The 136,264-nt window shown below is 45.1% G+C and overlaps 1 protein-coding gene across 5 annotated transcripts; it reads left to right on the forward strand.

Annotated features, from left to right (window-relative positions):
• The first annotated feature begins 18,450 nt into the window (after window positions 1-18,450).
• Window positions 18,451-115,383, forward strand: CYHR1 (cysteine and histidine rich 1). 5 transcript variants are annotated; one of them, XR_003854964.1, is made up of 5 exons: window positions 52,308-52,625; window positions 101,992-102,230; window positions 102,867-103,078; window positions 106,080-107,543; window positions 108,104-115,383. XR_003854964.1 is itself a non-coding variant. In XM_029592226.1 (4 exons), the coding sequence occupies exons 2-4, from the start codon at window positions 102,010-102,012 to the stop codon at window positions 106,469-106,471; spliced, it is 825 nt and encodes a 274-aa protein (XP_029448086.1). In that variant the 5' UTR covers window positions 18,451-18,577; window positions 101,992-102,009; the 3' UTR covers window positions 106,472-115,383. The 5 variants fall into 5 exon arrangements, 4 of the variants coding, with proteins under 4 accessions (XP_029448086.1, XP_029448087.1, XP_029448085.1 ...); XM_029592226.1 differs by lacking the exon at window positions 52,308-52,625 and adding an exon at window positions 18,451-18,577 and having other exon boundaries at window positions 106,080-115,383; XM_029592227.1 differs by lacking the exon at window positions 52,308-52,625 and adding an exon at window positions 44,514-44,604 and having other exon boundaries at window positions 106,080-115,383.
• Window positions 115,384-136,264: the final 20,881 nt, after the last annotated feature.

Genomic DNA, 136,264 nt, shown 5'->3' on the forward strand with positions numbered 1-136,264 from the left:
GCCGAGCCAGATTCGCCTGGGACAGGATTTTCTCCACAGCTCTCTGCCACATAAACCCGAATTCTGCTCCCTTTAGTCTGGTAAAGAGGTTCAAGAACAGGGTGGCAAAGAAAGAAAGGCAGCTCCGAAAGGCTAGGACTCTTTTCTTTCTTCTGAGAGGCCGATGCAATAATCTGAGCCTGAGGAAACCGCCCGCCGGTTCTCAGCTCCGATTAAACATTCTTTTAACTCTCTGCGCAGTAAGCCACTGCACCAGGAGTTAGAAAAACACGCAATGACTGTAAAATGCGCGTTTGGCACAGGCTAAGTGTACACGTTTTGCCTCGGGGAAGGAGAGGGGAGGCCTCCCTGACAGCAAACATCACGGTCAAATAGCAGGCATTATCCGGGTAAGTGGCAGCGGCTACTACCAGTTACCCAGATAAGTACTGATTTATCCGGCTCTCTGGTGCAGTTTACCTATCCGGCTAACTTACAGGCAGATACAGTACAATGCGCTCCAACGGAGCGCACTTTTAACCTGCCATTGGACACACGTTTTTGACGCGCTAGCGTTACCCCTTATTCAGTAAGGGGCAGAAAATGCGCATCCAACCCGCCGAACCTAATAGCACCCTCAACATGCAAATGCATGTTGATGGCCCTATTAAGTATTCCCGCACGATTCACAAAGCAAAATGTGCAGCCAAGCCGCACATTTAACTTTCAGAAACTAGCGCCTACCTTTGGGTAGGCGCTAGTTTCTTCAGGCACCGGGAAAGTGCACAGAAAAGCAGTAAAAAAAGTCGGAGGTCCCGAAGGGTAAAAAAAGAGGTAAAAAAAAGGGTAAAAAAAGAGACAAAAAAAATTTTGAAGTCGGCCCGCGGCTGTCGGCTGCTTACCCAGATAAATCAGTATTTATCCAGCTAAGTGTTCCGGACCCCTTTTTTTTTTTTTTAAGAGTTTTAAGTGCCAGTGCAGTAGCGCTGAGAGCTTAACTTCCAGCCTGTCCAGGGGTTAAGTTTCCAGAGCTAAAAAAAAGGCATTGAGTGCATGAAATTGCATGTGGAACAGAATGTGTGAGAAAGAACATGCGTGTGTGTATTTTTGAGTAGGCATACATGTGTGAGCGAGCATGTGAGCGAGGTGTGCCTGTGTGTGTGAGCGAGCATGTGAGAGGCCATTTGTGCATGTATAAGTGAACATGTGAGACAGCATGTGTGTGTAAGAGAGAATGTGAGAGCATGTTTGTGTATGTCAAAGTATCTCTGATAGAGAGCATTTGTGTGTGTGTGTGCAAGCATGTGAAAGAGAACATGCATATGTGTGAGAGCATGTGAGAGTGTTTGAGAGAGAGAGCATGTGAGAAAGCATGTGGGAGATAGTGAGTGTGTGTAAGGGCAATGTGAGAGATAGCATGAGAAAGAGCATGTGTGTGTATGTATGAGTGTGTGTATGTGTTGGAGAAAATAAGAATAAAAGACTTGGCATTGTGGGTCAGGCCAAAGGTCCATCAAGCCCAGAATCCCTTTTCCAACAATGGCCTAACCAGATCACAAGTATCTGGCAGGAACCCAAGGGGTAGGTAGATTCCAGGCTGCTTATCTCAAGAAAAAGCAGTGAATTTCTGCAACTCTACCTTAATAATGGTTAATGGACTTTTCCTCCAGGAACTTGTCCAAACCTTTTTTAAATGCAGCTACACTAACAACTCTCACCACATCCTCTGGCAACAAATTCCAGAGCTTAACTATGCATTGAGTAAAAACATATTTTATTAGTTTTAAATGTATCACCTAATAACTTCATTGTGTCCCCTCTGGTCTTTGTAATTTTTGAAAGAGTAAACAATTGATTGTTTACTCGTTCCATTCCACTCATTATTTTATAGACTTCCATCATATCTCCCCTCAGCCATCTCTTCTCCAAGCTGAAGAGACCCAATCTCTTTAGCCTTTCTTCATAGGGGAATTGTTCCATCCCCTTTATCATTTGCCCTTCTCTGTACCTTTTCTAATTCTGCTGTATCTTTTTTGAGATGTGGTGACCAGAACTGAACACAATACTCAAGACAAGGTCATGCCATGGAGCACTACAGAAGCATTATGATATTATAAATATTCATTCCTTAGCCAAAAAAATCCCCATTCTCAATGATCTTCTAATTGATCAACGCCCAGATCTAGTGTGCCTCACAGAATCTTGGTTCAAAAAATCAGATATCACACTTATTAATCAATTACCTACTAATCTTTATAATATTTTCTCCATTCCTAGACCGAAAAAAAAAAGGTGGTGGACTCTTGTTTTTATCAGCTAAAAAATTAAAATTTAGATCAGTCCCAATTAACTCCTTATTACCCATTGAAATAAGCCTATTAAAATCTAAATCTCTGCAAATTTTGCTAGTATATGCTCCTCCAGGTTGTCTTAATAAAACTCCAGATGCACTGATTGAAACCATTTCTTCTTCAATTAATTCCAATTTTCCTACAATTTTATTAGGAGATTTTAATCTTCACATGGATAAGTCTCCTCTATCACCTTCTGCAGAACTTTTCCTCAACTCTCTAATAGCTATGGGATTTAAACAATTAATCGAATCCCCAACACATAAATCAGGGCATATTTTAGATCTTATATTTATCAATAGCAAAATATCTAACATATCACCTCCTTCTACCAGCTCTATTCCCTGGTGAGATCATAAATTAATTAAAACTAAATTACAAGTGGACTGCACTTATTTACATTTGCAAAATAATGTGAAAGTCATTAAGTTCATTAAACCCTGTTCTAGTGAAATTCTAGAAAAAATTCTCCTAGATGCACTAAAACAGTTGAATACTTCAAATATCTTATCTGCAGTAAACTGGCTTAAAATTAACACGGATGCAGCAAAAATTACTTGCCCTACCATTTAAAAAAAATAAAAACTTCCACAAAACGTAAATCGCCATGGTTTAATTTCGATCTAAAAAATAAAAAACGTCTTTTAAGACATGCCGAGAAAGCCTGGAGAAAAAAATCCCTCAAGTCAACTTCTAGTTAGATACAAAACACTACTCTACATCTATTTGACTGACATTAATACGGCCAAGAGAGATTTTTACTCTAAAAGAATTCACGAATATCAATACAATCCAAAAATACTTTTTGAATATGTATCTAATTTAACTCTCCCCATTAATCATGACTCTCAAATTGATAAACCTTTGATATCTTGCCATGAATTTGCAAACTATCTTAATGACAAAATATCAAAGCTTGACACAATAAATTTCAGTTGTATTTCTGATTTGTCTTCACACACATCTTCCATTACTTCTGATTGGTCACATTGGGAGACCATTGCCTCCTCTGAAGTAGAGTCCATCCTCCATAAAATGAACCCGGCTGCACACCCACTTGATCCTATCCCTATTAAATCCCTAAAGCTAATTCCAAACTGTTTAGCTTAACCTGTCTCTTGCTCAAGGTTTTCTCCCAAATTCACTCAAATGTGCAGTTGTTAAACCAATTTTAAAAAAGTCACATTTAGACCCATCTATCTTAGCAAATTACAGACCCATTTCCATTTTATCTTTCCTTAGTAAAATGATAGAAAAAATAGTTAATTTACAACTTACTGAATTCTTAGAAAATAATAATATGCTACTTCCGGCCCAACATGGCTTCAAAAAAGGACATAGCACTGAAACACCTTTAGCTACTCTGGTGGATAATATTCATCATGGTTTCGATAAGGGAATCTCTTTTATCTTGATTCTTTTAGACATCTCTGCTGCATTTGACTCAGTCGACCATAAATTACTTCTCCATAGATTAGTTGAGATTGGTATAAATGGTAATGTTCTGAAATGGTTTCAGTTTTTTCTTTCTAATCATTCCTTCAAGGTATCGTACAACAACAATACTTCGGATCTCTCTCCTCTCCCACTAGGTGTCCCTCAAGGTTCATCCCTTTCTCCCACCCTTTTCAACATTTACATGCATCCATTATGTCACTATCTAAATAAATTAGGACTCTCATATTTCTTTTATGCGGATGATGTCCAAATTTTGTTATCCATCAAAGATAACATCCACAGTACATTGTCACAATGGGAACTATATCTTTATGATATCAATAATATCTTATCTCAAATGGCACTTTCACTCAATCATAACAAAACAGAGTTTCTTCTTCTCTCCAAAATGTTAATGCCGCCTCCTATAGATCCATCAGTACTCTCTAATTATAGAATATCCACGTCAGTTAAGGACCTTGGAATTACCTTAGATAAAGAACTTAATTTCAAAGCTAACATCAAAAATCTAATTAAAGAAGATTTTTATAAACTTCAAGTTCTAAGAAAATTGAAACCATTACTACATCCTCCTGACTTTAGAACAGTACTACAAGCCTTAATTTTTGCAAAATTGGACTATTGCAACTCCATTTTTATAGGATTGCCTGCTTCCACAATTAAACTGCTTCAACTGCTTCAAAATGCTGCAGCTAGATCCCTATCAAATTGCAGAAAATTTGAGCACATCTCTCCAATTCTGCGCCATTTACATTGGCTTTCCATCGCTTTTAGATCACAATATAAGATATTTATGCTTATTCATAAAGCATTGTACAATGATGACTCATCTTGGTTACAAAAACCACTATATCATTGTATTTCTACTAGAAATCTTCGTTTACAGACACTGGTTTACTCTGTATTCCCTACAGCAAAAAAATTCTCAAAACAGCTACTATAAATCGGGCCCCCTCTATAATTGGTCCTATTCTATGGAACGCACTACCATCGCCACTAAGGACTGAACCTTCCACAGCTACCTTTAGAAAAAAACCTTAAAACATGGCTTTTTATCAAAGCTTTCCCCCAATAAACTCAATAGATTTCATCCCCTTATATACGGTTTGTTCCTTTTATTCTCGATGAGATACTGAATTTTGGTTTGATAATGATAGGTTATTATTTTATATAGTTCTATATTAATCTATTGATAATTATTAGTTGTTTTTTTTTTTTGTTTGTTTGTTTCTTATTCCACACACTGTTTTTGAACTGTTATACTGTATTAGGTCTTCAATAATATTTGTTGACAATTTGTTTCAATGTAAACCGATGTGATATTTTGAATTGAATGTCGGTATAAAAACGCAAATAAATAAATAAATATTCTCTGTGTTATTCTCCATTCCTTTCCTGGTAATCCCCAGCATTCTGTTTGTGTATGATATATGAACACAAGATGAGGTCTCACCATGGAGTGATACAGAGACATTATGATATTCTCTGTTTTATTCTCCATTCCTTTCCTAATAATCCCCAGCATTCTGTTTGTGTATGATATATGAACACAAGATGAGGTCTCACCATAGAGTGATACAGAGACATTATGATATTCTCTGTGTTATTCTCCATTCCTTTCCTGGTAATCCCCAGCATTCTGTTTGTGTATGATATATGAACACAAGATGAGGTCTCACCATGGAGTGATACAGAGACATTATGATATTCTCTGTTTTATTCTCCATTCCTTTCCTAATAATCCCCAGCATTCTGTTTGTGTATGATATATGAACACAAGATGAGGATGCACCATGGAGTGATACAGAGACATTATGATATTCTCTGTTTTATTCTCCATTCCTTTCCTAATAATCCCCAGCATTCTGTTTGTGTATGATATATGAACACAAGATGAGGTCTCACCATAGAGTGATACAGAGACATTATGATATTCTCTGTGTTATTCTCCATTCCTTTCCTGGTAATCCCCAGCATTCTGTGTGTGTATGATATATGAACACAAGATGAGGATGCACCATGGAGTGATACAGAGACATTATGATATTCTCTGTGTTATTCTCCATTCCTTTCCTAATAATCCCCAGCATTCTGTTTGTGTATGATATATGAACACAAGATGAGGATGCACTATGGAGTGATACAGAGACATTATGATATTCTCTGTTTTATTCTCCATTCCTTTCCTAATAATTCCCAGCATTCTGTTTGTGTATGATATATGAACACAAGATGAGGATGCACCATGGAGTGATACAGAGGCATTATGATATTCTCTGTTTTATTCTCCATTCCTTTCCTAATAATCCCCAGCATTCTGTTTGTGTATGATATATGAACACAAGGTGAGGATGCACCATGGAGTGATACAGAGACATTATGATATTCTCTGTGTTATTCTCCATTCCTTTCCTAATAATCCCCAGCATTCTATTTGCTTTCTTGGCTGCTGCTGCACACTGAGCAGAAGATTTCAACGTATTATCAATGATGACATCTAGATCCTTTTCCTGAGTGGTGGCCCCTAATATGGATTCTTGCATGATGTAGCTATAATTTGGGTTCCTCTTCCCTAAGTGCATCACTTTGCACTTGTCCACATTAAATTTCATTTGCCATTTGCATGTCCAGTCTCCCAGTTTTACAATGTCCTCTTGCAGTTTCTCACAATCCTCTTAACAACTTTGAATAATTTTGTGTCATCAGCTAATCTGATCATCTCACGTTTTGTTCCCATTTCCAGGTTGTTTATAAATAAATTAAAAAGCAGAGGTCCCAGAACAGATCCCTGGGGCACTCCACCATTCACCGTTTTGCTTTGGAAAAATATACCATTTAGTCCTACGCTGTTTTCTATCTTTAATACACACACACGTCTCTCATGCTCACTCACACACACTCATGCTCTCATATGCTCTCTCTCACAGAGTCGGCAGTCCACAATAAGACACTGCCCCCATCCCATGACTTTTTAATTTCCTAAAAAGTCTCTCATGAGGGACTTTGTCAAATGCTTTCTGGAAATCCAAATACACTATATCAACTGGCTCACCTTTATCCACGTTTATTTATGCCCTCAAAAAAATAAACAAATTTGTGAGGCAAGACTTCCCTTGGCTAAATCCATGTTAGTTTTGTCCCATTAAACTAAGCTTATTTATACATTCAGCAATTTTGTTCTTTATGATAGTTTCTACCATTTTGCCTGGCACAGATGTCAGACTCACTGGTCTGTAATTTCCTGGATCACCCCTTGATCCCTTTTTAAAAACTGGTGTTACATTGGCAACCCTGCATTCTTCAGCTACCATAGACGATGTTACTGATAGTTTACAAATTTCCAGTAGCAGGTCCGCAATTTCATTTCTCAGTTCTTTCAGCACTCTGGGATGTATACCATCTGGTCCAGGTGCTTTGCTACTCTTTAGATTGTCAGTTTGCCCTAGTACATCTTCTAGGTTCACTGAGATTTGTTTCAGTTCCTCTGAATCATCACCTTTGAATATCATTTCTGTCATGGGTATCTCTCTTACATCTTCCTCAGTGAATACTGAAGCAAGGAATTTATTTATTTATTTATTTAACATTTTTATAGACCGACATTTGTTGGGAACATCACATCGGTTTCCAGACAACAAATAATGCAGCTTTATAATAAAATTAATTCAAACTGGGGGGGGGGGGGGGGGGAGTGCATTAAAAACTATAACAGGCAAACAGCAAGTCAGGGATCAATACGATACGATAGCAAACACAACAAACCAGAGACCAATATGATAGCAAACACACAGGGAATGGCCGTGGGAAGAGGGAAGCACATTTGAAGTAAAGAGTTATACAAAAGAGGGGGAGGATGTCCCAAAAGAGTGAGGGCGGGAAAAGGGAAATGTAGGATTGTTATAGGAAAAGGTGGGATACAATTGTATAAGAGCTAAAGATATTACGGTGTTGCAATAAATCAAGGAGAAGTTTATAGTTTATTGGTTTTTCTATATCGCCGCATTGGCGTTAGCCTTCACAGAGGGTTACAATCTTAACAATAAAGAAAGTTACAATAAATTCGTCTAAAAAAAGATAACAGCTAAAATTTTAAAAAGCACATTAATAAAGTCTTTAGCTGTTAAAAATAGAAGTTACAATTATTAAAAGAAGTAGTGGGAGGAAGGGGTCAGGAAAGAAGTTAAGGGTTTTACACTACTGGGTGTAAAAATCTTAACATTAAAGAGTAAAAATCACAGGGCGGCGGAGGGGGGGGGGAAGAGGGGTAATTAATCTAATTACAGTAATTGAGAATACATTTAAGTAGGAGTTAATGCTATTTACAGGATTGTAATAGATGAACATTAGTACAGATGTCATGTGTTGCAAAGTAAAAGGCACATCACGGGGATAGTGGGGGGGAAAAGCCGAGGGAGGCAGGGGAATAAGCACTGGGATAAGGAAAGGAGGTAGAACAGCCGAGGGTGGGCGTAGACTGGGCAGAGAGGCAAATGGCAGCCTAGGGTGGCAGGGGAGTATTTAGTCTCTCTGCTATGGCTTTGTCATCCCTAAGTGCTCCTTTTACCCCTTGATCATCTAATGGTCCAACTGACTCCCTCGCAGGCTTTTTAACCTCAAATGCACCTGAAAAAGTTTTTATTATGAGTTTTTGCTTCACTGCAAGTTTCTTTTCAAATTCTCCCTTTGCCTTCCTTATCAGTGCTTTGCATCTGGCTTGCCGGTGCTTATGCTGTTTCCTGTTGTCTTCGTTTGGATCCCTTTTCCATTTCTTGAAAAGATGTTCTTTAAGCTGTTATAGCCTCTCTCACCTCACCTTTTAAACCATGCCGGTAATCGTTTAGCCTTCCTTCCACATTTTCTGATGCGTTTGTGCAGGTGAGAGATAACAGAGAAAGTTTGCACACCTCATCCCCACTATTCCCCCAAGGCTCAGGGTGATTGGAAATCAAAGGTTGCTAGGTTTATGGAGCTGGGGATTTAAAAAAAAATGTAATTATTGGGTGTTAATTTTAAGTGTCTGCTGTTTTCAAATATTTCATTTGTGTTTGGAAAATTTCTAGAAATTTGTATACGAGTTTTAAACGATTGGCTGTTATTCTACTCATCGTGTGTTTCGAAACATTCTTTTTCTCTATAATACTGTAAGATTCACCGTGTCGCGTCCGCTCGCACGCAACGCAATGATATCACACGGAGCAGAGAGAGAGGGGGGCTGCAGGCGGTGAGAGGGAGAAGCGTGGGGCCAGCGAGTGCAGCGTGAAGCAGGCAGCAGAGCAGCTGATGGGGGTTTCCTGGTCCTACCAGCAAAATGAAATAATTAAAAAAAAAACCCCAAAACAGATTCACTGGCAAAAGAGCTGAAGAGAAAGGCTGCAGCCAGCAGGTGTTTCCCAGGTCCCGGCAACTGCTGATGATGTCACAGCCCAGGTGGGAGGGGACTAGGAAAGGGGCGGGCCAGAGTACGGAGAGCAAAGAGGAGGAGTTGGAGAGGGAGAGGAAGGGACGGGAGCAGTGAGAGAGTGAAAGGGGAAGGGAAGGTGCAGGGAAAGGATGGGAACATTAGGAGAGGGAAGGGGCTGGGGACAGTGAAATGAGAGGATCGGTGCACTGAGCACGGAGACTGGGGGGAGGAGTAAGCCCTGCACAACAAAAAATTTCCTTCTAAGTCTCTGCATAAACTTTTTTTTTTTTTTTTAAACTTACTGGAGCTCAGCATTACCTGGCTGAGTACAGAGACGATCTCCGGCTGCGGGGGGGGGGGGAGAATATGTCATCACCGCTGTGCTCGGCTTCCTGCACCCACTGCTTTTCAGCTGATCAAGCAGCTAAGTCCATGCTGGCTGAAAAAAACAGCTAACAGACCAAGGCACTCCTCTGAGGGACCATGGAAATCACCTCAGGAATTTTCAACTGTGGGAGGGACCATTTGCTATCGCTGCAAGACAGTGGGGCAAATTTCCTTAATTCTCCTTTTTAAAATGAGGAAATCCCCAGTGGGAAGGTGCACATCCACCATCTGCTGGAGACGGAGAATACTGGCAGGCTGATGTCACTGCAGGGGTATATATACTGTGACATCAGCTTGCTCTGTCTCCATCTGCTGGTAGAGAAGCATAACCCACTTGTTCTGGATTCATCTGTCTGGATGCTAAGAAACTGTTATTAATCAAGTTTTTGCTATTCTGTCCACAGTAGGCTTTTGCAGAGAATACTGGCAGGCTGTTACTGCAGGGGTTTATATACTGTGACATCAGCTTGCTCTGTCTCCATCTGCTGGTAGAGATGCATAACCACTTGTGCTGGATTCATCTGACTGGACACTAAGAAATAGGAAGTTTTATCAGTACTTACTTATTTTAAAGATGTCCATGTTAAGAGGGCTTTTTCACAGGCAAGGCATTTGAAGGAAAGTTTATGCTCGGCTTATTTACTATCTTTTTCTGTGCAAACCACCGTCGGTGAGAGATCAAAAGGGCATCATAACTATGGTCATTGTTCAGTACATTCAATTATGATGCAATTGAAAGAATTGCATTCATCCGGTGACACAGATGAAATATATTTTTAAATTTTTCACAAACTGTGTATCCATTTACTGTTATGTAGTGTATGCACCAATGTGCTCTTGCAACGTGATCGATGTAGGTGAAACTTATGATTAGATCTTGGGGAGAGAAACTGCACATAGATTAGTAGATAGGAAGTTACGATAAGCTACTGAAGAATGTTCTGGCCATCATATAAGCCTCTTGGAGTGAATGCAATAATGCATGCATTTAAAACACAAAGCAGATTGGGGCAGATTTTATAAATCTGCGCACACGCGTACTTTTGTTCGCGCACCAGGCGCGAACAAGAGTACGCGGGATTTCAATAGATACGCGCGTAGCCACGCGTATACATTAAAATCCGGGGTCGGCGCGCGCAAGGCTGCCCAAAATCGGCAGCCTGTGCGCGCCGAGCCGCGCGGCCTGCCTCCGGAACGGCCTCAGAGGGAGCTTTCCTTCGCCCTCCCCCCACCTTCCCCTCCCTAACCCACCCCCCCGGCCCTATCTAAACCTCCCCCCTACCTCTATCACGAAAGTTACGCTTGCTGGAAGCAGGCGTAACTTTGCGCGTGCCGGGTTGGCTGCCGCGCTCCATGTTCCGGTCCGGGGGCTGGTCCAGGGGTCGCTGTCATGCTCCTGGGCTGGAACCATGCCCCCGGACACGCACCCGAAACGCCGCGTCACTCCCGGCACGCCCCCCCATGCAAGCCCCGGGACTTACGCATGTCCTGGGGCTTGCGCGCGAGCAGGGGGGGGGGGTATGCGCGGATCTTATAAGATACGGCTAAGCGCGTATCTTATAAAATCCAGCGTACGTTTGTTCGCACCTGGTGCACGAACAAAAGTACGCGCTCGCGCAAAATTATAAAATCTACCCCAATGTGAAATATAGACTACTCATTTATGAACCATATAATATTTTTTAACAAACAGATGGTTTATATTAAAAATGTAATCAAACAGTACTTATCTACTCTATTAATTTTAAATATATTGCACTGTACATTTGCACTTTATCCACATACAAAATTTAATTAACACATATCAGTACTTCACCTTTATAAAACATCCCTCCCCATAATCATACATACTCATTCATACTAACACATTCATAAAAAATCTCTCACAACTATTTCATTAAACACACCAATCTCTAGAACTAATTGTACATTACATGACATATTTGTTTCACCCATATAATTTACCCCTATAGAATATGTCAAAGAAGGCTCGATAGTAATCATCGCTGAGATCCAAAGACAACTAAGCGACACCACCACGTAGCGCAAGTTACAAAGTAACCCTACCAAATCCTTACAAAAAAAGATTTGCAAAAGAAGCAGGTATCCTCACCAATAAAGAACATCGATTTCTAAATCCAAAGTTCCCAAGAACACCTACCATCTATGCCTTACCCAAAGAGCATAAAGGATTGTGTAACCCACCAGGAAGACCAATAATCTCTTCCAACAATTCCTTGTTAGAACCACTCTCTCAATATGTGGACTGCCATTTGAGAGAACACGTACAACAAGGCAGATATTACATCTGGGACACATCACATTTTCTTTGCATGTTGTCCTCTCCCCCACTCCCTGTTATATGTATTTTCCATCTTTTGTTTGATGTAAACCGATATGATGTGCCTACTAATGTCGGTCTAGAAAAGCTGTTAAATAAATAAATAAATAAATGTTAGAATCCTTGGATCTCAACATCAGCAATTTTTGGTTAGTTCCCGTGGCCATCAAATCTTTATATACCTCCATACCACAGAGTCAAGCCTTAACAGTTCTCTCTCAATTTTTTTACATAATAGACCACGTCCTCATAAGGGCCCTGCTCAAGTCATCTCAACATTGGCTGAATTGGCATTGAAAAACTACTTTTTTCTTTTTCAGAATATATATTACCAACAAATTTCCGGAACTGCGATGGGGGCAACAATGGCGCCTAGCGTCGCAAATCTGTACATGATGGATTTTGAAACACAATGGCTTGGCAATTCACCATTTTCAGATTGTCTAAGAACATAAGAAATTGTCATGCTGGGTCAGACCAAGAGTCCATCAAGCCCAGCATCCTGTTTCCAACAGTGGCCAATCCAGGCCACAAGAACCTGGCAATTACCCAAACACTAAGAAGATCCCATGCTACTGATGCAATTAATAGCAGTGGCTATTCCCTAAGTAAACTGTTGCTTTACAGATGATATATAGATGATATTTTCATAATCTGGGATGCTCCCATTGAAAATTTACAATTGTTTCATAGATGGATAAACAGCTGTGATGAAAACATCCAATTCACATTAAATTATGATTATGAAAGTATTTCTTTTTTGGATTTAGTCATCAGCAAAACAGAAGAAAGGAGGGATTTCCACTTGTGTTTTTAAAAAGGCCACTGATAGGTGTTCCTATCTACATTTTTCAAGCTCTCATCCATTACCTTTAAAAACTGGCCTTCCGGTATCTCAGTTTTTCAGGTATTGAAGAAACTGTTCAGATAACAATATTTTTAAAGAAAAATCATTAGAATTAATGCAGCAATTCAAAGCCAGGGGTTATCCTATGAAAAGCATTAAGACAGGATATAAAAGAGCACTATATAGTGATAGAGAAGACCTTACACATACTAGGAACAAGAATACTGAACACGAAAATATTTCAGCTACATGTGTTACAAGATATTCTCCATTAAGCAGACAGATCATCAAAAGTATTCGCTCACATTGGTCTCTTATTCAGAATACTGAAGGTTTTCAAGATCTCGATTTCAGAATAGCTTTCTCACGTAACCAAAATCTCAAAGAAACCTTGTGCCCAGCATTCTTACCAGAAGAAGAGAAACACCAAGTTTCATTGGAAAAACAGAAATGCTGTGGCCATTACAAATGCAGACGTTGCTCCATTTGTCCTCCAACCGTACAATTAAAAGAATTTACCAACATGATCACAAAAATGAAAATACAAAATTAAGAATTTCAGTACCTGTGAGACTACTTTTGTTGTTTATATCATTGTTTGCCCCCGTTCCCGATTTTATGTGGGCCAAACAACAAGAACACTCAGGCAGCGAATCTGCGAGCACAGAAGCTGTGTCAAAAATCAAAGAGAAAATGCACCTCTTGTTTCACATTGTGTCCACTATAATCACACTTTTGAACAACTTAATTGGTTTCTTATAGATATGGTTAAACCACACATCAGAGGAGGGGATCAAGTCAAACAACTGCAGTAACAAAGAGTAACAATGGATCTTTAAATTGCAGAGTGCAGAACCAGCAGGATGGAACAGCAAGATAGATTGGTCGAGTCTTTAATTCAGTACGATTCATATTGGTAATCAATACATCTGTGCAATACCATGAAGTCATTACGTCTCCTGTGAGCAACCTATAAAAAACAATTGGTGAATATGCACGTAGCCGCCCATTATTTGCAGCCTGATGACTTTAGTTTGACTGGGACAGAACTTGTAAGTAACAAACATTGTCTGAACATCAATGAATTATACATTTGATGACACTGAACAGTTTGTCTTTTGTTTCGAAGGACAATTTGTTTAATGCGCGACAGTGCCCTGAAGCAGCAATCCTGCGAAACGTACATCAGCGTTTCTCAGCGTCTATAGCACATAAGATAAGTAACAGTTAAAGGTTTTGCGCTATTTAATTCTTGTTCTGAATTGTCCCGATGGTAACTTTTTGAATACCCAAGAGATTAAAAAATGCGGTTATTTCTCTAGCAGCTTCCTTAAGCACTATGGAGGTTGCAATTTGAACATGAAATATTGATGACCGGGCCTTGTATTTGAAACCGCAATGACAAGTAATGGCTAAAATTGAATCAACAAATTTCTTACAGGAGAATTAAAATCCAAAGAATATTTGTTCTCTAGGAGTAAGCCTTGATATCTAAAAATATATTCAAGATATTTTACATAAAACTAAAAAACAAGAGAAAAAATGTTTTGATTTTCAATAAAAAGAAAAATGTTGATTAGAGGTTTTTGACCCATGATTGCAACAACTGGTAGAAACTCTGATAAGTCATTCAGAAAATCACCAGTGCTGAGGTCTTTTCCTCTCTCTATCTCTCTCTATATATAAAAATTATAAAAAATCAAAATACATATTGCGGTTTACAATATACATTATATTACACCAGCCAGTTTTTCTTATTGGTTACATCTTCCCAACCAGGAATTTCTACCTCAGGTTTCTCCTGTCCTTTTTTTTTCCATTTTTCCTCTTAAACAAGGACACCCTGCTCGCTGCGCTAAATGTAACAAGATGCCTGAATGAGAGATAGACAGACCAAACACACACACACTGTAATATTCAAGATATGTAGCTTTATTTACAGCACACATACTTCATTTCCCGTGACTATAATACATACCAAATCAGCATCCTGCCACTCATCAGGTCGGGGAACCCCGGTGCCACCGAAAAACAGGAGCACACAGCTTCAACGGGAAAATCCTGCGCCACTCGTCAGTGCACAGGTGAGGCTCTAGTCTCCCACCGGAAAACCCCGAACTTTTATAGGGCTTTGTAAACAAGTGCACATGCAGACAAGCAAGCCTGAGAACTTCCCGTTTCAGGAGAGAACTGCTGGGCAGGCATCCTTCTTCCTGCTAGGTCAAGGTCTCAGACACAAACCAGCCACTTTCTCGCACAACAGCTTGCTCCAGCCCTGCTGACACAGCTCTTTGCTTGAGAAACAGGTCCCCCAAGTTCAAAATATAACAGGACAGCATAATGCTTGTTCTGAGAGCATTCTTTAGCCCATCGTATTACAGAACTCCTACCCTGCATCAGAGGTAGATCTTTAGAGATGAGTCTGAGGGAAGACATTCAGTATGTAATGAGTAGTAGGTTCTGCAAATCAGAATCAGATGTAAGATCTTCACATTGGGCTGGAGGTAGGATTTCCAGGCTGTGACATGTTCCCAGTATGGCGCCAAGTGGGAGTTCTAGGCCAGTGGTTCTCAACCCAATCTTGAGGACACAACCAGCCAATTGGGTTTTCAGGATATCCACAATAAATATTTATTTATTTGTTTTTATATTCCAACATTCGATCGAGATATCACATCGGTTTACATGAAACTGAATGGTCAAATAAGACATGGGCTGCTTATTTTTACAGAATAACTTAGAAACTTAACATGGAACTAATTTTTACAGAGTGCCATAGTTACTTGGTGGCTTGAGGACTTAAACATAACTTAGTTGAACTTAAACAAACATTATAACTTAATTTAGCTTAAAGACATTAACAGAAAGGTGTGAATATGAATTAATAGAGAAACTGAGGAAATTACTGAGACGTGTAATTTACTTATATATGCATGAGATGGATTAGCTTGCAGTGGAGGCAGTGCATGGCCGGATGTGAAGTTTCCATGCCAGGCCCTTGGATAACTGCTGCTGTAGGACCCGGGCCTTGGAGAGGCTGCAAACTCTGCCAGATGCCCAGAAGTGAGCCACAAAAGCTTTAAACGCTGTCAGGCTGATACAGTACAGCGGGGAGCCCTGCGCCTAGGTCTGCGTGAGCCTCTGTGCAGCCCGGGGCAGAAAACCAGAGTCCTCCTGGCAGCCGCACAAATTACCGAAGCACGCGCGCCAGGCATCACTTCAGCTTCCTGCCTAGCTGTGCGCACGCGTACTGCCTCGCCAGGCGCCGCTTTCCACCCTGACGGTCCTTATTTATCGTTTCCAAGGAGCCCTTCCGGAAAGGGGGCGGAGCGGCCTCATCGCGCGCCTCCTCACCGCTGCGCTTGCGCATTTCCAGAGGCAGCGTGAGGTCCCGCCGCCGCCGCGCGCTTGCGCAAGCTTCTCGCGCCGGACGCGTCGCCCTGGTAACCGGGAGGAGAGGCGTTGACAGCTCCCCGGCCCTGGGACCTCCCTCCTGCGGGTGGGCGGCCTGACTCCTTCCCCCGCCGCCGAGACTTCGGCGCGGTCCTCTCTCCGTGGCGGGAGCTGCCGTTCCTTCCGTGGGGGCTCGAGCCGAGAGCGCGAGGTGGCGGGGGCGCCTTGCTCTCTTCCTGCCCGAGGCTTCCGGGGCGAGGGTGGGCGGCGGCGGCGGCTCCGTCCCTTCTCTCCATGGCCGCTCGGTGCTGCGAGCCGAGCGTCGTGGCCTGCCGTGTCCTGCTCTGCGCCGTCTCCCTGCGAGCCAGCACGTGCGCTTACCCGGTAAGGGGGCCGGGCCGGGCATGTCCTCGGTAGCTTGCGGAAGCGCTTCCACGTGTCACTGTCATGCGGAAAGAAATCAAATCGAGCGGTGCCGTGCGCGGACGGCCTACGGGGCTCTTCCAGCCCTGACTGCCGCGCTGCGGGCTTTGCTGTGTGCAGAAAGCTGCTGGCAGTGCCGGCGGTAACTTGCTGGGCTGAGCCGGAGCTGCCGCAGGCCCTGGATGACCCTGACTTGCTGGACTGTGCCGCAGACTGTCACTGGCTTGCTGAGCTCAAGGTGCTTGCTGCAAGGCTGCTGAGAGAGTCAGTAACTTGCTGAGCTGATCTCCAGTTATTATTGAAGAGCTGAATCATCTTTAAATAGGAAAGCATTAAAAAAAAACCCCGGCCAATTAGTCCAGTTATGCAATGCGGATTTGCCAGTAAATCTAGTTTGCACTATCCTGCTGGTGCAGAATGTAGCAGTTAGGCTGCTTCCTGGCAGAACGATTAGGGACCCTGCTACACCAAAACTGTGTGGCTACCGATAAAATGGAGGGTATAATGAAAGATTGTGGCTCTTGTCCATAACTTTTTGTATATGGACAATGTGCATAATCTGGCACATTTGTTTATTGTTCGGGATACAGGCAGAATACTAAGATAAACAGGACATAAGTTGTTACAAATTCCTGATATATGTTAGTAGAGTTTGGGAAAGATGTGTTGCCAGGATTGTTCTTTTGTGGCTCCCTTGCTTTATGGACTGCTCTCCCTGTTGATCTTAGGGAAAATTTCCTAAAAAGTTTTAGGGAAAATCTGAAAGTGTGTTATTTTGTTTGGGCATTTTAGTAGGAGATGAGAGCAATTCAGCGATTTAGTGGTTCATTGAAAATGTTAAATATTAGATTGTAGGACGTAGTGTTATATATATTTTATTTGTGTGGTTTTGTATCTAAGTAATTAATATAAATGTTTGATTGTAATCTGCACTGAACAACTAGTTTGAAGTTGCCAAATATAAGTAACTGTAAATAAATAAAGAATATATCTCAGCTGCTGGCTGAGATTTTTCCTTATTCAAGACCATCTTTTTTTTGTCTTTGTCTTTGGTTCTTCACTGTCCAGAGTAAATGAGCACACAAGATCCCGACTTAGTTCCCTTCAACACCCTGCCTTTGCTCCCGTATCTAATCACAAAACTAATAATCTAAAAAGCCACTAATACTAGCATAGCTGTTGCCTAAATATCTGACTTCCTAAGTCCCTTCAGAGCCTGCCAGACAGACGTTATTTATTTTAGTTCCCTAATTTCTGCCGAGATGTTCTATTTTTCTTCTCCTGTTCTGCGTTATAAATTATAACTTGTTCATTGTATGATGTTACTTTGTAAACCGGGGTGAAGGCACTCAGCTATACTTCGGTATAAAAAAAGAATATAAATAAATAAATGATTTCTGAAGAGTTGAATTTAAAATCGGTTAACAATTTTCTCACATTGTCTCCACACCCTCCTCATCTCTCTTTATTTACAGATGAATCGAGGGGCTGCTGCCGGCTTTCTTCTGCAGGCTCTGGACTCAGCCCTGGGATCAGCTTACTGCCTCCTCATCCCGGTAAGAATGAACCTGGAAAGCCTCCTCCCAGCTGCCAGCTGGACGTCCACTGTCCTCGGTCTTCCGCTGCTTGCTTTCGGATTCCACTGGCTGAGCGGTGACCAGGCCTCTGCCAACACCATCCTTGGAGGTAGTGTGCTGCTAGCTGCAGGCTCTGAATACTTCACCCAGGAGGGCAGAGCTGTTGTGGCCTATTCAGTGATGGCGATCACCTCAGTCAGCACCCTCATCATATCCGTCTTCACTGGGAATGCCTGTGGGATTTTGGGCAGCATGGCACTGGGGGTGGCCGGCCCACTGTCAGCCATGAGCATGGAGGTGCTGCTGGCACTCAGGAAAGAGGCAGTTCTGGATTGTGTCCTAGCTGCAGGAACTGTGGCATTCCAGTGGGCTCTGAAGACTCAGTATCTGGATTTAATGTAAGGTGTACAAGGTTCTAAGGTATGTGACAGTTCATTGCAGTACACAACGTGATCTGTATCAACTGGAGAGTAAGCTCATGGATTGCTATATGGAAGTGAGGTCCAAGCCGTCTGGGAATGGTTGTCTGAGGGTTGCAGCCCAGCTTGTCACAGGTGCCTGAAGGGGATTGCTGACCCACTGCTCCTACTTAGCTTGCTTAGATTAAAAGAAGACGGATGTTTGTTGTTGGCCGCCTTCCGATTATCTACTAGCACTCTAAATGATAATGCAGGGGAATGGCTAAAACATTGTGCATCTGCAGCCAACCGTATAGCAGTGGAAAAAATGTCTTTGTGACCACAAACCTGGGGATCAACTCTAATTTGCTGGAGTAGCAATTTCCTATAGCGTGATTTACATTATCTTAGATACAGAATATGATGGCAGGAGCAGGACTGTAGCTGGGTTTGTCTTGCTGGGTATGTGTTCCTGGTGTTGACTGGGTTAGTGCAGCAGATCTTTGGTGGGATGCTGACTGGAAAGACCACTGGTTCCTAAGACACCAGATTTGAATTTCATTTTCTTAAACTTTATAGTCTGACTACATCATTGTTTCAAAGTGGCTAACATGATAAAAAATAAACTTAATTGTAATCATAAACACACATAATACAAAAACCAAACAATATCCTTAACAAAGACAGACCAAGAAACAGCATCACTGTCCATTAGGTAAGAGAACTCAATTATTATTTAGAACTGCAAAGGCCTCTTTAAATAGATGGGTTTTCAGAGACTTCTTAAAAGCCTTTTCAAAAGTTATCATCCAAATAGAAAAGGCAGTGAGTTCCAAAAGATTAGGCCTGCTGAAGAAAATAATCTATCCCTGGTAATGTTCAGATGAGCAAATTTAAGGGACAGTACCTCAAATAGGTTTTTTCTCTCTGATCTCAGAGAACGAGTGGGTCTATAGATTTTAAGCACTGAGTTTACCCAGCAATCATCATGATGGATTAGTTTAGTTCTGGGGGAATTCTGTGTTATCTGCAGAGCGCAGAATTTGCGCAGTATTGTCAAATTCTGCACAGAAAATGGCAAAGATGGAGGCATGCCATGGCCTTCATCCTCACTGGGAGCGGGATGCACTCACGGCAAAGATGAAGGCCCCAGTCTGCTGCGAGCGGCATGCATCCTGCTCCCGGCGAAGATGAAGGCCCTGGTGAGAGGGTGTGTGTGTGTGTGTGGAGAAGTGTGGGTGTGTGAGAGCGGGTGAGAGAGAGTGGGATGAGGGTGTATGGGCGAGAAAGAAAGGGAGCCTGTGTGCGTGTGTGAGAGAGAGGACAGAGGGAGCCTGTGTGAGGGGCAGTATTGAGAGGGATCAAACTTTGGGAGTGGAGATAGAGTGGAAGGGGTTGAGCCTAGAGGTGGAGGGGAGAGATATTGGCAGCTGGAGGAGTTGGGGCCTGAGAGGGCAAAGTGGCCAGGAGAGTGAGCGGAAGGGACACTCTTACAGTGAATTTCTAGGGAAATTCTGCTCAAAATACTTAAAATTCTGCATCTCTAAGTAATAACTTTTTTCTGTATTAATTAAAAATGTAATTACTTAAAGATCGTTTGAGCTCACAGGCTGATTACTGCCTGCGGCCCATTGAGGGCGAGAGACAGCAGATCGAAATTTGATTGTGAGCACTTGCCTATGATATTGTCTCCAGTCTAGTTTGATATATGGTTGTGGTGAATAGTTAAAATACTATTTCCCTCTCTAATAGTGTTTACACTTTGTTTGTGTGAGATTACTTAAAGACTGTCAGGTAAATTGTGTTATTTGGACCAATGTAAAGTCTGCAGAATTTTAAGTTTTTTTTGCACAGAATTCCCCCAGGAGTATTAGTTTGAAGATGGTAACGGCAAGCTTATAGAGAATCCACCATTTAATGGGGAGCCAGTGAAGCTCATGAAGGACTGGCATCATGTGCTAATGCATAATCCAGTTAGGATATGGGCAGCGGAGTTCTGCACAGCTTGAAGTGGCTGCACTACAGAGGCAGGAAGCCCATTTCCAGAGTCCGGCCCACTGAGTGTTAAACCCTGGAGTACCATGCGGAATTCCTTGGTTTCAAGGAGTGGATGCAACTTTCTTACCATGCACAATTTAAAAGCTGATGTTTTAACCACTGCCTTTATCTGCGGGTCAAGAGAGACTTATGATCGGTGATTACCCCAAGACAACAACTGGAATGCAGATATTGTTGAACTTAAAATCATGGAACATTGGGTAGAGGGAATCTGCTAAAAATAATGATGTCTTTTTCTATGTGTAGTAAAACTTGTTATGAAAAAGCCATGTGTTTGCACATTGTAAGCAAAGGGACACAAAACTGAAAGCATTGGACCAGGAAGATGAGTAAGGGACAAAAACTTGTATGTCGGCGTCAATTCTATAATTGACGTCAAGACAGGAAAATATCTTGTAAAGAGAGTGAAGGTAAATATTAAATATGGTTGTTGACAAGGCAGACCATTGAGGTACTCCCATCTCTACAGTGTTCCATTTCAAGCATTGAGATGTTCAGGCATCAGCAATGCTACTGTTACAGAACTTTATGGTTAGGGAGGGCTGCTGGAGGTCAACTAAATAGAAGACCTTGCATATTAATCTACCCAAGAAAAAGTGCAGCTAAAGATCCTCTGTGCTTTTAGGCTTTACCTCTCACTCCCCCCGCCCCCCCTCACCCCAGCTAAGGATCCTCTGTACTTATCCCAGGCTTTACCTCTCACTCCCCCACAGCTAAGGATCCACTGTGCTTATCCCAGGCTTTACCTCTCACTCCCCCACAGCTAAGGATCCTCTGTGCTTATCCCAGGCTTTACCCCTCACTCCCTCACAGCTAAGGATCCTCTGTGCTTATCCCAGGCTTTACCCCTCACTCCCTCACAGCTAAGGATCCACTGTGCTTATCCCAGGCTTTACCCCTCACTCCCTCACAGCTAAGGATCCACTGTGCTTATCCCAGGCTTTACCTCTCACTCCCCCACAGCTAAGGATCCTCTGTGCTTATCCCAGGCTTTACCCCTCACTCCCCCACAGCTAAGGATCCTCTGTGCTTATCCCAGGCTTCACCCCTCACTCCCCCACAGCTAAGGATCCTCTGTGCTTATCCCAGGCTTTACCTCTCACTCCCTCACAGCTAAGGATCCTCTGTGCTTATCCCAGGCTTTACCCCTCACTCCCCCACAGCTAAGGATCCTCTGTGCTTATCCCAGGCTTTACCCCTCACTCCCCCACAGCTAAGGATCCTCTGTGCTTATCCCAGGCTTTACCCCTCACTCCCCCACAGCTAAGGATTCTCTGTGCTTATCCTAGGCTTTACCCCTTACTCATAACAACATGCCATACTGGACCAAGGGTCCATCAAGCCCAGTATCCTGATTCCAACAGTGGCCAATCCAGGCTATAAGTACCTGGCAAGTACCCAAAAAACAAGTCTATTCCATGTTACCGTTGCTATTAATAGCAGTGGCTATTTTCTAAGTCAGCTTAATTAATAGCAGGTAATAGACTTCTCCAATCCTTTTTTAAACCCAGCTACACTAACTGCACTAACCACATCCTCTGGCAACAAATTCCAGAGTTTAATTGTGCATTGATTGAAAAAGAACTTTCTCCGATTAGTTTTAAATGTGCCACATGCTAACTTCCTGGAGTGCCCCCTTAGTCTTTCTATTATCCGAAATAGTAAATAACCAATTTACATTTACCCGTTCTAGACCTCTCATGATTTTAAACACCTCTATCATATCCCCCCTCAGTCGTCTCTTCTCCAAGCTGAAAAGTCCTAACTTCTTCAGCCTTTCCTCATAGTGGAGCTGTTCCATCCCCTTTATCATTTTGGTTGCCCTTCTCTATTCCTTCTCCATCGCAACTATATCTTTTTTGAGATGCGGCGACCTGAACAGTACACAGTACTCAAGGTGTGGTCTCACCATGGAGCAAAACAGAGGCATTATGATATTTTCCATTTTATTATCCATTCCCTTCCTGTTTTCTTTTTTGACTGCTGCAGCATCCTGAGCCGACAATTGCAATGTATTCTCCACTATGACGCCTAGATCTCTTTCTTGGGTAGTAGCTCCTAATATGGAACCCAACATTGTGTAATTATAGCAAGGGTTATTTTTCCCTATATGCATCACCTTGCACTTACCCACATTAAATTTCTTCTGCCGGAGGAGTTAAGATGGCCGTGGCTTGAGGATGCTGAGTCAAGCTGCTCCGCCATCTGCTATTTTTCTTCGGAATTTGAAAGTTTGAATTGAGGATATTTTTCCTGAAAATGCCTCACAAGCGGAAGGGCAAGGTGAGGGTATACCCCCCGGACTCACCCGGCCCGGTGGGACAGCGGTATATCACTGACATCGCGACCATCTCTCCTTCGGTGGGGACAGCGAGCACCGCTGCGGGAGCGCTGAGAGAAACGGCTCTCTCGCCAGGCGAAATCACCTTGAGCCCACTAGAACCCCGAGGTCCGCTGTGTAGCTCTCCCCTCCCCGTTATCGATAGAGCTGGACTCCCCGACGCAATGCTAGCCGGAAGAGTCCAGCGTGGTGAGTCCGTCGATCAGGCGAGAGCTGAGACTACCCTATCACCCCTGTTTGAGGGTCAGGAAATCCCTGCGAGGAGTTCGGATGGAGCAGGAAATGAATCTCTGGAGATAGCGAGAGAAAGACCACAGGAGGAGATAGGAGAAAATACGCTTGATCCCCTGGAGTTTGAGAAACCAGCAGAAATTACATTAGAAGCCATATGAGATCTAATGGCTGTTATGGCCTGTACCCTGAAGATTCAGTCCCAACAGCTGGGTAAATTTGAGAATAAATTGGATACCGTGGAAAAAGAATATTCTCAGAAAATTCAAGACCAATCTAATAGTATACAGGACTTGACTGTGAAATTAAATCAGGCCCAGTCTCTCAACTCATCCATTATGAAGGATTGTATCATATCACAGAGAAGACTAGAGTCTGTAGAAAATTAGCTCCGGTATTTAAATGTAAGATTGGTCAACTTTCCAAATGTTTTGGTAGAACCAGCTCTAGTGACTTTCAAACATTTTGCAATTGAATCCCTAAAGATTGCATCAGAAAGTGCACCTTCTGTAAAGAAATGATTCTTTCTCACATCTCGAAGGAATAGTTTACAGATTACCTCTGGAGAAAATAGGGATGACTTCACTAATCTAACACAGTATTTGGAAAACCCTAATATGGAAGTCACAGAAAGGGCAACTCTTTTTGTCCAATTTTTCACGGAAGCAGAAAAAGGACAGCTGATGAAAGCATATTTCAAACATATAAATAAAGCATTTATGGGTGGAGTAATGAGGGTCTACCCATATCTCTCACGGCCACCTCAACAATGTAGGAAAATGTTTATAGCTATGCGTCCCGAGGTTTTGGCCAAGGGAGCGAGTTTCCTTGTAAATGTTTTGTAAAATCAGCTGGTAATACATATATCTTCTTTTTGCCCGAACAGTTGAGACAGTTTTTGGATGGGGGGGCAAATATGATAGAGAGCTACAAGCCTGTACCTAGAAATTTGTTATTTCCTTTGGAGTCTTCTCTGATTTTCCTTATCTCCTCCCTCCCTAATTTCCAATGACAAACAGCAGAGATTGATAAGTATTTGGTATTATATACCAAATGTTTGTAAATTTCCTTGATACTATTTTCTGTATTTCCTTGCAAGGCTGTTCCTTGTAATATATTTTGAAAAAATTCATAAATAAAGAATTTTAAGTTTCATCTGCCATTTGGATGCCCAATTTTCCAATCTCACAAGATCTTCCTGCAATTTATCACAATCTGCTTGTGATTTAACTAATCTGAACAATTTTGTGTCATCGTCAGTATTAAATGCTCCTAGTTTGGCTCTAGTTGATTTAAATTGCCCAGTTGACTTATTGATTACCTCACTCGTCGTATTTCTTTCCAGATCATTTATAAATATATTGAAAAGTAAGGGTCCCAATACAGATCCCTGAGGCACTCCACTGTCCACTCCCTTCCACTGAGAAAATTGCCCATTTAATCCTACTCTCTGTTTCCTGTCTTTTAGCCAGTTTGTAATCCGTGAAAGGACATCGCCACCTATCCCATGACTTTTTACTTTTCCTAGAAGCCTCTCATGAGGAACTTTGTCAAACGCCTTCTGAAAATCCAAGTATACTATATCTACCGGCTCACCTTTATCCACATGTTTATTAACTCCTTCAAAAAAGTGAAACAGATTTGTGAGGCAAGAGTTGCCTTGGGTAAAGCCATGCTGACTTTGTTCCATTAAACCATGTCTTTCTATATGTTCTGTGATTTTGATATTTAGAACACTTTCCACTGTTTTTCCTGGCACTGAAGTCAGGCTAACTGGCCTGTAGTTTTCCGGATCGCCCCTGGAGATATCCTCCAGTCTTCAGGTACAATGGATGATTTTAATGATAAGTTACAAATTTTTACTAATAGGTCTGAAATTTCATTTTTGAGTTCCTTCAGAACCCTGGGGTGTATACCATCCGGTCCGGGTGATTTACTACTCTTTAGTTTGACAATCAGCCCTACCACATCTTCTAGGTTCACCGTTATTTGGTTCAGTCCATTTGAATCATTACCCATGAAAATCTTCTCCAGTACGGGTAGCTCCCCAATATCCTCTTTAGTAAACACCGAAACAAAAAATAATTTAATCTTTCTGCGATGGCCTTATCTTCTCTAATAGCTCCTTTAACCCCTTGTTCATGTAACCCGGTCCAACTGACTCCCTCACAGGCTTTCTGCTTCTGATATATCTAAAAAAGTTTTTACTGTGCGTTTTGCCTCTACAGCCAAATTCTTTTCAAATTCTCTCTTAGCCTGTCTTATCAATGTCTTACATTTAACTTGCCAATGTTTATGCTTTATCCTATTTTCTTCTGTTGGATCCTTCTTCCAATTTTTCAATGAAGATCTTTTGGCTAAAATAGCTTCTTTCACCTCCCCTTTTAACCATGCTGGTAATCATTTTGCCTTCTTTCCACCTTTCTTAATGTGTGGAATACATCTGGACTGTGCTTCTAGAATGGTATTTTTTAACAATTTCCACGCCTCTTGCACACTTTTTACCTTTGTAGCTGCTCCTTTCATTTTTTTTCTAACTATTTTTCTCATTTTATCAAAGTTTCCCTTTTGAAAGTTTAGCACGAGAGCCTTGGATTTGCTTACTGTCCCCCTTCCAGTCATTAATTCAAATTTGATCATATTATGATCACTATTGCCAAGCGGCCCCACCACCGTTACCTCTCTCATCAAATCCTGTGCTCCACTGACAATTAGATCTAAAATTGCTCCCTCTCTCGTCGGTTCCTGAACAAATTGCTCCATAAAGCTATCATTTATTCCATCCAGGAACGTTATCTCTCTAGCGTGTCCCGATGATACATTTACCCAGTCAATATTGGGGTAATTGAAGTCTCCCATTATTACCGCACTACCAATTTGGTTAGCTTCCCTAATTTCTCTTAGCATTTCACTGTCCATCTCACCATCTTGACCAGGTGGACGGTAGTATACCCCTATCACTGTAGTCTTCCCCAACACACAAGGGATTTCTACCCATAAAGATTCGATTGTGCATTTAGTCTCATGCAGGATGTTTAACCTGTTGGGCTCTATGCCATCCCGGACATAATGCGCCACACCGCCTCCCGGGTGCTCCTCTCTGTCATTGCAATATAATTTGTACCCCGGTATAGCACTGTCCCATTGGTTATCCTCCTTCCACCATATCTCTGAGATGCCAATTAAGTCTATGTCATCATTGACTGCTATACATTCTAATTCTCCCATCTTACTTTTTAGACTTCTGGCATTAGCATACAAACATTTCAAAGTTTGTTTTTTGTTTGTATTTTCATTCTGCTTTTTAATTGATAGGGATAAGTTAGAACTTTTTAGCTCAGGTGAGTTTTTAGTTACAGGCACTTGGACTACTTTTCTAATTATTTGAACCTCACTGTCGGGATGCCCTAATTCTAATGCATCATTAGTATCCTTTGAAGATACCTCTCTCCAAACCATGCACTGCTGAGCGACTGTTGGCTTTCCCCTTTGTTTTAGTTTAAAAGCTGCTCTATCTCCTTTTTAAAGGTTAGCGCCAGCAGTCTGGTTCCACCCTGGTTAAGGTGGAGCCCATCCCTTCGGAAGAGACTCCCCCTTCCCCAAAAGGTTCCCCAGTTCCTAACAAAACTGAATCCCTCTTCCTTGCACCATCGTCTCATCCACGCATTGAGACTCCGGAGCTCTGCCTGCCTCTGGTGACCTGCGCGTGGAACAGGGAGCATTTCAGAGAATGCTACCCTGGAGGTTCTGGATTTAAGCTTTCTACCTAAGAGCCTAAATTTGGCTTCCAGAACCTCCCTCCCACATTTTCCTATGTCGTTGGTGCCCACATGTACCACGACAGCCGGCTCCTCACCAGCACTGACTAAAATCTTATCTAGGTGATGCATGAGGTCCGCCACCTTCGCACCAGGTAGGCATGTTACCAGGCGATCCTCATGCCCACCAGCCACCCAGCTATCTACATTCCTAATAATCAAATCACCAACTATGATGGCGACCTAACCCTTCCCTCCTGGGCAGTAGGCCTTGGAGACACATTCTCGGTGCGAAAGGACAATGCATCACCTGGAGAGCAGGTCCTTGCTACAGGATCCTTTCCTGCTGCGCCTGGTTGGTGCTCTCCAATCATGAGACCTTCTTCCTCCAAGGCAGCACCAGGGCTGCCAGACTGAAGTTGGGACTTGGCTACTATGTCCCTGAAGGTCTCATCTATATACCTCTCTGTCTGCCTCAGCTCCTCCAGGTCTGCCACTCTAGCCTCCAGAGATCGGACTCGTTCTCTGAGAGACAGGAGCTCTTTGCATGGCATGCACATGTACAACTTCTCACCGGCGGGTAAAAAATCATACATGTGACACTCGATGCAAAAGACTGGGAAGCCCCCCTCTTGCTGCTGGACTGCTGCCTTCATCTCAATTTTGATTAGTTCCTAGTTAAGTTTTAGGTTGCTATGGGAGTAGGAATGTGTCTAATGTCCTTTAAACGTATTAGTGAATTCACTATATGTCTAGTAGTGGCCTACAAGGGACTGATCAAACTCTCAAGGTTTTTTTGTTTGTTTTTTGTAAGTGGCACCTGCCTATAAATTAAAGGATGAGCTAGGGGTGGGAAGGTTGGGAAATACAAACAGTCTAACTTCTGTTAGTAAGAGTGACTCACTGCTCTCTTGATTAACAAATGTTTGTACCTAATCAAACCAAATCCCACTACCTCAACACCTTTCCAAGGTGAGTAACTGAACTTTTCAACCTTTTTACTTACACACTGCTCCTAGCTTATTTCTAGCTTCTGGCTACTTTTTTTTTTGTTTGTTTTTAAGATAAACACTCTAATTTCTGCTTACTAGCTGCCTTACTGACTGACTATTAAAAATACAAACAGTCTAACTTCTGTTTATTTGCTGCCTTACTGACTATTAAAAGCACAAACACACTAAATAATATTCCCAAATAGTTAACTTCGCCCCAATACTTTTGAAAAAGAAGATTTCCCAAGGAAAAGCTTACTGATTCAGCCACCAGCAAGGTGATCCTCTCCTCTCAGTGCCCCTTCACAGCTAAGGATCCTCTGTGCTTATCCCAGGCTTTACTCCTCACTCCCCCACAGCTAAGGATCCTCTGTGCTTATCCCAGGCTTTACCCCTCACTCCCCCACAGCTAAGGATCCTCTGTGCTTATCCCAGGCTTTACCCCTCACTCCCCCACAGCTAAGGATCCTCTGTGCTTATCCCAGGCTTTACCCCTCACTCCCCCACAGCTAAGGATCCTCTGTGCTTATCCCAGGCTTTACCCCTCACTCCCCCACAGCTAAGGATCCTCTGTGCTTATCCCAGGCTTTACCCCTCACTCCCCCACAGCTAAGGATCCTCTGTGCTTATCCCAGGCTTTACTCCTCACTCCCCCACAGCTAAGGATCCTCTGTGCTTATCCCAGGCTTTATCCCTCACTCCCCCACAGCTAAGGATCCTCTGTGCTTATCCCAGGCTTTACCCCTCACTCCCTCACAGCTGTGTACCCTCTGTACCAGTGTTGCCAACCTCTTTTATTTACTGTGAGTTTGGACTTCTTCAGCAATTTTGCTTTTTTTTTTTTTTTTTGGTCGCCAGTCGCTTATTATTGGGCATTTTTTTCGAACTCGTGTTTTTTGTTTTTTTTTGGCTTGATGGGCTGGAGTTGTGCCCTGCTGTTCCTGTCACCTCTGATTGGCTGCTGCTGCCTCTCTTCCACCGCAGCCTCAACCCCAGTTGTCAATAAGGGATTGTGACTGCAGCCTTTAGTCAGCTGCCTGCACACAAATCTGCTTGATTATATCAAACAGGAGGAAAAAAATCAGCAGCTGCAAAAGTATCCTTGCTTTATTTTCCCCTTGTGACTGCCATATTAAAGGTTCAGCACCCTATTAAAAACAAAAGGATGAAACTAAATTTTATTTACAGTCCTAATATAATGATCAGTCTCTTGGAGGCCTTTAATCTGTCAGTGAACAGTGGTAAATGGAGCCTAGAGAAGAGTGATAACTGGAGGTCTTTAAGGATCCTTTCTGGCACTGGTTCTGTTGAATATCTTCGTGAGTGGCATTGCGCAGGCCAGTGCAACCCTTTTGTCGATATTGCAAGTGCATTATGGCATGAGACGCCGGGTATTTGCAGTACTAACTTCGTGCCACCCAATAATATGTGGAGGCGTTTCACTGACAATGTCTCGTGAGAATGCGGACAGTACAGAGGATGAAGATATACCGGCTGCTGTCATCGACTGTCAGACCTTTTTTTATAGTTAATTGTGAGAGCTACGACAATTGTTTTTCCTCAATTACTCTCACGAAAGTATTTTTTAAAGTGTTTTTGTCTGTATGAATAACTTCTAATAAAAGTAGTTTAAAAGTTTGCAAGTTTTGGGCTTCTTTTGTCTGTAAAGCGCGCTTCTTCTTTCATAACTACCTGGCAACACTGCAAGTCTGTTCTTGCCACAGGCTGACATCCTGCCTGTTAGAAACTCTAGTTTTAGTTTTGTTTCCTTGTTCACCCATTAGATGTCAGCATAACCCAACAGTTCTGTATGGCGAGCACCCTATTCTTAGGATCCCGAACTGTTGAATATTGAAAGAAGCATACCTTGTTTTAATAAACTTTGGTAGAATTGCTGGCTCTCCCTCTTTAGCAGAGAGAATTCTCATTTAATAAACATTTTTTGTAACCATTTTCCACATTTTTATTTTTAAAGGTATTTCATTCCCCCAGTACATGTTGCTGGCTGGGGTGAGGGGCTGGAGCTTTGCATTCGAGCCTCTGGGTGACTCTGATAAGCCAAATCTGAGGAAACCTAAAAGGATTTGTACAGGGTCTGACATAAGATCTGCAGCCCTGCCTCTGAGGAACCGGAATACAAAAGAAATTGCTGGGAATAACCCAGTGTTTCCGGCGATTGGAAGGCTGTCTAGCTGTATGCTGGAGGACCAGGGGAGAGAGATGTAAACTCTCTTGGAAATCCTGGAGCTTCTGCAATAGAGAACACACAATGAATGTCGAGAAAAGCAGAGTGGGCTGATGAGGAGAAGCCCGGATGACCATGTCACCCAGCACAGGCTGCCTGTGGATGGGGGTCGGCCTCTCGCTCTCACTTGGGAGACAGAAGGAGCTCTTCATAGAAGTGTGCAGGAACCGTGGCGCCAGCGCCTTGCTGCTGCATGGCTCCTCTACAGACAGCCAAGGTAGTACGACCGCAGAAGACTTCGCTGGAGAAGGAAGGGAGACAGAGAGTCAAACAACCACTATGCAGTAGCACACTTCAAACTCCTTTCCAGGCCACGTTTGGTTCATGGCCACTACATTACAACAGAAACTCTTCAAAAGCACTTTTTTTTTTAAAATAAGAATTTGTGCTTTATTTCACCACAGTTTTGCGTCTGCTCTTTGTTCTTCCAACAAACATTTTGACATTATGTACTTGATTTTATACAATTTTTTTACCTCCCTCCCTGTCCTTATCTTCAGCCTGATTGAATAGCATGTGCATCCTCATGTATTACACAGCAGAAGTAAACATGCTCCTTTTGGCTTTAAGCAAATTTAAAAAAAAAAAGTTAGTCCAAAGGGTGGCTGCTAACTTTGCTCTTTGTTCTAAAACATATGGCAATAGACTTAAAGATATAAACATTTCTACCCTAGAGGAAAGGCGGGATGGGGATAGATGATAGAGACATGTAAGTACCTCTTAAGACCACATACTCTCCCTGCTACTCACCCACGTGACCCAATACCAGCCAGTTCTTTGAAACAAGTACAACATGTTATCACTCTGACAATCACAACCTTAATTAATCAATCACTATCAGAAAGAATTATACCACACGGACTAAAACAAGCGGTGATAAAACCGATCCTAAAAAATAAGACTGGTAGAACTGACGATTGGGACAACTATCGTTCAATATCCAACTTGCTGTTTCTAGCAAATGTTCTTGAGAAAGCAGTGATATCCCAACTTGTAAATCACCTGGAAGATCAAAATATTTTCTACCCAAATCTATTTGGATTTAGGAAACATCACTCAACCGAGACATTACTCCTTTCATTAACGAACTCGGTTTTGCGAGGGCTTGATGCTGATGAGTCTTATTGCCTTGTGCTAATTGACCTATCAACCGCCTTTGACACTGTGGACTATAGCACATTAAGCCATCAGATGAGAAACGTTGGGATCGACGGCAGGGTTCTCAGATGGCTCACTTCATTTCTATCTAACAGAACATTCCATGTCAAACTGAGCAACCGTATGTCTGACACTTTCCAATATGATACAGGGGTCCCTCAAGGCTCAGCCCTGTCAGCAACACTATTCAATATTTACATGCTCCCACTGTGTAAATTACTGACAAATCTAAGAATAACTTTCTTGTATGCTGAAGACGTACAGTCTTACATCCCACTCTCCAGATCATTCAAAAACATAGCTTCATTACTCTTTACCTATATGAAAGCAATACAACACGAACTATCACAACTTAAACTGACATTAAACTCTAAAAAGACTGAAGTCATTTGGCTGAATAGAAACTCAACAGTTAAACTACCTGCCCTTGACCTGGGTAATTTTGAAATTAATCCCTCGGATCAAGTACGAGTTCTAGGTGTTCAGCTTGATGAGAACATCGCAATGAAAATGCACAACAGTAAATTAATAAGACAGGCTACACCAAGCTACGTATACTATATCGGCTGAAATCATTAGTAACTTTTGTAGACTTCTGTACAGTATTGCAAACTTTAATCTTCTTAAATCTTGACTACTGTAATGCCTTACTAATAGGTCTTCCAGCAAGTCACTTTAAACCACTACGACTATTACAAAATGCTGCACAAGACTTTTACTAGGATCTACAAAATATGATCACATTACTTCCTCGCTGATATCACTACATTGGTTACAAGTACAATCCAGAATCTACTATAAATTATTAAAGATAATATTCAACATCATTCACTCCAATAACACCAGCTTATTAGGAGTGACCCTACAATCCTCAGCGAACACTAAGGTCTCAAAATAAAGGACTATTGTCTATTCCCACAATACGGTGCACACATCTGATGCAAATAAGAGGTCGAGTGTTTTCAATAACGGGCCCAAAGCTCTGGAATTCACTGCCTGAGGCATTATGTATTTTACCTGATAAGACATTTAAATGTGAACTAAAAACATGGTTATTCAAAAGCACATATAACTTAACTTATAACATTAGAATATACAGAACCACAAAAACAAGTAGGACAAAAATAATAATAGAATCATGAAGAATAAATCAAATGAGAGAATGCAAGATTCTCAAAACAACCCTTAAGACGTGAAAACTATCACTTTGTTTTAATTATCCGTACTCTTTTTGCCTTATGTACTAGATCAATTTTAATCTGTTCTAGAAAATTTCTCTTGATAGACATCAATGCCTGACTATGAATACCTCCTCTGTAACCAATCTTTGTTTGTCGGAGTTATAATTATGAATGTTACTTTGTAAACCGTTGTGATCTACATATGGAATGACGGTATATGATATGTCTGAATAAATAAATGTTAAGATTTATACAAAAGTATTGGCAAATAGGTTGGTGGTCCTGATGCCTGAGTTGGTCTCCCCTGAACAGGTGGCTTTGTTTCACGTCGTATGCCAACGGAAAATGTCTGCAGGATGTTAAGGGAGTATAGTTTGTGGTAGACGACTGGATACTGGTCCGATTTTGATAAGTCTTGATATAAAGAAGACATTTGATCACTTGTCTTTGGAATTTTTGTTCACAGGGTTAAAAAGATATGGTTTTACAGAAGATTTTTTGGCAAATGCGCGTATGGTATAAGTCTCCAAATGCTGCAGTCATGGTCAATGGGGTGGAATCAGATTATTTCCCTCTAGAAGGTGGTACGAGGCAGGGGTGCCCCCTTTTGCCTTTTTGTTAAGTATGGAATCTTTACCCGTTGCCTTTTGCAGGAACCTGCAATAGCTGGTATTCATTGTGGGGGAAAAGAAGTGAAGATGGTGGCCTTGGAGTGGCTGGTGGACTCCCTGCCACGGTTGATGCACCTTCTGAAGGAGTTTGCGGAGCTATCTGGCCTGAAAGTTAGTATGGAAAATCCCTAGCATTGGACTTATCTGGAAGATTGAGATTCGAGTGGCAAGGACAATTTCCTTTCAGATGGACAGGAGATATTGTATATTTGGGTCTTAGGAAACCTAGGGATATCTCTAGAGTTTATCATTTAAACATTACTCCACTGTTAGAAAGTACGAGAAACTAGTTAGATAGTTGGCAATTTCTTCCAATCTCTTGGTATGGTAGGATTCAGTTGGTCAAGATGGTTATTTTGCCAAATTGACTATATGTGCTGCAAACTTTGCCATTATGATTGTCAAAGAAATGTGTGGGGATATGGAATAAGCTGATTTTGCAATTCATCTGGAATGGGAAAAAACCACATTTGAAACTGTCTGGGTTACGGCTTGGTGTCTATGATGATGGGTTAAAGCTGTCGAATTTATGGATCTCTAATGTAGCTTGCATCTTATGCATAGTAAGGGATTGGCTGGGAGGACGGGGGAGTGTGATAGATGTAGAGTTAGTACCGGTAGTTTAGTGAGCCCACTGAGATTACCCTATATTTTGCATGCAGATAAGGTTGCGATTCAATGAGGGATCAGGGCTGGGCTGCTGTTTAGTCCTATTCTCCAGGCTTGGAAGTGGGTGTGGGCTAAATATGATTTACCTTCAAAGGTTTTGATATATTTGCCACTTAGGGGAAATGGAGCCTTTAAACCAGGATTAGACCCCATATAGTTTTTTGCAAATGAGAGACCACTGAGCTTAGGACGATTGGTCAACTATTACTAGATTCTCGACAAGGGATTCTCATATTTCAATTCTTAAAGGAGAACTATCACTTAGATAATAAAGATTTTTTCGCTTATTGGAAATAAATACCACATTGAGACATTGTAACATGCCAATAAGGAGGTTTTCAGGGCGGGAAATTTCGAGGGGACAATTGTTAAACTCACATTTCAATCTGGGTTACTTTCTAAACTACCGTATTTTCCGGCGTATAAGACAACTGGGCGTATAAGACGACCCCCAACTTTTCCAGTTAAAATATAGAGTTTGGGATATACTCGCCGTATAAGACTACCCTTCTGTGTCACTATATAACCATACTGTATGTGGTACCCAGTATACAACAACCAGCCAATCACGGCAAGCGATGCACCTTACCGGCGATTGGCTGGTTGTTGTATACAAATCCTGCTTGGATTGGTCAGCTCTCCCTGCCTGCCCAGCCCTCCCTGTCTCCAAGACTATCAGAGCGGTAACGCATCCCTCTGGCCCACCCTTGTATCCTATTACTGGTACCTCCTTCTCTGCCTCTCAGATCTCGCTCCTGAGGACTGCAGTGAAGCGGCGCAGACGTGCATATGCGAGATCTGAGAGGCAGAGAAGGAGGTACCGGTAATAGAGATGTGAATCGGAACCGGAATCGGTTCTGATTCCGGTTCCGATTCACATCGTGTTTTTTTTTTTCGTCCGGCCCGATCGGGTTTTTTTTTTTTTTTTTTTTAATCGGCTGCGCCCGAGCCGATAAACAAAAACCCACCCCGACCCTTTAAAACTAATCCCTTAGCTTCCCCCACCCTCCTGACCCCCCCAAGACCTGCCAAATTAATTAAATACAACCCCCCACCCTCCTGACCCCTCCAAAACCTGCCAAATTAATTTAATACAACCTCCCACCCTCCTGACCCCTCCAAAACCTGCCAAATTAATTAAATACAACCCCTCTGCCTCCTGCCAAAAGTCCCTGGTGGTCCAGCGGGGGTCCAGGAGCGGTCCGGGAGCGATCTCCTGGACTTGGGTCGTCGGCTGCCAGCAATCAAAATGGCACCGACGGCCCTTTGCCCTTACTATGTCACTGGGGCTACTGCTGCCATTGGTCGACCCTAGAATGTATTTTTTAACAATGACCACGCCTCTTGCACACTTTTTACTTTTGTAGCTGCTCCTTTCATTTTATTTCTAACTATTTTTCTCATTTTATCAAAGTTTCCCTTTTGAATGTTTAGCACGAGAGCCATGGATTTGCTTACTGTCCCCCTTCCAGTCATTAATTCAGATTTGATCATATTATGATCACTATTGCCAAGCGGCTCCACCACCGTTACCTCTCTCACCAAGTCCTGTGCTCCACTGAGAATTATATCTAAAATTGCTCCCTCTCTCGTCGGTTCCTGAACCAGTTGCTCCATGAAGCTATCATTTATTCCAGGGGTCGGGAACCTATGGCTCGCGAGCCAGATGTGGCTCTTTTGATGGCTGCATCTGGCTCGCAGACAAATCTTTAATAAAAAAGTAAAAATCTTAACAAAACCCCCCACCCTCCTGACGCCCCCCAAGACCTTCAAAACTACAGACCGGTTAGCCTGACTTCAGTGCCAGGAAAAATAGTGGAAAGTGTTCTAAACATCAAAATCACAGAACATATAGAAAGACATGGTTTAATGGAACAAAGTCAGCATGGCTTTACCCAGGGCAAGTCTTGCCTCACAAATCTGCTTCACTTTTTTGAAGGAGTTAATAAACATGTGGATAAAGGTGAACCGGTAGATGTAGTATACTTGGATTTTCAGAAGGCGTTTGACAAAGTTCCTCATGAGAGGCTTCTAGGAAAAGTAAAAAGTCATGGGATAGTTGGCGATGTCCTTTCGTGGATTGCAAACTGGCTAAAAGACAGGAAACAGAAAGTAGGATTAAATGGACAATTTTCTCAGTGGAAGGGAGTGGACAGTGGAGTGCCTCAGGGATCTGTATTGGGACCTTTACTTTTCAATATATTTATAAATGATCTGGAAAGAAATACGAGTGAGATAATCAAATTTGCAGATGACACAAAATTGTTCAGAATAGTTAAATCACAAGCAGATTGTGATAAATTGCAGGAAGACCTTGTGAGACTGGAAAATTGGGCATCCAAATGGCAGATGAAATTTAATGAGGATAAGTGCAAGGTGATGCATATAGGGAAAAATAACCCATGCTATAATTACACAATGTTGGGTTCCATATTAGGTGCTACAACCCAAGAAAGAGATCTAGGTGTCATAGTGGATAAAACATTGAAATCGTCGGCTCAGTGTGCTGCGGCAGTCAAAAAAGCAAACAGAATGTTGGGAATTATTAGAAAGGGAATGGTGAATAAAACGGAAAATGTCATAATGCCTCTGTATCGCTCCATGGTGAGACCGCACCTTGAATACTGTGTACAATTCTGGTCGCCGCATCTCAAAAAAGATATAACTGTGATGGAGAAGGTACAGAGAAGGGCTACCAAAATGATAAGGGGAATGGAACAGCTCCCCTATGAGGAAAGAGTAAAGAGGTTAGGACTTTTCAGCTTGGAGAAGAGACGACTGAGGGGGGATATGATAGAGGTGTTTAAAATCATGAGAGGTCTAGAACGGGTAGATGTGAATCAGTTATTTACTCTTTCGGATAGTAGAAAGACTAGGGGGCACTCCATGAAGTTAGCATGGGGCACATTTAAAACTAATCGGAGAAAGTTCTTTTTTACTCAACGCACAATTAAACTCTGGAATTTGTTGCCAGAGGATGTGGTTAGTACAGTTAGTGTAGCTGTGTTTAAAAAAGAATTGGATAAGTTCTTGGAGAAGTCCATTACCTGCTATTAAGTTCACTTAGAGAATAGCCACTGCCATTAGCAATGGTAGCATGGAATAGACTTAGTTTTTGGGTACTTGCCAGGTACTTGTGACTTGGATTGGCCACTGTTGGAAACAGGATGCTGGGCTTGATGGACCCTTGGTCTGACCCAGTATGGCATGTTCTTATGTTCTTATGTCCTGCCCCCCCCCCCCCCAAGACCTGCCAAAAGTCCCTGGAGGACTTGTCTGCGAGCCCTGGACCCCCGCTGGACCACCAGGGACTTTTGGCAGGTCTTGGGGGGGGGGGGGGGTGGTGTCAGGGGTGTGGGGGGTTGTAGTAAATTAATTTGGTAGGTCTTGTATGGCTCTCATGGATTTACATTTTAAAATATGTGGCATTCATGGCTCTCTCAGCCAAAAGGGTTCCCGACCCCTGATTTATTCCATCCAGGAACGTTATCTCGTGTCCCGAAGATACATTTACCCAGTGAATATTGGGGTAATTGCTACAATGTTTAACTTAAAGTATTTTAATTTTTAGAAATTGTGAGGGACTTACAAACAAAAAGTTGCCTGTAGCAGCACCCCGTGAAGAGACTGGAGGAGCGCTGCGTAGAGAGAGTCAGCATAATACGTCCCTGAGGCAGTGGCTCGCGAAACGCGCGCGTCGGACTTCTGACTCCGACAGGGAAGTAATACCCTTTTGAACTTTTTAAAAAACGATAAAAAGCAAAACGAAAAAAAAAGGAAAAAAGAAAAAATGTGTTTTGTTGAGCAAACATTGAACCGTTGGACCTCTGATTAAAGAGGACCCATAAAGGTGTAAGATACAAGTGTTAACTTGCAGCCCCGGGGGTGTTATGATGGTCCCTAATCCTTGACTAATGTGTTTATGCCCAAGTCTCAAGAAGATAAAAGATTTATAGCATTTAATTAAAAAAACAAAAGTATGTGACCCAACGTTTTTGCTGCAGGGAATTGAAGTCTCCCATTATTACCGCACTACCAATTTGGTTGGCTTCCCTAATTTCTCTTAGCAGTTGCTTGGAACTGAAACCCTGATTGTACTAATGGCCCCTGAACTAAAGGTACTTTCTTTATGGTTATACCTGCTGTCTGTAGGCCAGGCTACCCCTATTGTGTTTACCGTGCTAAATAAAGCCAAGCTGGAACTCCAAACGTTTGCGGCTTGCAGTCGCAGGGGCTCTAAACCTGACGGTTTTGCGGGAAACTCAATATTCTGCCTCCTGCTCTTGTGGCTGGTTAGAGCATTTTTGTGGCCTCAAATCAGAGGATAGAGAGCTTCACAAAAAAAAATAATTGTGTATTTTCTCCATATTTAATTTAAAGAGGCAGGAATTAGCCCAGATGTTAGAGCAGTGGGCTGCGAACCACGGGAATCGGGGTTCAAATACAATGCACTGACATTCCTAGTGACCTTGGGCAAGTCACTTTATCACCTGTTGCTCCTGATGCCCACTTACAGGCCGATGCAATAAAGTGCGTCCAGCCTACTACACGGGTCTACCTGCGGTTGGAAGTATCACCTGATGCAGTAAGGGGATTAGCGCGTCCAAAACGCATGCCCAAACAACTGCTTAGCTGATGGCGCTCATCGCATGTAAATTCCATGTAGATGAGGCTATATTAGCTATTACCCCGATGCAGAAAATCCCCCCGTGCTCAACGCATACGTCCTAATGCAGCAAACTTAGGGTCAGCTCCAGGGTTGGCCTTAAGTAATTCCGTGGGTCAAGGGCTCATGGCAACAGCTGATTTACAAGATGATATCTAATCAAATAATGGGTTCCACACCAGGAACAGCAGAGGCTGATGGAAACCTTTCTTGTGGGATCTGAAACAATTCGGTCCATTGCATCCTCGCTCTGATTTTGGTACGAAGCCTGCAGCAGGGCGAAGGTTGTGGGTATAGCTGAGCTGAATGATGTACCAATTTATTTATGTTTTTGCTTAATTTGATAATTTACCCATCCCATAAAACATTCAGACCGGGTTATATCACAACATTCATAATAAAACACAGACTAAAATAAAACCAGTCTCCTGCTGACCCCAGAACTACAGAGGGCTGAATAGCTCGACAGACAGTCCATACACTGCACCCATAAAATCTTGGGGGCTGCCACGTCTCCTGCATTTGAGCTCTAGGGCCATGCAATTTTTTTAATGCAGCAGCTCGTTTTAATAATGCATCAGGCGCCCAGGAGAGGTGGCTGTGCACGTGTTAGGAAAATGGGTGCTCAATATGATTGCCCGTTTTAACGCGCATCTTATTGCATTGGCCCCCTAAATTGTAAACTCTTTGGGGTAGACTTATCACTTTGGGATATCACTTTCAGAAAAAAATTAAAAACTTGGCTGTTCGCCCAAGCATACCCTTGAAGAAGCTTCAGGGTCACCCACACAGTCACATACCCCATGGCTGCGTACCCCTCCCGCAACTCGAAGGAACTGTTTTTCGGCTAACTGCACTTTCATATAACTTTCCTAATCGTATACACTGTGTAAATTGTAACTCTTACCTTGTAAGCACTTACTCTATGCTTATAAGCTTTGCTCTCCAGTTAGAAATTGTTCAACCTTTCCTTTTTTCCAACAGCCTAGTTCCACATTCCCTGTTAGAATGTAACTTTTTTGCTTTCATTGTTAACTGGTTTACCCCCTAGTTTATTGTAAACCAGTACGATAAGACCTGGTCTTCAGCATCGGTATATTAAAAGAATTTAAATAAATAAATAGACTTATTGTACCTGAAAAAAATGTTGTAAACTATTTTGAGCTAAGAATTAGGAAAGGCTTTCTTGAAATACACATTCTCCCAAGGGACTGAAGGATTCTTTTCTTAGTACTAGCCTTAGTACAAGCCTAGCCTTGCCTTGCGACAGGAAGAATGGATTCTGTGTAGCCGGTGCCTGGCAGAGCTATGACTTTGTTTTATTTTCTGCTATAGACCTCTGAGAAGATAATTACTATAGGTATGAATAAAAATCCAGCCATTAGGTTGCAGCCAGGTGAACAAAATGCAATTCCTTGCACTAGCAGAGTGACATGCCATGTGATATGTATGTTCTTGAATTTCTGGGCAAAAGCACAGAGAAAGGGCGGAGTAGACAGCACACACATATAGAGATAATGCAACAAAAATAATTTGTGGCAAGTAATATACTGGTCAATAACCGTTAGCAACAAGAATTGTATTTATAAATACACACACCTCAGTTGTGCATGGTTCCAAACACACAAAGGACCCTAACCCTGCCGTGTTTCGCATCAGGGTTGCGTCAAGGGGACCATAGTATCCATAAATATAATTACTGTGTAAAGGTCGTGTTGCAAAATGAATTCTGGAGGGTGGCGAGCAGCACGAGACTGAGTTTGACAACTGTGGACCCGTAACTAAAGGAGCCACGGGGGAACTCAGCCGTGGCACTGGACAAACAGTAAACCTTGAAACAACTGATATAGATGGTAGGGATCCTGACACGGACCTTCACATATAAAACACTGTCTGCTGGGTTGAGCAACGTAAATGTTTGGAAGTGAAGACATCGCTGAGTCAAGAAATATTGACCCTGTCAAGATGAATCCGGACTGGGTAGGTCTCCTTTCGCAGATTCAGAAGAGAGAGTTAGAGGACCACTTCAACAGCGACGCATGTTCTTGAATTTCTGCCATGAATCTTCAGAGGGATAGCCGTGTTAGTCTGGTGTAGCAAAAATGACAAGAGGTGGGTGGCAACCTGGAGGCTAACCAGTTTATTAAGGCATGAGCTTTTGAGGACAGAGTTTACTTCCTTTGAATGATGTCTGGGTTATTTCGGAGATTATGGATGGCTTCCCGTTCTATGAAGGCTGAGTTTGTGGGGCAAGCGATGCCATTTATTAATGATCTCAGATTGGGCACATCATTGGGAGTCCATTAGGAGTTTCTGTTTTTTGATGTTTTGAGTAGGTGGGGAGGATGTGTCAACATCTGGTTGGTATCATATTCCTTGAGTCGGAGATGGCGGAAGTAGGATTCCAGAACTGTATTATCTGTGTAGGTTTGGTGGGGCAGAAGGAGAGTCCTCATGCAAGGACAGCTTCCTCTGCCTGGCTGAGTGGGTAGTTGGACAGTACCCCCACTTAGTTTTCAAAGCCTTGATTGAATCCAGATTGTGCTTATGAGGCCTAAAGTCTCAAATGTGAAACCATGGCGAGACTGTGCTTGTGCCCCGAAGCATCTAGGACAGTTTCATGCTAACAGATGTTCTGAGTGCTGCTGCTGGTTCAATAGAGACCAATATACCAACTTTGGTGAAGAACAGAAAGTGGGCCAGGCAAGGAAAGGTTAACATATATGTGGCTTAAAAATTCAGGGAACCTGAGTCGATAACATTTGTCTGAGGGAAATGGTTTCCTGGTTGAAGCTTAACCCTACAAAAACTGAAGCTTTGTGAGTTAGGAGAATGCCCAGGAATCTGTATTGGGACTTCTTCTTTTTAACATGTGTATAAATGACCTAGCAATGGGAACGAGTGAGGTGATCAGATTTGCTGATTATACTGTTATACTTGGCTGGCCTGGGCTGAGGGAAAACTATCCAGAGAGTGCCACGAGACGGCAGGTCAGGACTAGGGCTGGTCTTCCATCTAGCCAGCCCCCCTCCCCTTGGGATCTGGGACTGTGGCACCGGTACATCTTGGTGAGTGCTGGCAAGGACAGGAGCTGATTCTGGAATAGAGTGCAGATAAGGACTGGAACTGAGGCTTGAGTGCGGGCAAAGACTAGACAAAGACAACACGGAACATAAAGGCCCAAAGGAAGCGATATAGGAAGCCTGTAGGGGCTAGGCACGGTAAGGCCCTGAGGGACAAGGCAAAGAGAAGCCTAGGGTAGGCCACAAGGCATGGCAAGGTGCAAGAAGGCCCGGAGGCCGCAAGGCAAAGATAGGCCTGAGTAGGCCTTAAGGCAATAGTGGCTAGGGCAAGGAGCCAAGGGCAACTCATTGAGAAAGTGAGGAGGGTTTGGCAAGACTGGGTTATATAGGTGCTGTGGCATGGGTTTAGTACAGGCCGGGAGGAGAAGCTTGGCAAGGCTGGAGACCTGGTTCGTCGAGGACTCCTGGTAGCTAGGAGGCTGCACCACAGGCTGGGCTGGTTGATCTGTGAGGAGCTGACGTGCACAGCACAGAACAGAACAGAGGTTCGAGGAGACCTCTGCTGGCAGGGAGGCATCATAGGGTTCAATGAGGTTGTGTAGCAGGTGAAATCGTAAAGATATAAATTTATTCAAAAGCTGTTAGATCACAAGAGGATTGTGAGAAATTACAAGAGGACCCTGGTGAGACTGGGAGAATGAGCATCGAAATTGCAGATGACATTTAATGTGGACAAGTGAAAAGCAATGCATTTAGGGAAAAGAAACCCAAATTATAGTTACACAATGCGAGGTTTCACATTGGGAGCACCACCCTGAAAAAGGATCTAGGTGTCGTCGTGGATATGTTGAAATCCTCTGCTTGGTGTGTGATAGTGGCCAAGAAAGCAAATAGAATGCTAGGGATTATTAGGAAAGGAATGGAGAATAAAGTAGATATCATAATGCTTCTGTATCACTCCATGCTGTGATCTCATCTTGAGTAATGTGTGCAGTTCTGGTCACCTCATCTCATAAAAGACGTAGCAGAATTAGAAAAGGTACAGAGAAGGGTGACCAAATTAATGATGATGAAGATTACCCAATGAGGAAAGGCTAAAGAGCTTAGGACTCTTCAGCCTGGAGAAGAGACAGCTGAGGGGAGATTTGATAGAGGTCTATAAAATGAGTAAAGCGGAATAGGTAAACACGAATCGATTGTTTACTCTTTCAAAAACTAAAGACTAGAGGACACGCAATTAAATTACTAGGTGATACATTTTAAAACAAAAAAGGAGAAAATACTTTTTTTACTCAATGTATAATTAAACTCTGGAATTCGTTGCTGGAGGATATGGTGAAAGATGTTAGTATAGCTGGGTTTAAAAAAAAGTTTGGACAAGTTCCTGGGAGAAAAGTCCATAATCATTATTAAGGTGGAGTTGAGGAAATCAATTGCTTAGCCCTGTGATAGGCAGCTTTGAAATATATCGATCTTTTGGTATCCTGCTAGGTACTTGTAACCTGGATTGACCACTGTTGGAAACAGGATGCTGAGCTTGATGGACCTTTTGGTCTGTCCCAGTATTGCAAGTCTTATGTTCTTAGTTCACCTGTGATTGAATAGGGGGCTGCTCCTTACCATTGTTTGATCAAGTTCACATCCTTGATGTGATTGTTGATTCCAATTTAAAATGGATGAACAGATCTCGACAGTAATGAAATCTATACCTTTCATGCAATCTTCACCTATATTTATTTATTCAGCGAGGACCTGATCACAGTCATGCACTCGACTGTCATGAGGATCTTTTACTATTTTGCTAGGGCTGCAATGGAAGGCAGAGACTTCATTTATCCAAAATACTATGGCCCAACCATTATTATTAATTATTTAATTTATGGATTGCATTTCATATAGCCTAATATGATATACAAAAGCACATAGGGAATTTACAATATAAGTAAATTAAAAGTACAATATTTAATATAAAAGAACAATTACAATCAAATCATAAAACTGACAACATTTTTAACATATAACATTTAACCAAAATGTTTTCAAAAAAGCCTAGCTTTAACTTGCTTGTGAATAGTGCAAAGATCAGAAATTTTCCTAAATTGCACAGGAAGAGAATTTCAAAATTTGTGTTGCCCTAGAAAACATTCTGATGCGATTTCAAACTGATCTGGAACACAGCAGATCTGTCGGAGATGAGCGTAAAGCTCTACTTGGCACATACTGAGCAATCCTAGGGCCAATTACAGAGGATCCAGGTCCCGCTGGATTTTAAACAAAAGAGCTATCATTTTAAATTGCACATGTCGGGATACTGATAGCCAATGGAACTTATGGCGAATGGGTGTAATAGAACCCCCCCTTACTTTTAAGCTCTTCTAGAAGTCTGGATGCAGTGTTCTGGATTAAATAATGTATTACCTGTACATATTACACTCTTCTGCTGCTCCGTGCAGGCTATCTCCAAGCCTTCTGTTAAAGGTAGTAGCAAAATACAAAATGTAAATGGCGGAGATCAAAAGTACTTCCATTCCTTTCACGAGAAAAAGAAGTATTCTTTTAATACAAAAAGAACACTTTAAAATACTTCTTCCCATATCTAGGCTCCGATTCATTGGTTAGAAATGACACCTTGCCAACATTGAAAGCTTTGCACTGGCTATCAAGTTTAAAGTTCTATCCTTGATGCATGAAGATCTTCATGTCCTGGGTCCAGAGTACTTAAGAGAGGCTTGGTATCTCTAAATCAAACAGAGCATTGAGGGCTGTGCGGGCCTCTGGCTTTCCTTGCTTAGAGAGAGTCATCTTCAGAATGCTCAAATAAGGCTCTCTTGTCTGTAGCTCCAGTTCTATGGAGCTCCTTGCCAAAAGCCATTCCAGAAATAGAAGATTGTGTAACTATTCAGAAATCTGTGGGGTAGACCTGATTCTTTCAGCTTTCCTTGGGCTAGTTTGCTGGAGTCTGGGTCTCGCTGCTGGCCTGTACTGAACCCTCTGCTGTTGGCTGTCATTTGTCCCTGCTGTGATGTGTACTTGCTCAATTTGTGTGTCTCTTAGTGGTATGTTATGCTCTTGCGGCAATGTGAAATACCGTACCTTAATTTTCTTTTTGTTCAGGGCTGTTTTGAATGATTGTTTATTTGCTTTAGAGCTATATGATTTCCATTGAATTTTTGATGGGTTTGAATGTTTACTTTTATACATCTGCTATGAACATAGTAATATGAAAAAGTAGCTTACAGACTGAAATAAATGAGTAAGGTATTGTTTCCTGTCGATAGCAGGGCTGAATTAGCCATGCTGTCATGGGAACTGTCCATCAGGGCCCGGGAGGCGGAGCTTCTTAAGCAGAGGTTAAAGTTTTGTTTCCTCTGCGGCTGCGCGTGTGTGTGTGTTCCCGCGCAGGAAAGTAACATTCTCCTCAGTCTGTTTCTTTCTGTGCACGGGATTGCACGTGGAGCTCACTTCTCCTCAGAGAAATGTCGAATAAACAGAGTCGTCCCTCCAGATTTAAACCTTGCCAGCTCTAGGAAGAGTCCTGATGGTTCCAAACTTCCTCCATTTAAGAATGATGGAGGTCACTGTGTTTTTCGGGACCTTCAGTGCTGCAGCAATTTTTTTGTATCCTTCCCCAGATCTGTGCCACAACACAATCCTGTCCCAGAGGTCTGAACTTGGAAGCAAAGGTAATGCCAGGAGGGAATAAGCATCCTTCAGGTCTATGGAGCATAGCCAGTCGTTGGGTTGCAGAAGAGGCAGAATACTCTTGAGAGATGTCATTTTGAATTTTTCTTTTTGAATGTGTTTGTTGAGGTTTCGCAAATCTAATATTGGTCGACCTCCCGAGTTGTTTGAAATGAGAAAATATGGGGAGTAAAACCCTCTATTTTTTAAGGAGATTGGGATTACTCGAATTGAGTTCTGCAACTGTAGAGTGACTAACTGCTCCTGTAGGTCTTTGGAGTGTTGTGATGTGTTCCTGAGTGGGGAAACTTGAGGAAGTGTGGGAAGAGTGAGAAAATGTAATCTGTAACCTTCTTTTATGATGTTTAGTACCCAGCGATCTGAAGTAATCGCCTCCCAACTGGCATAAAAGTGTTGAAGGCGGCCTCCTATGTAGTGCAGTGGAGATGGCTCTGGGTAACTCAAAAAGATTGAGTTTGTTTTGGAGGTGCTGCTGGAGTTGGCTTTAGAGGTCGTGGTTGGCAAGGATGTCCACGTGAAGGTTGAGTTTGTGGTTGGCAACACTGATTGGGGTAATACTGTGATCTATAAGTATTGTACGGTCTGAAAGGTGCCCTTGCATAAGGTCTTCTTCTGAATTAAGGGTAAAATCTTTTAGAAGAAGGATGAGGGTCTGATTATATCAAAGATTGAACTGCAGTATTCTGTTCTTTCAGAAGGGTAACTGTTTCCCCAAATTTGTTACCAAAAAGATTGTCCCCCAGACAAGGTATAACAACCAACTTGTAATGGACATCGTCCCGTATGGAACTAGCCCTTAACCATGCCATGCGCCGTGCTGCTATTGCGGTCGCTGAGGATCTAGCCGATGATTCAAATGACCTAAACAGAATGGAGTAAATGTTGAAGACCTTCCTCCATGTCTGTAAATGGTTGTGGTAAGGAGTTATCGGAAGCCACACATATGGGATGTAATCTCTGTAGACATTCAAAGAGGTATTGAATTACGTAGAATTGATGGTATTGTATCTTTGTAGCCAGCATGGAGGAATGATACATCTTACGGCCAAAATAATCCAGGGATTTATGGTCTTTTCCCGGTGGTGAATTTGCATAAAGTTTTGATCTTTTGGCACGTAATAGTGCAGATTCTACTACTACTGAGTTGTGGGGTAATCGAGTGGACTTATAGACCATGGAATTTCTCATTCGGTATTTTAAGTCCGTCTCCTTGAGGCTGCTGAGGTGGTAAAGGGTTTCTCCCACATTTTATGTAGAACCGCATCTAGTACAGCATGTGGTGGTAGAGCTGTTGGCTCTGGCGGCATTTCAAATATCTTTAGAATCCCTAGAACCTCAGCACGAGGGTCAGGAACCTTTCCTGTTTCAATATTTAAGAGAGATCCTACTTTTTCAGGAGGAGAATAAGGTTCTGGAAGGCCCTCGAGGGTATCTGATGGAAATCCTGTAGATGAGGAAGGAGACGACGTAGACCATTGTGAGTGTGGAAAATCTGGTCGATCTGGAATTGGGATTGATTCTTCACGTTGATTTGGTGATGGGACAGTCGGTAGTCGTCGAGGAGAGGTTGGAGAAGATGGACCTGGAATTGTTATAAATCTGCTGCTTGGAGTTAGCAATCTGTTATCGAGCTCCTCCTGAAGAGGGAGGAGTTAGCAATCTGTTGTCAATCCCTGCTGCTAGGAGTAGCAATCTATAGGAACTGCTCCCCAGAGGCGGAGTTAGAATCTGTAATACCTTATCCCGCCACAGGGAGGCATTGGCAATCTGTTATAAGTCCGCCAGGGAGTTAGCAATTGTAATACTCCGTAGGCGGAGTTAGTGTTCTGTAGTGGGTTGACTTCCCACAGAGTGGCAGTGATATAATACAGCTCTAGTAGTGTAAGGAATGAACACTTGAGATAAACTGGTGAATTCCTGGGCCGATGGCAGATGACAGCGCCCTCAAGAGGATGTCCTGAGAGGGACCACCGGCTAGGCTGGAGTATGGCGACAAACACGCAGGCCGATTAGATAATTCTTTATTAGACAGGAAGTAGAACCACCAGAGGTGGCAGTAGTGAGCTGATGTGCCCAGCAGGGCTGAAGTCCTTCTGATACTGGAACTGCGGTCTCTAGGTTGCTGAGCTGTAGAGAGAGACTATAGGTAGTGAGTAGCCAGGGTATGCTGGATACATAACCAGTAGTAGATGATACACTCACAATTGTAGATATCTGTAGTGGCTTCTATGCAACAGAGTCTTCAGTATATTCAGTAACAGGAGCCGCAGGCAAGTGCTAGTTCCTATGAGCAGTCTGGAATGAGAACTCACAATATCTGTGTATGAGATGGCTTATGGAATAGAAGAGAGTCTTTGGAGGGTTTTAGGAACATAGACCCTCGTGGAGCGAGTACCGGTTCCTATCTGAAATTTATAATAATGACTCACGATCTCCGTATCTGTGATAACGTCTTAGACAGAAGGGAGTCTTCGGAGATTAGGAATATAGGCCCTCGTGGAGCGAGTACCGATTCCTATCTGTAATAGAACTCACTGTGTTCACATCTGTGATCGCTTCCAGGTAGTAAGGAGTCTTCTGAGCATTCAGGGACGTAGGCCCTCGAGGAGCAAGTACCAGATCCCGTCTTAGCAATCTGAAATCAAGAAGAGAGCGCGGGGCCCCCCAGGTAAGGTGGTGGAGGCAGAGCAGCGGAGGATGAAGCGGGTCGGAATGATCCCCGCAATCAAACCCCTTGCTAACTCAATTCGTAGTTGCAAGCAAAGACCTTTTAAGGTGGAAGCGGATGACTCACTACGAGGGATGACCCCGAGGTTCGCGCCCTTGCTGATACAAACTCTGGAGCGTGCGCATGCCTGCCCTTACGTCATCAGGAACATGGCGGATCCGCAGCGTCAGGCCAGCCCGGAGATTCCAGGAAGTACGGCAAGGAGAAGCTCCGGCAGCATCTGTCCGTCAGACCCGAAGGGAGTCACCTCTAATGTAGAGAGGGTGGAGCGAGGGCGAGAACAGGCATGAACGCATTAGGAATCTGGGGATGCTTGGCCTCCAGATCTTGAAAGAATGTATTCAAAGCCAGAGAAATTTGTGACATCGCCTTTGATGCTAGGGGATGTTGTGAAGGCGTTGGAAGTGGCGTTGAAGGTGGGGGCAGTGTTCCCAGAGACAAGTCCTGAGTGGTTCCGGATGGTGGATTGAATGAGATCTATGAGGAGAGGACCAATCCGAATGAGAACTATCAGCCCCTGAAGAAACATTAGTAGAGAGGTGAACTACTACATCAGAGTCCGTCCGTGGAGATTCAGGCATTTGGAGATGTTTTCTCTCTGCCTTTTGTTTGGCATGATGTTCGTGTTGTAGTGGATCCTGAGAAGAGGCAGATGGTGGAGCTTTAGGTGGGTCATGGTGTTTTGTGTGTTTTGCATCACCATGCTGGTGATGTCTAGCATGTTTTTGTTTACGAACTTCATGGTGAGATGATCCAGATAGTGATGCAGCTCTTCCAGATGCACTGTCCGACGCACCCTGTGTCGCGTCGTATTCTAATGTGCCATGAGCCGTGACTTGGCTGAGGCGTCGATGCGCCATGCGTTGTATGCTTGCTCCGTCTTGGTTTCCTATGCTCCGAGTGCTTCGGCGTCGAGGAGCGGGAACGAGCGGGTACAGAGCCCTGTGACCCAAACGGTGCATGAGTGGACTTTTTTTTTAATGAAGGAGTTGAGGCCTCGACCTCCTTTCGCAGCCCTGGTGGTGGTACCGACCTGGCCGAAGCACCCTCCAGTGATGTGGATCTTTCTTGCTGGAGTTTTCTTGAGTTTCTTCGCTGGGCCCAGCGAAGAGTGAGGTGATTGGAGGCGCGCAATTTTTTCGGCTCGCTGTCTTCGGGCCCAGGGTGACATCCGACTACAGTCTCAGCATGAGGCTGGGTCATGCTCCAGGCCCAAACAAATATAACAACAATTATGTCCATCAGTTATGGACATAATTTTCCCACATTGGCAGTACTTTAAAACCCGATGGCTTCGGAGCCATTGCTGCCAAAGGAACGGGAGAAAAACTTGACAAAAATTTGAAAAATTGAAGAGACAAGTGAGGAGAAAAAAACCCACGCGTGCAGTCCTGCTCGCGGAAAAAAGAGACTGAGGTAAACTGGCAATCGCGCGGGAACTTCACCGCGCAGTCGTAGAGAGTTCAAACCTCTGTAATCTTGGAGAAAACTCCGCCTACTGATCCGGTCGCGACGCTCCCAGACAGCATGGATAATTCAGCCTGCTATCGCTGGGAAACAGGTGTTCTCCTAGGCCAGCAGGATGTTAGTCCTCACGAAACCCGCCCACCACCCCACAGAGTTGGGTTTCTCATGTGTTTTGCTATTTTATTTTTCATAATTCTATTTACAAGACTGGGAGAGGTGTCTGAATAAAACAAATTTACGATCCAAACAAAAATAACCTCCCAGGAGGGACCTGGTTGTTAAACATCTCCCATCGAGCAACTGTTAGTTTGGCTTTTACTTAGAAGAGAAAAAATGATATGCAACACTTCATCTTTCATTATATTTATTAGAGATGGCATAGTTGCTCCATTCATCCGCTGCCTCTGCCCCTTAGACCCCTGGGTTCATCTCTAATATCTTTCAATAACAGGGCATTAACCAGTCAATGCTTTATTCCCTGATGACAAGCATTCTTACATCCTATCATTATTCTTAACATAATTTGTCCAATCACAGACCTAGTTTAGGGTCTGCTACCAATCATTTAACCAAGTCCAAATACTAAAACGATGCCCATTTTTTTAAAAATACAATTGATGACACCTAATATGTATCATGATAGGTGCCCGTGCAAAGTCTGATGCCACCTTGCACAATCCATCCTTCAAGTCAGCATGTATTTGACTACAAGATGTTCAAAACATTCCAACAATACCATTTACTATTTGAGATAACAGCAACTTAGAACAATAACATACTTGCTAAGCTCTCTAAAATATAAAACATTTTTTTCTTATAAATCCACTGTGCTCCTACATATAGCCATCCAACAAATCTAGAGACCTTTAAGAACTCAGAACAAAAGTATTTTTTACTCAAATTCCACAATGGTACCCCGCGTGGACAGTGGCATGCCAGGCTCCATCAAATGATGTCACCCCCCCATGTGTGAGGACTAATACCCTGCTGTCCTAGGAGAACACCTGTTACAGGTAAGTAACTCTGCTTTTCAGTTTTTTAAACTAATTTTGCACAAATTTCTACAAACCTGATTTTGCTTTGTCATTATGGGGTATTGCATGTAGATTGAGGAGAGAAAAAAAATGCATATTATCCATTTTAGAATAAGACTGTAAAGTAACAATGTGGAAAAAGTGAAGGGGGTCTGAATACTTTCTGAATGCACTGTATAAGGCTGATCTAGAGTTGGTGGTGAGGCCTCCTGTATTTGGGATTTAGGATTTGTGCACAAATTGTGTTTTAAGCATAAAATATATCATTTTTGCATACATTGTTTTCTGTGTAGAAAATGTTTCATGTACATGAAACATTTTTTCTATGCATATTTTGGGTTAGTGTGCTTTATTTTAAACTCCTGATTTTTTTTTTAGCTTCCTGTAGCAAGAGCTGTTATTTTACTACATGCTTAAATGAAATGTGCGCTAAGTTTTAGTTCACATATTTTGCTTACATTTTCTTACAGCGGATCCTTTGTGAGCATGGAGTACTGTTACACTTTTGGGTTATTCTCTTCCTGCCTCAGAGACCATGTGTTTAGTGGTGGCATGTAACAAAGGAGGATTAGCACCTGGAGGGTCCGACACGTTTTATTTGTATATGCACCTTAACAATAGTAGTACCACAGCCAAGAGTTTACTTACACATGGTTTCTTGGTCTCACTGTCCCCAGACCAGAGTGGTTTTAGTTCTTTGTGCTGCACTGCTGGAGATGCTGGCTCAGTTCATTCACCAGTGGCTGTGCCATAGCCCACTGGCTGACTTCTAGTAGTGCTCAGGCACGGTACCTTACCATCTGTCCTACATGCGTACAGCTGCCACTTCTGGTCGTGTTAGGGGCTGGGCCTCCAACCCTCTTCACCAGCCTGTCCCTCCCCCCACCCCCAGTACAGGTTTTCCTCGCTAAGTGCAGGGACCTCTTTTCTAAAGAATCCTAGCCACCTTTCTACAGACATTCAGGTTCTCATGCCCGTATCGTTAACAGTTCCTATCTCTAAATCCACAATCAACCAACACTACGGCAACCTTAATAACAACACTCACAGGTCTCTGTCTTTCTCTCTTGGCTTCTTGAGGTTTTGTGTGTATTCACAACCTTCCGCTAAGCTCCCCTCCCATTGGCTGTCTCCGTCCTGCAGCTGCATCCATGCAGAGGCAGGCAGCTTACAGGAGCCAGGTATGGTTCTGGGTGCTTGCAACCAGAAGCAGGCCACACCAGTGGCTACAACGTGGCAGAGGCATATGTGCTACTGCCCCCCCCCGCTTACACTGTTAAGCCTAGTAGGATCACGGCTGAAGCGAAATTTTGAAGATCCATAGCAGAATTTAACAGTTTTATTTTTTCTTGGAAACAAACAATGCCTCGGACTCGGGATCAATGTGAATTCTATACCGCAGCAGATGGTTTAAAACAAATACAGCGAGAGAGAAAGCAGATACTAGAGCACCGTCAATTCCGCCTCCATGGTGGTTGGAGGTGGAGCGCTGTAGAGACTAAGGCCATTTAAATGTTGCGTCACCTGAGCTTGGAAACAACATCCGGCCGCCAGCCAATCGCCTTGAGGCAGGGAAAGTCCCGCCTTCGCTGCCTCGCTCACCTTTACTGGACAGTAAAGAAAGAGTAGGGAGACGGTCACTGACTTCCCCTATGGATTGGTCAGCCAGGCTGCTTTCTCTGCCAGCGATTGGCTAGCTTGCGTGTCAATGAAAGCGGGGAAGGAGGATCCCAGCCGCTCCGCACCTTGCGATTGGCTAGGGCGGCGGACCGTGCTGCAAGGTGATTGGGGAGAGGCGGGGCCGGCGTCGGGAGCCGGGAGAGGGGAAGGGAAGATGGCGGCGTGAGGGTACGGTGGAGCGAGGAGTTCCGCGGACAGACGAGCTCGGGGGGGTGGTGGCGGTCGCGCCATGTCCGGCGCCGAGGAGCGGGAGGCCAGCGGCGGGCCCGTGGCCGCAGCTCCCGCCGGGGTTGGGGGCGGGCTGCAGGAGGAGGCCGCCAGCCTGTCCGAAGACGTCTCGGACTCTGCGCCCAAGAAGCGGCTGAAGATCGAGGTGGGGGCCAGCAGCGTGCGGCTGGAGGAGCGCCTCTACTCCGTGCTGTGCTGCACTGTCTGCCTGGACCTGCCCAAGGCCTCCGTCTACCAGGTACCGGCCGGCAGGGAGAGCCGTCGCCCTCTGGCCCGATCTCCCTGGCACCCGTCCTGCCACTGCCCCCCCTTACCCTCCCTTCTATCCACCCATTCCTCACCAGTCCCTTCCGCCCCAGAACACCTCTCTCCTTATCTTCCAGCAATAATCCATTGCCCCTGGAATAGCTTGGCACCAGCCCCTTCTTATCCCCCCCCCCCCCATCTCTTGCCATAGATGCTTTCCGGCATCGGTTCTCCCTGCATGACTCCTCCCAGCTCCCCCGGCACCTGTTCTGTCTAAGCACCGATCATTCTCATTGATCTCTTCCCCCACCCCCATCCTTGCACTCCTCTCACTTTTTTGTCCCTCGGGGGCCCCCCCCCCCTCTCCACGCAATTCCTCATAGCACCTCATATAACTTGGCACTAATCTTTATTCTCCATCCCTCTCCTCCCCCCCCCCTTCAGCCCCATAGTGTGATACCACACCACTGTCCCCCTCCCTGCATATTCTTGGACCCATCATTACTTTTTCTTTACTCCCCTAGCTGTTGGCACTGACTATAATGCAAATCTCATTTCCCAGCACTGACCTCCCCTGCACTCCCCCTTTCTCCTGGTACTGATGCTTTCCTATTCCTCCATCCTCTAGTACTAGCAGTGACATGGCACATTCTCATTCCCCAATATTGTTAATCCTCTGACCTGATCCTTAACCTCTTGGACTATCTGTGTCCAGCACAATCACTGGGATGCATTTTTCTGGCACCACCCAGAACCTTGATGGACATCAATCCTCCTCCTTGGCTCCCAATTCTCTGATATTGCCCAGGACCCATAGTCCAACTAGGGGAAGGGTACTTTGGTTCCTCATTCCTCCATCGCTGTCAAGGATATATCCTAGCTGCCAGCTGTGAAACGTGAACGCTTTTAGGATATTTAAATGGGTTTTTTTGTTGTTGTCTTCCCCTTTGGGTAGATGAGCAGACAAGGTTTCTGTACTTAATCCACCCTTGCATGTTCTCACTCTCTCAACTATGACTTAAATATTAACATAGTGGATGATGGCAGAAAAAGACTAAATGGCCCACTTAGTCTGTCCACTTTGCCAAGAATGCAGCCTGTGTGCAAGAGCTCTTTCCTTATCCATGACAGTTTGATTTTTTTTTTTTTTGTGCCTTCCTCCTTGATACTTCGCATTCTTGGGTAGATAAGCATACAGGGTCCTCTGAATTTGCTCACACCCCAGCTTTCTAATGTCAAATTACAAAGCTCTGTAGTAATGTTAAAAGCCAGCAGTGATAGAATGGTGGTTGCCCAAACATCTGGCATATGAAAAATAAGTAAATAAGTCTCCTGTGTCTTCTAGTTATGACTGTACTTGCAGTGTGCCAGACAGACCCAGCTGCTAGTCAGTTCTACCATTGTAGTCTGCCAGACAAACCCAGTCATGTGGTTGCTTGATTTTTTGCTAGGACTTCTAATATTTCATGTTAACTATTGGTTCTGACAACCCCAATACTCATTGTTGAGTTAGTCTGGTATGGCTCTGTATACACTTAAACACTTTCTCCTGTCCCTTCAGCAGCCAAGAACCCTCTGTGTTTATCTTATGCCCTCTGTTATAGTTTTAATCTCTGTCACCCACCCCAGGCGGACATCCCAAGCATCCACCACCCTTTCTGTGCAAAAATATTTCCTGACAATTTTCCTCAGTCCTGTCCTCTTGGAGCCTCAGATCATGACCCCTTGTTCTGGAGCATCCTTTCTCTTGAAAATGGCTTACTTCTTGTGCGTTCCTCATTCCTTTCATGTATTTGAGTGTCCTTATAATCTCTTCTGTAGGGTAGACATGTTGAGATGTCTTAAGTCTCTTTGCCCAGAGCCTTCTGATGCAAACCCCACCAAACTTTGTAAACACTGAGCTACCAGAACTTCCTCTCTCCATACCCAAAGGGTCAGGCTCCCCCCATCCTTTCAGGGAGTGCTGAGGCCTGTTTTGTGGGTGGGCATCTTGCACTGTACTCTCAGCTGTAATCGCAGAGTCAGGAATAGAGGGCATGACCTGATGGGCGGTGCCAGCAGCTTTTCTCAAGCTCATTGGACCTTTAATCCCTTACAGTGAATATGGATGGTTCAATCAGGTTTTAGGTTTACTATTGGATTTCTGGCACCGTGATAATTGCTTGGAGGGGCTCATCTTAGGCAGCATGCCATGATCCAGGGTGGGGGGGCAGGAGGATGGAGCTTGGACCCTCATCTGTGCTTAGTACCTGTAAGCTGCTTGTTCTCACAGGCGTTGCCAAAAGTGCTGTATAACTGGGTAGGTGGGATCCCTAAGGTGCAGGCCATGGGTAGGGTTGCGGCAAGGCTGGCCTCTTTGCTGCCTCACTCCAGGGTCTGATAAAGCCCATAGAAAGCTGCGTAGCAAAAAAGCAATGCCCTGTGCCCACGCCAGACAAACCTTGGACTTTGAAAGGGCAAGGTTTGTCTCTGTTAAAGAAGAGATCATCTTACTAATGGTAGGTTGCCCCCCTCAACCCCCTGTCCTCAGTGAGGTGTTTGCTTCCTGTAATTTCCCCTTGGTAAGGCCAGAAATGATGCCCTCTTGGACAAGAGAGACGTGTTTGCAGGAGTGTGGATCAAGTGCCATGTGCAGCCTTGTTTTCTTCTCCCAGCATTGTTTGATGTGACCCGGTCGGAGGAGGGCGAATGTTTGTAATGTAAGCATTGACTGTTCTGGTTCCCGGCTGACTGGGTTGGGTGCTGGCATTCTGGGAAGGACACCCTTGCCTGGTGCTGGCATTGCATGTAGTGTTGAGGCTGCCGATCAGCTTGTTATTGCCGGCTGGGTCTGCCCGGATGACTCCTTTCTGTGCTGTGCTTGGGTGAAGAGAGCAAAGAGTGAGGAGGGGGCCCCTGAGTGTTTTTTGTTAAGTGTTTCTTGGAGCAGGATGCTTCTTGGTGTGCTCGGGAGGAGCCCTTTCTGATTACGGTGTGGCTTTACGTGTTTACTAGCAGCATCCAGATTGGGGATTAAGCAGAAGCGTTTGGAAGCGAGCACCGTAGTGTCCTGCATGGTTGAGCCAGTGCAATGTGAACACTAAGGTCATCGCCTTGGTGATGCTCTAAAAATACATGCTGGGTGTGTCGGCCGTGGGCCTTGTGTTACAAAGCGTCACAAGGCTCTGCATAATTCATGGAGAGAAATTAAGGCTGGCACTGGGTAGTCATGGGATCTCCTTTTGAAATGGCTGGCCGGCCAGGAGCAAAGCTGTGTGCTGGAAACAGCCTCTTACCTTAGGCAGTGTGCGTGCATTTTCCATATGTGTGGTCCTCCTCCAAAAATGACCCAGGGCACCTTATGACACATCAGCAAAAAGCAGCAAAAAAACAGTAGTCTAGACATCAAAAAGCAATAGCTATTCCTTTTCCAGGAATAGGGGTCAGGGTGGTTAACAGCAAAGTGATGTTCTCACCCAGACCACTACCCCAAAACCTCCCGGACCCTCCAGAAGGGGTGAACCCCTCTGGCATTGCTCCTTCGGGTGTAACTTGCCTCCTTGCAGCAGGCCAGCCCATATGGTCAGTCCAGGATGACATCAAGAGGAGGGGGTCTTTGAGACAGGGTGCCTGCTTTCCGTAGAGGGCTTTTGGCTCACTACTGCCTATGGGGCGGATGGGCCCCTGGTTCCCTCGTTTATGGGAGGGGGGGAGGGAATGGCCTCCCACGTGCCTTGGATCGGAAGGGGGCATGCTACACTCTTGGTTCTCCCTCTTGCCTAGAGCAAGGGTAAGGTGCGAAGGGCTGGGCTCTTGGCTCCCTTGTTCCTGATTTTGGGTGATGGGGGGGGGGGGGGCTGTCATGCAGCACTGTCTGCTCCCTTGTGCCTGGTGGGAGGGTGAAGAACTGCTTTTTTTGCTGCTTTTGGGAGACAGATTCTTGGCTTCCCGGGGAGGGTGGACGGCATGTTGCTGCTCAGGATGGAAGTGAAGGCCTGGACTCGTGCTTTCTCCTGCCTGGGGTGGGGTGTGGTGGGGGGGGGGGGATTTAAAGGGTTTGGCTCTTTACTCCTCTGTGCTTTGGGAAAGCCGGTTCTTGCTTTCCCTCTCGCTCAGGAGGAGAGCGGAGTGGGGTAAAGGCCTGGGCTCTTGGTTCCCTCGTGCCTGTGGGCTGGAGGTTGGTGCCGGGCTCTGGGAGTACCGCGTGCACCTTGTCCCCCTCCTCCTCGTTCCAAGCTCCTCTTCAGCTGTCAACGGCTTGCTCCTTTGCATTGTGATCGTTAGTGCCAGCGGTTGATGACTATGAGAAGCCTTTCCCTGCACGGGCCTTCGGTGTTTTTAGAGGAAGTTTGCGTGAGGATGTGTTTATGAAGCGCACGTTTACACAAGAAATCTAACTTGTCCCTGTGACAGCCAAGCCTTTTGTGTATTTCATATCCAGAGAGTCAGGAGGCCCACACGCCGATGGAGCCTGGTGGTCAGATCTCAGTTGTAGTGACCCGAGGGACTTGTGGTTATTTAGGGAGCGGAGAGCATGGGCCCTCGCCTTGGCAGTCCTGCCAAGTAACATTGCTTCCGTGTGCAGGGGGAGCCGTCTCGCTCCCCTTTGTCCTCCGACGGGGTTTGCTGCAACACCTTTTGTAGTCCTAGCCCAGCATCTACAGAATTTTTTTAAAAAAATAATTATTTTAAAATAAAACCGAGGCACCTCGACTGGAAATAAGTGTTTAATATGTATCCCAAGTTAATCTGGGGTGGGGGAGAATAATCCATCTCTGTACCGGGCTCTGGTGGCGTGTCCGAGTCGACCAAATTAAAAGCTGCCGCCTCCCTTCCTGGTGTGGCTTTTCACAAAGAGGTCCGGCACCTTTTTAATTTTTTTTTTTTTTTTTGGCAGTGTCTGTGCAGAGTGCGAGATGATCCACACCGGCAGAGCTTTGCATGCGTTCATCCGCAAGGTTCACGGTGGCCAGCGTGAAAGCTTGCAAAGCACGGACCAGTGAGGTCGGCACCAGCGCATCTTCCCGGAGACAAAGGCGTAGTGGGCGTTCTGTTGCTTTTGGATACCTCCTGGTTATTAACCGATTGGGAGAAGCTATACTTACTTATTTATTTTAGCATTTTTATATACCGACGTCCGTTTGCACATCGTATCGGTTTACATAAAACGACGTCGCCGCAACGACAGGCGAAGCCTTTACATAGAACAAAAACTGTAGCACAGGGCTGAACAGATTAACTAGGTACAATTTTATGAATTACAGATTAACTAGGTACAATATTATTGAATGGGTATCTCGGAAAAGAGGTTAAGAGTATTTAAAGAGATAGGCTCGGTTATTAAGTTAAAACAAAAGCTAGAGAACAAGGCCAGGAAAAACTGGGCATACAGGTAAATATTTACAATAAAATTCAAAAGTATCTGGTAGCAATAGAGTGTAGAACAACACTCTGCATTCATTCATTCGCTTTGTCGGATGGTTTAGTTAATGAGGGGCATTTGAGGGGAAGGCCTGTAGAAACAGCCAAGTTTTTAGTTTTGGTTTTTTTTAAATTTAGGGGTGGAGGTTTCAGTGCGAGGCAGGGAGTTCCTTAGGGTGGGGCCAGCCAGTGAAAAGGCTCTTTTTGTTGTGGAGGTGAGTTTGGTGGATTTGATCGAAGGGGGGTGGAGCGTTCCTTGATGGGTGGAGCGAGTAGGTCTAGTGGAGGAACGTTGGTATGAGAGGAGGGTTCTCATTTATGATGCATTTATGAATGAGGGATAAGGTTTTGTATAGGATACTCGATTTAATTGGTAGCCAGTGTAGCTCTATGAGTGTTGGTGTGATATGGTCTCTCTTTTTGGAGTTTGTAAGGATGCGTGCTGAGGCATTCTGTAAGAGTTGTAAAGGTTTGGTATAGGTCGCAGGGAGGCCAAGGAGTAGGGCATTACAATAGTCTATTTTGGAAAAAATAATAGACTGTAAAACGGTGCGAAAGTCAGTGAAGTAGAGCAGTGGTCTGAGTTTTTTTTAATCGCTTGTAGCTTGAAGTAGCAGTCACTGAGGATAGATTTTATAAAGGGTTTTAGGGTGAGTTGGTCGTCAATCATAACACCCAGGCTTCGAGTGTGAGTGGGGAATGGGGGGGTAAAGGACGTTTAGAGGAGATAAGGAGTTCCGTTTTCTGAGGATTGAGAGCCCAGGTGCATGTCGGTGAGTTGTTGGTTAATAGAGGTGAGGCAGGATTCCCAGTTTTGGAGAGCGGTTTGAAGTGAGTCTGTAAAGGGGGGGGGGGGGGGGGGGGGAGAATTTGAACATCATCTGCGTAGATGAAGTGTTTGACTGGTGAGGAGATTGGCAAGAGGGAGCATGTATAAGTTAAATAGCATTGAGGAAAGAGAGGAACCTTGGGGGACGCCTCGGTCAAGGTGTAAATGGATAAGCATAATCTTTTGACCAGAGAAGCTCCAGATGTGCTTTCTTCCTAAGGCTCGCTTGTGCGATCAGACAGCCGTACTTCACATAGATTTGGTAAAGGTACAACTCTCAGCATATACAAGCTGCGTTCTGATGGGCTCTCTGAACAGCAGTTATAAGAGACATTTGATTAAAACCCTGTGAAAACTGGATCTAAATGAAAGTCTAAGCAATCCGTATTGCGGTCAGCCCCAGGATGGGAAGAAAGGAAGATGACTCCATAAGCCCTAAGGCCAGGAAAGAATGGCGCCGTAGATTAACGGTTACCTTGAAGGTACTGATGACATTTTGAAACTCATCGAGGGACCCCGGATCTCACTTGTCCTTCAGTGATAAGCGAGCGGGAGTCAGGTTTTTTGTTTTTTTTTGGACTCTACATGCCCACTTGGATCTTGCCCTGACCCTTGCTCACTGGCATTTCTGGTGGCGGTGGCCCAGAGCGGAGGTTGCCAGGGTCACCCATTTCTGCTGGCTCGGTTGCTTTCCCTTCCTCCTCTGTAATCCGCCGCTGTGGCGACAGGGCTCAGCAGAAGGGAACCGCACACACGCCTTCTGTTGGACTTCAGCATGGTTATAACCTGGGATTCCTTCTCCGTTAGGGGCTTGAACGGCTGCCTGCCCGATGACGAGAAGGTGAACCCCGGGGGGCTGTGCGATGCACATCCTGCTGCACTGCTTCTTGCTGTATCCCCTCCCGCTGACGCGCAGTGTGTGGTGCAGGTCTCGGCGCCGTCTTCCACTGCCCTGTGCTGTGTTTTTGCAAGCCTCAGAAGAAGAGAGGCATACGTGCTGCTGCTCAGTATTGTTGAGGCAATCGTCTCCCTGTTTCAGTAGTTTTACAAGGGATAATAGCCTTGACTTCTTCATTCAAAATCTCCAGCTTCTTCAGATGTGATGGAAGAAGAGTCAAGAAACGGAAAAGTGTCTCTGCCTATGCCTTGGTCCTAGAACAAGCTAATCCTCTTTAATTCGATGGGATACATCATCACTTTGAATCACTGGGTTACTGTGGGGCTTGCTCTCATGGTCTAGCTTGGATATTTTGCACTTTTTACTCGTCAGATTTGCTATATTTCTGGCTCTCCTTTGCGTACATGTATCTGACGGCGGCATCGTGGTCACACAGTAAGATGTTCTGATGGGCAGTTGAGGCTTCATTTGAAAGGCCTGAAAGATTTGCTCCACAAATATTAAGTAACTGCATTCCCCAAAGCAGTGGGGAGCGACTTGCATCTCTCCCACTTATTTAGAAGGATCACTCCCATTTTGGAGATCTCCTGGAGATAATAGAGTTCATCTGAAACAGTTTAAGCTGCATTTCTGTGTACGGTGGTCGTGTGGAGGTTTATTTTATATTATGTCCGAGAACATACAGAAACAAATATTGCAGAACAAAACTTAGTTTACTAAATGTTATGAATATATGGATAATAAATCAGCAAAGTAATACCAACATTAAATACAGTATCGCAGTAAGATGTACATAAAGCAATACAGGTAAATAGGAGACAGACAGAAATAAAGATAGAACAACCTCCCTTATATGCCCTCCTCATATATATATATATATATATATCTCAGCGTTTATAGGAAATCCGGAGGACGCGGATCCGTGTACGTTGAAGTCACCTCTGGTCACCCAACTAAAATAAGCAAATGCTATGCTTTATGTATCCCTCTCTGCACGTTAGATGCTTCAGTTTGGAAGGTATTTCAGTAGTAGTCCTTGGATCTCTCATTTGGTTGTTTAACTTCTTATCAGCTCCTTGGTATGTGTACTAGTGTTTAGAATCTGATCTTCCTAGGTGATGATAAATACCAAATATCCTGGCCTTTGATATTCCCTGGGCCTATCCCTACTCTTTATCAGCCCACTGGTGCCAGGAAGTCTCAGGCATGAGGGAAGAACTAGTAATAGTGTCCTGCCTTTGTATCACCCCTGCACTCGCATCACATGCACTATATTGATTCATACTTACCAATCATTGGAGTCTCTTCTGATGCATAGCTGCCTATTCGCCTTACAAAGGCTTCCAGAGATCCAACTAGCTTGCCTAAAATTATCCTTACACGATTTCCCTAGAGTCCTTTTAACTTGTAATATCTCTGAGACTCCTGAAACATTGAATGAGTCTGAATTCTGATAATTCCCCTTGCCAGTGTTGTGCCAGATTTTGTAAATGCCCTTTCATTACTGCACTTAAATGTCGATATGTTTTAGATGGGGGAAATAATGAACTATTCGGGCTGGGCCTGTGTGTACAACGAGCCCTCCAACTCCGGTTGTGCCCCATCCAGGCTGCTTGGAGATGGGAAAAGTGGCGTAGGAGAGTAAATAGAAAAATAGAAACTGCTTGCATGGTAAACGGAGGCCGCTTGGAGAGAGCGACTCTTGATTTCTGGACCTGGCCTGGCGGCTCCATTGCTGGGAGGGGGGGCGAGGCCTGTAGTGTGTAACAGTGCAGTACGTGTTAATGTGCAATAACTGATTGCAATAAAGAAGGTAGCTCTTAAATACTTGCATAGCCCGGGAGAGTGCTAAGACTAACCTGGCCTGAATACTCACTGTAACCATCAGTTCCACCCCCCCCCCCAGCTCTTTTCTGTTACCGGGTAAACTTACATGTCTTTTCTTTAAAGCTTTAACGTGCAGGCAGAAAAACCATGAAACTGGTTGACTGCCCCCATATCTGGCATTTCCTTTGCCGAAGCGCCATATCTCATGAAAGCTTTGCCAGCTGCTTGAAGAGGAGAGCGAGCGAGCCCTGGCCGTTGTGAGCTAGTGGCTGGGTGCATGTGTTGGGGGCACTGAAGGGAGGTGGGATTTGGGGCTCTCTGGCTAAGAAGCCATCCTTGCAGTGGCTGGTCTAGGCAGAAGGCTAAACATGGTTCTGATCGAGCTTGCAGGCCAAAGAAGCAGGAGGGGAAACTGTTTCTTCTCCCACCCAATTTCAAAAAAACAAACAAAAAAAAGGGGGATAAGCTGCCGTCCTTCAGTAGGCTCTACGCCTGTGTAATAAAATTATAACCAGACTTAAACTTGTGAGGCCTAGGTCGGCACAATCTAGGGTGTGCGCTCTTTTTCTTGCTTGCTGAAGTAAAACAGGAGTGTTTCTGATACATTGGCAGATTATAATCCCTCTCTTTCGCTGACTGCACCGTAGGGGCTATGAGTATCGGAAAGCCTCTGCATTAGTGTTTGGGTGTTGGGCAAGCTCTTGGATGTGGAATGAGCTTGCGTTCCTGCCTGCTGCTGTCCAGTTCGTCTCTCTGGCCTGGGTTTTCCGCAGTCTTCGGGTAGTGGCGAGAGCTCGGTGCTTTACATTGCCATGGTGACCGGTGCATTCCTCTTGAGTGTTCATTTAGCTGGAAAGCCTGGTTCAGAAACCTTTTTAGGGGGGGAGGGCTGGTTTGATGATGACGTTTCTGGCTGGACCCAGACTGGTGCTCATCAGTTGAAGGGAGTCTCTTGGGGGCTAATATGCCCGTCTCAACCGTTGGCAACCTTTACTACATCAAGCCCCCTCCACAATAGCTTTACATAGACTCTGAACCTCTTTCCTCCTCCCTCACCAAGGTGTGTTTTTCTTTTTTTTAATTCAGTAATCTCAGAGCCGATAATTAACCAATCTTAGCCTCTTCCCTTTAGCAGCGATGGGGCAGACGCCTTCTCTTCTTTCTAGTTCCTCTTTCCTATGTGGTAGTGAGGCAGGTGGTTCCCTCTGCTTTACAGATGGGAGGATGGAGGGTGCTCCATTCATTTTTTGACCTCCTGCTGTCGTGGATGGGGAGATGGGGGGGGGGGGGGTTGCAAACAGCCCTGCTTGTTCCCATCTTCTCTCTTTTCATTATATGGGGAGGAGGCAGATGGCTCTGCTTGTTTCCAGCTGCTTCTCTGCTTTGCTGGTTGGCTGGGAGGGAGATGGCAGGTAGAAGTCTTGTGGGCCCCCTCTTACACTCCACCTCTGTGTCTGTGCTTCCTCACGGAGCCATTGGTTTAGATAGATAAAGAAAGATCCAGTCAGTACAGTTCTGGAAACTCTCAGCATTTTTTTTGTTAGTAAAAAAAAAAAAAATCAATTCAAGTAGAGAAGGGGAGGTCTATTGAACCCCCCTGAAGAGGGGCTCGTCATAGTGGGTTCTGTTGAGAAGCCTGATAAATCTTGTTCTCCTTAGGCTTGCATCTTCTGATAACCAACAGTATCCAAGATAATCTCTAGGTTAGCATAGGCGTACCAAGCATATGGAGTATGACAAAGCCAAATAAGATTAGTACAGAGGAGATGGGTGCTGCCTGAGTGCAGAAGGGGGTTAGAAACCTGGGCGTGATCATGGACTCCTCCAAATCCTAAAGGAGATGAGTCATTAAGTCAGCTAAGGGTTCTATAGATTAGCTTTTCTGTACATAAGCAGGCTGAATTAACGATTGTATGTGGGCGATCTCATCTGCTGGCACCAAACAGGCTCGTCTCTCTAGCTAATAGAGCTTTAAGCTGTACTCGGCATATGCGGGAGTTGCCTCGCGAGCCTTCTCGGTCATTTTTGTCTGAACACAGCACGGATATGAACTCTTACATATATTTCTTTTATGAAAAAAATCCTTGTTTTTCTCTCATTTTGATATTTTTACTTCAGGTTCTTCTTATTTAGTACTTTCAGAGCTACAAAATCCCCTCAAACAAACTAGCATAATGGAATGAGGCCTCTTCTCCCACCATGTCCGTTCAGAAGAAGTAAGCAAGAATGGTGAGCTGTTTCCAAAGTTGTAATTGTGAAAAGATTGCCTCTCACTGACAGCCACAAATTGTGTTATTGGTGCTTTGGCCCAGAACACAACCAAAAGAACTGCTATGCCAATGGACGGATGTCCACATGCTTGCAGCATTCTAGGGTGCTTCGCATCTATGATCTATGTAAATCTCTCCGGAGGCGCAGTAGGTCCTCGTCCTGCAGTGCAGTGTTGTCTGCCTCACCAGGAAAGGAGTTGAGTGGGAGCTCCTTAAAGACTCCCACGTTCGCTCAGGCTGAAGCATCTGGATTAAGTTCCGCCAGCCACCCTGCATCGAAGACAAAGCAGCACAAGTCATTGGAGCCATTGCAACCTGTGTTGAAGAGGCATAATCATTATAAGTGTGGTGCACAGCACTGTCTAAGTGGCCAATGGCATCAGGTGCATCGACTCACCCGGCGCAACTTTTGCCAATGCCATTGCATGGTACATTGAAGCATTCAAAGCATGGAATGGCGAAATGCATGGCACATTTGTGCAGCAATGCACATGATAATCCAACGCAAAGAAAGCCTGCAGCCTCCACTGTGATGTATGATGATAGGATCCATGGCGCACTTCCGGTGCAAACAATGCAGTATCGTTAGCCTGCACCGGATTCCTCAATGTGTTGCTCTAAAGACCTGCTGAAGCACTATTCTATCAAAGTAATCAATGCATCCACTGCAGACTTATATTTATCAAGCTGCTTTACCAACACAGCGCTACCCAGGCCATCCTAGATCAATGGGAGAGAGGGGTCAGATTACCCCTGCCACCACCATTAATCAGGGCACTCTCCCTGCCAGGACTTTGCCTGCAGACTTTTAATAGGCCACCTATCCTCATGCAAGAACCTATTCTGGCCTCAAAAGAGGATGTCTTACCGCCTATGCCAGGCCAGAGGACACACCAGTCACTTAACCACATTGCAGATTTGGGGAGCAGTTCCTTTGCCTTTCTGACCAAAGAGATGTAAGGAATATTCTAGCCTCTTTTTTCTGCTATTGCTATGGCAATATCAAACACTGTAGTCTCAATATCACCTATGGGGTGAATTCATTATCAGAACTCTTGCTCAAGAGTTCTTCATCGTCCATTGCCATAAATTCTAGCAGATCAGAGGTCTTAGACCAGGTTGCTCCTCCTCAGAGTCAACTGGAAACGTTTGTTGATTTGTTCTCTATGTCGCTGGAGTCCTGTGTAAGCAACCTAAAATTCTGAGGCTTGGATATGACTCTACTGGCATACCCTCCGAACCTCTTCCAGATCCTGTGGACCATATCTCGCCACCAGAGGATCTTACCCTTCTAAGATTTTGGAAAAGATGGGTACTGCACAGGGCATTCATGTCCACAAAGAGCCCCACTCTAAGCTCCTTGTTCTTCTTCAAATACTGGATAGTCCAGCCGAACCAGAGGTCCTTCCAGTTCATAACATACTCGCAGTTTTGCTAATGAGAAAGAGTGGGGAAACTCCCATTTCGGTCACTCCTATAGCAAGAAAGTAGGACCTCAAATTGAGTCCAGCAATCACCTGGCTTTGCTGTCATCCAACTGCCTCACAAATCCTTGGTGGTCAAATCTGCTATGAAGAAAGTAAAGTCGACATGGATTCAATCACATTCTCTTCTTAGAAAAGACCACAAAATTATAGATTACCTTGGTAAGAAAATTTTTCAGAGTGCCATGCTATCTGCTTGTATTATCATCCACCAATTCTACATGGTGCAGTACATACACGACTGCATTCAAAGGTTGAAGCCTTTCCTGCCTGTAACAAAACAATGCAATTACTATCCACAACCACTCCTGGATGTGGAAGAGGACATCTGCCATGTACTCTGATCACTTAATGAATCCTTTGATTCCTTTTCACATACATCATCCGCCTCTTTTGGAGCTAGACATATGGTGTAGATTTGGGCACGTAGCATCCGTGAGGATGTCCACAAAAACTAGCAGACCTCCCCTGCTTAGGGGGCAGTTTTTTGGGGAGAACCTCTGTTAGATTGTCGCTGCTCAGATTAAAGACCAGAATGTGGCGGTGCAGTTGCTTTCTATGGTTCCTGAACAACCCAACACAGTGTGGCATCACTGTCATACAACCAATCATACTTCACAGACTTTTCAACAATAATATCTACCACCCTTTCTGGTCCAGCGTTAAAAGCCACTTCTGGTCAGACCTCGATAAAAAGAACACTGTCAACAGAAATCTGCATACAGGCCCAAACCAAACCAGGGCTTAATTTTTGAGCCCCCTAGCCATCTGTTTCCTACTCTCCCAGACAGAGGAAGAATCGACCATTTCACGGAGGAGTGGCATCAAATCACCAAGGACTCCTGGATCTTCCAAATTGTGCAGTCTGGGTACTCCTGGCCTCCATCTCTTTCACATTGTTTGGTGCTACATTTGGATCTATCTTATTTGCTGAAGCTTTGACTGGAAGTCCAATTGCTTTTCCAACAGCAATCAATATAATCAATCCCAGCGACTCAACATGCTCTGGGTTTCTATTCTCAGTACTTCCTTATCCTTAAAACAGAGGAGCTGCATCCCATTCTCGACTTGAAATGCCTGAAACACATTCTACGAGAGAAATTCAAAATGAACTCCCTTAGCATGAATCCTGCCTTATATACAGAAGGATGAATGGATGTGTGCCTTGGATCTAAAGGATGCATATGCTCACATACCCATTCACCCTTTGCACTGGTGCTACCTCCGAGGGTCTTTATGAAAAACCTTTCGGTAGTGAAAGCTTATCTCCATCGCCAAGTAATACAAGTTTTCCCAAACCCAGATGATTGGACAAAGTGCTCTGCTCTCTGAACTCGATCATAGCTGTCCAACACCACTTCGGTTTGTTGATCATCAAATTCATCGGGGCTTGGATAGACTCAATACAAGAGAGAGCGTTCCTTTCTCCCGACTGAGTCAACACCATGATATCGCTCATCCACATTCTCTTCTCTGTGCTCGTCCACCAGACAGCTCTTTGTAGTTCTCAGTCGCATGGGAGCAGCCATCCATGTAATTCCGTTGCCCCGTCTTCACATCCGCTATCTCCAGTGGGGCTTATGGCCCCAGTGGGATCAACTCATTCGATCACTCATTCCATTATGCAAATTGCTAGCATTTGAATTTTTTTGTCTATGTGACGACATCCAATTTTTCATTCCCATAAAGAGCTCTCTCATTACAACCATTAGTACTTGAAAATCTATCTGGGAGCTATTGAAACATGGATATCAAATAACCACCTTTCTTTAAATCTGTCAAAATCAGAGATTATCTAACCTTGCAGGAAATCCCAATATTGAACTTAGCAGGCATGCAATTAAGATATGTATAGTCTGAGATTTGGGAGTGTTGCTGGCCTCACATTTTTCAATGAATATGTATATAAAAAACCTTAACCTGCTCTGGGCATTTTAAAAGTTTGTATGCTGAAAATTCTGAAGCCCTTATTGCAGGGGTCGGGAACCCATGGCTCTTTTGAGGGCTGCATCTGGCTCGCAGACAAGTGTCGCCACACTTTCCCGCTGACCCAGCTGCTCCCCGATCCTCCTCCGCCCGGGCTTAAAATGCTGTCAGCCCGGGCGGAACGCGGCAGGACAGCTGGAGTCAGCGGCACTGGCGTGCTCTCTTCTTCCGCCCCCCCCCCCCCGCGGCCCGGAAGAGGAAGTGGAGAGTATCGGGTGCCTGCACGGCAAGAAGAGGCCACGCTAGTGCGCTCGGCAAAAGCTTGCTCGCTCATTCACTCTCTCTCCTCCCCCACCCCGGGAACTCGCGGCAGCAGCAGCCTCCTCCCAACGCTAACCTCTTCATTTTCAGCCCTCGCGGAGGCGGAGTCCCATCGGCCGCGGTTGAACCTCTTCATTTTCCTCCGAGCCGCTGCAGTCTTCTTTTCTTCGGGCCGAGAGCTTGTACATGTGAAAGAGAGTATGTGTGTGATTGAGAGCCTGCCTGTGAGAGAGAGAGCATGAATGTAAGTTTACCATTGGGAACCTGTATGTGTAAGTTTGTGATTGAAAACCTGTTTGTGTGAAAGAGTATGTGTGTATGATTGAGATCCTTTGTGTGTGAGAGAAATCATGTGTATGTATGATTAAGAGCCTGTGTGTATAAGTAAGAGAGAGACCATGTGTGTCTGTGTGTGATTGAGAGCTGATTTAGGTGAGGGAGCATGTGAGTATGTGATTGAGAGCCTGTGTGTAAATGAGAGAAAGAGAGGACATGTTTGTAAGCATGTGAATGAGAGTCTGTGTGTGAGAGAAAAAGACAGCATGTATTTGTGATTGAAAGCCTGTGTGTGTAAGCGTGAAAAGATAGACAGCATGTGTGTAAATGTGTAATTAAGAGCCTATATAAGTGAGAGAGAAAAAACATGTGTATATGTGAGTGACTGAGAGCATGTGTGTATAGGTGTGTCATTGAGAGCCGGTGTGAGAGAGAGCACTGGTATGTGACTGAGAGAGGAGAAAGTTCCAAGCAAACCACCCCACCTCCTGCTAATTCAGAACAATCTCAGGACACCTGGATATCAAACGTTCCCAGGTATGCAGAGCAAAAAAATTTTTTGTATCCTTATTATTTTTCATTACTGGGTCTTTGTGTCTGCTATTTTGAAATATTTTGTTGGTATCTGGAAATGTTTTATACGAGTTTTTACTTATTGGATATTCCACTCATCAGCTGTTTCGAAATATGTTCTTTTTGTTAGTACAGTTTTACTGTTGATGATTTTATATTTCTTGATTTGTTTTATAAGGATGGGTAATGTTTCTTTTTTCCTTTGTTACACTGCATACAGAGACTCTGGCTTGTTGCAGTTTCCAATTCAGTTTTTCTCTGCATGCTTCTTGTTATGCGTTTTGGTCTCTTTATTCTATGTTAGGTGAGGGACAGCACGTGATTCAGGTGAGGTTTTCTGCTGGTGTGTAGTTTCTGTGTAGGACTCTATAGCAGCCTGACTTGGTCTGTTTTCCTAATAGGAGATGTATTGGTGTCTTAAGGCCTGGTGTAATATTTTCAGAGACTTATTGTACTTTAAAAGTGTGATCTTACATAAAATGCACACATTTACTTGTATTTAGTTTTAAACATATTGTATGGCTCTCATGGAATTACATTTTAAAATATGTGGCGTTTATGGCTCTCTCAGCCAAAAAGGTTCCTGACCCCTGCCTTATTGGAACTGGAGGACTTTAGTTCCATTCTATAATCTCTGATTTTTTTCAGATTTTGATTGTAATTTGCTCTTTCTGTATCTGCCAAAGACTGCACTCCCTCTTTACAGTGATTACAAAATTCAGCTGCCCGCGTATTAATAGATTACTCCAGTACTGACCACGCTTCATTGGTTCCTGACTGATGCAAGAATAGAGTATAAAATCTTAATACTAGTGCAGAAGCTTAGTAATAGTGGTAAAGCTTCTTGGCTGGGTACAGTGTTGTGAATTTATTCTCCATCTCGACCCCTGCGCTTGCAAAATAAAGGATTGCTGGAGATTCCATCTATCCGACAGGGTCACCTGGGTGAGATCAGAGGTTGGGCCTATTCGGTGGCTGCTCCAATCCTGTAGAACGATATCCTGAACAATTAAGAATTATGGATACAAACGCTTTCAAGAAAGCATTAAAAACATGGCTGTTTAAACGTGAATTTGAAGGTGTAAGCTAAAAGTCGGTGTTTGCAGACATGTGAAAATGAGTCAGTCTTTCTGTAGATATGCGAGCATGCGAGAAGGCAGCTTGCGGGACTTGTGTTTATAATGTGAGGCCATGAAAGTATCAGGATGAAAAGAGACATTTTTCGTTATTGTCATATTTATTTTAAATGTGTTTTATCTGATTATGTAGAATTATGTATGTGAGCTTTTCTTTTATTTTGTAAACCTCTATGACCTTTTGTGAGTATGCGGTCAAAAAATGATTTTACATCCGAGAGCAGACTCTGCATTGTTAATTCAGGAAGATGGGACATTGTACAATCCCAACCTCTGTCCTCAACCTCACAGCTTGGCTGTTGAGAGCTGAGTGATCGTTTAGCTCCGTTTACCTACAAAGATTATAGACATACTAGTCTCATCTAGAAAACCTTCAGCTTGAATGAAACTCTGCCTTCAAATGAAATAGATACTCCAAGTGGTGTCATTAAAATGTTTCGAACCCATTTTTTTGTGATCCTAAGCACCTGCTGACTTTCTTGCTCTACCTTTCTGACTCAGGCCTCACCTCCACTTTAGTGTGAGTGTACCTCGGTGCTATAGCGGCTTACCATACACAAGTGGATAGCAAACCTATCTCTGCTCATCCACTGATATCTTGTTTCATGAAAGGTCTATGACATATCAAGCCCCCGGTACAAAAGCCACCTGTGCTGTGGGACCTGAATGTGGTCCTTTCCTAACTAATGAAGCCTCCCTTTGAGTCATTAGTCAGCTTCTCTAAAGTACTTGACCATGGAAGGTAGTGCTCCTCGCTGCATCTAGGAGAGTTAGCAGACTCCAAGCTCTTGTTCACTATTCTCTGTAAATGCAGTTCTTCCACAATGGAATGGTTCTCTGTACTCAAAAGTTTCTCCTGAAAGTAATCTCAGCTTTCCATATTAATCAATCCATTGTATTAGAACCTAAGAACATGCCATACTGGGTCAGACCAAGGGTCCATCAAGCCCAGCATCCTGCTTCCAACAGTGGCCAATCCAGGCCACAAGAACCTGGCAAGTACCCAAACACTAAGAAGATCCCATGCTACTGATGCCAGAAATAGCAGTGACTCTTCCTTAAGTCAGCTTGATTAATAGCCATTAATGGACTTCTCCTCCAAGAACTTATCCAAACCTTTTTTAAACCCACCTACACTAACTATCCTAACTACATTCTCTGGCAGCAAATTCCAGAGCTTAATTGTGCATTGAGTGAAAGAACTTTCTCTGATTTGTTTTAAATGTGCTACTTGCTAGCTTCATGGAGTGCCCCCTATTGCTTACCTTCATTCCTAGGTCTCATGCGCATGAAGGCAAAAAAGCCTGCTTGTACCAAGGCCCTTTTGGACTGCAAAAGGGCCTTGGTACAAGCTACGAACTCGGCTGCATCGTTAAACCTCCCAAATGTTCATTTCATATGACTCCCAACAGACTAGGGGTAACAGTCAAAAAGTATATTTTGTCTAACTGGCAGGCTAAATGCATCCAATTTGGTTATACCTTGGCAGGACCGCAAGTCACAGACTCTGTGAAAGCTCATCATGTGAGAGCCAAGTCCTGCTTCCAGTGCTTGAAGATACCTGCAAAGCTACAACTTGGGCTTCCATCCACACCTTTACATCCCATTACTGTCTTGATACCCTCTCAAAGACTGCTAGAAAATTTGGACAGTAATATCAAAGTAATCAGGGGAATAATACGGTGTATATATAAGATATATGTAATAATGCCTATTTCCACATCACTTATATGTATTTTTTATTTGTTCACCACATTCATAAATGATACTTCTTAAAGAACGTTTACAAAATGTGCACATAATGTTTTAAATCAAATAAGTGCACCCTGTAACCTATCCTTATAAAACCCATATCATTCCCCACGTCGTAATAATGACGCACAAACCACTCGTACCTTGATACGTGCATACCCATACACTCATAAAAACTTGGACAAGCAGTGTTGCGTAATCTGGTCTGACTGTACTCTACTGTCCATGGTGAGGGCTGGCTTGCTTACTGAGTAAACGCTCTGCTGCAACCCTCTGCTTGGGGCTCCCCATGTATAATGGCTAATTCAGCCTGCTTAGCAATAGAAAAAGCAAGTTTGTGGTTCCCCTAGATAGGGTGAATTAGACATGGGGTGCCTGCCTGCCTCCTTGGAGACGCGCCTCCATAACTGGATTAGCTCTGGTATAGGCTGAGGATACTCACGTAGGGACCTCCACAGGCTTAGCGGAGCTCGGAGCGCTGCTAGCTTGGCGAGACGAGGCCGTTCAGTTACCCGCGTGTAATGGCTTAATTGCGGTAGGCAAACTTGCGTTGTTGGCAGAGCGGAGGATCAGTAATCCTGTAGACTGGAAACAAACTGGATCGGGAATGAATGGTGCCGCAAGACTGCCGGTAAAACGACCCGTGCGAGATGGAGCCGGGTGTATCGTGGGCAGCTCTGTTCATGGAAACCCTAGGGAAGAGCGGAGGAGTCCTTGTTGGAACCAGAGAGAACCCCCAGGAGTTACCGTAGTGGGCTGAGAGCCAGGGTTCAGATCCCGCTCCTTGTGACCTTGGGTAAGTCCTTTCACCCTCCGTTACCTCAGGTACAAACCTAGGGGCTCCTTTACGGGGCATTGTTCCCATAGACGCAGAATGGGAGAAAAGCCCTAGGAAATCAGGCCCTCTGGGGACCGGGGAATAGCTTTCAGCACTAGAATGGAATCCGCTTTGAAGTGTCTTGAAATGTAGAATTAAAAAATATTAACCTTTCCAGGGCTAAATTAAAAAAGAGCTCAGTCCAAGCCATTTTGTTTAAGCTACATTAGCTTAGAGAGAGGGAGAGAAAATGGCTCCGTAGAAGGGAAGAGAGCTGGGGGAAAAGCTCTTGGTATTACCATTATTAAGAGCAGCCACTGGCCAAGTTAAACAGATTGCAATCGGGATGGATCCCCGACTAACCGTGCTTGGGTGGGCTATTTTCCTTTTCCTTGATCATCCTGTGATTATGTTTTCAGCTCACAGGGACGTTTGCTTTTTGTGATGATTTGCTGAGGTTCTCACGTAATTGGCTAACATTGGCTTGAGGTTGAGTCTTCTCTAAACTACTCGAGGTGACGCTGTAATCCGGGGCTTCCCAAACCTATTGCATTTTCTGCCTTACAAACACGTGCTCGAGGCAAGTGTGCCAGTGACCTCAGGATATTTAATTTGAATCCATAGTAGGTGCTTAAGCCAGGCTGCAATGAATACGCATAGGTGGGGGTCCAGTGCAGATTTCTCTCGTGGATATCCTGAAAACCTGGCTTGCTGTGGGGTCTGAAGGACAGATTTGGGGAAACCTGCCGTAGTAGGGCACATGATTTGGGATTTTGAATTGCAGTCTTGTTTTGTTTTGTAAGCATCTCTTTCTGTTATGCCCAGGCGGGCCTGAATCTGGCAGATCATTCCAAGGCTTACTCTGTCAGATCTGTGGCCGTGACATTGTGTTCTCGCCACTCATTAACACTGCATTACTGTTTGGACAGGGACTCCTGATGTAGGTTTGATTCGTCTGGCTTGTGGAATCTGTTTGAGGTGTGGAACCCAACTCCATCTCTCCCAGGGCCTGGTGTTTTGGTTCCAGGCTGCACCTATGAAAAAAATACCTGTTTGTGGCTCTTGAGGACTGATGTGGGCCATCCCTGTTCTAGAGCTGCTTCTCCGATGAAAGAGGCTGCCTCCTGTGCATGGAAACCTTGGAGTTATTTAAATGTCTCTATCGTATCTCCCCTACTTTGCCTTTCCTCTAGGGCAGAGGTTCCAAAACCTGTCCTGGGAGACCTCTCCAGCCAGTCAGGTTTTTAGGCTAGCCACAATGAATATGCATGAGATCAAATTTGCATGCTGTGAAGGCAGTGCATGCAGATTTATCTCATGCATATTCATTGCAGATAGCCTGAAAACCCGACTGGCTGGGGGTCTTTCAAGACAGGTTTGGGAACCACTGCTCTAGGGCATACATGTTTAGATCTTTAAGTCCATCCCCATAGGCTTTAGAACGAGGAAACTGACCATGGTAGTAGTAAACATCTGAACCAAATCCAACCAGTTTCTATCCTTTTGAAGGAGTGGTCTCCAGAATTGTACAGAGGTCTCACCAAGGATCTATACAGGGGCAATATCACCGCGGTGGCGCCATCTTGCGCTTGTTTTTGTGCCTGTATTACCGCCATAGAGCTTTGGTACGTGCAGTGCGTGTCGGCTTTGCGCGCACTGTCCGCATAATGGCGCACACGTACATACACGCACAACTTACTAGGTGGAGAATACAAGTAAAGCTGGGTGCATGGGCTGTGCTTGCGCCTCGCTGCGGCCTGCGTAGGCGCCCAAAATCTGTGCGCATAAAATTTTAAGCACAAGCTGTCTGAATACACAGTGCCTCCGGCAGCAAAGAAACATAAGTGCCTTTCTGTCTGCGCTGCTTGTCATATTAGGGCTGCACAGTCTGACCTGGATTCTTGCTTATTGTCAGCACTGTGAGGAAGCCCAGGGAGAGTTGGCCTCCCCGGACTTTGCTAAGCCTGGCTCCTCCCATTCAGAGGATGGGTCAGCCATAGACTTAACTGGAAGTACCCCATATGTGAATAAACCTGAGACTGGGAGAGGGAAATTTAGCGGCACCTACCCCAGTACCTCCTGGGCTAGGCATGGATCCGGCCGCTTTATCTTGGATGGAATTCTTTTAAGGCCTTCAAGCTTTTGTCCAGGCGCAGGCTGCTACCTCACTTGCCCCGCCCGGACGGAACCTCAGCTGTTAAGCCCTCCCTCTCCCAGTCCTATTGGCAGACCTCGAGGCATGCCTAGACTCATCAAGGGTATCCCTAGCAGGGACCCGGATGAAGAAGAGGATCCAGATTCCTTGGAAGATGGTGAAATCCCCCGAGGTTTAGAACCGTATTGGACTGTATTGATGTTTTTCCATAGAAACAAATTGCTGGCCCTAGTTTCTCAGACCCTGAACTCCCAGAGTCTGCTGGGAGTTCCTGCAGCAGACTCTATATTAGAACCAAAGAAGAATCCCATTCTGATTTCCCTGTGGAAAGCCTCTTGCTACTTTCCAATACTGTAACCCATCCAGGTATTGATTGGCCTGGAATGGGATGCCCTAGAAGCAAGTTTTAAAGGTGGACGAGTGTTAGAAGCTTTATACCCACTGGATCCAGCAGTAAGAGAATGTTTGCGTTTCCCTAAAGTGGATGCGCTAGTCTGTGCCATCTCTAAGTGAACAACTATCCCAGTGGAGGGAGGAGCGGCCTTAAAGGATGGAGTCCATCCTTAAACAGGTCTTTGACGCAATAGCAATGACCTTACAGATTGCATTTTGTTGTGTCCTGGTAGCTCGTTTGTGCCTGCTGCTCTCTCGGGAGGTGGATGACTCTGGGATGAATTCCAGAGCGGTTATGGAACCTGTCACCTCCTTTCTAGCCAGAGAAGTGGCCTCAGTGGTGGCGGCCAGAAGACAGCTATGGCTGTGGAATTGGTCAGCAGACGCAATCTCCAAGACAAATCTCACAAAGATTTCCTTTAAAGGATCACTCCTCTTCAGAAGCGAATTGGAAAAGCTGGCCAGTAAATGGGATGAATCTCCAGTACTCCGGCTAACAGAAGATGAGAAAGCATTTACTGTGCCCCTCTTTTCTTGAGGGATCAATCCAGGTGCTTCCAATGCTTTCACCCCCTACAGAAACTCGACATTTCAGAGGTCTCTGTCCTTTCGGAGTCGGCAGCCCAAGAGTGTTAGGCTCTGGTTCAGGTTCGCCCTGAACCCCCAATGACGTTTTGCTGACCTACCCTCGGAATGAGGAGATAGAGGGTCGACTGTCCCTCTTCTACCCACTGTGGGTCGGAGATCACTTCGTACAAATCTATACTGGAGTCATATGAGAAGGATATGCGCTGGAATTTCGCAGCACTCTTCAGGACATATTCATGATATCTTCTTGCCACTCCCAGCACAAGAAGCAGGCAGTGGAGACTACCCTGTTAAGGCTCCTCAGGATGAGGGCTATAATTCCAGTATCTGCACCCCAGGAAAATACAGGGCTTTATTCCACCTATTTTATCATACCCAAGAAGGGAAGATTCCTTTTGCCCCCATCCTGGACCTCAAGAGCATCAGCCGACATCTACAAGTGATTCATTTCCGCATGGAAACTCTACATTTCGTGATAATGGCTGAACAATCGGGAGAGTTCTTAACAACCCTGGACCTATCTGAGGTCTACTTGCATATTCCAATCTATTAAGAACATCGTTTCCTATGCTTTGCAGTACTGGGTCGCCATTATCCGTTCCGGGCCCTGCCCTTTGGCCTGGCCATGGCCGCTAAAACATTTTCCAAGATTATGGTGGTTGTAGCGGCTGCGATGAGAAAAGAGGGAATCCTGGTGCACCCATACTTGGATGACTGGTTGATCCGGGCAAAGTCCATGGAAGTGTCTCCAGGTGATCAACAGGTTGACCTCCTTGCTTCTGGAACTCACTTGGGTCATGAACCTGGACAAAAGCAGCTTCAAACCCTCCCTGTTTTGGACTGTTTGGGAGTCCGGTTCAACACCAAGCAGGGCAAGGTCTTCCTCCTGATCACATGGATAAGGAAGTTGATGTTCCAAGTGCGTCTGATGTTCCAAGTGCATCTCTTGATGAACACGATATGCCCGACGTGGTTTGATGGTGGGAACCCTGGAGGTAGTGCAGTGGAAGCTCGGGCAGTCAGATTGGCGTGTCTATAGTTCAGCCACATACTCCAGGGTCAATTGATCCATGTAATGTCGGACAGTGCAACATTAGCCTACATCAATCGCCAAAGTGGAACAAAATGCCGGCAAGTGTCACAGGAGATAGATCTCCTTATGGAATGGGCGGAAATACATCTACAGATAATCTCAGCCTCCCACATCGCAGGAAAAGACAACATCAGAGCAGACTTTCTAAGCAGGATGAGTCTGGATCCTGGAGAATGGGCGTTGTCTGCCAAAGCCTTTCAGCTGGTAGTAGATCGCTAGGGTTTCCCATCCATTGACCTGCTGGCTGCATCTCACAATGCGAAGACTCCCTGATTCTTCAGTTGCAGAAGAGATCAGTTGACCCTAGGGATCGACACTCTTGTTCAGACCTGGCTGGAAGAGGAGCTGCTATATGCTTTCTCTCCATGGCCCCTCCTAGGTAGGGTCATTTATTTATTTATTTATTTATTTATTTAATGTCTTTTTTATACCGATAACCGTTCACACATCGTATCGGTTTACAGTTAAACAGGAACCATTGGGCAGAACCCTTACATATAACATTGCAAACAGGTTAACTTTTGGGCAGGGCCCTTACATAAAATTGAGAACAGCAAAATCACTATATACATATCACCAAAACTATATACAAAAGATAAGTACATAAATAGCCGAGTCAAAGTACAAAATCGATAGGCATACAACGTAATCCGAGAAATAAATCATAAGTCGCGTATCAGATTCTAGGAGAATCACTTATTTAATCAGTAAGGATTTATGTAATGGGAGGTGATGTGTGGTAAGCTTGCTGGAAGAGCCATGTTTTCAGTTTTTTTTTTGAAAGTGGGTGTGTATGATTCCAGGCGTATATCAGGAGGCAGGGAGTTCCATATAGAGGGGCCGGCTAGGGAGAAAGCTCTGTTTATAGTGGACGATAATTTGAAAGATTTGATAGGTTGTGCACGTAGGGTTCCTTGGAGGGCAGTACGTGTGGGTCTATTCGAGGTGCAGGGGAGGAGTGGGGGGTTAATCCAATTCAGGTTAGAGTTCAACAGACTTTTGTGGATGATGGAACAGGCTTTATAGAGAATTCGAGAGTGTATAGGGAGCCAATGAAGTTCGATGAGTGTAGGGGTGATGTGATCTCTTTTTTTCGTGTTTGATAGTATCCTGGCGGCAGCGTTTTGTAGTAGTTGTAGGGGTTTGATATGGGTAGCGGGGATGCCTAGAAAAAGTGCATTACAATAGTCTACCTTAGATAAAATGATAGACTGTAGTACAGTGCGGAAATCAGAAAAGTGTAGCAGTGGTTTGAGTTTTTTTATGGTTTGGAGCTTAAAGAAGCATTCCTTAATGATAGATTTAATGAAAGGTTTGAATGTAAGATGGTTATCAATGAAAACACCAAGGTTGCGAACTTGTGATGGGAAAGTTGTGGAAGAGTATGCAGGTGGGATGTCTGGGAGCGGTGGCCTGTTAGATATAATTAAAAGTTCAGTCTTGCTGGGGTTTAGCGCTAGTTGCATGTCATTTAGTAATTTGTTGATGGCTGAGAGACAGGATTCCCAGTTGCGAAGGGCAGTAAGGAGAGAGTCAGAGAATGGGAAAATAAGTTGCACATCGTCCGCATAAATAAAATGCTTGATGTGGAGGTTAGTGAGGAGGGTGGTAAGGGGGAGCATGTATATATTAAAGAGGGTGGAGGAGAGTGAAGAACCTTGGGGCACACCTTGGGGAAGACTGATGGGGTCAGATTCATTGTTATCAACTAATACTGTGAAAAGGCGATCCTGGAGATACGATCGTATCCAGGAAAGGGCATTGCCAGTGATCCCGATGCTCCTGAGGATGTTAAGGAGGACATCATGATTGACTGTGTCGAATGCCGCTGAGATGTCAAGCATGGCAATCAGATAAGAAGAACCTGAATCTGTACCTCTGATGAGGGTATCATGTAGAGAGAGTAGCAGGGTTTCAGTACTTAATTGCTTTCTGAAACCGTGTTGTGTGGATGGGAGAATCTTGTTTTGCTCCAGGTGATCTGAGAGCCGTGAGTTGACAATTTTTTCAAGAACTTTAGCTAGGAGGGGTAAGTTAGAGACAGGTCTGTAATTAGATAAAGTGTCGGGGTCAAGATTAGGTTTTTTGAGTAGTGGTTTCACTACTGCTTGTTTAAGAACATTGGGGACTGTGCCATGCTCTAGGGAACAGTTAAGGATATTTGAGAGGGGTTTGGCAATCACCTCGGGGATAGCTAGCAGGAGTTTAGTGGGGATAGCTAGCAGGAGTTTAGTGGGGATAGCTAGCAGGAGTTTAGTGGGGATAGTTTCGGAAGGATGAGATGATGGTTTTAATTTTTTAAGGATGTTTTGTACTTCGAGAGAGGATGAAGAGTCAAAAGACGAGAGGGAGACTGGAGAGTTGATGGTGGGCAGATAAATATTGACGTTATTATGTGAGAATTGTGCAGTGATGGAGGAGACCTTGTTTTTGAAAAATTGAGCTAATTCATTGCAGCGGTTTTTAGAGGGATTGGCTGATAGTTGCGTGGGGGCAGGAGAAGTGAGGTCCGCCACCATGGTGAAAAGGGCCTTAGGGTTGTATTGCATACCATGTATTTTTTTAGCATAGTAACTACGTTTAGCCTGGAGGATGGAGTTTCTATATTCGTGCATTCGCTGGTAGTATAAAGTTTGGTTGCAGGGGATTGATATTTGCGCCATGACCTCTCAGCTGTTCTGAGTTGGATTTTCAGATTCCTAAGATCAGGCGTATACCAGGGTTTTCTGTTTCTACGGTTTGGGTTAATAGTTTTCGTTATAAGAGGGCAATGTTTGTCAGCAATGTTGAGGGTGAGATTGATCCAGGTAGAGAAGGCATTGTCTGGGGATGAGGCGTCAATTTGGTTGTCTATGTCAGCGCATGCTTGTGAGATGATATCTATATCGCATGGTTTGCGAAATTTAAAAGAAAAGGGCTGCTGGGGGGTGATGGGGGACATTTGCGGGAGAGAGAGTTTAGTCTGAATCAGGGAGTGGTCAGACCAAGGTACTGTGTTGCATGTAGGGGGATTGTTTATGTTGATGGGGGAGTTGACAAAGATCAGATCAAGTGTGTGGCCAGCTTTATGTGTAGGAGCGTTCACGATTTGTTGGAAACCCATTGCTTCAAGAGAGGAAAGGAATGCTTCGCATGCTGGAGATTGCGGGGAGGTGTCCACGTGTAAGTTAAAATCCCCTAGGAGAATTGTGGGTATGTCAGGGGATAGAGAATTTGCAAAAAATTCGATAAGAGGAGATGAATCTTTCTCCAGTAGGCCTGGGGGCGTATAAATGAGACATAGTTGGAGCGACTTAGATTTGAAAAAGCCGATTTCGTACTGGTTTGGAATATCACAATTCTGGGGTAGTAGTTGAAACTCCTTTTTTACAGCCAAGAGTATGCCACCACCTCTTTTCTTTTTCCGAGGGATAGAGAAAGCATCGTAGGTTTCTAAGGGTAGCTGGTTGATGAGGGGCGTGTCATGTTGTTTAAACCAGGTTTCCGTGACAGCACATATTTCTGGTTTAGAATCTGTGAGAATATCATGTAGTAGATGGGTTTTCTTTTGGAGTGATTGTGCGTTAAATAGAATAATGGTGATAAGAGATAAACTGATGGCTTGAGTGCGTGTGAGGGTGTATATTGGGATAAGCCTTCTTTTGCTGAGCTTAGTCTGGTGGTGTGGGGTCTGATAAGAGAATGTAAAGGGAAAAAATGGGTTGTGTCCCAGGTGGCAGGATAGAGAACAGTTTCCACTTAAAGGAGGCATTGTTAACCTACAGTGTGTTAAAAGTGTAGAGTTTGGTGAGACAGTTGTAAGGCAGAAAGGTACCGAGAACTATTGTCATACAGTTTACAGATAAAGCACCATTCTAATAGTGTTTCCGGCGATAATGATTAATAAAGCCGGTTGTACAGTGGGTTAAACAATTCTGACAGATTATCTTATTTAAAGGTGTCTGGATAGCAAAGGATGTAAAACACTGATATTGATAACGTGCATATGCATTAAAACTAGCAAAGAGGCATATGAGTGGATTACTTCTAAAAGAGGTCCTGGTTGGGCACAGAAACAACGCATTAATCCCGCTAACGCATTGGTAAAGAGAGCGAGGATGGTACAGCGTGCTAAATAGCCTTCACAATATTAAGCAATAGACACATGAAGCACATAGAGTTAATTGTCGTTCAGAATCAGATTACCAGAGGCTCACTGACAGGTGCTATAACGTTTGCTAGCCTTACTGTTAGTAGTTTTAAATGATCGTACTGTTAAGCTTGTCTAAGCTTAGGCTGTACCCGCTGGTTCAAGCAGGAACACTTTGATATTACTGCAGATACTTGTATGACTAACCGTTTGAGACTTACTCCGACCGCAGTATCTACGGCAGGTTATGACAGACACAAGGGAGACATCCTTCCGGTCTGTCGAACGGGACTGCTCGAAGGGGCGCTCAAAGGGGCAGGCCCCTTTGTCGCGCTCCTTCGGCGCGTGAAGCTAGGCGCGTGACGCTTGACCAGGTTAGATTTTTATAGATGACTCTTTTTTGTGTCGCTCAAAAGTGATGTCATCAATATGGGTCTTAGCATCCAGCACAGAATAAAGTGTCACGGGGGATTAGTCCTTCTAGTAGCTTGAGATTGGCCAAGGTGTCCGTGACATATGGAGACTCCTGGTGGAAACCCCCTGTGCAGAGACTGGTCCTTCATGTGGATCTGACTCTGTTCTGTCTTATGGTCTGGCCCTTGAGAGGGCTCGCCTGATCAAGCAAGGATATTCGGCAGCAGTAATTGCCACCTTACTCTGCGCTTGGTAGTTCTCTACGTCCCTAGCATTTGTGCGGGTCTGGAGAGTATTTGAGGCCTGGTGCGAGGAATGCGGTGTTTCCCCTCTGACGGTCAAAATTCCACTAATTCTGGAATCTTTGCAGGGTGGCTTGAATAAAGGTTTAACCCTTAACTCCTTGAAGGTCTAGGTAGTGGCTTTCTCCTGTTTCAGGGGTGAGGTGAACGGAAACTCGCCTGTCGGCTCATCTGGACATGGCCCATTTTCTGAAAGGGGTGAAGTATCTCCGGCCACCTCTACAGTGGCCAGTTCCCTTGTGGAATCTTAATCTAGTATTGGAGTTTTTGGCAGGTCCTTCCTTTTGGCCGCTGCACAGTCTCTCCTTGAGTTTTTTAACCCTGAAAACTGTTCCTGGTGGCTATATGCTCTGCATGTCACATCTCTGAACTACAAGCATTGTTATGCCAGGAACCATTTCTCCGGATGACTCCAGGAGCATTACAGCTTCATACCATTCCATCCTTCTTGCCCAAGGTAGTCTCGGAATTTCATTTGAATCAGTCCATTTTGTTGCCATCCATAGATAAGCACAAGGACGCGGAAGAATACCGCCATCTCTGCCATTTGAATGTCAGTAGGCTTTTGGTGCGGTATCTGTAAGTTGCAGAACTAGTCCAAAAGACGGATTGCCTGTTTGTCCTTCATGGTGGAAGGAAGCAGGGCGATTCAGCTTCGCGGGCTACCATAGCTCGCTGGATGAAGAAGGTGGTCACAGCAGCTTATGTGGAGTCAGGAAAGCCATTACCCCTTCAGGTTAAAGCTCATTCCACTAGGGCTCAGGCAGTGTCATGGGCGGAAGCTAGATGGCAGATGTCAACAGGAGATAGCAGAGTAGCAACGTGGTCCTCCTTGCACACCACCTCCTGGTGGATGTGCAGGCCTGGGAGGATGCAACCTTTGCAAGGGCGGTGTTAACCGGACCACGGGCAGCCTCCCGCCCCGATCAGGAGTAGCTTTTGTACATCCCATTGGTCCTGAGTCCATCTGGCTACACGCTAGGAAATGGAGAAATTACTTACATGATGATTTCGTTTTCCTTACTATAGATAGATGGACTCAGCATCCCGCCCACAGCTGCCCAAGAATGATGCCAAGGATTTGCCCATTGAGTGGATATCGATTCCAAGAGATTACGAGTAAGCTGTCATCCAGTCCCTAGGTCAGGGCATCTATAATCTTACCGGGGTTCAGTGTTTGGTTGAGTACAGTTATGGTTATCCGTTCTTAATCAAGTTTATGCAAGAGTATGTCCACAGTAGCTTTTGAAGAGAATACTGAAGGGCTGAGGTCACTGCAGGGGTGTATCTAAGGTGATGTCAGCTTTGAAACCTGACTCTGTCTCCATCTGCTGGCAGAGGAGCATAACCCATTGGTCCTGAGTCCATTTATAGTACACTAGGGAAAACTAAATTATCAGGTAAGTAATTTCTCCATTTCCAATCAATTCTGTAATCTAGGCATTCAAGTAGACTCAGCGCTTTCCTTTTGACCATGTTTAAAAAATGTGGTCAAAGATTGCCTTTTTTTTTTTTTTTTTAAGTTGTGCCTCTTTCATAACATCGACCTCAGAAGATATTTCTTTACTGAAGGGAGCGATGGATGCATGGAAAGGCCTCCCAGGGCAGGTGGAGGAGAGAAAAATAACAATGCAAGAAATCCTGGCAATATTGCAAAGAAGCGTGGGTGGTGGGGGCAGGAAGCCTGGTTTAATCCAGCAGGAAGTAAATTGGGCAGAATGGATGGCGCTCGGTCTTTGTCTGCTGTCGTATCCTATATTTCTATGTTAATCTTGATTATGATCTTGGATTGCAATTCAGAATCTTGAGTCCTCTAAAGATGAGGCACAAGGTTAACTTGGATAATCTTCTACCTCCCGTGGACGTGAGGTTGAAAGGGGATTACATAGTTTATCCCTTTCTATTCTTTATTTTTTTCGGATATGATTTTCCCTAATTGCCATGTTTCCCTCTGTCTCTCCACCGTATTTGGTATTTTATGGCTGTAATTTAGATTAGTGATGTTGCTTGATGGATTACCACATGAGCTGGATTGCCTGCAGTTGTCCCCCAAAATGTTTGTGTTATGGTATTTGAGTTTCATAAGATTTTGCAGAATTCACAGGTGGCTTGTTCTAGGAGGGTTTGAAAAGCTGGTGGGAAAATGTGGTTGTGGTAGTGACTCTGTTCTTGGTGTTAATTTTGTACCATAAAGGTTTCCTTTGCTGGCATCGGGGCCTTTCTGCTACACTGCGTGTCCGTCCGTCCCCCTCTGATGCAACTTCCTGTTGTCGGGTGGGCAGGACACTGTGTAGCAGGAAAGGCCCCGACGCCTGCAGAGGAAGATGAAGGAAAACCTTTGATCGCCTTTTGCCGCCGGCGCCAATCGACCCGGGACCCGGCAGGCGGGGGAGGCGAGTGTGTGTGTGTGGGAGAGCTGGAGGTGTGTGGACTTGAGGAGGACACACACACCACACCCAGGAAGCAGCAGCATAAGGTGGGGAACATAGAGAGAGAGCAGAAGCTGCTCGAGGAGGGAGTCGGAAAGAAAAGACGCATCATCAGGTGAACAGCGAGGCAGAGAGAGAGAAACTGCCGCCAAATAATCGCGATATTGTTAATCTGGCACGTGAGCTGTTCAGCAACTGTTCATGTGCCCCCCCCCCACCGAACCTAAAGGTTGGACAACCCTGTCATCGATGTTTGTTTTATAATTCTGTACCACTGTTGTATTATTCAAGCTTTTTGCAGGGTGATAATTTCTAAGTAAATGAATGAAAATTGAAAATATGAAATCCAAACAAAGTGGTATACGCAATCCAAAGCGGCATAATTGTAAAAGTACCAGTGTGATAACCCATTTATATATAAATCTGAACCCTTTCTGCATTTCTGCTCTGTACGATAATGGCCCCATCCTCTACGTACTTATACCATATTCATATCTGATACATTGGCTATTGAATGTGGTCTTACTCTCATAATTTCTCAGTTCTGCATCACCTTTCTTAGGTGAGCTGTCTGCAAGAGGTAGGATGTTGTTTCACTGCTGTTTTTGTCTTTAAAGCTGATCCGTGGGAGCTGGAGAATTTGCGGTGTGTTAGGTATAGAGGTTTCCTGGAATCTGATTTATGCTGCTTGGTTGTAGGTATTAGATGGTAAGTGAAAAATATATGTAGCTGAGCTGGATTTATCGGCTATGGGAGACTGTAGGCAGATATTTGGATTTGTGAGATTGATACATTCTGTATATGTGCTGTCTCTTGTATCAATCTGTTTCTCCCAGCTCAGCAGTTTTGTTAACATTTCTTTTGTATGGTTTCCAAATGTTACTAAAGAAACGCGGGATCAGCCTGGGAATACATTCCGGTTTAGGCTTTATTGCGATGGGGTAAGTGAAAGGGTTTTGAATCACTCTGAAGAAAGAGGACCATTGTGCCTACCTGGAAGCTGCACATTTGATCTGCGAGGGAAATCGAGCAAGCTATTGTGGGGTGAAAAGGACTCTCATTTTCAGACTCCTATTAGCAAGATCACAACAAAGCGTTTGATTTCAGCAGTGTGCATCAGCTTTTCTGAAACACTTACTCATATGGGACCACATGGTTACTACAGTTCTTGGTAGAAGGAATTAGTATCACAGTATTGGGAAAAAAAATACAGCATTGTTGGAGATAATGGCAGATATGAACTGATTGGCCCATTCAGGCTGCATAGTTGTCTTCCTATCTGGCTCTGTACCACGTTGGATAAGGAACATAAATTCCTATACTTGAACCAACCCCTGCTCCCCCACCCACCCTACCCACCTGTCAGCTCTTTCCTTGCCACTGTCCTATGTAGCAGTCCCAAGCATGTTTAAATGTTAATGGTGCCAGCTCAGTGGCAGTGCTACATACTGCTATATGGAAGAACCTGACAGATTGCTGGGGATGTAATGGAGGCAGCGTTCACAGCCCCTGGAAGGAGAGGGAGTTGCCTTTGCATAATGGTGTTGCCACATGGACAGATTTTAGAGCCCATGATTATGGTGGAGGAAGGGGGCCTTATGTGTGTGACTTGGCCAAGCACTGTTGCTGCAGTGGTCAGCCTAACCAAAGAATTGGTGGCTGCTAGTCTCTGAGGACAAGCAGAATGGTAGTCCTCACACATGGGTGTCGTCATTGGATGGAACTCAGCACGGAAAACTTGTGTCAAAGTTGTCAGAACGTTGAGCCTCATTGGGCATGCTCAGCATGCATTATACCACACGTCCCCATGGGGTCCCCTTCACTCTCTCTTTTTCCACAGTGCCTGTTTTGTGGTCGGGTGAGAGCCTCACTTTTCTTACAACTTTTTGGGCTTATTTTTGGAAAACGTCATTTTTGCAATAATTTTTCTTTGCTGCCTCACGCATTCGATGCAGGGCCTCCCCTCCCAGTTTTCCCTTTAGCTTCCTAGATAGGATTTTTGACTTATCAGTAAATTTATTTTTGTATTGATACTCCCGGAGCAGCAGTGCATTTAGTGCCCGCTGGCCATCAATGGCCACCACTATCGATTTTCAGTCTTGTGTCCTTTTTTATTTTGTGACAGGACCACATCGGGATTTAAGCAATGCCCCCGGTGCACGAGGACCATGTCTATCGTGGACCCCCCTTGATAGATGTGATCTCTGCCTTAGTGCATCACATGACGTTCGAGCAAGTGCACCAGGATGACCCTGAGGGAATGTAAAATCCAACTCGATAAGATGCAGGGCCTCTTCGGGCTGGAGAAGACAAAGCCATTTGGATCTGCATCAGACGCATCAGCATCTAGGGACCTCTGAGCCACACAGAAGGACCCCGAGCCATCAACAGTGGCGATGCCATAGGTACCGTTGGTTCGAAGAAACGCCGAAAACCAGCCATCATTGAGCTCCTCCAGGTCGAGGATGTCTGGTTCCTGGTCATTGACCTTGCACTAGGGAAGGACCATGTTGAGCATCAAGGGAAGCCAAAGAAGGATTGGCATCAGTCCCTGTCTATGCACGGTGCCAGGCACGGGTATGCAGCAGCTTCTGCTGTGATGCCTCCAAAGCTACTCCCATGGCAAGGAGAGCCAGTCTTCCATTGATGCCAGGGGTGCATTGCAGACACCATTGGGCCCGATGCCAGCCACCAAGTCTCCTCTCGGTTCTGAAGAGAATCTGGTTACATCTCCTCCGTCCCAGCTTGTCTTGGCATTAGCGATGTTCAATGAGGACCTGGAGAGGCGAGTTGAGCTGGCGGTTGAGAAGGTGATGTGTGACGTTGGCATTGCAGCACAGACTATGCTGGCATGTTGTTGCTGGAATCCTTGCTTGCATTCATAGACGTGTTACTGACCCAGCCGGCATCTTTTTCCGGGATGGCACTGGTGTCCTGCGGGGCATTGCTGCCTCCCCCTGCCGATTCGGACATTATTGCCAGTTCTTTGGAGGAGGAATCTTCCCCCAGACCAGCAAAGTCACTGGGGTCTATGGCCCCTTGTCCAGTTCCATCAGTGCTTGCACAGCTTGGTGAAGGGCCCGATCCCCGGTCGATGACAGCGGGGAAGAAGTTACCTATGACCCCTGGGGAGATCACTCATCCATGGTCTTTGATGATGCTTCTGATGGTCTCCCCTCAGATCCATCTCCTCCAGAGGAGCAAAGGAGGTCCCCGCCAGTGGATCTCTACTTCACAGGCTTTATCTGTGGAGTCTGTTCTCTTTCAGTAAATGACTGAAGAGGACCAGGCACAAAATACTCGATATCCTGCAGTTTGTGGAGTCTCCCAAGGAGATTGTGGTCATCCTAGTACTGTTGAGGATGTGGGAATATCCCCTTACAGTGCCTCCCTTGAACAGGAAGGCAGATGCAGTTTATCTCAACCAGAAGACTCTCGGATTCGACAAGCATCATCTGCCCCACTAATCTGTGATTGTCAAATCCGCATTCAAGAAGGCCAAGCATTCTTGGACCTATTCCTCGGTGCCCCCGGGGAAGGATCATGGAGCGATTGACACTCTTAGGAGGAAGGTGTTCAAGGGACTGTGCATATTGCCCACATATCTGCCTGCCAGCTCTTTCTGAGCCAGTGTACATGGGACATCTAGAAGCAGGTGCATGATATTGCCGAGCAACTGTCTTAGAAGCAGCAAGACACACTCCTGTTGCTGGTGCATAAGTGCCTGGAGTGCGGAAAATACGAGGTTTACTTGACTTACGATATTTTCGAAATTGCATCGAGGATCTTTGCAGTGGGAATCAGCGCCTCCATACTAGCATGGCTGTGGGCCTTGGATCCCAAACCAGAGATACAGGAGTGACTTGCTGACATGCAGTGCACTAGAGCTTTGGAGATAGTCATGGACGCAGCAGCTCAAGTCTGGGATCACCATGAAGACTCTTCAGCAGCTCTCCACCAGCACTCCATATGCATCCTCATCTAAGAGGTACTATCCTCTGCCCTCTCACTCCCGTCAACAGCACCAGGGCTCTTGCGGCCATTCCAGGCAGCAGAGCCCTGAATCCCCAGCTGGTGCCTTACCTCCAGGGAGGAGGTTTTGACTGGATCATAGGGAATGTAGCCCACTCCCTTGTACTCAGGGCGATAGAGCTTCTGGTCTAGGGAAGGCTGCGGTTCTTCGTGAACTGGTGGCCCAGTGTAATCTCAGACCAGTGGGTTCTGTCCATTGTCTGCCAAGCTTACCAACTGAACTTATTGGATGCCCTGGCAAATTGCCCCCCTGAGCCTGTTTTAGGGCTCAGTAGCACATCAGGAGGTACTGCTAATGGAGGTCTCCTCCCTTTTAACAGCCAGAGTGGTCAAACTTGTTCCAACAGGGCAAAGAGGTTGAGGATTTTATTCCCAGTTCTTTGGATATCAAACAGAACTAGAGGACTCTGTCCCACCCTAGACCTAAAGGCCTTGAGCAAATTCATCATAAAAAAGTTAGATGATTTCCCTGAGCACCTTGATCCCTTTCTTGCAAAAAGGGGACTGGCTATTTCCCTTATCTGAAGGATGCGTATACTCACATCAAGATCTTCCCAAATCACCAGAAGTATCTCCGATTCGTGGTGGGAAAACAGCACTTCCAGTATCGCTTGTTGCCATTTGGGCTAGCATCAGCCTCACACATCTTTATGAAATGCTTGACCATGGTGGTGGTGCATCTTCACAGACTGGGAGTTCAGGTTTTCCCATTTCTGGATGATTGGTTGGTGAAGAGCACCTCTTAGGCAGGGGTAGATGGGTCCATGTGCTCGACTATCCAGGTGTTGGAGACATTAGGGTTCGTCATCAACTACCCCATGTCCCATCTCAGCCCATCACCTCAGTTGGACCTTATTGGAGCCCTGCTAGACATGACTTAGGCTAAGGTCTTTCTGCCTCGTTGAAGGGCCATCAACCTGATGATCACAGCAGGGATTCAACAGAACCAGCAGGTGTCAGCTTGGCAATGTTAAGGATGTTGGGCCATATGGCCATGATAGCTCATCACTCCCTTGGCATGTTTATGCTCCACACACAAACTGCTAGACTACCTTCGACACTTAACGGAAGCTGGCTTGAAAACCAATTCTATTAGAGTTGTTCTGAGTGCAATTGTCACACACCACCATGGTGTAGATACATTTCATGTGGGGCCTCCTTCAGTTGAAGCCTCCCCTAAGGCGTTCCATTGTGTCTTGGGCCCTTAATGTGGCATTAGCTCAGCTGATGAAAGCTTTCTTTTAGCTGCTGTGCTCCCGTGACCTGAAGTACCTGACCTGGAAGGACATATTTTTGGTGGCAGTCAGTGAGCTCCAGATCTTAGTGACTTATCTACCTTACACTGAATTTTTCCATGATAGAGTGGTTTTGTGTACGCATTCTGTGCTCCTGCCTCAAGTGTTGGACTTCCATCTTAAGCAGTCCATTGACCTGCTAACGTTCTTTCCTAGGCACCATTTGCACCAAGCCAAACGAGCCCTGCACAGTTTGGACTGCAAATGAATCTTAGCCTTCTATCTGGAGCAGACAGAAGCCCATAGACAGTCCACCCAACTTTGTTTTGACAGAAATAAGTTGGGCATCACTGTGCCTAACAAACTGCATCTCCTTCTGTTATGCCCAGGTGGGACTGCATCTTAGGGCCATGTCAAGGCTCATTCTGTTCAAGTCCTGGCAGCATTGGTGGCCTACTTGCAAGCAGTTCCTATGGAGGAGATCTGCAGAGCTGCGACATGGAGTTCTCTCCACACATTCACATCACATTGTTTGGATTGGGATGGATGACGCGACAGTAGATTTGGCCAGTTGGTCTTTCAGAACTTGTTTGAGGTATAGAACCTAACTCTCTCTGCCTAGGGCTTAATTGGGTTCAGGCTGCCTCCCCTCCCCCCGTTACCAACAAAACCAGTTGTTGTGCCTTTATTTCCAGCCTTATCTTCTTTCCAGCTTGTTGCAAGCTTCCAAGTTCTCTTTCCCTGTTGATTGTAACTTTGACTTATTCCTGCCCATTGTTATCTTTTGTTTACTTGAATTGTTACTTCAGTTATTCCATTGTTAAATGTAAACCGATCCGATATGGTTATCTACTATGAAGGTCGGCATAAAAAACTGTTAAATAAATAAATAAATACCTTGTTTGAGTGTTTTGTTGGTCCCTTTTTTCATTGGGGGGCAGCCTAAAGCTAGGGATTCACCCATGTGTGAAGACTACCATCCTGCTTGACCAAGGAGAAAGAGTTGCTTACCTGTAACAGGTGTTCTCTGAGGACAGCAGGATGTTAGTCCTCCTGAAACCCGCCTGCCACCCCGCGGAGTTGGGTTTCCACCTTGTGGGTTTTTTCTCCTTGAAATCTATATTAGACTGAAGGGGACCCCATGGGAATGTGTGGTATAATGTATGATGAGCATGCTCAATGAGGCTAAGTTTTCTGGGCTGGGCTCCATCAGATGATGTCACCCATATGTGAGGACCAATTTCCTGCTGTCCTGGGAGAAACCTGTTAGAGGCTTTCCTTCACCTCCAAAAATGTATTTGTCCATTGGATTACTACATACCAAAAGTACAGTTTTAAAAATTAAAGCATTGTTGCCATAACTGACACTTTTCCAATTTTATTTACCCCCTCTGACAAGCATTTTCCCTTTCTAACTCTTTCTCAGTGTCTCTTATAAAGACATTGAAGAGAACTCAACCTAGCCCAGATCCTGGTTACACCCCTCGAGGTAGGTAATCAGTATGACAGAGCTGTAGGATAGCTGATAGAATACTTGAGTGCATAAAGAGACAGGAGGACTGGGCTCTAGTGAGACCGCTACGTTCAGTACTGCATTCAGTTCCGGAGTCTATAACCTCAAAAAGAAGATTTAGGAGGGGGGTCATCAAAATAATGCATGGACTTGTAGTGTGAGCCATACACAGACTGAAGGAGCAGAAGCCCGCGCTGTCCTAGAGGAACGAAGGGAACGGGGAGATACGATACCACCATTCAAATTCTAACAGGCTTTAGTTAGTAGGGAACTGGAAGGAAGCATTTTCCAAAGAACGAGAAGCTCCAGGACAAAGGGTCACCATGCAAAGCTGAAAGGAGTGCAAGAAAATACTTTTCCATGGAGAGGATGGTAGAAACCTGAAATGACTTCCAGCAGAGGTTTTAGGAGCCAGAATGGAGTAGAATCTGAGCATCTCTAGGCTAGGCACAATGGGACCTTAGTGGTGGAGGGAGGGAGCAGACCATCGATGAAATAAGACCTGCGACGGTAACTGCAGGCGGATACAAATAGGCAAATTGGATGCACCAGATGGGCCTTTTCTACAAAGATCTTCTGTCGTGTAAGTTAGGCAAGGAGTAAAATAGGAGAAACTTTCCCAGGTAGCGGTGAAGGCTCATGATGCCAGACCCCAGCCGGAAACCCAAAAAAACGGTGGGAGGAAACTGCTGGATCCAAAAAATGTATTGTACAATGCTGGCCTCTTCTAGTAAGTTGTTCCAGGCCTTGCTGTTTACCTTTTTGGTTCGTACAAGTCTCCTATATAAGCCAGCCCTTGGGCTTGTTCCCATGGCTTCTCACCCAGCTTTCTAATAATCCAGAGGGCCACCAAAATTAGTGAGCCTTGTCTAAAATCCCCACTCGCCCCCTACTTGCTGATGTTAGGGTCGCTGCCTGGTGTAGGTTAGACTAGCCTTGGAGACATGATGCAGAAAGACTGGGGGAATGAAGGTACAAGGATCTGCATGCTGCTTCAAGAGAACAGTTACCGAGTGATTCGGTTCCTAATCGACACTGGTTGTCTTAGCTGGAATTAATGAAGGCGGCTAGACCAGCTCTGGAAGGGGGATGGTGCTTCAGGAGGATCCCTCACTCGCTCATGGCGATGTCCAGTAGTACAGCTCTCATACCAGCAGAAATGAGTGCATGTCATGCGATGGTTATATCCAAGAGAGAGGGTGTGGATGTTTAAAAAGTAAACAAAATGGCTCTCCAGTTTCTTCTCTTTCTGAGCAGTCGCAAAGCCTCCCTCCACAGTGGTGTTAGGAGCAGTCGGTGCCAGCAGAAGAGACATGGGGAGAGGGGAGGTGTGGCATTCTCTCTCCTAATGCTCAACATTAGTGCCCTTTGGTTGCCTTTGTTTACGATCTCTTCTTTAATTGTTCTAATAGGTGAGAGAAACCAGTTTTGTGTTTAGGGCATTGTGTAAGAGTGGAAAATGTTCGGTGAAACTGAAGTAATAAAAAAAAAAAAATCTGTTAAAGCAGCAGCTCTTAGCGTTGCTGGGAGAGGAGATTTTTCTCCTGTGGAAGAAGAGGTGCGGGATCCTCCAGGATGGGAAGGAAGAGACAGCTCTGTGTTTTACTGCATGATCTCTACGGTTCTGGAGTGTGCAGCATCTTTACCTCTTCTCAGGCTTGCACAAAGGGGACAGATGGGCTCTCTCCCTTGGCTTTTATGTCCTATACTGTACACCAGGAAGGCCAGTGTCCTACAGCAGGTCATATCTTAAATAGCCGAGAGGCCCAAAGAACTCAGGTATTTTAAAGACTCTTGTTGCTCAGCTAGGAGACAGCCCAGCTTTTACCTTCACCTTAAGGGGGGCATGCCTTCCCCTTTGCATGGAAAAGGATAGCTTGTGGTGTCTTTGTTCACCTATGGCTGTGGCAAAAGTTAAACTTCAAGAGGTCTAGTAGCCCCATTGATCCTAGAGAAAGCTGTTTCCTGCACAGGCAGGGAGACCTTTAGTTGGAACAATCCAAGCATAATGCAGAGATAATGAAGTATGTGAGCTGTGTGGTCTCAAGCTCCCGAATATCGCCTGTGGGCAGTTCTCATAATCTTATGTTCTTATATGCATAATTAAGCTTGGGAATTCATTGCCAGAGGATGTGGTGAAAGCTGTTAGTGTAGCTGTGTTTAAAAAAGGTTTGGACAAGTTCCTGGTGGAACAGTCCATAAACCATTATTAAGGTGGAGCTGCAGAAATTTACTGCTTATTTTTGGGATAAGCAGCTTGGAATCTATCTACCCCTTGGGATCCTGCCAAGTACTTATGATTTGGATTGGCCACTGTTGGAAACAGAATGCTGGGCTTGATGGACCTTTGGCTGACCTAGTATGGAAAATCTTACGTTCCTATTAAGAACATAAGAAATTGCCATGCTGAGTCAGACCAAGGGTCCATCAAGCCCAGCATCCTGTTTCCAACAGAGGCCAAAACCAGGCCACAAGAACCTGGCAATTACCCAAACACTAAGAAGATCCCATGCTACTGATGCAATTAAAAGCAGTGCCTATTCCCTAAGTAAACTTGATTAATAGCTGTTAATGGACTTCTCCAAAAACTTATCCAAACCTTTTTTGAACCCAGCTACACTAACTGCACTAACCACATCCTCTGGCAACAAATTCCAGAGCTTTATTGTGTGTTGAGTGAAAAAGAATTTTCTCCAATTAGTCTTAAATGTGCTACTTGCTAACTTCATGGAGTGCCCCCTAGTCCTTCTATTATTCTAAAGTGTAAATAACCGATTCACATCTACTCGTTCAAGACCTCTCATGATCTTAAAGACCTCTGTCATATCCCCCTCAGCCGTCTCTTCTCCAAGCTGAACAGCCCTAACCTCTTCAGCCTTTCCTCATAGGGGAGCTGTTCCATCCCCTTTATCATTTTGGTTGCCCTTCTCTGTACCTTCTCCATCGCAACTATATCTTTCTTGAGATGCAGCAACCAGAATTGTACACAGTATTCAAGGTGTGAGGCATTACAACATTTTCCGTTTTATTAACCATTCCCTTCCTAATAATTCCTAACATTCTGTTTGCTTTTTTGACTGCTGCAGCACACTGAGCCGACGATTTTAAAGTATTATCCACTATGATGCCTAGATCTTTTTCCTGGGTGGTAGTTCCTAATATGGAACCTAACATCGTGTAACTATAGCAAGGGTTATTTTTCCCTATATGCAACACCTTGCACTTGTCCAGATTAAATTTCATCTGCCATTTGGATGCCCAATCTTTCAGCCTTGGAAGGTCCTCCTGTAATGTATCACAATCTGCTTGTGATTTAACTACTCTGAATAATTTTGTATCATCCACAAATTTGATAACCTCACTCATCGTATTCCTTTCCAGATCTTATATATATATATATATACTGTTTACCCTTTTCCACTGAGAAAATTTTCCATTTAATCCTACTCTCTGTTTCCTGTCTTTTAACCAGTTTGTAATCCACGAAAGTACATCACCTGCTATCCCATGACTTTTTAGTTTTCGTAGAAGCCTCTCATGAGGGACTTTGTCAAATGCCTTCTGAAAATCCAAATACACTACATATACCGTTCACCTTTATCCACATGCAATTCTTGTTTACAACATTTAATGCTATATTCCCCTATATATCTCCCCCCCCCTAAACTACTCTCTTGTTAACATGTTACTTTTGTTCGATGTAAAGCGCTACCCCAGGCGCCTGTTTGCGTTACACTGTGAACCGATGTGATATCATTGATGAACGTCGGTATATAAAAATTTTAAATAAATAAAATAAATAAATAAACCCCTTCAAAAAAATGAAGCAGATTTGTTAGGCAAGACTTCCCTTGGGTAAATCCATGTTGACTGTGTCCCATTAAATCATGTCTTTCTATATGCTCTGTGATTTTGATCTTGAGAATAGTTTCCACTATTTTTCCCGGCACTGAAGTCAGGCTCACTGGTCTATAGTTATCCGGATCGCCCCTGGAGCCTTTTTTAAATATTGGGGTTACATTGGCCACCCTCCAGTCTTCAGGTACAATGGATGATTTTAATGATAGGTTACAAATTTTAACTAATAGATCAGAAATTTCATTTTTGAGTTCCTTTAGTGTACCCTAGGATGCATACCATCTGGTCCAGGTGATTTGCTACTCTTTAGTTTGTCAATCTGGCCTACTACATCTTCCAGGTTTCCAGTGATTTTGTTCAGTTCGTCTGACTCATCACCCCTGAAAACCATCTCCGGAACTGGTATCTCCCCAACATCCTCATTAGTAAACACAGAAGCAAAGAATTCATTTAGTCTTTCTGCAATGGCCTTATCTTCCCTAAGAGCCCCTTTAACCCCTCTGTCATCTAATGGTCCAACTGACTCCCTCACAGGTTTCTTGCTTCGGATATATTTAAAAAAGTATTTATTATGAGTTTTTGCCTCTATGGCCAAATTCATTTCAAATTCTCTCTTCGCCTGTCTTATCAATGTTTTACACTTAACTTGACAATGCTAATTTATTTATTAGCTTTTTATACCGATATTTGTAGGCACATCATGCCGGTTCACATATAACTGAAGGAGAAAAATACAAAAAACAGGACGGAGTGGGAGGGGAGCAGCGAGGAAGCTAAAAGGATCGACAAAGGGGGTTGAAATGAGGCAGAGGTGAAAGAACCATCCAATAAGCACTATATACAACGTTGTAAGATAAAACTCAAAGGTAACGGGACAAGAGGGTGCAAAGAGGAGAAACATTAAATACAATTGTGTAGGGAGGTGCTACCAAATCAAGGCAGGGGGAATAGTGAGGGGGAGGGGGGATGAAAGGGAGCAGGGGTAGGGGGAAAGCAATATATACAATCATGGCAGAGGATACAGTCGAGAGCAGGGCATAATGTACAATCATGGCAGAATAAAGGAGACAGAGGGGCAGGGCAGAGGGAGGACAGGGGGACACTATATACAACCTTACAGGTTAAGTCAGAAAGGTAAAGGGTCTTGAGGGAGCAGGGGGAAGAAACAAATAAAATTGGGTAGAGAGGTGAAGGGGGTAGAAACATTAAATACACTCGAGTAGGATGGTGCTATAATATCAGGGCACGGGGAAAGGGAAGGGAGGGAGCTGACGGTGGAGGAGTAAGCCCTATATACAATCCTGGCAGATGAAACAATCGACAGCAGAGCACTGAATACAATCAGGGCAGGATATACAGGCAGGGGGGGGGGGGGGGGGGGGGGGGGGTCAAGGGAAGGGAAGGGGGGCAGGTTGGTTAAGTGGGGTCCAAATCTGGAAAAGCCAGTTTAAAGAGCCATGTCTTAAGCCCTTTTTTGAATTTCCGAGTACATGATTCTAGTCGGAGCTCAAGTTGGCATGTTGTTCCAGAGGATGGGGCCTGCGATGGAAAGGGCTCTTTCCCTGGTGGAGGTGAGGTGTGCGATTTTCAGGGTAGGGGTATAGATGGTTCCTTTGAGAGCGGTTCTGGTGGGATGGTTGGATCCTTCTTGCAATTTTTGAAGGATGTTTTTTTTGGCTAAAATAGCCTCTTTCACCTCACCTTTTAACCATGACGGTAATCGTTTTGCCTTCCTTCCATCTTAATGCGCGGAATACATATGGACTGCGCCTCTAGGATTGTAATTTTAAACAATGTCCAAGCCTGTTGAACACTTTTAACCTTTGCAGCTTTCAGTTTTTTTCTAACTATTTTCCTCATTTTATCAAAGTTTTGAGCTGCAGATTTACTTATTGTCCCCCTTCCAGTTATTAGTTTAAATTTGATCATGTTATAGTCACTATTGCCAAGTGGACCCATCACCATTACCTCTCTCACCAAATCTTACGTTCCACTAAGAATTAAATCTAAAATAGCTCCCTCTCGTTGGTTCCTGAACCAATTGCTCCATAAAGCAATCATTTATTACATTCAGGAACTTTGTCTCTAGCAAGTCCTGATGTTACATTTACTCAGTCAATATTGGGGTAATTGAAATCTCCCATTATTGGTCCAGTAAAAGATAGAATGGCTATCAGTGCCAGGATGAGGAACTTTAGAGTTTGGTTAGATGCAACATTATCCTTTTATTCTCAGAATATTGGTTTATTAAACCCAGATTTCCTTATCGGCATAGGATTCAGCCGCTTAGAACCTATTTGACCTCATAGAACTTAAATGGTAGTTCAGGCATTAGTATTAGGAAGACACTATCTGGCCCCCACTGGGCATGCCCAGTGGGGGCCAGTCAAAGTTCTGGAAACTTTGATAGAAGTTTTCCGTGATGGGGCTTCATCCTGATGATGTCGCCCATATGTGAGGACTAACATCCTGCTGTCCTGTGAGAACACCTCTTACAGGTAAGCAACATTTGCTTTCCATGAAGTTAGCAAGTAGCACATTTAAGACTAATTGGAGAAAATTCTTTTTCACTCAGCGCACAATAAACCTCTGGAGATAACCATCTAATAATTGTGATTATAATTATATAATAATTATATAATTATATTATATATATATATATATATATATATATATATATATATATAATATAATAATTATATATATAATTATATAATTATAATAATTGTGATGGAGATAACCATCACAATCACAACTCTACCCCCCTGCCTGATCCAAACATACTAATACTCTGGAATAAAATGCCCCTCACCTACGCCTGGAACCATGCCACAAAAAAACTCAAACAATCTTAAAACATGGCTCTTCAAACGAGCATATCCCGACTAATTGACTACCCTCCACAATTACAACTCTACCCCCTGCCTGATCCAAACATACTAATACACTTCCCGCATCTACCCGCCTTCGCATCTCCCTCCTCCTCCTACTTCCATATTCCCTTCTGCTCACACTACCTCTCCCCCACCCCCCTCCCCCCCAAACCTTACTGTTTCCCATGTTATCATCCCATATTCCCTTCAGCTCACCCTACCTCTCCGCCACCCCCCTCCTCCCCAAACCTTTACTGTTTCCCATGTTATCAGTCAACTTTGACTGCATCCTCCCTTGTATATAGTTAATTTTCAGTCTCTTGTATATAGTTTACAAGCAGATAATAATCTATTGTAATAAGCTATTGTATTCTATTGTAATAATCTATTGTAAAGCTTGCTACTATATCATTTTATATTGTGAACCGTTATTTATATTCATTGTAAAGCTATTTGCTATGTTATGTTACACTGTGAACCGAGGTGATGTTTTGCTACGTGCCCCGGTATATAAAAACTCTTTAAATAAATTAAATAAATCTATCGTATTTATGTATAGAACTACAGTAGAAAGAGTCTCAGACTAAGATTTATAAGGTACGAAAAACTGTATGTTGTCAGCGTACACTTTAAATTGAACTTTCAGAGCAGAAAGTGTATGACACAGCGGGATTAAATGTTGAAAAGGATTGGAGAAAGCGAAGATCCTTGAGGGCCTCCTGAACGGACTGTGTAAGGAGCTCAGGAGTGTGAACCAATGTTAACCTGATAGGTATGGTTAGATAACCATAACACCGGGGACCCGGTGTTGAATAAATTCTGAACCTTTGAGCAATGGAGTTGCCGATGTGATGAATAAAAATATTTGCATATTTAAAATTTGGAAGCTCTGGGACTGATTTAATTTTCCTGCATCTCCGTGGTGACTTAGATAACTTTTAAACCATTCAAGCACTGTTGAATTTATTCCTATAGAAAGAAGGCTGGACAAGAGAATTTGGTGATCTAAAGTGTCAAAAGCAGCCGAGATGTTAAGAAAACCAGTATGAAGTCTGTATTTGAATCAAAACCATGTAGATAAGTGTCAGAGGAAGATAGAAGTAGCGTCTAAGTTGAATTTCCTTTTCAAAAGCCATGTTGACAGGGATGTAAAGTGTCATTTCTGAGAGAAATTCATTCAGCTGATGTAAAACAATTGATTCATGAGTTTGACAGGTGATAGAGGCTATTGGTCGAAGATTACTGAAGTCCATGAAATTTTGAGATTTGTTTTTTAATATAGGCAGAACAGATGCTTGTTTTAAAGCTTGATGGACCCTCGGTCTGACCCAGTATGGCAATTTCTTATGTTCTTATACCAGATTTGTAATGATTGATTAATTAACTTGCAGAGGTGATCGCAGGCTACTTCACCGAGAGATTTAAATAAAGATCCTTGGCAAGAGTTTAGAGGAGAGTTTGACTTTTTTTGTTTATAGTGAACTTGCAACAATGTTGCATTAGTTATAAGTGAGAAGGAGGGTATGGAACTAGAAACTTTTGGGACTGGAAGGTTAGTGAATTCTTCGGAAATTATGAGTATATTTTATTTTTAAAATTTATTTATTTATTTATTTATTTAAAGTTTCTTTTATACCGATGACCGTTTACACATCGCATCGGTTTACAGTTAAAAAGGAACAAATGGGCAGAACCCTTACATATAACATTGAAAAAACAGGTTAACTTTTGGGCGGGGCCCTTACATGTAACTGAGAACAAGGTGGTTAAAAGTGGGATAGGGTATAGAGCTGACTATGCCGCGAGCGTCCGTGATATCAATAAATAGATACAGCAAAATCAGCAAAATCACAACTATTTACAAAAGCTAATTACATAAGTAGCCGAGTCAAAGTACAAAATCGATGGGCATGAGACGTATTCCGAGAAATAGATTCCTAGTCATGTAGCAAATTCTTAGTTACTCAATTTTTAGTTAAACAGTGGGGGTTTATGTAATGGCAGGTGATGTGTGGTAAGCTTGCTGGAAGAGCCATGTTTTCAGTTTTTTCTTGAAAGTGGGTGTGTATGTTTCCAGGCGTATATCGGGAGGCAGGGAGTTCCATATGGAGGGGCCAGCGAGAGAGAAAGCTCTGCTTATGGTAGATGATAATTTGAAAGATTTGATGGGTTGGGCACGTAGGGTTCCTTGGAGGGCTGTACGTGTGGGTCTATTCGAGGTACGGGGGAGGAGTGGGGGGTTAATCCAATTGAGGTTAGAGTTCAACAGACTTTTGTGGATGATGGAAAGGGCTTTATAGAGAATTCGGGAGTGTATAGGGAGCCAATGAAGTTCGATAAGTGTGGGGGTGATGTGATCTCTTTTTTTTGAATTTGATAGTATCCTAGCGGCAGCGTTTTGTAGTAGTGGTAAGGGTTTGGTATAGGTGGCGGGAATGCCTAGAAAGAGTGCATTACAATAGTCTACCTTAGATAAAATGATAGACTGGAGTACAGTGCGGAAATCAGAAAAGTGTAGCAGTGGTCTGAGTTTTTTTATGGTTTGGAGCTTAAAATAGCATTCCTTGATGAAAGATTTGATGAAGGGTTTGAAAGTAAGATGGTTATCAATAAGGACACCAAGGTTGCGAACGTGTGATGGGAAAGATGTGGATCAGTATGCAGGTGGGATGTCTGGTAGCGGTGGCCTATTAGATATGATTAAGAGTTCAGTCTTGCTGGGATTTAGAGCTAGTTGCATGTCATTTAGTAATTTGTTGATAGAGGAAAGACAGGCTTCCCAGTTAAGCAGAGCAGTATGGAGAGAGTCAGAGAATGGGAAAATGAGTTGCACATCGTCGGCATAAATGAAATGCTTGATGTGGAGGTTAGTGAGGAGGGTAGTGAGGGGAAGCATGTATATATTAAATAGGGTCGGCTATCTGATTACAGATAGAATGATTAATGATTAGATCAAGATTCTGTCGAGATGAGGTTAATGATTTTACTGAAAATCGTTCCCTGATAGCTAAGAGCCGATGAATAGAGCGCTACAGACGCTGGTCCACCAATCCTACTGTAAATGTTTTGAACTGTATATGCTTTGAATTGTACTTCTTTTTGCTAATCATGTTTTGAATTGCATTCCACTGGGTTCTCTGTAAGTTTCAGTTTCAGCCATTGTTTCATTGTATCCGCCCCTGAGGCGACAGTTCAGTTCTCTGTAAACCGGTGCGATATGTATTCTATACAGGAACATCGGTATATAAAAATTAATAAATAAATAAATAAATACTGAAGGGTTTGCAGAAGAAATTTTACCTGCATAATAGTTTTTTGCCAGGTTAGTTTCTTTTTTATAAATTCGAAAGATGCAATAGTAGTTGTTTTTTGAATTAGTCTCTGGCGTAAAACTAGAAGTTCAATCTTTCCATCGTAGGGTTGTTTTTAACAAGTGTCGTTTATTAGAATACCAAGGGGCATTAGGTTTTTTCTTTTCAGGAAAAGCTTTAATAGGAGCTATAGAATCTAAAGTTTTAGAAATAGCTGAATTCCAGGTTATCACAGTCATTTACGTTTGGCGAGAGAGATGTCGGCACGTTAGGAATAAATGAAGAAACATGTTTTCTTTTTACCATAGCAGATGGATTAATGATCGGGGTCGGGTTGGATAAGCTTAAGAGACAAAGAGACGAGAGAGTGGTCAGACCATGGAAGAGGCTGAATTCCAAGTTTTGAGGGTGGGATTGTGACATGGGGAGGGGGTTGCAAAAGACCAAATCCAAAGAGTGACCTCGGGAGGGAGTAGATGAGCTGTTTCCATCCTAAACCGGACATGGCATCTAAGAAGAAAACAATGCCGGGGGAAGGGGGAGACAGATTGATGTGCAAATTGAAATTGCCGACTAGATTAGTCTGGGTAAGATTTGAAGTTGTTGTTTGGGCAGATGGTACGTGGGCTATTGGTTTACGTACAATCTCTTATACCACCTGTGTGGAAATATATTCTGGGAATCGTACATATCGTTAAGAGCAAGCATCCACATAAGAGAGAGAGAAAACGCTGATGTAATCTGCCCTAGTGCGAAGATCAGGAGACTTATCCTTCCACAGGGTTGGCCCAGCTACTTGGGAAAGCACGGGAACGAGTTTTGAGAGAGGGCACTTCCAGTCGGCATGGATTCATAGAACGCAGAGCTCTAGACGGTACGTGTCTAATTGAACGCTCAGACAGAGAAGAAGGATCCTCTTCTTGTTCCCTTTGGTTTCAAGAAGTGTTTGAGAGGAGATGGAGGGCATGAATTTTAGGCAATATTGATGTATATGTCATGGATTGTGATACTGTTGATTTTGTGTGTGGTTTTTCTTTAGCTATGATGATTTAGTTGTAAATTGCCGTGAGTGGACTGCAGAGGCAGTTGAATAATGTAAGTAAATGGAATGTTAAGGAACCAATGAGAAAACAACAACCACCTGACTTGGATAGAGTGATCTGTGGCTGGCAGCTGGGATATATCCTCGCAGTGTAGACAGGAATTCCTTACCAGATGGCTGGGTCTCTTGGTCTTTTTTGCTGTCTACTCTTCCTAAATAAAGCAGCTATGCAATGGTAATCTTCCGATATCTCCTTGGCTGTCCCGTAATCTGGGTTTGTGAACTCCAAGTACATTGTGTTCTCTGTCATCCTGCCAGCGTAGCAAGACAAGATCAGGTACTTGGAGTGCAAGGCAGAATATCAGGAGAGGCCGAAGACAGCACGGTGGCCTGGAGTCAGGCAGCCCCGCGGAGGGAGAGGAGAGGCGCTGAGCTCTGCCAGGTGATCTCTGACACTTCTTTTTGTTTTTCCTTCTGCCCAGTGTACCAATGGCCACCTGATGTGCGCTGGTTGCTTTATCCATCTCCTGGCAGATGCCCGGCTAAAGGAAGAGCAGGCCACGTGCCCCAACTGCCGCTGTGAGATCAGCAAGAGCCTGTGCTGCAGGAACTTGGCGGTGGAGAAAGCCGTGAGTGAGCTGCCGTCCGATTGCGGCTTCTGCTTGAAGCAGTTCCCCCGTTCCCTGCTTGAGAGGCATAAGAAGGAGGAATGCCAGGACAGGTAAAACGCACCCCGGCTCCCTGCAGGGCTGCTTATATTTATTTGCTTTCCTTTTCACCGTGCATCTTTATTTTGCCAAGCACTGAAGGCAGTGTAGTGTAAGTCAGACGGCTTCATTAACTTAATATTCTGCTTATAAGCCAGCCCAGCGGCTCGGTGATTGGTAAGTACTCTGTTCCTACCACCATTGCTGACCTGGGCTCCTCCAGGCTGGGATTCTTGCTGTACTGTGTGTGATTGCAGTTTGGGGGTCGGCAGAGCCATGCCCACTGATGCTCTTACATTGGCTGAAGAACCGTACTGAGTAATAGTGCTAATGGCGCATCATCCATACATGGGGAGGGGGAAATATGGTGGGCGATGTACTCCAGGCCATGCATGTAGCTAACGCAAGTCCGAGAAGGTTTCAGAAATCGAGCACTGAAATTGGTCATCAATTGGTCGTGAATAAAATGTGTAGTCCTCCTCTCCCTCTCACCCAAATGTATTTGCAATCCCCCCCCCCCCCCTCTTCCCAGTTGCTCCGAGCGGTAGCAGAATTGCACAGGGCAGTGACCCGGGCCCTCTGTCCAGCCCCCACTGTCGGCTCCCCCCAAGACTCGCCTCTTACCGTCTCTTGTCTTGCCTGTGCCGCAGAGTGATGCAGTGCAAGTACAAGCGAATTGGGTGCCCGTGGCAGGGGCCCTACCACGAGCTGACGGTGCACGAGGCGGAGTGCGGTCACCCCGCCAAGACCGGCAACGAGCTGATGGAGATCCTGGACGAGATGGACCAGACGCACCGGAAAGAGATGCAGCTCTACAACAGCATCTTCAGCCTGCTGAGCTTCGAGAAGATCGGCTACACAGGTAATAGGAGATGGGGCGGGAGGGCCAGGCTGCCGTTCCCTACCAGCAGCTGCCTTTCCAAATAGAAAGATTTTGCCTTGACGTCTTTTCCCTTCTGCCAGACCTTTCTCTCCTGTGTCACAAGCGTAGGGAGCAGAATAGCTCTTGACTATAGCTGCCGTGTGCCCCTCCTGTCCTGTTCATGCCCAGGATGGTCTTGTTGGAATTTGGAAGTGGGTGTTTTGTTCTTTCTGTTTTTTTGTTGTTGTTTTTTTGTTGCGCTTGTTGGCTTGAAAGGCAGCCCTGGGCCGTGCCTGGGGGAGGGGGACCGTCGCTCGCTTGACTGCAGGACGCGTGGAGGAAGCCACGACGGTGGACGAGGTAAGGCGCTTTAGTAAAGATGCAGCCCGGAGCACTGTGTGGAATGATCTCTGTTTTTGCTTTGGCCTTCCAGGGGAGGATAACGAGGTCTTCTCCTCACAGGCCTCCGGCACAGGGTTTAGTGAGAGGAGGATTTCAGATGTGGCATGTCTTGTGTCTCTCTCTCTCTCGCTCTTATTTTTTTCTTTCCCCTTTCACCCAGCTTGACCCTGAAGAAGAAAGTTTTAATCTTTCTTATTCCCAGTGACAGGTGTTTTCCAGCTCCTGCATCTCGGTGCCGCTGCCCCACGCACAGTGAGCTCGGCGGACAACAGCGGCCGCTTTGCCACAGTTTTGTTTTTTTTTTCCCTCCTCCAGCAGCATTTGTTGGGAGAAGGGTGGCGTATATGGCTGCCAGTGTTATCCTGGCTTTAATGTGCTTGCTTTTCACTTGGTTTTAAAAATAATCTCGGGGGAGGAATGATCAAGCAGTGTTGTACTAATCTTGACAACTGCAAGGGGGGAGGGAGGAGGGAAGGAGTGGCGGAGAGGGCACAGAGAAGCAGGCCCAGCAGGTAAGTTTGTACGTTCCTGGGTACAGAAGCTGGATTTTCCCCCGTCTTCAGCGATTCTCTGCCTAGTGCCGCCTATTTGCCCACCTCCCTGGCGGGTACGGCATTTTCTCCAGCTGACTGGAGGTTTCGGCCCTCCCTGACTCCTGAAGGGGGTGGCAGGTGGATGAGAGCCGTGCTTGCGTCGCTTGGTCTTCCGTCGGGGGAGCTTCCGCTTGCCGCTTTGCAGCCCATGCTTTTGAAGCCTGTGCCGTGCACTTCTCTCCAGGCTGGGCTGGGCGGGAGCAGGAGAAGGGGGCGAGAAGAAGCAGTCCCACCTCCCCACGACCACCATGTTGCTCCACGGAAGTGTTCGCCAGGGCAGCCCTTCTCAAGGTTCTCTGAATGGCACTCCTAGGCCGAAAGGGGGGGGGGGGGGGAAAGCAGGGTGAACACCAGGTTGGCACTGCTATTGTAGGTCTCGTCCTCCCATCAGCGCTTCCCCTGGCAAAGGCCGAGCACTTCCAAGTCAAGCTGCGTTGCACAGGTAAACCTTTGGTGTCCTTCCTGCGTTTTCTTGCTGGTAGACTGAAGACTGTATAACTCGATTTGGATTAAAGTGCAGACGTTGCTCATCACCGTGCCCTGGGCTGTGGGAGCTGCATGCTGGGGTGGTCGTAGGAGGGCCTGGGCAGCTCCAGGCTCGTTTTGGGTGGAGGGTGAAGAAGAAGAAGGGGGGGGGGGGGAGCTGAATAAGAAATGTCACGTCCTCTGTGCATGAAGAGCCGCCAGGGCCAAAAGACTGAGTGTGCAAACCAACCCTGGTTCTTTTCCCTTTCCCCGTCCCTGCTAAAGGTTTGGCCCAGTAATATATTATTTATTCTTTTTAAACTTTTCATGCTGCAATTGCAAAGTTGAAAATGCTCAACCTGCACAAAATGTTTGTGTTCACATGTCTTCTGCCTTTTCTCATGTATTAAAGGTGATCTGTACCCTTACTGAAAAGCTGAAGGTCTGTATTTGTATCTTATGAATATGTTTTGCATATTGTCGTGGCCTTGCCCTGCAGCGGCGTCTATGCTGCGGGTTTGATTTTTTTTTTTTTTTTTTTTTCCTTCCCTTGTATCCTTAAACCAGAATAAAGGAATCATTCTTCTCTGAACCGTAGCCTTGTCTGTGTGTGATACTTGTTCTCGTGCAAACATATAACGTGTGTGTACGCACAAGCAACAGCCAGCATCCTGATCTAACGTGCAAGCAACGAGTCTCTCTCTGCTCTAGCGCCCCCCCCCCCCCACCCCCATTCCTGTGGGACGGTGCCCAAATCCTCAAGCACCTGCATCTAGCACTGCTCCTGCATGCGTGTACCCACGCAGTAATGGCCCTACACGAGTGTACTCTCTCTCCGATCGACTCGCCATCCGCCTATGAGCCTGCACGCAAGAAACCTGCCACCGTGATCGCCTCCCTCCTCCCTCCCCACCCAGGATGTGACGCTCACACTCCTTGCCCTCCCTCTCGCAAGACCGTTAAAGCATTTAGTATGACGCCTAGAGCCTCTCTTCCCTGCTCAGCCTTCCGACAGGAGCTAAGAGAGCCTTGGTCTTCAGCTTGGCAGCAAGTTGTCTGAATCCACTGAAGATGCTTCATGGCGGAAGGGCGTGAGCTGATTTGTCCAGGAACTTTTCGACTAGCATAACGCCCCTACGCTCCTCTGCGCGAAGTTAAAAAATCGAGCTGCCACGGGGTGGGGTGGCATCACCTTGTTTCCCCTCCTTGTTAGAGCAAGATCTCTTCAGTTAATAAAATTTGAAAGCAGGGTTGATGCTAATTTTGAAGGTCGTGCTCGATACATCAATGTGTCCGTCTTGTAGAGTATGCTCTGTTGGGATAAAACCTCTGCTTTTTACACTGCCCCAAATCGTGGACGTATGTCCGATTTCACCCATCAGATGTCTTTCAGTTCCTCCGATGTTGCACCAAGACCTGTCCCTGGGCCAGCACAGGTAATTTTGATCTAGCTAGGGAGCAGCAGGAGAGCCCCTGGAGGAGACTAACTATCTGTGTTTTCTTTTCCCTTCTTTCTTCTCTCCTTTCCGCTTGTGTTGCAGAGGTTCAGTTCCGTCCCTACAGAACAGACGACTTCATCACGCGGCTGTACTACGAGACGCCTCGCTTCACTGTGCTGAACCAGACCTGGGTCCTCAAGGCCCGGGTGAACGACTCGGAGCGCAACCCCAACCTGTCGTGCAAGCGCACCCTCTCCTTCCAGCTCATCCTGAAGAGCAAGATCAACTCGCCCATGGAGTGCTCCTTCCTCCTGCTCAAGGGGCCCTACGATGACGTGAAAATCCATCCAGTGATCTACCACTTCGTCTTCACCAACGAGAGCAATGAGACGGACTATGTGCCCCTCCCCATCATAGACTCTGTGGAGTGTAACAAACTTCTGGCAGCCAAGAACATCAACCTCCGGCTCTTTATATTCCAGATACAGAAATAGGCAAGCCTTGGCGTGCTGCCTGGCACCCAGAAAGCACCACTGAACCAGAGTTACCTCGGAAGGCTGCCTGAGCCGCTTGTGCATTCATTGGCGTCGGAGATTTTCTTTGCTTTTTTTTTTTTTTTTTGATTCTTGAAAAAGCAGATATCTGCATGGTAATGCGGTTGCCCTTGACTACAGGTCCCATGGACATCAGCTGCTGAGCTAGGCCTGGTCCCTCTGCTTCTACCAAGAATGGCAAACGGGAGGCAGGGAAAGGGACTGCTGGAAGTCGCACTCTTTGTGAGGCAGAGCATAGGGGGAGCACCTTGGAGACCCTGGAACGCTAGCCTCCGTTACCACAAGGACCATGTTGCAAAGAACAGATGAGCTCGTTGCATGGCTGAGAGAGAGCACGGCCCCATATCAGTGTTCTGTCTCTGCTTCAGGTAGAAGTTGAGTGAATTTATTTTCCCTCATCTGAAAAGAGAGATTTGTGCCCTCTCCCTTTTTTGTTCAGTAACCAAAAAGAAATCACTTGAGTTTGAATTCAGGAGGCATGAATCCTAATGTATCTTTGTCTGTTGACCCATTACCAATTACATTTCTGACTAGAATAAAAGTGGGGAATTGGAACGCCGAAGGAAACCTGCATGTTGTGTCAGGACTTCCCTGCAAGGGATATGGGTTTGATTGCCCGGTTACAGACAAGGGCAGAGCTGCTCGCCTCTGGACATGGAGAGAAATGTGATCCACGTGGGCCTGACCACATCCACGTGGGCCGACAGGTTCCCACTAGCACCCCTGCTCTGACCAAGGCTCATCATTTTGGAGAGCCTGCAGATCATAAGCACAGCCAGTTCGGCACCTCGGGTTACACGGCCCTCATTAACGAGTTCTGCTTTGTTCATGAATATTCCCAGCACTCAGCCAAGATGACTTGTGGATGCCCGAGTGTAGAAATCTGCTGATCCGGCACAGCATCTTATTCTGAGTGTTTCGTGGCTGCACGGGGGAGACTGCTATCCTGTGCCGTCCTTAACCTGCCCCCCTCCATATCCCAGGTTTCACTCCAAAAGCAACTGGAATACAAGTAAGATTATGGGCTGGCCTGAGACAGCTGGCACTTTACTGTCACTTTATGGAGATATCCGCTTATCTGTTGCCTAGTGCTTTGCCATCGTGTCTGGCGAATATTCATGAACAGTGTGCAAACTTGCTGTAGTGGCCTTAGACACACGAGTCTTGGTGGGGGGGGAACGCGCAGCTTTCAGGCTTCCCAGAATCATTTGCTGCTGCTTCCGCTCTCCTGCTGTGACTGATCACTGCCGAAAATTGGCCCTGGTGGATGGATAGTTTTACCTTTGAAAAAACGTAAGCATGCTTTCGGTTGTAATTGGAAGATCAGCTACAGGAAAAGGGTAGAAAAACGGTCAAACCTCACGGTAGCATCACCTGGCTTATAAGATCACCATAGATATATTTGTAATAAGTCTTTTTTTTTTTTTTTTTTTTATTTGGCTTATTCCAGCAGGGATTAACCAGACATGGTTTTCATCTCACAAATAGAAATTTGGCCTTTTGGGGGGGGTTACATTTGGACTAGTTTTGGCAGTCTTCCATATAGATTTTAATGACATTTTGTTTTCACAGAGTTCATCCACGGTTGCTGCTAGCTTTTGTGAACGATCTCATTCTGGCCTTTCGGCCGCCACCTACTGAGCGCACAGTGCCACGGTGGGGGGGGGAAAACCCCCAGGCCACTTCTACGGCAGTCCCCACACCGATGGTGTAAGGAGGGTCTGGAGAAGGTCAGCCCCGTGACGCACAAACACGCGCCCACACATCTCTCTCGTCTGAGTCCACGCAAAGACATGGCCCATTTGCCGAGGCACAAAGCGTTTACAGCGATCGGGGAACGTTGATTATATTTGTGGTTGGCCACGAAGAGCAAACGCTTAAACCGTTGCCTCAAGCTGTCCGAGCGCCACGGATTGACGGCTCTGCTAGTGATCTCTCCACTAGTGGCGCACGTAGCAGCTGGGCATTCAGCGGCGCTATGGCAGCTGCCAAGTGTGGCATTTGCAAGCAAGGATATTCCCAGAATTTTCTACAGTGGAACTGAGATACAAACTTCAGCTTGCATTTTAAAAAAAAAAGGGGGTTCAAAGGGTTTGACAGGCCTGGTGGTACCCCCTCCTCTGGCTGATTTACCTGACGGTGCTCCCCGTGTGCCTAGGCCATGCCAGGGTTTGCCCATGGGAATTACTGTGGAAATTCAACTTTTGGGAGGGGCTGATGGCAGCTGGCAGTGGTCCAGCCCATCCTTTTCTGACTGCAGATCTTATTGATGCAGATCAGCCCATGGTTTTGCTTGGGTTTGATGTGTTCAAACTCTAGCAGCCCTCTGCCTCATGCTCATCCGGCCTCTCTTTTGGGTTCTCTCTCTCTCTTCCTCAGTCTTTGTCAAAACAATGTTTTAGGTCTAGTCCTTGAGTGCCATCCCCAGTGCAATCTCTGCAGCGTCAGCAGGACCGACATTGAGAACTCTAGGACTGGACCTCAGTGAGATGAGGTGAGGAACGGGGCCCTGCCGCTGGTCGACTGAATCTGTCCCCCGCCGGAAGAGCAGCTCAGGAACGATGGGGGTCGGGGGCAAGCTGCTGGGGATTGGGTGTGGATGAAAGCAGGCTTTCCTTCTTTTAAGCTACCCACCCACGATTCCTCCCAAAGCGCGATACCTCTGCTGAGCTGGGTCTTCTGTTATGGAGCCTGCATGCTTTCACAGACCTTCCCCTTCCTCCAATACCAGAGCTATTAGTGAAAAAAAAGGTAGGGCGGCAGTACTGTGGGGACATCCAAAGCCTCTCTGGAATGCAGGTTGACCTAGCTCACGGTAAATACTTTTCTGTACGCTAAATATTAAGGACGTGGTTTATGGGCAGAGCAATTCTGCTGGGGTGGAGCTGAAGCATGGGCCATTCTCCTCCTCGTCACATTGGCCCAGGAATTCTGTGTTCCGGGAGGGCCTCGTTTGAACCATTGTTAAGATATTCTGGGACCGGCGCCCTCTACAGAGAGAAGAGTCCTTTTTATCAGCTGTATTTTGTGCATGGACTAATCCCATCACCAAGTGGCTCAGCTGGTGTGGAAATTCCCAGGAATTCTGCATGGGTGGAGATGTCTTTCACCTGCCTTGGGCTGGTAGTGGCAGGGAGTTTTGTGCGCCCTGCCCTGCTTTACAAGGCCCTGACTCAGTCGGGCTGACCAAGTAGAGGACAATACCAAATGGTGTGTGTGTGTGTTTTTTTTATTTATAGATAGTTTCCTACAATTATGATCCTGCTGTGAGAGACCGAGTACAATAAAGGCATGCTTCAGAAGAAGGAATGTATCCTACTGCTCTGTAAGCCAGTCGCTGCCAAGCTGAATGGGAGACTGGCAGTGTCTCAATTCAAAGGAAGTGCCACACTGTCGGCGATGATAGCAATTACACCACTATTCACCATGTTCCGGTACCAGATTGTTTTAAATCCCAGTGCATCATGTACGTGCCTGAAACCTATCCCGCTTCACCAGCTTTTTTTTTTTTTGCTGCTAATGAAAGGTGCGGGAGGACTCCAGTGAGAACATTATGGAAAGTAGATCATAGTGTCACGGGGCTGTGGATGCTCAGGGTCCCAGAGCGATCATGTCAGGCTCTGAACTACCCAGCCAGCCCTTACTTACTTGCACGTAAGATGGCTAGCTAGGTGCAGGCAGCGGAGGATCTGCCACGACCACCAACCCGGCTGTAGCCTCTTCAGGAGGCCATACGCGCTCACAGTGCAGACGAACCCCCTACCATGGCTGTCTTAACCCTCAGGCTGAGCCCCACTGCTGCCCCTTCAATGATGCATTCTTGGTCGGGCTGCTTTGTTGTTTCTGCTGAAGTAGCCTCGGCTTCATAGCTTTTGTTTAACTAAAATACCAAAGAATTTGTCCTTTCTCCACTGCTGCTGTCCCATGACCTCGCTTGAACCATTAGAGGCATTAGAGAGCGACCCGATTTGGAGTGGTTGAGTAAGAGTTACTATTTGGTGGTTTTTTTTATTTTTAAGCACCTGCAGCCCAAGGGTGTGACCCCTGCCTATTCAGAACAGGAGCAATTGGGATACTTTGAAAAGCTTCACATATGCCTTTGGTGGACGGCCGTTCACAGTTGTCCTCAGTAGGTCACGGTAGTCTCAGGGTTGCCTATAGGGCAGAGCAAATGGGAAGGGACTAATACTGGGGGGGATGGGAGCTGCAGTGGACGTTTTGGAGTGCTGAATGGTGTAGGGATAAGGGCACAGTCGTTTTGGTGTGTCTGTAAGTGTTCAGTACGCCTTGGCATGTGCTGTTGGTGTTGCCCTCAAACGTGGGATGCTGCCAGGCCACTGCATGGAAATGTGCACAGAAGTTGGCCTGTTATGCTGGGCAAATTAGTTTCTTAATAGCAAGAGCACAAGTGTACGTCAGCATTCAAACGCTTGTCATAAGCAGGAGCTTAAAAGATTTGGCCCACAGGATACGGTGCGATCACTCCTGCTGTGCTGCAGTCTCTTAACTTTGGTAGGCTGGAGGCGAGATGGTTTTAGCTAGCTTTGATGGTTGAGCCAGTCTTGTGAATCCTGGCCAGTGGCCGGCTGGTTCACTTATATTCGTTGTTGTACCTATTGTCCCAGACACACCAGCAGTCTGGTCAGAGTCTCTCTGGGGTTTAAGGTGCACTGGAAATGGTCTGAAACCACACCCGTTACTGATCAATGCTCTATGGGTGCTTATTGGGAACCGGCCTCTCACCCCTGCAAGGAATGTGACGCTCTTCTGCGTGTTCCCTGTTATAAGGTGTGCATTGTGACATTGTTTTGAAAATGATCATGCATGGGGTAAATCTTCCAGGGACAAATCTTTTCAGATATGTAACCGTTTGTGTGGTCTGGGGCTTAATGCAGAAAAGAGGATGCTTGTTTTTTCATATTTTATTTTATTTGACCTTACATTACCTGCCCCAAAGAGCTGACTGGGAGGTTAATAAATTAATAAAGGTTACTGCGGTGGGGTGGAGTGGGACGAACCGTATAACGATACTGTCAGCCAAGTGTAAGGATTTTCATGTGGTCTTTTTCTAATAGTAAGAAGTGATGGGCAGGAGTGTGTTTGACATAACCTCAGGGAAGGGGAAGCAAATCAAAGGTTTTACTCGTTAGGGCTGTAACGCTGGCAGGAGAAAATCATGAATGTAGACGTGATAGAACACCAGTCATCGGTGTCAGGGTTTAGAAGATGACGGCAGGAAGGCCTTGCAATCACAACTTCCAGCACAGGCGAGATGAATGTGCCGAAGAGGAAGGCAGGGAGGGGACAGCCACACTGTCTTGGGCAAATGTTCGGATAATCAATGCTTTTCCTCTTGACCCAGGGACTACAAATTTTTTTTTTTTTTTTTTTTACAGATGAGTTGTTGGTTAGTGAATCTTTGGATATAAACTGTGCTTTATCGTATCATCATGGAAGGCCAGCTGTAGCTCTTTAAACTGGAATCGTGTTATACCTGTGAATGCCTGTTAGGAGGAATCATGGAAGACGCTCTTTCCCTTCCTGCCGAAGTGTCGGTCTTGGAAACGAGTTGCTGCTATTAACTAATTTGAAGAGTTGCTGCTTGGCTTATGGACGGGGTTTACTGCTGTGCTTGGCTGAGGATTTCTTGGTTGAGATCTGTAAAATATTGTTTTTGATGCATTTTCAGCAGGCTTATCCATTGCTCATTCTTTTTTTTTTTTACTAAACCAGAGCTGGTTACAGCCCGCGGGTCTGTAGAAAATATCAGGTTACGGTGCGGTGGCTCTTCCAAAGTGTTCTTCTCAGAGTGATGGCCTAGTTGAGGAAGAACCTGCAATCTTTGGGCCTGGGAAAGACAGCGTTGCTGAAACGGCACAGCGCCCTCCTGATGAGCAGTCAGTGTGACCTGGAGCGCGCTGGCGTAGGGCTCATCAGGTTCTGCCGTTCTCTGCTCCAGAAAATGCAGAAGTCCTGGAGTCTGATTCTCTTTCACTGGTGAGCTCATTTATAATGGTGTGGATTTCTTCTGAAATTGTTCATGCTGGACCTGTTTGAAAATGCATTTTCTTTGACCCACCTCACGTTGATTGGAAGAGGATATCAAGCGAGAACATGACTAGTGCACAGGAACCAACTAACCGGGCACGTGTTCCTACTGGGCACTGGCGGTGCTCGTTTGGTTGGAGGTGGGATGAGGTGGAGATTGTTTGAAGCATCCTTTACAAGGCTCAGGCTATGGATTCATGCCAGCATCCGTGTGGGGGGTGCAGGAAAGAGAGATTTCTGAGGGAAGCAGTTTGACCTTCTGCCAGGATGATCACAGAGGGTCCCATAGGCTTGCTAAGCATTACCTGATCAACACCTTAAACAGTCTGAGCTTGGTTAGCCCTGTGTTCTTGATAAGAAAACCGGGCTCAGATTCCAGAGTGCTCTATCAGGGGAGAGAAATTCATCTTAACCAGAATGACCCGAGTCTTCTGGCGTTAGAGAAGTGATCACTGAAAACACAAGGACCCTGCTTAGGCCCGTGGCCAGTTAGTTTCTTTCACCGTCTGTAATCGCCCTGTATCGGCGCAGGCAGGTTCAGTCCTCCTCCAGCTCTGCTTTTCAGGATAGGAGACTGGGGAAGTGTACAAGAACCCAGTTTCTTCTGGTTATTTTGGAAAAAACGACTCGAGAACTGGTAAGGGGCATTTATTCAAAACTTGAGTCCCAGATTTCAGTTCTGCCTTTGGTCTTAATCGCTTTGTCATCGCTGTTGGAGGGGACAGTATGAACCTTGTTGTATAAGATGAGCACACGCGTTACATAAATAGCGAGTAATCCGGGTTTGTTGCTTCTGCCTTTTACGCTTTAGGAGAATATCCTGATGAGAATGTGGCAAAGTCCCACCCGCAGTGTTCTTTCTGTAATTGTTATAAACAGCAGGCACGCTAACACCCTTTCTCTCGGTTATGATCTCAGGAAGCCCAGATGTATTTTTCTAATGGACGTGTCACGGTGGTGGAGAGAGAGTGCTAGGCAGTTCCTGCAAGGGAGGAGCAGTTACTTCCTGGACTTCAGGGAGGGTGGAGTGGGAGCTGGTTTAGAAGGAACCTTACTCAGCGTAGGCGAGGGGCTGACGACCCAGGCTGTGTCTGTATGCTTAGCAGGGAGCTTCTGCATTCACTAGACATTTTTATTGTGTAAGAGCAGTGACTCGGCTTAGGTCCTTTTTAGCACCAGTCTTTCCACCAAACCCCTGGTAGGCTGGATGTTCTCTCTGCCGTTTGCTATGTGCCTTGAATCCTCGGTAGGGAATGATTGCTCTGGCCTGTCGGCACAGGCTGGCTGGGTCCCGCTGTCAGGGATGGGCCAGTTTGCCATCAGTTGCTGGTAGGAATCTGTAGCAAACGTCTGTAGTGGGTGCTACTGCCTCTGCCACCACTTTCTCCCTGAAGCTGTTGGAGGGAGTGCATGATTGCCCTTCATTTAACCTTGCACTATTCGGAAAAGAGAAGTCCTAGTCTCTCCCCCCCATTTTGGGCTATGGCTCTCTGGGCCGGTTTGCAGCCCTCCTGAGTTTTGCCTCTGGCAGACTTTCCTTCTTCCTTTCCTGTCAGTAAACGAGACTGGACTTCCCAATTCAGCTGAGCTGCATCCAGTCCCAGCAGGTCCAGAACCCGTCTGCCGACAGCTGCATTCAAGCGGCATGCCCTGCCGGCGCGAAGCTTAGCACATGGCACTCTTGGAAAGCCTTAACGTAGAGTGTGCATGAACCCCGTGGCCTTTACAGTACGGAAGTTCAGGTATTTGGGTAACCTGCAGCAGCTGCCATGCCCAGATGGACGGAGAAGGTTAAGGGGGGTGCTGGCTGCCTGTGTGCACTAATGCTGAAGGATGGTTGAGTTGCAGTAACCCCCCCCCCCCCCCCCCCCAATATAGCACGGTTTGGAGGGCTGTAGATGCGGTCACTTAGCTAGAAGCACTACCTCATTTAAAAGAGCATTTCTTACACTTTGAGAGCAGGTGTGACCTTCAGGCGCATCCTCGCTCCCACCTCCTGAGGTGGCAGGAGGCAGTACTTTTGATTGTGTGGGATCTGTGTCAGCGTGCAGTCTCCTTACATGGGGGAGAGAGGCACGTAACGCAGAGCCTTATAAGAAGGAACAGTTCAAAAACCACAGCAGCACTTTATTGCAAGAGTAGGGCAGTCGTGCATTTTAGCAAGAGGGTGCCTACTTCTAGTCCAACTCATCCCCCGTGTCATGTCCGTGCGGCCGCCCGTTGATCTTTCAGCCCCTCTGACGCTTCTCCGGCAGTCCATGGGCATCTGAAGCCACGCAGGAGAGATGGTGAAGAGACAATTGTAAATAATCCTTGGGGGTGGGTGGGGGGGGGGGGTGGTTATATTACAAAACTTTTCTCCTTGCTCCCATCTCCCCGGCACAATCTTGTACAGGTCGCTCATGGTGGCCGAGCCTTATCTTCTCGGACAGAACAGCTAGACAGAGATTGTCGCATGATTCTTCCCTGCCAGGACCACCGCATGGTCGCTCGCCAAAATCTCCTTTCAGACTGGGGGTAACTTATTTAACTAGTGAATATAGAATTTAAAAAAATTAAACTTAAAAAAAAAAAAAAAGCTGCCGTAATGGCTTCTTGCAGACCTTGCTGTTCTTTTCAGAACGAGCCAGATTTTTATTTTATTTTTTTTCTTTTGGTCTTTTCTCTAGCATATTATAAGCATCAGACCTGCTTCTGTTTTTAATAATGTTGGGAATGTTTCCTTCTGTTCTCTTTGTGATCTGCATTCTGTTTCTCAGTAGTTCCTGTATGTAACTGTAGTTTAAAAAAAAATTGCCACTTTATTCTGCCTCTGTGTCTTTTTCTTTGGGTCACTGGAACTTTTTCACTGTGTCTGCTTTCTCTGGATGAGCCACCAGCAAGCCAGCCCACTGCGGCAGGAGCTGGTCTAACTCCGAAGCATGAGCTGTGGATCTTGCAAAATCTCGCTGAAAGCTTGGGAGGCTCCGGCGGGGGCCAGCAGCTTTGCTTCCCACCTGCATGTCTGATGAAGTGTGTGTGTGTGGTGGGGGCAGGTCATTCTCCCTTATCCAGGACCCACATCCTTCTGGGACAGAGCAGGGATGAAAACTTGTGCTAATGCAGGCAATAGGAGGTAACCTCTTTTTTCCTGCTTTGTTTTCCAATAAGTGCTGGAGGGGAAACCTCGACCCAGCTTGCTGATTTTGGCAAGGGTAGGATGTCATGTCCTTCTTTTACCATTGTCCAGTACCAGGAAGGGGTACAGCTGTGGGCCCAAGCACAGAGAGTACAGCTGTGGAAAGCAGGCCAAATCCTGAGCGGGTGAAGGGCAGAGAAACATGGCCAAAAGAGAGAACACAATAATACAACAGGCCCATTACTGTTAAAGCTCTAATTAGAAGGGCGGAGTGTCCTTACAATAACCGTTCAGCGAGTGTCTTGGTGTAATCAAGTAGATTTACAGAACAAAACCTAGGCTTGCCCAGAACCTGTCTGTACAGTATGTAAGCCCTTCCTGGCTGCTTTCTGAGGCGCTGGTTGCCACACTGCGTGTTCAGTGGTAGCGTTGGGCACATTCTCTGCTTCCATCGTTTAACTGTTCCACCTACTAAAAATAGTTACTTTCAGCTCGGAGATTGCTCTCCAAAATCATCCTCTCAGATGGAAAACATGGAGGTGCAACTGAATTCATGTTGTTTAACGGTTTATTCAGTGTGCCACCATCGCAGTTAAAGTTACTTTTGAAAATACATGGAAATGTACATAGTATACCCTAGACATAGAAGAATTAGGACAGACATTCAAACACCTTGAAGTGATAAACTGTACAAAAGAAGCAAACCTTCTTCAAAAGGTCATGTGAGACTAACACGTACAGCCTCAGGCGTAACATAAGGAAATGTTTCTTCAAAAAGTGGGGTGAAAATATGGAATGGCCTTGTAGCGGCAGAAACACAATTCAAGAAGGCCTGGGCTAAACACAGATGCTCATAAGTGGTGAGGGATACTTAAAGGTGAGGGAGTGAGGGTTAAAAACCTGACATAAGCACAGAGGATCCTTAGCTGTGGGGGAGTGAGGGGTAAAGCCTGGGATAAGCACAGAGGATCCTTAGCTGTGGGGGACTGAGGGGTAAAGCCTGGGATAAGCACAGAGGATCCTTAGCTGTGGGGGAGTGAGGGGTAAAGCCTGGGATAAACGCAGAGGATCCTTAGCTATGTAGGAATGAGGGATAAAGCCTGGGATAAGCACAGAGGATCCTTAGCTGTGGGGGAGTGAGGGGTAAAGCCTGGGATAAACGCAGAGGATCCTTAGCTATGTAGGAATGAGGGATAAAGCCTGGGATAAGCACAGAGGATCCTTAGCTGTGGGGTGAGTGAGGGGTAAAGCCTGGGATAAGCACAGAGGATCCTTAGCTGTGGGGGAGTGAGGGGTAAAGCCTGGGATAAGCACAGAGGGTCCTTAGCTGTGGGGGGAATGAGGAGTAAAGCCTGGGATAAGCACAGAGGATCTTTAGCTGTGAGGGATAAAGTCTGGGATAAGTACAGAGGATCCTTAGCTGTGGGGGGAATGAGGGATAAAGCCTGGGATAAGCACAGAGGATCCTTAGCTGTAGGGGGAATGAGGGATAAAGCCTGGGATAAGCACAGAGGATCCTTAGCTGTGAGGGGTAAAGCCTGGGATAAGCACAGAGGATCCTTAGCTGTGATGGGTAAAGCCTAAGATAAGCACAGAGAATCAGCTGTGGGGGGAGTGAGGGATAAAGCCTGGGATAAACACAGAGGAGGGAATGAGGGATAAAGCCTGGGATAAGCACAGAGGATCCTTAGCTGTGGGGGGAATGAGGGATAAAGCCTGGGATAAGCACAGAGGATCCTTAGCTGTGAGGGGTAAAGCCTGGGATAAGCCCAAAGGATCCTTAGCTGTGAGGGGTAAAGCCTGGGATAAGCACAGAGGATCCTTAGCTGTGGGGGACTGAGGGGTAAAGCCTGGGATAAGCACAGAGGATCCTTAGCTGTGAGGGGTAAAGCCTGGGATAAGCACAGAGGATCCTTAGCTGTGGGGCAGTGAGGGGTAAAGCCTGGGATAAGCACAGAGGATCCTTAGCTGTGAGGGGGTAAAACCTGGGATAAGCACAGAGGATCCTTAGCTGTGAGGGGAGTGAGGGATAAAGCCTGGGATAAGCACAGAGGATCCTTAGCTGTGAGGGATAAAGCCTGGGATAAGCACAGAGGATCCTTAGCTGTGAGGGGAGTGAGGGGGTAAAACCTGGGATAAGCACAGAGGATCCTTAGCTGTGAGGGGAGTGAGGGGGTAAAACCTGGGATAAGCACAGAGGATCCTTAGCTGTGAGGGATAAAGCCTGGGATAAGCACAGAGGATCCTTAGCTGTGGGGGAGTGAGGGATAAAGCCTGGGATAATCACAGAGGATCCTTAGCTGTGGGGGGAGTGAGGGATAAAGCCTGGGATAAGCACAGAGGATCCTTAGCTGTGAGGGGTAAAGCCTGGGATAAGCACAGAGGATCCTTAGCTGTGGGGCAGTGAGGGGGTAAAACCTGGGATAAGCACAGAGGATCCTTTGTGAAGAAGTGAAGAGAAAGGAAATGGGGTCTATGGCATTGCATTAGTAATGAAACTGGGTAGATTAAACAGGTGTTGTCTGCCATCATATTGTTTGTTTATTAGAAGTCTAAAACTAAGCATTTAAGGTGCTTCAACTCCACTTTCTCCCAGCTGTGAACAAATAGCAGACAGAAGAGATGTCCTGTCCATGAGTTGGAAGCTAGAGCTATTTTATGTATTCCCAACATATCGAAGAAAGTGGTTGGATCAGAGAGCTTATAGGATTGCCTGATAGGCCAAAGCAGATGTCTTCTAATTAGGTATGCGGTATCCGTAATGTGTTACTATTTCTTGAGTTGAATTTGCAGAACTGTCTCCTGTGAACATTTTTACAGTAGTAATTTGGGCCTCAATTACTTTTACTAGATGTATGTTGTGCTATACAGATACACATAAGAGACAGTCCCTGCTCTGTAGAGTTTGCTGTCATGGCTCTGACACCTTGATCCTTGACATGACACCAGATTCAAGCCTGTTTGGGCAGAACAGGAGATGCAATCTGGTAGCCAATTAGATAGAGTGTGTTTTACAATGGCAATCCCAGGTTTGGTGGTGGGAAAAGAAATAAAATGCTGGGTGGGCTTCAGTCTGTTCCAGGGAGAAGGCCAGAGCTCTCTTGTAGTCCAGGTTGTTCACCTTTGAGGGCATGTGGCTTAGGAAAAAATGTTGGAAGGAAGATTGCTTACAGATGGAAGGCTGACACCGCCTTAATAAAAAAAAAAAACTTAGGAGGACTGCGCACGACCACCCTGTCTTGAAAACATTTGTGCAAGGTAGATAAAGCCTAGAGCTGAAGTCACCCACACCAAAAATGACGATCTTCCAGGTCAAGAAGTTCAGAATACCGGAGTCAATTGGCTCAAAGGGAGCTTTTATCAGCCGGGTCAATACCACACTGAGGTCCCAAGAAACAGTGGGAGGCGTCAAATCAAGGAAGTCCTGCATGAACCTGACAACCAAAGGCTGAACAGATCTGGGTCTGCCTTTTTACTGTTACTGAGCTGATAAGACCAGAGTCAGTAAGATGCAGAATAATCCTGGGGGACAATTTTTAACATGATTCCTTTTGAGTTTGAATTTTCAGCTGTTTTGGACTTAAATAGGCATGCTGATTTCAAAACTGGATTTAGTTTTCTTCTATCATATCACATTTTTTATCCCAGGACAAGCAGGATGCTAGTCCTCACCTATGGGTGACATAAGTAATGGAGCCTTATATGGAAAAACGTCTGTCAAAGTTTCTAGAAACTTTTGACTGGCACAGTGTGCCCATTGAGCATGCTCAGCATGCCATGATATTCCTGGCTACAGGGGTCTCCCTTCATTCTTCTTTTTTCCGCGGAGCCATTAGCCTCGCGGTTATTAGTAGTCCTGTGAGGTGAATTTCACCTCATAAAAAAGTTTATCAAAACTTAGGAAAAACTTTAGAACCGCAGGGGTCTCCCGTGTTTTACCATCGCGGTAAGTTTTTCTGTTTTGCCAGTTCTGTACCGTCCTTTTGTTCCTTCAAGTCGTCGACTGCTGCCCGAATTAGTCATGGCCTTGGGTTTTAAAAAATGCCCGATCTGCTGCCGTAATATGTCCATTACGGACCCACACTTAGAGTGTATGAAGTGTCTCTGAGAGAAACACGATGTTTTGAATTGTTCAAAGTGTGCCGAAAGGGAGAAATCTCCAGATGGAGAAAATGGAGCACTTGTTCCATTTACAATTAATGCCATCGACGTCAACATCCACACAGTCGTCTTCGGCTGGAGCGATTCGCAAAGTCATACTAAAAAAGTGAAGACCAGATGAAGCAGGGGATAGGACATCGCCAACCCCATCTACTTCTTCTTTCAGATCGGTATCGATCATCGAAAAGACCGAGTGTAAGCAAAAACATCGGCATCGGGGGCTGCACGATCCCGAAATCGACCCGATACCTGGTGGTCCATCGAGGGATCCTGGATCGCAACCAAAGAAACCTCGGAGAGACGACGCGCCACCGAGGTCTTCTACCCCAAGGCGATCCCCACTGATATCGGTGCCGGGAACCATACTTCCTCAGGGCTCTGGGGAAGTACCGGAATCACCTTCATTGCCTCCCCCCATAGCTGCTCTGGTCTCACCAGCTATGGGGGCGGAACTGGACGGCTATATCCGCCAGGCAGTACAGGATGCGATGCCAACGCAGCCATCGAGGCCAGCGCCATCACCAGTACCGTCGACATCACTGATGCCATCGACGCCAGTTCCCATGAACCTGCCGATACTGTCGACGATTCCACCGATATCATTAGCGCCAACACCCTCAATGACAATGCCTGATTTGTCTTTTTTTGCACCGATTTTGGCAAAACTAGACACTTATCGGTGCCATTCCGATAAAATCTCCAGAACCATCGATACCACCACCCACTGGAGAGGATACTACAAGAGACCTACCAACTTCAGACCCAATCCCAGGTCCATCGGGATTCAATGCTCCCATCCACCAATATCACCATTACTTCCATCAAAACCGTTGGAACATCCATCGAGGCCAAGGGAGTTTATACCTTCTACACCTCTTCAGCCTCATACACCCGGATACTTTGGAATGATGCAGATACTGAAACCTCTTCAGAGGAAATCCTCTCTGAACCATCTCCTCCAGAAGAGAGAAGACTATTTCCCCCGAAGGACCTCTCATTCTCCAATTTTGTCAAGGATATGGCAGATACCATCCACTTCCAATTACATACTGAGGATGTCGTCAGGCAAAAGACTCTAGAAGTGCTGCAATTCATGGACCCACCCAAGGAAGTTTTGGCAGTTCCAGTCCATGAAGTCCTGGTAGAGTTATTGCACAGGTTATGGGAACATCCCTGCTCCATACCTCTAGTCAACAAGAGGATGGATGCAACATACTTGGTCCAGCACATCCCAGGCTTTCAAAAGGCTCAATTACCTCACCAGTCAGTGGTAGTTGAGTCAGCGCAGAAAAAGTCAAAAAGAGTAAAAACTCACTCATCAACCCCACCAGTCAAAGATAATAGGTTCCTAGACAACATTGGTAGAAAAATGTTTCAAGGTTCTATGTTGGTGTCCAGGATTGCGGCCTACCGACTGTATATGATGCAATACCAGCGGAACCTATGGAAACAAATACAGGAACTCTCTGAAGATCTTCCCCAGCAACTTCAAGAATCCTTTTCAACCATAATTCACAAAGGCCTAGAGGCGGGCAAACATGAGGTTCGTGCAGTGTACGACTCCTTCGAAACTGCATCCAGGATGTCTGCCACTGGTATCAGTGCTCGACGATGGGCCTGGCTTAAGGCATCTGACCTAAGACCTGAAATACAGGACAAACTAGCAGATTTCCCTTGTGTAGGAGACAACCTGTTTGGGGATAAAGTTAAAGAAGCAGTTTCTCTGTTGAAAGAACATCCAGAAACTCTAAAACAATAGTCATCTATACCTCAAGAGTCTCAATCATCAAGAAGACTCCCAAGAAAAGAGTCCAAGCGCCCATACTACAGGCCGAGGCGATATTATCCACCTCCTACCCGTGGATGCTCATCTAGGACACCTCAAAGGTCACAACCTAGACAACCAAGAGCAGCCAGACCACAACCCCCTCCACAGACAGGATCCACATCGGGGTTTTGAAGTGATCCCAGGGAACAGCAGCCTCTCCACCAATCCGACACCAGAAATACCAGTAGGTGGTCTGATCACATTCTTCCACCACCACAGACCAATGGGTACTTTCTATCACATCTCAGGGGTACCACTTGGATTTTCTTACTGTACCAAACGACACTCCTCCCACCTTGTTTTGGACAGTAAACGACCAATCCACACTTCTACAAACAGAATTATCTACCCTAAGTTTACTTAGGGAATAGCCACTGCTATAAATTGCATCAGTAGCATGGGATCTTCTAGGTGTTTGGGTAATTGCCAGGTTCTTGTGGCCTGGTTTGGCCTCTGTTGGAAACAGGATGCTGGGCTTGATGGACCCTTGGTCTGACCCAGCATGGCAATTTCTTATGTTCTTAGAGCCAGGGCCGTGGAACCAGTTCCCCGACCTCAGCAGGGCAGAGGATTCTACTCCCGTTATTTCCTCATTCCAAAGAAAACTGGAGGCCTACGTCCCATCCTAGACCTCAGAAATCTCAACAAATTTCTGAGAAAAGAAAAATTCAGGATGGTTTCTCTAGGCACCACATTACCTCTACTTCAGAAGGGAGATTGGCTCTGTTTTCTGGATCTTCAAGATGCTTACGCTCACATTCCCATATTCCCTCCTCATCGCAAGTATCTATGATTCCTCGTGGGTACTCAACATTTCCAATACAGGGTACTAGCATTCGGCCTTGCCTCAGCACCTCGAGTATTCACAAAGAGTCAAGAAGTGGCAGCGGCTCACTTACACAAGCAAGGCGTGCATGTGTTTCCTTATCTGGACAATTGGCTCATCAGGAGTCAAACAAAACAAGGAGCTCTCAATTCTCTCAAACTCACAATAAATCTACTCCATTCCTTGGGATTCCTCATCAACTACCAGAAATCCCACTTCACACCATCTCACCTGTTACAGTTCATCGGAGCAGAATTAAACACCATAACAGCAAAAGCTTTCCTACCAAAGGACCGTGCACAGACACTAGCCTCGTTAACAGGCTCTCTATGAGCATGCACACAAATAACAGCGCATCAATGTCTCACACTATTGGGTCACATGGCCTCCACGTCACTCCTAAGGCCAGATTAGCTATGAGACTCACTCAATGGATGCTCAAAAGTCGATGGATACAAGCCATTCAACCAATGTCTTCCCCTATCCAAGTAACTCAAGAACTACACTCCTCGCTCCTCTAGTGGACAAACATGGACAACTTGCTCAAGGGCCTACCTTTCCAAGAACCAATTATGCAAGTGATATTAACTACAGATGCATCCACCTTAGGCTGGGGAGCACACATTGGCCATCTGCAGACCCAAGGTACTTGGACAAAACTCGAGGCTACATTTCAGATAAACTTCCTAGAGCTTCGAGCTATACGTTATGCGCTACACGCGTTCAAGGACTGCCTTTCCCACAAAACTGTTCTGATACAGATAAGCAACACAGTAGCCATGTGGTACATCAACAAACAGGGAGGTACGGGCTCGTATCTCCTTTGTCAAGAAGGTGCACAGATTTGGGACCGGGCCCTGACACACTCAATGTTTCTCCGGGCCACTTATCTGGCAGGCATTCACAACGTGGTTGCAGATCGCCTCAGAAGTCAGTTCCAACCTCACGAGTGGTCTCTGGACCCCCTAGTAACGACCAAGATATTTCAACGTTGGGGACAACCAACAATAGACCTCTTTGCATATCACAAAGTGGACAAATTCTGTTCTCTACACAAACAGAAAAACCAGCCAGCCAAGGACGCCTTTGCTCACCCTTGGAACTCGGGCCTTCTATACGCGTATCCTCTGATACCGCTCATAATCAAAATTCTAGTGAAGCTACAACAGGACAAGGGGTCCATGATACTCATAGCCCCGCATTGGCCTCGACAAGTATGGTTTCCCACACTTCTAGACCTATCGATCAAAGATCCAATTCGCCTGGGTGTAGCTCCCACTCTCATAACTCAGGACCAGGGTCGGTTGCGCCATCTCAACCTTCAATCCCTATCCCTGACAGCATGGATGTTGAAAGCTTGATTTTACAACCAATGTATCTCAAGTGCTTATAGCTTCATGTAAACCTTCAACACGAAAGAATTATTCTTCGAAATGGAAAAGGTTTGCTTTGTGGTGCGGGCAAAGGAATATTGATCCTTTCACCTGCCCCACAACTTCTATACTAGACTACTTATTCCATCTTTCAGACTCTGGTCTCCAGATCTCTTCTGTTAGAGTCCATTTAAGTGCAATCTCAGCTTACCATAACAAGATGGGAGATGCACCAATATCTGCACAACCTCTCGTAGGCAGGTTCATGAGATGTTTAACTCAACTTAAACCACCAATTCGGCCACCAGTCACAGAATGGGACCTGAATCTGGTCTTAACAAGACTCATGCGTTCTCCCTTCAAACCCATGAATTCCTGTGATCTTAAATTCTCACCATCGGCTAGAAGGGGTTAGTGAGTTACAAGCACTTGTCACGTTCTCACCTTATACAAAATTCCTACATGACAGAGTGGTTCTCCGTACACATCCAAAATTCCTTCCCAAGATTGTCATGGAATTCCACTTGAACCAATCCATAGTTTTACCCACATTCTTTCCAAGACCTCACTCTCACCAAGGAGAACGAGCCTTACATACCTTGGACTGTAAACGTGCACTAGCATTTTACTTAGACCGCACTGCAGTCCACAGGAAATCCACTCAACTCTTTGTATCTTATGATCCAAACAAACCGAGTAAAGCAGTGGGCAAACATACTCTTTCCAACTGGTTAGCAGATTGCATACAGTTTTGCTGTGAAAAAGCAGGCCTTCCTCTCCAAGGGCGAGTAAAGGCACATTCAGTAAGAGCAATGTCAACCTCAGTAGCACACTATCGCTCAGTGCCAATAGCTGACATATGTAAAGCCGCAACATGGAGTTCTCTTCACACCTTCGCGGCCCACTACTGTCTCGACAAGGAAGGTTGACAAGATTCGGCCTATGGGCAATCTGTCTTAAAGAACTTGTTTCCAGCATAATCCAACTCCTTCCACGTCCAACTATTCGTGATTTCAGGCTGCCTCATTTTTCCCAACAGTACACCAGTTGTTGTGCTTGTTGTACAAGTTGTCTGCTGTTGGTCCAACACAAAGATGATGCAGCCTTTAGCTTGCTAATCACCCATATGTGAGGACTAGCATCCTGCTTGTCCTGGGATAAAGCAAAATTGCTTACCTTGTAATAGGTGTTATCCCAGGACAGCAGGATGTAGTCCTCACGAAACCCACCCGCCACCCCGTGGAGTTGGGTCCAATACGTTTTATTATTTTATTTTTGGCTAACGCAAATTGCTACAAAAAAGACTGAAGGGAGACCCCTGTGGCCAGGAATATCATGGCATGTTGAGCATGCTCAGTGGGCACACTGTGCCAGTCAAAAGTTTCTAGAAACTTTGACAGAAGTTTTTCCGTATAGGGCTCCATTACTGATGTCACCCATATGTGAGGACTACATCCTGCTGTCCTGGGATAACACCTATTACAAGGTAAGCAATTTTGCTTTCTCTACAGCCTCTCTTAGGCCTGGATTTATGAAAATGCACTAAATATCGCATGCGATAGGAAAAGAGGTGTGTTTTATGGTAATAGCGCACTTTGCGATAAACAGCCTATCTTAGTGCTTCGCATAAGTATTACCAGCAGCTCATTAAAGATGAACATTTCATTGGGATAATGTCAGAACTCCAAAAGAATGCTTAGTTGTCATTCAAAAACCTTGTCAAGGGCTTTCTTGGAAATACACGAGCACAAAATTGTCCAGAAACTCCCAGAGCTTCAAAATACTTCGTTGCAACATGAGCATCAAGGTACATTTTATGCATAGCCATCTTGCTGACTTCCTGAAAAACCTTGGTTCAGTCAGTGATGAGCAAGGTGAACGATTCCACCAAGATTTGAAGGTCATGGAGGCATAGTATGAGGGTAGATGGGATGTACATATGAATGCTGACTATTGTTGGAGCATCAGGTGAGATTGTCCACAGATTGAACACTGCCGGAAAAGCTATAAGCGTAAATTTTTCCCTTAATATGTATGTTTGGTAGCAGAACCTTACTACATGTACACAATTTGACTTACAGTAACAATATATAGCCTTTGTATGAATAAAATAACTAAATAAACAGTATGTTCAGGTAATTTTTTCTTGTATTTCCTTTGTATGTACATTTTGTATGATTTTTGGGACAAAGAGAGGGTATCCTGTACCTTAAAAAGTTGACGTGATAGAGAAAAACTGGGGTCATTTTTGGATTCAGATGTCAAAAGTTAGTCAAAAACAAGTGTCAGATCTAACTCAATGAAAGTTGTGTTCCCCAGCGTAATCAAGCAGTTTTTGTGTGGAGCAGGAGAAAGGGTCTAGGACCTTTTTCTTCATATCAAAAAGGTAAACCTCTTCCATTTTGGACCCTAGGACTTCCTCGTGGAGTCCTTCCATGAAGCTAGAAGGATCCAAGACACTTCTGAAAGAACTAGAAGCTATAAAAAGTACCCTCTCTACAACAGAGGCTGTGAGAGCAAGGGAACAAATGTTGGCACGGTGTAACAGCCCCTGATCCTCAGTGACGAAGGCTGGGAAATTCCTCACCCTAATGAGATAGCTGATAGATAACTACTGCAGGAGTGGGAATCCAAATCTCTCTCGGCCAAAAGGGTGCTATAAGAATTTTTGTCCCCCTGCCTCTTCTGAGCTTCAACAAGGTCTTCACAACAAATGGCTTTGGAGGGTATGCATACAGCAGGTCCTAGTCTCAATAGAGGACAAAGCCAACAGAGGATAGTTTGCCTTAATTTCCTTTCTTGGACGACAAGAGTGGGATCTTCCTGTTCTGTGGAGACTCAAACAGATCTACCTATGGGTGTGTCCCACTCATGGGATATTTGGTTTCCTACTCCTCTGATTCAGGGACCATTTGTAGGATTCCAGGATTCAACTCTGTCCACCAGGACATTCTCCTCACATGCCAGATCCATGGCACTGAGGACCATCCCTTGGGAGATGGCCCAGGCCCACATCTGGATAGTCTCCTGCTTGTTGATGTAGAACATGTGACCCGATTGTCCAGATGAACAAGAATTATTTTGTTGGCCTTCTGATTTCTGAAAGCCTTCCGAGCATATTGAACTGCCTGTAGTCTAGGAAGTTTATCTGATGAAGTTTTCCTTATCAGACTAAAGTCCTTGGCTGCAAAGTCCCTCTAGGTGGACTCTCCACCCCAGGTTGGAAACATTGGTGGTTAGAACAGTTTGGATGGAAAGAGTTTGGAAGAGTCTGGTCAGATTGGACCGAATATGCCACTAGGACAGTGTCCTTGAGCAGCTGTGTGACATGGATGCTGTCTCGAAAATCTTGAATAGATTGAATCCACTGTGATCTAAGGGTCCATTTGGCTCTTCTCAAGTAGAAATGTGCCATTGGTGTAATACAGACTGTTGATATCATGGGGCCCAACAACAATATATTCCATTCTGATACTTGCTCACCATCCTGAATCCTCTCCACTGTGGACATTGGTGTGATAGCCCTGTGATATGGGAGGAAGACACTCACCTAAGTCATATTTAATGTTCCTATAAACTCCCAATTGAGATGACGGGTTCAAGTGGGACTTGGGGTAGTTAAAAACAAACCCTACTGCAACAACCAAATGGTTCTACACATTGATTCTGTGGCCCTTGTCTGAGATGTGCTCTTGACCAGTCAATCGTTCAGGTAGGAAAACACGTGCACCCCATCTATGTAGGTGTGCTGCTACTATGGCAAAATATTTAGTAAAAGACACATGTGAGGCTAACTCTAGGTAAAACAGCACACAGTACTGGAGGTAACAGTCCTGGAGATATTTCCTGTGTCTGGAAATATCTGTTCGTAGGGGTAAGGATCCTTCAGATCAAGAGAGCTGATTTTTCTCCCTTACTTTTTCTAGTAAGGGAATCAAGGTGCCCTGGGAAACCATCTTGAACTTTTCTCTGTTTATGAATCTGTTTAAGGCCCTTAGATCTGGGATGAAACAGGCTCCTTCTGTTTTCCTTGGAATCAGAAATACTTGGAGTAAAATTTCTTCCCTCTTTCTCCTGGAATGGGTTCGACCACATTGATCTTTAAGAGGGAGGAGAGTTCCTGATGCTGAGAGAACCCCCAAGCAGGGTTTGGAGGTCATTTAGAGGAACATCCAATCGGAGAACCGACATTGGTATTGAGCTGCTGTAGGGCCTCCAGTTCCAGCTCAATGTTGGTCTGCATTGATAGTGATGCTCTCGATGTAGGAACACCAATATGTTGCAGCACTCTTTCTAAGGCCCGCTGGATCTTTCTGTTCAGCTCCTTCTTGAAGACTGCCAATGCTAGTGCAAATTGGGAGGTAGGGATAGGAGGTCATATCTTCCTGAATAACTAGAGGAGTACTGAGGGTAGACACCTGGACCCCTGAAGACTTAAGATTCCAGAGAATGCGTCAAGGATGAACTTTTATGGGAATGCTTTGGCACTTTCACAGCCTCAGCCAGAATATCCTTGCTCCTGGCATCGTGTATCGACACAAACTAATGCCAATGCTTTTTGGCATTTGCTGGAGGCTCTCCATCAAAGCTCCTCAATGCTGGAACTGAAGAGCGCATTCGCCTTCTTTGAGTAGAAGATAGTGGAGGGTCTGCCATTCTGGTCCTTTCCAGTGCTCGATATTGAGGTGGCTCAATGTTCTCTTGATGTCAATGCAGCACCAGCCTCCCTGTTGGCTCCCATGTCGATTGATGGTGATACCTCCAATGGGCCGGAATTAGAGTACATGAAATGCTTTTCCATAAGATCAAGCTGGGACCGTTGCTCTCTAGGGGTCCTGGTCACACAGAGGCGATGTCCCCAGCTGTCATGACTAGCTTCCAGGTACAGGACACATCTCTTTTGGGGATCTGTGATAGTCATGACCATTTTGTACACTGGCCACAGTTTAAAGCTATTGGTTGACTTATCCATAAGTGGAATTGGATGGAAAACTAACATAATCAAAGGACTCGAGTGAGGAATGGATGATATCCCTCCCTGGTGCACAGTACCTAAAAACCCACTTGAGGATTCCTTATAGAGGAGAAATAAACTGTGGAACTTTGTAATGAAGTGAGTCTTGCCAGATTGGGAAGACTAAATATCCCATGGATGCAGAAAAGCGAAGATCTGCAAGTGGAGGGCTCCTGCATGGACGTGTGGCACTAGGCCTGCTGCACATGGCCACTGGGATGAGCTCAGAGTTCTAGAAACTTTGAGATAAAAGTTCCAGGCTACGCTCCATCTGAAAATGTCATCCATTTGTGAGGATTACCCTCCTGCTTCTCCTCAGCGAATGAGAACAGCTCACTTTAGGTATTGTGCCAACTTCAGCAATTGTATCTTGTTGCAGGCATGGACACTTGGACCAAGGTGGAGTTGGCACGACCTGCAGGATGGAGCCTTACAGGTACCTACCGTCGACAGATGGCGTCATAAGAGGCAGAGGCCCAAAAGAAAATTATTCCTTACCTGCTAATTTTCGTTCCTGTAGTACCATGGATCAGTCCAGACGGTGGGTTATGTCCCCCGTCCAGCAGATGGAGTCAGAACAGACTTTGAGGGCGTCACCATATTAACCAGTACACCCTCTGCTGGAGCTCAGTATAACGAATAGCAAAGCCCAAGTAGAGCAAAAAACAGTTTGGATCAAGTGCACTTAACCATAAATGAACAGAGAATATAACAAGAAACAGCCAACAATAGGCCCCAAACAGCCAACTTGTAGGGAGCTGTGAACATCAAGAAACAAATTGAAAAAGACAGGAGACAGCTACAGTTAAGAACCCGAGCAGGAGCCAAAATCCCAGAGTGGTGGGCGTCTGGACTGATCCATGGTACTACAGGAACGAAAATTAGCAGGTAAGGAATAATTTTCTTTTCCCTGTACGTATCAGGATCAGTCCAGACGGTGGGATGTACCCAAGCTTCCCTAATTCGGGTGGGTCCCTGAGAGACCTGCTCGGAGAGAAGGGACACGCCTCCCCAAAAGTTGGAAAAAAAAAAAATTAACTTTTAAACTTGATCCAAAAAGCCTGAAGGAAAGTGACAGGAAGATAAAGAAGAAAATACAAACTAAACCCTGTCACCCCGGGGAAGCCACTGGTTCCCCCAACTCTCATCTGCTGGAGTCAGAAAGATACTGGGCTCCAGCAGAGGGTGCACTGGTTAATATGGTGACGCCCTCAAAGTCTGTTCTGACTCCATCTGCTGGACGGGGGACATAACCCACCGTCTGGACTGATCCTGGTACGTACAGGGAACGGGAGCTTTGCCTATACCAGCCTACGTTTCCCTCTGGCTGAGCCTCTGGGTGCCAGGGCTGGCAGGTCTTAGGTGGGGGCCTCTGGTGATGGTCAGAAGATCTGTAGAGGAGGCTGCGTCATACAGGTGAATTCAGAGGCAGGAAGCGTTTGAGAATGTCCAGGAGGCAGGCAGTGGTCAGTGGCAGACGGCATTCAGAGAATGTGCAGGAGGCAGGCAGTGGTCAGCGGCAGGTGGCATTTGAAGAAGGTCCAGGAAGCAAGCCAAGGTCAATACTGGGCACATTTCCAAAGAAAGGCGGGACAGATAGGCAGGGCAAGGAGACGTAGAATGCTAAAAGACAGGAAACAGAGTAGGATTAAATGGACAATTTTTTCAGTGGAAGGGAGTGGACAGTGGAGTGCCTCAGGGATCTGTATTGGGACCCTTACTTTTCAATATATTTATAAATGATCTGGAAAGGAATACGACGAGTGAGATAATAAAATTTGCAGATGACACAAAATTGTTCAGAGTAATTAAATCACAAGCAGATTGTGATAAATTGCAGGAAGACCTTGTGAGACTGGAAAATTGGGCATCCAAATGGCAGATGAAATTTAATGTGGATAAATGCAAGGTGATGCATATAGGGAAAAATAACCCATGCTATAATTACACAATGTTGGGTTCCATATTAGGTGCTACAACCCAAGAAAGAGATCTAGGTGTCATAGTGGATAACCCATTGAAATCGTTGGTTCAGTGTGCTGCGGCAGTCAAAAAAGCAAACAGAAAGTTGGGAATTATTAGGAAGGGAATGGTGAATAAAACAGAAAATGTCATAATGCCTCTGTATCGCTCCATGGTGAGACCACACCTTGAATACTGTGTACAGTTCTGGTCGCCACATCTCAAAAAAGATATAATTGCGATGGAGAAGGTACAGAGAAGGGCTACCAAAATGATAAGGGGAATGGAACAGCTCCCCTGTGAGGAAAGACTAAAGAGATTAGGACTTTTCAGCTTGGAGAAGAGACGGCTGAGGGGGATATGATAGAGGTGTTTAAAATATTGAGAGGTCTAGAACGGGTAGATGTGAATCGGTTATTTACTCTTTCGGATAGTAGAAAGACTAGGGGGCACTCCATGAAGTTAGCATGGGGCACATTTAAAACTAATCGGAGAAAGTTCTTTTTTACTCAACGCACAATTAAACTCTGGAATTTGTTGCCAGAGAATGTGGTTCGTGCAGTTAGTATAGCTGTGTTTAAAAAAGGATTGGATAAGTTCTTGGAGGAGAAGTCCAGTACCTGCTATTAAGTTCACTTAGAGAATAGCCACTGCCATTAGCAATGGTTACATGGAATAGACTTAGTTTTGGGAACTTGCCAGGTTCTTATGGCCTGGATTGGCCACTGTTGGAAACAGGATGCTGGGCTTGATGGACCCTTGGTCTGACCCAGTATGGCATTTTCTTATGTTCTTATAAGAACTGCCCACGAGAACTGAAGAATAAAGATGATGAAGACCACTAGAACTAAGGACAGTGCCAAAGACCAGGAAAAGAAGATAAGGAACGCAGGAAGTTGAGAATGTAAGCAGGGGAATGCTGAGCAACTCACACTACAAGGACTGTAAGGAGACCTGTTGCCGAGGTGAGGACGACAGGGAGCGAGGGGCCTTATATAGGCCAAGGCTTGTGATGTTATCCATGGGTGCCCTGGGGGATTTCCCACTACAGGCCCTTTAAGTTTGGGGATGTTGGGTGTGCACACGCCTAAGGACAGCACCGGGAAGAGTCGGCGGTGTCCTGCCACGTGTTGCATCAGGGTTGACTGGATGTGGCGGCATCAGGAACCGGCAACAGTGGCCGTTTGTGGGGAAGCCCGTGGACCACCCAATGCAACATCTCTCTTGCCTTGCTTAAATCCCATCTAAAAAAGTCCACCTCTTTGAGGTTGCTTTTAAATCTTAAGCCCGATTGACTGCCTGCAGCCTCATTAACTAACTAATTTTAACCGTTGTCCTGCTGTATGAAACTCCCAAGTCTTTTTTGCCATTTATGTTTGCCTGATGAGATTGTAAGCTCTTTTGAGAAGAGACTGTCTCTTACGTGGTGTGTGCACAGTGCTGCGTACATCATGTAGCGCTATAGAAATGCTAAGAAGTAGCAGTGATAGGCGCAGTCAGAAAAAAGCATTACCGGGAAGCAAGGGACAGTTCGTGCAGTAATTTCACTGAATCCTGAAGCAAAGCTTTGGCGTGATTTCTCCATGCTCACAGGATTGGATGAGTTGCAGAGCTGGAATTCACACTCAAGCATAGGGATATAAGGTTATTCGTCTAGGCCCTCAGTGAGACATGGGGAGAGAGCAAGGATTAGAGGCAAACTGGATGCTAACAGAATCCTACCCCCCCACCCGGGTCAAGACCTTCCTTGAATAAAGACTACGTGATCACAGGCAGACAAACACTGAACGGGAAATCCCACCGAGCCAGACTCTGCGCAAGGCAGCAGCAGGGAAGCAGAAAGGCATTTCCTCCTGCACGTTATAAGAAGGAGGCGATCAGAGAGATGCACATTTTCATAAGTAACCTAGAAACTGGAAGCCTTTCCCCCAAAAGAATACGGTAAGCAGGAACCAAGCAGCAAACTCTGCTGTATCCTACCAGCAGGCCCGAAGTGTAATCAGACCAGAGACCATACACATCACCACCACAGCCTAGCACTGGGCCTCCTTATCCTCTCTGTACCCTGTCATTTAATCTTATTACTATTTTGTTTCCTTTTTTTGGGACCACTTTAGGCATTATTTTGGCAGCACAAGTAAAACTATTCAACCTGATTCTAGGGCCTGGCCCCAGTAAGAGGGCCGGTTACACCAGTCTACAGCTATGGTGATACCAGCAATCTAAATAACAGGAACATTAGCAAACTGCTCTGTACTTCCCTCAAAAACTACAATCCCTAACAAATAGCAAAGCTCTGCCAAGAAGTCAGACTGGGCTCCTCCCACACCAGAGAACCAACTTTAAAACAAAACCCTCAGGGAGAATAGCTGCAGGTTTTAGTGAAGTTACAAAAGCTTCTGATTCTATCTGGCATCCTGGTCTCAACTGCTGCAAACTGGAACTGGGGGAAAACTGTGATTTAATTATTAAATCCATGTAAAAATGAGCAACCTGCAGCCAGCTGGTGTCAGGTGGGAGGAATGAAGTGTGAGAAAAGATGCAGCCGGAATCCCACCCTCTTCAGTATCTATTTTGGTACGCCCCACAGGACTGCGGAGATCAAGGTCTGCTATATACAGATGATCTGGTCATTGTATTCACCACCACGGTCAGTCCCTTAACAGAAAGCACGGGGGTGACTTGCACGGAGCGGCAGTCACCACCATAAGCAAACTGCTAGCTAGGCAGACTTAGCTGGACCATTTGGGCTTTTTCTGCTGTCATTACTGTGTTACTAAAGGAGAACCTAAACCTGCTAGAGATCTGCAAATCATGGGCCCTATGAGCAAACCTAGAAAAGGCAAAAAATTATGTTTTTGGAAAAAAAAGGCCAAAAAATCTCAGATTCTGCCTAAACAAACAAGAAGCTGAGTATAACTTAGAATAGTGGTTCCCAAACCTGACCTGGAGGACCCCCAGCCAGTCAGATTTACAGGACATTCACAATGAATATGCCCTAGAATATACAGTACATACCTTGGATGAGACTATGTGCATCTGGAAGAAAAAAAACCTCAGAGCCCTATATGCAATAAAGAAACCTCTGGCCAAATATAAGCACCCTTCCTCCCAGCAAAACAATTAAAATTATTTGATTCAATCAATCTCTTTTATATGGGAGGGAGGTCTATCAGAATGGGGCCAGTACCCACAATAGAAAAAGTGAACGGCCAATTCTGCAAACAGACCTCACCTGGGCTCAGTTCTGGAGCCTATAGCTAAAAAAGGATAGAGACAAGATAGAGGTGGTCCAGAGAAGGCTGACCAAAATGGTGTAGGGCAGGGGTCAGGAACCTATGGCTCGGGAGCCAGATATGGCTCTTTTGATGGTTGCATCTGGCTCGCAGACAAATCTTTAATAAAGTAAAAATCTAACAAAATCCCCCCCCCTCCTGACGCCCCTCAAGACCTCCAAAATTAATTTACTACAACCCCCCCCCCCCTGCCCCCCCCCCCCCAAGACCTGCCAAAAGACCCTGGGGGTCCAGGAGCGATCTCCTGGACTTGGGCTGTCGGCTGCCAGTAGTCAAAATGGCGCAGACGGCCCTTTGCCCTTACTATGTCACTGGGGTCGACCAATGGCGGCAGTAGCCCCTGTGACATAGTAAAGGCAAAGGGCCGTCGGCTGCCAGTAATCAAAATGGCGTCGACGGCCCTTTGCCCTTACTATGTCACAGGGGCTACCGCCGCCATTGGTCGACCCCAGTGACATAGTGAGGGCAAAGGGCCGTCGGTGCCATTTTGACTACTGGCAGCCAACAGCCCAAGTCCAGGAGATCGCTCCCGGACCCCCGCTGGACCACCAGGGACTTTTGGTAGGTCTTGGGGGGGGCAGGAGGGTGGGGGTTGTAGTAAATTAATTTTGGAGGTCTTGTGGGCGTCGGAGGGTGGGGGTTTTTGTTAGATTTTTACTTTTTTATTAAAGATTTGTCTGTGAGCCCTGGACCCCGGCTGGATCACCAGGGACTTTTGGCAGGTCTTGGGGGGGGGGGGGGGGTAGGGGGGTGGGGGGTTGTAGTAAATTAATTCGGCAGGTCTTGGGGGCGTCAGGAGAGTAGGGGGTTGTAGTAAATTAATTTGGTAGGTCTTGAGGGAGTCAGGAGGGTGGGGGGTTGTAGTTAGTATGGCTCTCACGGAATTACATTTTAAAATATGTGGCGTTCATGGCTCTCTCAGCCAAAAAGGTTCCCGACCCCTGGTGTAGGGTCTCCATGAACCGGCTTAAGATCAGAGACTGAAGGATCTAAATATGTATTATATATCCTGGAAGAGAGGAGATGCAGGTGAGATATGATACAGACCTTCAGATACCTGAAAGGTTTTAATAATGCATGAACTTGAATCTTTTTTGTTAGAAAGGCAATTAGACTAATCTGAGAAAATTCTTTTTCACTCAACGCACAATACAGCTCCGGAATTTGTTGCCAGAGGAGGTGGTTAGTGCAGTCAGTGTAGCTGGGTTCAAAAAAGGTTTGGATAAGTTCTTGGAGGAGAAGTCCATTAATGGCTATTAATCAATTTTACTTAGGGAATAGCCACTGCTATTAATTGCATCAGTAGCATGGGATCTTCTTAGTTTTTGGGTACTTGCCAGGTTCTTGTGGCCTGGTTTTGGCCTCTGTTGGAAACAGGATGCTGGGCTTGATGGACCCTTGGTCTGACCCAGCATGGCAATTTCTTATGTTCTTAGAACTAGGGATCATGAAATGAAACTCTAGACTCAGAACCAACATTAGTAAATATTTATTCAGGGAGAGGGTGATGGATGTCTGGAATGTCCTTCCGGAAGAGGTGGTGAGGACAAAAACAATAAACATTCGAAAGGGCATGGGATAAACACAGTGGATCGCTAAAGGCTACAGGTGGAAATGAAGGAAAGGGTGCATGGGGGTAACCTGCAGAGCAACAGCTACAACTATAAGCAGCTTGCTGAGCAGACGGGATGGACCATTTGTCATTACTATCAGGCCGATACAGTAAAGTGCAGCCGCGGTTACCCTGCTTCTAACCCGCTTTTTACCCACAATTTGGCCGCGCAAGTCCAACCCGCGATTCACTATCCCTTTTAACCCATCCTTACCGATTCTTTAAATCAACAGGTAACCCTTTTCGCCCGCGGCATGTATATGGTATGTAATCGATTGGATTAGCTATTCCCTCCCATACAGTAACGCGCGCCCCGATTATCGCCTTTTTAACCTGCAGTTTTGCCGCGTGTTTAACCTGCTAATTTACCACCTACTCTTACCCCTGCGTTACTGTGGAGCGTCAGGCGAGACGAAATTTCACGGGCAAACGGCCCCCTCACCCCCCCGGGACAAGACCTTTAGAAGAGCCAGGATCAGGCAAACTTTCCCCCAG

This window comes from Rhinatrema bivittatum, chromosome 2 (genome assembly GCF_901001135.1).
Source record: "Rhinatrema bivittatum chromosome 2, aRhiBiv1.1, whole genome shotgun sequence".
NCBI lineage: Eukaryota > Metazoa > Chordata > Amphibia > Gymnophiona > Rhinatrematidae > Rhinatrema > Rhinatrema bivittatum.

Excerpts from the sequence above, each read along its gene's own strand:
- CYHR1 (XM_029592225.1), top strand. The coding sequence starts at position 52,389 with ATGTCCGGCGCCGAGGAGCGGGAGGCCAGCGGCGGGCCCGTGGCCGCA. Across the intron at positions 52,626-101,991 it reads CCAAGGCCTCCGTCTACCAG|TGTACCAATGGCCACCTGAT; the intron begins GTACCGGCCGGC and ends CCTTCTGCCCAG. Across the intron at positions 103,079-106,079 it reads CGAGAAGATCGGCTACACAG|AGGTTCAGTTCCGTCCCTAC; the intron begins GTAATAGGAGAT and ends CTTGTGTTGCAG.